At 48.4% G+C, this 134,491-nt stretch overlaps 1 protein-coding gene across 2 annotated transcripts; it reads right to left on the bottom strand.

The window, feature by feature from the left end:
• Nucleotides 1-38,025: 38,025 nt before the first annotated feature.
• Nucleotides 38,026-133,978, bottom strand: CLMN (calmin). Of its 2 annotated transcripts, XM_045561338.1 has the most exons (14): nucleotides 133,790-133,978; nucleotides 72,021-72,082; nucleotides 66,777-66,872; nucleotides 64,353-64,436; nucleotides 59,192-59,284; nucleotides 57,233-57,423; nucleotides 55,058-55,251; nucleotides 53,703-53,785; nucleotides 47,422-49,053; nucleotides 44,673-44,869; nucleotides 40,813-40,873; nucleotides 40,133-40,203; nucleotides 39,599-39,695; nucleotides 38,026-38,227 (listed from the first exon to the last, which is right to left on the bottom strand). In XM_045561338.1, the coding sequence occupies exons 1-14, from the start codon at nucleotides 133,869-133,871 to the stop codon at nucleotides 38,063-38,065; spliced, it is 3,108 nt and encodes a 1,035-aa protein (XP_045417294.1). In that variant the 5' UTR covers nucleotides 133,872-133,978; the 3' UTR covers nucleotides 38,026-38,062. The 2 variants fall into 2 exon arrangements, with proteins under 2 accessions (XP_045417294.1, XP_045417303.1); XM_045561347.1 differs by lacking the exon at nucleotides 39,599-39,695 and having other exon boundaries at nucleotides 38,026-38,231.
• Nucleotides 133,979-134,491: the final 513 nt, after the last annotated feature.

Genomic DNA, 134,491 nt, shown 5'->3' with positions numbered 1-134,491 from the left:
ATCAATGTTTATAGTGACCATACTAAAAACAATCTTTAATAGTGTTCTGAATCTATAGATAGAGTTGTACAAAATATGCTCTAAAATAAAGTTCTGAAATAATTACATATGTATATAAGTGTATGTATATAACATATATTACATATAGCATACACGTGCCACAGGTAGCTTTAAAGAAAACACGGCAAAATAAACTGAATATTCCGGAGCCTAATTAGATATTAATAATATTAAAAATTACTATTTGCTAGGAGACTCATCCAGAATCCATCTTTTAATATATTATTTGAGCTTTTAGTTTGGATGGGTATTTTTATTTGGAAAATTTAACGTTTACCAATACATTTTCAATTTAAACTTTTTTAAAGTACATTTTAAACAATATTTTCGAAGTTACTTAACTCCTAACTTGAGCCCTTTTCCACTGACTGAGCCTGGTGCCCTTGAAAGCAAGCACCACGAAGACAACTGACAATCAGGATTGCAAAGATTCAGAATATTCAAAGACAGAAGCATAGACTTCTAAGTGATACTCTAACCAGATGAATGTTTTTTAAAACCTGAAAGTAGTAAGAACACCTAGGCTTATCGTGCACATCAGTAACATACGCCTTTAACCACAACTCTCTTCACAACAGCACTGACTGAACACTACACAGTCAGGACTCCCCACTCATCTCTAGGTTTTTGCAAATCTTCAGGATACTAAGGATACATTAAGTGGTCTGTGAAATCCGTCCTGCAGGCAAAGCCATCAGGGCAGCTCAGCTTTGCCACACAATCTACATAAATCTGCTATGCTAACTGAAAATCTACACTGATTTCTCCAAAATTAAAAACCCGTTAAGAAAGTTTCCTTCGCAGGGTCCAGGCATTTCAGCACAAAAACATCTGCGAGGAGGGGCAAAAAGATGGCCTCGGCCACCCGCCCCCTGGGGTACAGATCTGGTCACCAGCCAATAAACACACAATCGTTCCTGGGAGGGACTGGAGACTCGCGCTCTCCTGCCAGCACCGAGAGCCCCGGCTTCGTCCCCTCCCGCCCCCGCGCAGTGACTCCAACATCAGAGCAGGGCCCCGGGATGCTTCCGAGTCGCCGGGCTCCCGTTTCCACCTTGGCTAGCTCCGCACCACTTTGGCGTGCGTAGCTGGACCTGTCAAAAGCCCTATTCTCCACGGGGCCGGGGGTGAGCCGTGAGGCCCCGGCTCGACTCGGGGTGGGAAGGCGGCCGAATACCCCGCCCACGCCAACGCGGCCGCAGAAACTCTCTCCAAAGGCTGACTCGGGGGCAGGCGCCAGGATCGGGGCCCAGGGGCACAGCCCGGACCCGCAGACGCCCGATCCGCAGGCCGCGCGGCGCTGCCCAGGGACAACGAGGCCCGGCAAGGCCGCGCCATCTGGCAGCGCCGGCCAGGCCCCAGCGCGCGATCGGGCCCAGGGCCGGCACGCAGGCCTCGGGACAGAGGCGGGAGCGCGGCCGGACAGAGCCGCTCCCCGCCCGGGACACAAAGCCACTCCACGGGAGCCCGCCTCACCTGCAGCACGGGGCGCCGCGGGCCTTCGAGAACCATCAGACCCCGCTCAGGCGCGCGCGTCACAGCCCAGGCCTCCCAGTGCCGCCCGGCGCCGCCGCCGTCGCCGCCATTTCCTGCCGCTCGCCGTCGCCTCGTCCCCGCTGTCAGGTTACTCCATTCACCTGGGCCTGGAGCAGCCTGCGCCGCGCCGCGCCTCCGCCTCGACCCCTCCCGCCGGTGCCTGCGGAGACTGCGCAGCGCCCGGCTGGCCCGCAGCCCGCGCACGGCCCGCGGCAACGGCGCACAGCCGCTTGGAGAATCCCACCGGCGCCCGCGCCGCCCCTCCGTGCCCCTACGCTCTGCTCGCCCCGCGGCGGCATGAGAGCGAGCTTGTGATTGGACAGAGCTCGGCGGTGAAAGGTTAATCCCGGCCCTCTAGCCACTCAGGAGCGCGGAGACAGCGGACACAGGCTGTGGAGGCCGAGGCGGCGTTTGCGGCCCAGCGCTGGGACGGGACCCTGGAGTTCCACGCCTTGCGGCTCGGGGCTTTTGCAGCCCTCGGGAACCCGCATGCCGGGGCCAGCGTGCTGGCTACGCCTGGTAGACTCTCCTGGCTTTCAAATACGCCTGTCCCCATTGTTGCACTTTCTGGCACCCATCGCGCCCTAAACGTGGCCCTTCCCCACGACCTTAATTGTTCCCTGGAGAGTTCAGCTCTCCTTTGACCGCCTCCCTCTCCAGGGGGCCTCCGCATTTGAGGAAATAATAATAAACACCCACCTCCCCTCCACCACCTGGGATAGACAGCGGCCCTATTTGTGTACATTGTTCATTTGCATAGGTCGGAACCTTATAGCTGTGCATTATTAATAAAACATGGATGGAAGTGAAGGAAGTGGCCGGCTTAAAGAAAATCGTCTTGACTTATCCCAAAATGTAGTTATCTCTTCCACTGGACACCTCTGATAGACCGATTTACTCCTGGTGAGGTAGGTAGTAGTTACCACGGTTCTGCCTGCCCCTAGGAGTTAGCACTTGGCACTCTGTGCCGCTGCTACCAGCCCCGCGCGGCTGTCGAACACTTGAAATATGGCTAGTGAGAATTGACATGTATGTGTTCTATACCAAATGCAAAAGTTAAACACCTCACTAATAATTTATTATATTGATTACATGTTGAAGCGATAATATTTTTGATATGTTAAGATAAATACTCGTTTCTTTTTTTTTTTCCTAAAGTACGTACAAAATTTGAAATATCCGTGGCCTGCATTGTAATTGCTATTGGACAGACTGGTCTGGGGCTTATGTGCCTGTGATCCTTACCTGGATGCTGTGAGGTAGGTGTTGTAATTGCTTCCCATTTTACCAGATGCAGAAACTGAATAACTTCAGCAGACCAACAGCTGATAAGCGAACAACTGAGATTTGAACCCAGGTAGTCTGGCTTCGGGGCTGGGTGCGCTCAGTCATTACTGTGCTCAAATTTTGATCACATATTTACTATGAATTGGAAGTTTCACCTAAACATAGCATATTCATGGGCAAAATTAGGAAGTAGAATGGTCCTGGCACCCCTACATGTTAAAAAAATTACTGTTTCTTATATGTCAAGCACTTTGAGAAATAAATCTCCCCAGTAATACATGTAAAGGTTTTCTGGATATAATCTTTTTGTTGTGTGAGTGTATGTGTTTTTAGAGACCTGGTCTCAGCTCTGATACGCAGGCTGGAGTGTAGTGGTGTGATCATAGCTCACTGCAGCCTCGAACTCTTGTGATCCAAGTGATCACTCCAGGTGATCCTCCTGCCTCAGACTCCTGAGTAGCTGGGATTATAGGGTGTGACATCGGGCCAGGCTCTGGAGATAATCTTTCCCTAAAAGAATGGCATCTCAGTGTGGGGGGTGGCACTGGGCTACATGAGCAGTGGAAATTTGTGCGAGGAAAAACCTTTCAGCCCCTCCTGTTGTTCTTACACAACCTGTCAAGACTATCTGGCCTTCTCCATCAGCAGGTTTGTCTGATTTATATTAATTTTTATTTTTAAAATAAGTAATATATACATATGGCTCATCCATCAGCAAGCATATAAAAGATACACAGTGGAAAAAAGCCCTCCGCCACACCTATCCTCGTGTCCCAAACAGGTGACCAGTGTTTCTAGCTCAGTCTTCAAAATGTGTATGCATATACAAGCCAAGACTGACATATATTCTTTGTGTTCCTGGTTTACAAAACTGCCAGCATTTCATACTCATGTACTATATCTTGGTGTGTTTTTTTAACCTAACATATCCAGAAAATGTCTGTAGCAATATATACAGAGCTCATTGCTATTCTTTTCAGTTCCCATAGCATTTTATTGCAGGGATATACATACCATAATTTACAAGTTCTCTATTGATGGACATGGAGACTTTCAGTCTTTTACAATTAAAGGTTGATTCATTTTGAATTGATTCAGTATATGGGGTGAGGTATGGATCCAAATTAATTTTTTTTTCAGATGGCTACACAGTTGGCCATTTATTGAATAGTTCACTTCTGAACTCTGTATTTGTTCCAGTGGTCTGTCTATTCATGCTCTAGTTACTGGTTTGTTTTAAATCTGTAGACATAAAATCTTGTAAGGGATAGTGTTTCACACTTTGTTGGGATCACTAGAAATCTTAGAGCTAATATTTCAGCCTATGTTAAGCAACTGTACAGTACCATGTGGTATGCATTTTCTGTGGGCTAATTTTTATTTTCCCTTAGCCCCGATTATTTCTACAATTTGTTTTATTTTTTGTAAAACAAGCCAGGATACAAATATACTTTTGTTTAAGGCACTCTGTTTGCAAGTAACAGAAACGAACCTGAACTAGCTTAACCAAAAGAAGAGAATTTATCATAGTGATGTAGGAGCTTCTCACAAAAGCCAGGTATATAGTCATATCTTAGCAAAAGACTAGAGCCAGTAGTTGGAAAGCTTCCAGGAACCCAAAAGTTACTCTCTGTGCCCCTCCTCTGTGATTGCTCTCTCTCTACTGTTTCTGTCTGCTTTTCTGTCTCCATAGGAGAATATATGCACTCCCATATTCATCTAGGAAGTCAGCTCAGTGAGGGGTCGGAGCCTAAACAAGGAAGGTGAAGCAGCAGCCCTGCAAGGTCAGGCAGCTGGTTACACACAGGTCTACACAAAGGAAAACTATATTGAGAGTAATGGGAGCCAGATTTCTCATTACTGGAGAGGGGGTTATAGATACAGAAAGGAAAAGCAAGAAGAAATTTGTGTGGTTGGATTGGAATTGGAGGTATTGATAGGATTTCATGGTTTTCAATACATGTAGAAATAAATACAGATGTAAAAATGTGTGTGTATATATGTACATATATATCTATGTACATACATAAATTTCCTTTGTCCACTGAGAGGGTCTTGGAGCAGCAACACCACATAAGCCAAGAGAACACCTCACACTCAGATCTACCTACCATTCTCCACTAGAAATAATCAAGGCTCTTTGGAGAAATGGTTGATTTCAGGATTGGGACAGAGGAAGTATAAGATGAGCCTAGAATATCTTTTTGTGCCAGAAAGTATGGAAATGCCCAAAGAATGGTGGAGACATTTTAAAAGGACAAACCAATCAGCTGGAAGGAGCTTTCATTGGCCAAATCTGGGACAATTTGGACATCAGAAAAAATCAGGACAGGTTATATCCAGTGGAATAAAATAGAATCCGAATCTGATTTTTTTTAAAGAAATGAATAAATGAAAAGAAAATGTTCTTCCTTAGAATGCACTAACAAATTTAGAAGAAATGATGGAATTAGAAAATCGCCATTTTGCAATCATCAGATAAGAAATATCAATGCTTGCTAAATCTAGCGGGTAAAAGTTGGACGAGGAATGAGATATTTACATAGGTTCAAAGCATCTCCCCATGAAATTCTTATTTAACAAATGAAAATTTTACAAAAGAGAAATCTAGCAGATACCACCTCTCTCGAGTAATCAAAGTTAACTGTCATGTGAGGGATCATAGACACACCCCCACTAGTGTCACATGGTACAGCTATAACATGGAGTTTATTGGGGGAAACTTACATGCAGAGAGTGGCAGAGTGCATCCTATTCCCTGAACTTTTATTATTACACAGCACAGGCTGAGCATACATGTGTGTGTACCATGGCCAAGGTTCCGGCAGAACAGGACCTGCCTCAGCCAGCAGCCAGGTATGCAACAGACACAGTCATAGCCCCATACTGTGTTACATACTTTAGCCTAACTGGGCTTAAGGAATTCCTAGTTTCTCTAAGTGATTGAAAATACATTAAGGGAAACCCTACAAACAGTGAAAAGGAGTAGGCATACTGACAGCCAAAGTCTATATGCAGAGGGCCCCGGGAACAGCCTTGCCCACCAGGAATGTTAACATTGGCCTGAGGTCTTGTCTCTCCATAGAGCTACTTGTTCCAGCTCAGCCAGCTCTCAGCTCTGCTACCAAAAGAGGGAAGGAAATGAACCTCCAGAACCATCCAGATTTGTCATTCATCATTAACATCACTAGCAATGAAACACATCAGCATCAGGTTCTACAGCATCACTTCTGTAGTAGTTCTGCCCAAAATGCATCTGAATCTTATCATGAGGAAACATCAGACAGATCCAAAGTAGTCTACAAAACTGTAATTTAAAAAAATTTTAAAGTATTAAAGTCAAATAAGAACTAATAAACAGTTTCAGAATGAAAGACCGAAAATACATAACAAACAACAGAGTTCAATGTGTAATCCTGGTTTGGATCTTTTTGCCCTAAAAGATATTATTGGTATAGGTGGCAAAAACAGAGGGGATTTCTGGGTGAAGGGCATATATATGAAAGTTCTTTATTTTATTTTTTGTGACTTTTATGTTTGGAATTGTTTTCAAATAAAAAGTGAAAATTAAAAGCAATAAAAAGAAGTACAACTGTAGAAAACACTACAGAATCTGCAGAAGAGCTAGTAGAACTAATATATAGAGTTTACCAAGATCATAGCATGCATGGTCAATATACAAAAATCAATTATATTTCTATATACTAGCAATAAATAATTGGAAATTGAAATTTTAAAATATCACAATGGCATCGGAACACATGAAATACTTTGGGATAAATCTAACAAAAAATGTGCAATATTTATGCTGAAAACTAAAAAACGATGAGAGAAAGTGAAGAAGGCCTAAATAAATGAAGAGGCATACCATGTTCATGGAGCAAAGATTCAGTATCATAAAGATGTCAGTTCTACCAAAATTGAGCTTCAGAAGCTATGTAATTCCAACCAAAATCCCAGCAGACATTTTTGGTTTTGTTTTTGTAGAAATGTATAAGTTGACAAGTTAAAAAATGGTATATACAAAAATTAACTCAAAATGGATTATAGACATAAATTTAAAATCTAAAATTGTAAGATTTCTAAATGAAATGATAGAAGAAAACCTTTGTAACCTTGGGTTAGACAATGGTTTCTTTGATAGCAACAAAAAGTGTGAACAAGAAAATTTGAAAATTGACAAATTGTACATCTCAAAATTTAAAACTTTTGCTCTTTGGAAAATATCCTGCTAAGGACATGAAAAAACAAACTACAGACTTGGAGAAGATATTTTCAAAATGCATATCTGATAAGTGATTTTTATCAAGAATATACAAAGAACTCTTAATAATGCAAAAGAAAAATAACCCAATTAAAAAATGTGAGCAAAAGATTAGAATAGATGCCTTACCAATGAAAATATACAAATAACAAATACACATATAAAAAGTTGTTCAACACTGTTAATTGTTAGAAAAATGCAAATTGTAACCACAATGTATACCTACTAGAATAGCTAAAATTAAAAACACTGACCTTATCAAGTGCTGATATAGAGCACTAGAACTCTCCTACATTGTGGACGGGACTGCAAATGGTATAACCACTTTGGAAAATAGCTGGAAAGTTTTTTGAAATATACTTTCCATATAGCCTAGCATATAAGTCAGAGTTCTCCAGAGGGACAGAACCAACAGGATACATATATACGGAAGGGAATTTATTAGGGAGAACTGGCTCATACGATCACAAAGGTAAAGTCCCACGATAAGCCATCTGAAAGATGGACAATGAGAGAAGCCGGTAGCATGGCTCAGTCCAAGTCCAAAAGCCTCAAAACCAGGGAAACTAACAGTGCAGTCCCCAGTCAGGCTGAAGGGCTGAGAGCCCCCAGGAGGCCACTGGTACAAGTCCCAGAGTCCAATGGCTGAAGAACCTGGAGTCTAATGTCCAAGGGCAGGAGAGAATCCTGCTCCAGAAGGGAGAGAGCAGGAAAAATGAAAGCCAAGCAAGCTGAAAGTCCCCCTCTTCCACCTGCTTTGTACTAGACATGCCCCCAGCTGCCTGGATGGTGTCCACCCACATTAAGTGGAAGTCTTCCTCTCAGTCCACTGACTCACATGTCAATCTCCTCTAGAATCACCCTTACAGACACATCCTGAAACAATGCTTCACCAGCCATTTAGGCATCTCTAAATCTAGTCAGGTTGACCCCTAATATTAGCCATCACAGCTCGCAATCCCATTCCTGGATACTTAGCTAAAAGAGATGAAAACAGTCTGGGCACAGTGGCACATACCTGTAATCCCAGCACTCTGGGCGGCCAAGGCAGAAGGATTGCATGAGGCCAGAATTTTGAGGCCAGCCTGGACAACATAGCCAGACCTTGTCGCTACAGAAAATAAATTAGCCAGGTGTGTGGATGTGCACCTGTAGTCCCAGCTACTTGGCAGGAGGCTCACATGAGCCCAGGAATTTGAGGTTACAATAAAATATGATGGAGCCATGCACTTCAGCCTGGGTAACAGACCAAGAACTTATCTCAAAAAAAAAAAAAAAAAAGGAAAAAAGAAAAAGAAAAGAAAGAAAGAAAGCAATGAAAACAAATGACCACACAAAATCCTATATGTGAATGTTTACAGCAACTGTATTCAAAATAGCCCAAAACTGGAAACAACCCCAATATCTATCAATCGGTGAATGGAAAAACAACTTGTGATATATCCATGCATTGGAACACTATGCAGCGATTAAAAAGGAATGAACTACAGATATATGCAACAACACTGTTGAATCTTATAAGCCAAATGAAATAACCCAGGCATAAAAGGCTACATACCATAGGATTCCATTTCTACAACATTCTGAAAAAAGCAAAATGGTAGGGAAAAAAATCAGATCCTTAGTTTTAGGGAACAAAGGTGAGGGGTAGAGAATTGACCATAAAAGGGATCATGGATGGAGGTATCTTTTAGGGGTGGTCTGTATCCTGATAGTGGTGGTGGTTACACACTGTAAATGTTTGTTGAAACTCATTAAACTATACATTAAATTTTACTGAATTTAAATTGTACCTCAATAATTCTGACTTTAAAACAAAATATACGACTCCCCAGTGGAGCTCATTTACATTTCAGGGTCACCCTAGTCTCTGGGCAACTAATGCACCAACTGTCTTTGACTCACATCACATAACTCGGACATGGAACCCAGGCCTCCCTCATTTCCCCAAAAAGCTCATTCTCTCTAAGCATGACAACACTTACCAAAAATGCAAGACGGTGTTAGGAAGAAGGGAGGCAGGCAGGATAGAGAGAAAGAGAAGGGTTTGCCTCATATCAGTGAAAATACTTCAGTTAAACAGAAGTCATTGTTGTCCTCAAAATGTCTTCTGGACCCCTTCACTGTAGAGTTCCTCTGTGTCTTCACCTGACCTCTCTGCCTCCTTCTCTCCTCTTTGATGTTTTTTCTGTTTGATTGGTTTTTGTTTTTCATCTCTTGGGTTCTGAAAATAAAAGTCCTCCCCTTCCACCCTCCCAGAACAACCAATTGTTCTTTCGCTATAACAAGTAACCCTCTGAAACAGTCTGGATGGATTAACTCCAGCCAGTACCCATGCTTCTGAAATCCGGCCAGCGACATCTCCTGCATTCTGAGACAGCTGCTTAGCAAGTCCCAGTCCATCATGCTTCCATAGCTAATGATCGAGCCATCCTTAGACACTCCTGTTTCTGAAAGTCCACCAGTCCCTGAACTCTTAACTTCCTTAATGCCTATTTATGATCAGCACTTTGCTTTGATTAGAAAGATTATGCCTTGAAAGTAAATAAAGCTCTTGGCCAGGCGCAGTGGCTCACACCTGTATCCTAGCACTTTGGGAGGCTGAAGCAGGAGGATTGCTTGAGATCGGGAGTTCATGACCAGCCTGAGCAACATAGTGAGACCCCTGACCTTCAGACTGTGCAGTATTTTACCAGCAAAAGTTATCTAAAACTACTCTCTGCTTAACCCAGTCCTCTGAATAGCTCTCCTATAGAGATTCAGGATCTTTTCACCCCCATAGCAGAAAATAAAACAAAAGATTACAACCATGTGGGAATCCTATCAGTGTCACAGTTTTTGAGCAACTTTTCCCCAATTGGAATATAATAATTTTCTCAGATTTTATGATCAGCTCTTTCTCATTTGAAAAAAGAATAGTGAAATCTTAGTTTATATTCAGTTGTTACCTAGTAAACAACATTGATGCAGCATTAATACTTCCTATAAACCAATTTTTAAAGGTGCTTGTGATTACAAAAATCAAGTTTGCCAGATTTTTAAATGTAGTTAAACAGAACTATAGACTTTTAAATTGACTTTAAGTATTAATAGCTTTATCATTTATTCCTTCACTCTTTACTACCGTTTTCCTAGACATGTGAAGCTTTTTTTGATTTCTGCCTCTAGGTTCTCACACTCCAGTTTCTAGTATTTTCCCCATGTGACATGAGCCAGGCAAATCAGAATGAGGCAACTGCCAGGGTAGCTCCCTCTGCATGTGCAGCGTGTGGGAGTACTTTGATACGCTGTATTAGTTTGTTTGCTCAAGTTGCCATAACAAAACACCACAGATCTGATGGCTTAAACAAAATATATGTATTTTCTCATAGCTCTCAAAGGCTAGAAGTTCAAAATCAAGATGTCAGCGGGTTTGATTTCTTCTGAGGCCTCTCTCCTTGGCTTTCAGATGGCTTTTTCTTTATGCTCACACTTTCCTGGCGTCTCTGTTTGCCCAAATTTCCTCTTCTCATAAGGACACCAGTCATATTGGGTAGGGTCCACCCTAATGGCCTCATTTTACCTTAATTGCCTCTTTAGAGGACCTGTCTCCAAATACAGTCACATGCTGGGGTGCTGGGTGTTAGGGTTTCAACGTATGAACTTTATGAGGACACAGGTGAGCCCCTAGCACAGTACAAAGCATCTGCCACCACTGGATTCTCAGGGGATGTGTAACTGGCCCCAGGAATGGCATCCGAACCTCAACACTGGTGGAAGCACCTCCCTTGCTTATTCACTGTCCAGTTATGACCTTCCCTCCCGCCTAACGATTCAGAGGAAAAAAGAGAAACTATTTGGCATGAGTTCCCTGAAATCTCCTTAACCTCAAGACTCAACTCTTTCCATATCTAGTATCACCTCTTTCCATTTCTTTGACCACATTGCTTCTAGACCAAATTTTCTAACACACAAATATGATTGAATGGTTCCACTGCTTAAAATCTTCAATGGCACCCCATCCAAACTTTCTAGCGCGGCATTCAAGGCCCTCCGTAACCCGACTTCCACTCGGATTTCTGGCCTCACATTCTGCTTTTGCAATCTCTCTGCTTCCCGAGTTCTGCCAACCCTGATCTCCTCATGCTGCTATGAAGGCACACTCCTTTCCAGAGACAGGATGTGTTCTCTATGTTTTGACTTGGGTTAACATAGTTATTCTACTGGTATTTGTTGGGAAGACTTCTCCCCTTGTCTCTGCACAGCTACTTGTCCTTCAAACTTCACCCAAATACCACCTCATCATGTCACCTTCCCATTCTCCTCTCCTCCAAAGACAGCTGATGCTCCCTCCTTGGTTTTCTCACAGTAACTTCAACCCTGATTGTAGCACTGAGCCCATTCTGTTTAATAGTGTTTGCTCTTTCTTTTCTTTTCTTTTTTTTCTTTCTTTCTTTTTTTTTTTTTTTTTTTTGAGACAGGGTCTCACTCTGTTGCCCAGGCTGGAGAGCAGTGGTGTGATCATAGCTCACCACAGTGTTGAACTCCTGGGCTCAAGCGATCCTCCTGCTTCAGCAATTCACCTGTAGCTAGTACTATAAGTACACACCACCACACCTGGCTAATTTTTTTAAAAAAATTTTTGTGGAGATGAGGTCTTGCTGTGTTGCCCAGGATGGTCTTGAACTTCTGGCCTCAAGCTAGCCTCCCACCTCAGCCTCACGAAGTGTTGGGATTACAGGCGTGAGCCACCACGCCTGGCCCCATTGTGTTTACTCATGTCCCTGCCTCCCTGGCCTCACTTGCAATCCTACTTTGCCACTAAGCAGAGTTCCTCAAGGGCACAGATGGTAGAGTTCGTGTCTCCCTCATCTCTGAGTCTCCAAAGTCTAGCACATAGCAAAGAGAAAAGGAAGGAAGGAAAGCAACCTAAGTTTTTGTATGATTCCATATAATTTAAACATATATTCTCTCATCACACCACTAGTAAGAAGATACTATCGTCTGTTTAAAGTTTAGCTAGAAATACCTTCTCTTCATGTAGTTTCCAGGCCAGTCGCACAGCACACCAACTCCCGCAGAAGGCAGCGAGCCGTGTGGTTCCTCAGACAACGTCCTTATATGGAACTGCCAGTCACAGACCCTAACCCTAACCTCAGAGGTGGGCACGTTAAGGTTGAAGCAATCATTGCTCACTGCTCTCCTCGCCACGTGATCCCAGCCTGGCCAACCGGCATCCTTCCCTAGGATGTTTCTGCCCAGAGTTCATGAGGATGCATCCCTTTGCCTTCCTGGTCAGGGTGCTGTAAGTGTGTAGTCCTGGAAGCTGCTGGCAGCCATGTTCCCTAAGTATGAAGAGAGCCCATTGCCGTAGAAGCAAACGAAGCCAAGAAGCAGACAGAGATGAGATACGGAGACTGGGAATAGAGGAGGAAAAGGGGCGGGGAGGGGGGAGAGAGAGACTAATCAACTTTGTCTCATGTGCCTTCAGTCTTGTTTTCTGCAGTAGATGATGAGATAACAGGGGAGGGATAAAGCAATTGTGTTTCTTTTGGTAAGAAGCTTTCTTGGTCAGACAGGGAAATTCAAGAGTCCCTACCTGTGTTTGGTGGGGGAGTGACAAGACTAGGTTAAAGGGAACTTGATTCTGAGGCTTACTTCTGAGGCCTTGCAATTTTCAGAAACACTAAGCACGCCCAAGCGCCATATTTTGGGGACTTATTTTCTGCACTACAACACGTTTAAGTCCTTGATCCAAGGTATCCTTAAATACAGCTTTGCCCATTCCCATCCCTATTATTTTTAAAGCTATTTGTATTGCTTTTCTGTCATTACAAGTAAAATCATTTTCCATAAACTGTAGTCATGAGATAGTATATATGGTGGGAAAGAGTCAGACTCTGCAGTCGGAATCTTATTCCAGCTCTGTCTCTTACTAGATTGCCTTACTGAGCTTCAGCTCCCACCTTCGTAAAGTGGGAATAATAATGCCCATTGTGTGCAGTTGAAAGACTCAGTCGTTGATCTAAAAGGAAGAGGCTGAAGCACAAAATATGATTTAAAGAGTTTACTTGAGCCAAAGTAAGGACAGCTGCCCAGAAGACTCAGACACAGTAACCTTGGATATGAGCTCCGTTTGGCCTTTGTTACAAGCAAGTTTTTAAAGGCAAAAACCAAAAGCGAATAGGGAGTGGCCTGACAGAAAGTTGTTTGTCAGGAATTCTCATTGGTTTACAGAAATAACTTTGATGAGTGGTTGTCTATACATTGTTAAGCTATAGGGTGTGGGATATAGTATCCGGTACGGCATTATTAGGTGGATTTATAGCTACTTATGGCGATAGCAAGCAGTTTTAAGAGATGAATACTTGGCTCAAAGCAGGGAGTAGGACATGATTGCTGTCTCATTTTAATGTATCTCTGGGCCTTATAGTTTAAAAAGACTTGCATCTCTCAGATAAAAGTTTTCTTTTCTAATAGTAAGATAATGAGAAAATAATAAGCATTTAATACACTGTAGTTACCATTAATACTAGAGACATGTAGCATGAATAATTGAAATCAACTAAACAAGAAGAGCAACATTCTCCTTATCAGCTCATGGAATATTTTCCGAGATAGAACCATATGTTAAGCCACAAAACAAGTCTCAATAAATTTTTAAAAATCAAAATCATATCAGGTATCTTCTCAGACCACAGTGGGATAAAACTAGAAATCATTTCCAAGAGGAATTCTCAAAACCATACAAATACATGGAAATTAAACAAATCTACTCCTGAATGATCCCTGGGTCAATGACAAAATCTAGAAGGGAATTAAAAAATGTTTTGAAATGAACAAAACGAGTGACACAACTTATCAACACCTCTGAGACACAGCAAAAGCAAAGCTAAGAAGGGAGTTTATAGTGTTAAACACCTACATCAAAAAGATTGAAAGATCACAAATTAACAACTTAATGTCATACCACAGGGAGCTAGAAAAACGAGAACAAACCAAGCCCAAAGCTACCAGAAGAAATGAAATAATAAAGATCAGAGCAGAACTAAGCAAAATTGAGACTAAAAAGCAAAAAAACAAAACAAAACAAAGGTCAGTGAAACAAAAAGTTGGTTCTTTGAAAAAATAAACAAAATAGATAAAACACTAGCTAGATTAACCAAGAAAAGAAGAGAGAAAATTCAAATAAACTCAATCAGAAATGGAGAAGGAAACATTACAACTTATACCACAGAAATACAAAGATCATCTGAGACCACCATAAACATCTCTATATTCACAAACCAGAAAACCTAGAAGAAATGCATAAATTCCTGGAAACATATAACCTCCCGTGCTTGAATCAGGAAGAAATAAAAAACCTCAACAGACCGATAACAAGTAGTGAGATGGAGTCAGTAATAAAAAATCTCCCCAAAACAATAACAAAAAAAGCCCAGGACCAGAGGGATTCACTGCCAAATTCTATCAGAGTTACAAAGAAGAACTGGTACCCATCCTACTAAAACTTTTCCAAAAGATCAAGAAGGAGGGAATTCTTCTTAATTCATTCTACAAAGCCAGCATCACCCTGATACCAAAGCCAGGAAAGGACACAACAAAATAGAAAACTATAGACCAATAGTATCCCTCACATATATAGATGCCAAAATCCTCGACAGCATACTAGCAAACTGAATATGTTAAAAGGGCAGATTCTTAAGACAAATCCCAGAGATTCTGATTGAGTGGGTCTGGGGTAGGACCTGGGACTCCGTGGGTATATAAAACCCCCAAGTAATGCTGGTTTGGGTAGCCGGCTATGGACCCCAGTAGGGGAAGCCCTTCTCTGTACTGCTCCTAGAGTGCCCCCACACCCCAAGGACTCAGGATGTCAGGATGGACAATACCACTGTGAACCAAATCTGGAGTTCCTCAGCCGTTGCCACACTGGGCCATGTTTCATCCAAGCACATATTCCCTGAATCCCTGCTATTCACAGGCACTGCGTTTGCTAGGAGCTGGGACTACTGTGGGAAGTCCTGCTCACCCTCCTTGCCCTCCTGGATCTTTGTTCACCCTTCCCCATCCCCCACACCCCCCCACACACCCCGCTACTGTTTGCTCCTTGAAGGCCATAACCGTGTCTTTGATAGTGAACTTTGCTTTCTGAGATTCTGGCCACAGTGCCTGGCATATAATAAAAGTTTCACCGTGCTTGAATACAGTTTGTAGTCATTTTTTCACAAGGTAACACTGTGTTTGTTATTTTACCTGCAATTTAACTTTCCTGTCAACCTCTGCCTTACAAATCTCTTTCTAGAGACTTGTTCACAAAAACATGAATCCTACATTTATGCCCTAAAGGACACATTTTATAATTGGTTTGGTTGTTCTTCTATGATCTACATGTACAAACTGGCCTCAAACACTAGCAGCTTTCCTGTTACTTCAATCAACCATTAGGAAACAGTATTCATAGGAAGATCCACTTGACTTTTGTAAATTATCATTTGTTTTTTAAGATTGGCCAAGGCAAGCAGGAAGCTACCAAACTTCCACCTTACCTGGTAAGAGGTTAACCTGGATTTTGCATCCTATCACCCCTTCTGAAAGGTTGCCTATCTTCTCGGTTTGCAAAATATAAAACCCACCCGCAGTCCTTACTGCACATTTTTCAGAATGAATATTTGAACCTACGCTTAACAGTTTAAGTTGAACTTCAATTTTGAGACTTCCCATGGCATCTACTTAGCCAAACTATCCCTCAACCCAAATCTCTTTGATGAGTCTATAGTTGAGAAAGCCGCTCTGGAGAGGGAGAAGGTGAGCGGCTTACCTTGAGCTGCCCCCGGGTATGATGCTGATTCACCCTCGCTCCTTGTGGCTTCCCGGAACTCTAAGTGTTTGTCAAGGGTGTTTTCTGCTCATCCCGTGGCTGGATCATTTAACCACTTTCCAAGTCTGAAACACCTTACATTTGATTCAAAAGAAAGGTTTTTAGAAAAGGATTTAATACTTTTTATTATTCCATCCATCCATCCTCCATTCATTAATTTATTCATTCTTCAACAAACGTCTTTGTAGTACCAACCATGTTCTAAGACTCCCCTAGAGACTGGGGATACGATGGAGAATAAGTCTCAGGGTCTGAGTTTGGGGAGCTCTGAGTCCAGAGGGATGGTAGGATATCACTGCACCTCGTTTACCTCTGTGTCCTGCCCTCCCACTGGAATCCGAGTTTCCCAGTCACTGAGATTTATTCACCATTATATCCACAGTTTCTAGGGGAATCTTAGACATAAGTTACAGAGGTTTTGTTTTAAGGGTTAATGATCATAAATGCAATAAGCAAATTTTTCTAGTATCTCTGGTAGTTTGCTTAATATGAAGAAATCTAATTTTATAACTTTCTTAAAGGTTATCTGTGAAGATGAGTACCTAAAAAAAATCAGCAGAAGATGACTTAGTTTTTTCATTTTTTCAGTTATTTTTTTTTAGACATGGGGTCTTGTTATGTTGCCCAGGTTGGTCTCAAACTCCTGGGCTTAAGCAATTCTCCTGCCTCAGCCTCCTGAGTAGCTGGGATTACAGGCAAGATGACTTAGTTTTTGAGATAAATAATAACAAGAGTAGTAATGCAGCGATAGGACTTTTTTTTTTCTTAGAGATGGGCTCTTGCTATGTTGCCCAGGCTGGAGTGCAGTGGCTATTCACAGTTGTGATCAAGGCATACTACAGCCTTGGACTCCTGGGCTCAAGTGATTCTCCTGCCTCAGCCTCCATAGTAGCTGGGACTACAGGCAGGTGCCACCATGCCCAGTGGATAGAGCACAGAGCACTCTTTTTGTGCAATTTAGTGTATCAACAGGTGGATCATAATCACCTGATCACTTCTTCTCCCAAATGTCCTGTCTTGGTTAAAGGTGCCACCAAAGTCCAGTTAGTGGCCCAGTGCCATACATTCCACAGGTGAATTTGAACTTGCTCTTGTGATTCTGTTTTCTCCTCTTTACACTGTTACTGCCCCGGGTCTGGTCCTCTATTTCTCTATTTCCTGCAGTCTGAACCTGCTGTGATCCACCTTCCACTTTGCTTCCAGGTAATGGTTCTCCTGTCCTGCCCTGGGTCAAACCTCTCAATGGCTCCCCAATGTCTACAAAATTTCCACCTAGAGTTCAAGGTTTTCAGAAGATGGTCCCTGCTTATGTAACTTCTTGCTCTGCCACCTCAATACACTTTGGCCACACTGGGCTGCTCTGTTTCCCAAACACGATGAAATTTCACACCTCTATGCAGTTGTTCATGCTGTTCCTCTTGCCTGAAATGCCCTTCCTCCTTCTGTGCCCTTAGAAATCCTACCTTCTTCAGTATTTATCTCAAGTGTCTCCTCCTTTGGGGCGTCGCACCGTTCTGTGCCCCGATGCTCCACCGCTCCAGACCCTATTCTCTGCAACAGGAAGGGTTTCTTCCTCCTCTCTATTTCCAAGGCACTCTGCATATGCTTTTTTTTAAAGCTCTTGTCACAGGGTATGGTTTTTCTTGAGTGCCCTTTTTATCTGCCAGACAATAGTTCCTTGAAATTCTCCCAGTCTGGAAAATGATGTCTGGCCTGTGTTAGGCATAACTGCCATAAATGAATGACCGGGTCTGTCATGGAGCCGTCACCTCTGACCATGCCGTTTCATTCCCTTCAATTTCCAAAAGTCTTTCCCCTGCTCATCACTTAATTTTATCCCACTCCAATGATAGTGGTTTTAGGTAAAATGGGGTAACTCCTTTTATACCCTAAAACCTTGGCTTTTCTGAGGCAGTATAAACTCAGAAGATGACCAAACGTCAGCCGGATCTAGGGGCTGCCTTCAAACTGTCCAACTAGGAGCTCCCTGAGGGCAGCAACCTTGTGTTGATTCCATTTACATTTCTCAGCATCGAGCGACAGGCTCTGAGCCTGACATCATTCACAGAACTACTAAATTCATTATGAAAGTAAATCCATACAGACAAAACCTGGAGATATCCAATTCAAAGTATTTACAGTAGATGGAGCTATATGTTTCACTGTGATCTACTCTGCATTTCATATATCATGTGAAATTATTAACATTTTGGCAGTTATTAATCAGCTCTCACTTTTTTGCTTAAGCATATTAAAAGCCAATGGGACTCACTTGTCCTGTTTAGCCTTGTAAGCTATAAATTGCTAGAAAATATTATTAAAGAGTTTTCCTAAAAATTGTGCTGTGATTGAAAGTAATTGATATACATAATAGAAGACATTATTAAAAGCCAGAGAGATAATAGATGCAATGTATGAAAGACATTTATATTTCACACAGGGGAAGCCAACTCACAAACAGAGAGGTCAACCCCGCTTGTAATCTTAAAAAGGCAAAGAAAAAAGGTATTATTTTATAAATATATTTTATAAATTAACCAAAAATGTAAGTGGTAATGCCCAAATCTGGTGAAGTTCTGTTGAAACTGTTATATTCATAGTAATGATAATTGGTATCCTTTTGGAAATCAACTTGGTAGGAAACATAAAAAGAATCCCTCTTTTGAACTGGGAATATTCCTGGGTGCTTTTGCTAGGAAATAATCCAGAAGGAAAAAGTTAAATTCATGAAGGTGTTTATTGTAGCATTTTTTATCATAGTAAAACATTCAAAACAACCTAAATAATAAATATTAAGTAAGCAAAATATGATATTAGAATGATTTGATATTCTATAGTCATTAAAATATGCATACAGTCTATAAAGAGATATGGAAAAATGCTTAAGAGGGACCAAATATTTCAAAATTTACTCATATCTATTCTCTGGTTAGGCTTTATAAAGATTGTACATACATAAAACAAAGACTGAATTAAGCAGAAAAATTAAAATAGTTTATGTCTTAAGTTATTATTAATGGAATTTTTTCCTTTGAAATATTTTTGTTGTTATAAGGTCAGGTATGGTGGCTTATTTCTGTAATTCCAACACTTTGGGAGGCCAAGGGGGGAGTTGGAGTCCAACAGTTTGAGACCAGCCTGGGCAACATGGCAAGACCCTATCTCTACAAAAAATTTTTAAAAATTTAAAATGGCATGGTGATGTGTGCCTGTAGTCCCAGCTACTCAGGAGGCTGAGGCAGGAGGATTGCTTGAGCCCAGGAGTTTGAGGGAACGATGAGTTATGATCATGCCACTGCACTCTAGCCTGGGCAACAGAGAGAAACCATGTCTCAAAAAAAAAAAAAAAAAAAACCACACCAAAATTTCTGTTGTTATAAGTTTTTGTGGTTAAAAAATTAGAATATTTACTCCATCCTTTCAGTTTGCTTGCTAGACCAAAGCAGGTAGAAATTTGTTGATTCAGAATTTTGTATATAATCAGAAATAATAGTATTACAGTTGGTCTTAGACAGCTCTGCTATTTTTCCATCAATAGTACACATATTTCTGTCCTCAATCTGGTCTAAATTAGATCACCAGACTACAAGGTCTTTTAAAAAAGGAGAAATAATATCTTATTCATCTGTTTTCTCCAGACCCAACACAGTCAGTTGATGCTGAATACCACTGTTCCACAACCTATATTAAGTGATGAAGTGGTGAAGAAAATTCCTAAGCAAGCTCCCAGCTTATGGCTTTGAAGTTTATGGATTCCCTCCTGGTTTACCAGACCTAAAATAAGTAAATGAGAGTCCTCGTCCATGGGGTGTTCAATGAGTGACTTTTGGATGAATGACTACTTGATATAGTTATAAAAACGATATTAAAATAGGACAAGAGAGATGAAGTATCTCTCAGTCTAATTTTTATGTAGTAAGGAATAAACTTCTGAGATTACAGGGTGACAAAAGGGTTAGAGTTCTGTAGTTCCTTTCTCAGTATTTCTGGACCCTAGCAACATAGTTTTGGGAAAATGGCAAAGACCAGAGGACAGTCCTTTCAACAGCAAGATCCGTGAGCCAGACACATCATTTTCACTTACATCTTATTGGTCAGAACCTAGTCACATGGCCACACCAAGCTGCAAGGAAGGCTGGGAAATGGAGTCTTTACCAGGCGACTAGGGCTGAGCTAAACATCTAGAACAGTTAGTAAGGTACAACTAGTAGTCTGCCATAATAAGATATTTTAAAACTCTTGTTTTTTTTTTTTTTTTTTTGAGACAGAGTCTCGCTCTGTTGTCCGGGCTAGAGTGAGTGCCCTGGCGTCAGCCTAGCTCACAGCAACCTCAAACTCCTGGGCTCAAGCAATCCTCCTGCCTCAGCCTCCCGAGTAGCTGGGACTACAGGCATGCGCCACCATGCCTGGCTAATTTTTTCTATATATATTTTTAGTTGGCCAGATAATTTCTTTCTATTTTTAGTAGAGACGGAGTCTCACTCTTGCTCCGGCTGGTAAAACTCTTTATTATGGAAAGTTTCAAGTATGTAGAAGAATGTATAATGAATTTCAGCGTACCCATCATAAATCTTCAACCGTTACCAACATTTGACAATCCTGTTTCATCTTTTTCCTACCCCCTACATTTTTCCCTTGGGTATTTTTATAGTTATAAAATATATATAACATAAAATTTGCATTATTTTTAGTATGCCAATTTACCCACAAATGCTTCAAAATGCAACTCTGACAATGACTTTTTTTTACATAAGTATCTGCCATTTTTACACATAAACTTAATAATTCATTAATATCATCTAATTTCCAGTTCATTATTAAAATTTACCATATGTCTAATAATCGTCCTTGTGCATGGCATGTTCCACGAGTGACTTTTGAATAAACCACCCCTTGATACAATAATTTTACAATTATTCATTCAAATCAGGGTCCAGAGTCCATCGCATGTGGTTATTATTTCTGATAAGTCTCTTTTGTCCTGTAACTTCTCCTCATTCCCACTTTCTAAAATATCATCAGTCTATTAGAGAGATCAGACCATTTTTCCAGAACAATATTCCACCATAAGTTTTTAACTTTGGTTGAATTAGATCCTCAGGAAGCGTTCTTTAGAATAGATTTCTAGAATTATCTAGCCGAAAGGCACGAACATCTCTTTGGCTTTTGCGTCTCACATCGACAAGCGGAAGTGTTTATGAAGTGTTCTGCCTCCAGTTGGGTATTATCCTACTGCGTTCCTCACAGCTTGGTGAACACCAGGTGGCTGGCGTCTGAAATTGTGTGCTAATTTGACATGTGTAAAATTGTAGACAATTTTCAATTTGTTAATTTAAAATGTGTCAAGTAGTACTTTTACCTTACATTTCCTTAGTTACCATTGTCGCTCTTGTATTTATTTACGATTCACATTTTCTCTTACATGACTCAATTGTTCATATCCTCTCACTAGGCAAAGGCCCACCCCACTAAACCCTTAGGTGATTCTATGGTAACTTCCTGTTATAGTCACAACTCTCTCTTTCTCTCTTTTAAATTCAACTTTTAAATTGAGCACAAAGTACAGAGAGTTCCAATGTACACTCCACCCACACAGTTTCCTCTATTACTAACATCTTGCATTAGTGTGGTACATTTGGTACAATTAATGAACCAGTATTGATACACTATTATTAACTAAAGTCCATAGTTTACATTAGCATTCATTGTTGTGTTGTATAGAGCTAGTGGTTGTGACAAAGGCATAATGACGTGTATCTACCATTGCGGTCTCATACAGAATAGTTTCACTGCCCTAAAAATCCTCTGCTGGTTCACCCTTCCCCAGGGAACCTTGGTAACCACTGATCCTTCTACAGTCTATAGTTTTGCTGCTTCCAGAATGTCATATAGTTGGAATCATATAGTATGTAGCCTTTTCAGACTGGCTTTTTAAACTTAGCAATATGCATTTAAGGTTTCTCTGTGTATTTTCATGGATTAATAGCTCATTTCTTCATATCACTGAATGATATTTCATTGCACGGGTGTTTAGCTATTCCCCTATTAAAAGACGTATTGATTGCTTTCAAATGTGGCAATTATGAATAAAGCTGCTATAACCATTCAGGTATAAATTTCTGTGTGGGCATAAGTTTTCAATTCACTTGGGTAAATGCCAGGAGTGTGATTGTTGGATCGTGTGGTGAGAGCACGTGGTGACACCTTCAGAAGTTTGCAAGGTTGAACCCTTGGTGCTGAAGGGGCATCAGAAGCGTGGCCCTGGAGGCTTTCCCTGGGGCTTCGTGGGGCAGGACCTCTGCAGGGATTTTCTCATTGATTTGGGTATTGCTCTCAAAGCTTTAAAATCTCAAGTCTGGTTCCCCACCTCTCCCTGTAATTCAATGATCCCATATCCTTTTATTTATTTATTTAATTTATTCTGGGGGCAATTTATAGCTTTTATACAAACAGAATAAACAAACAGAAACCCCTAGCATTATAAGTGCCCTACAGATATCTTTTTATTTCTTTTCTGCTTAATTGTGCAGAGTCCATTTTTCTTGCTTGGAACTAAGAATCTTGACTGATGAATTTCCTTCACCGGACCCAGAGAAAGAGAGAAATCCGAGCTTTCCAGCACTTGTGTTTATAGGACTTCTGTTATAAAACTGTTTTCAGAATCCAAAATGAAGCAGAGGCCATCGGAGTCTGGATACTACGTTGCTTATATTGAGGAGCTGAGTCCTGAGACAAAGTATCAGAGGAACAACTAAATTACCAAGGATGCTGGATTTGGAAGAAGACTCTTCAGTATGAAAATCTCTTAGCACCAGCCCTTCTTCTTAGGCAGTAATCAAGATGTACATTGAGTTATCGTGGAAAGGTAGATTTTAGGGACAGACATCGGGGTTAGAATTTAGACCTTGTTACCTATTCCCTGGGTGCAGCCTTGGACAAGCTCAGCCTCCTTTTCTTCACCTATTATATAAAACAGGATGGTAATAATCTACCTTCAGAGTCATCACAAGGATTGAAGGTAAAAATGAACATCAATAGTTATAATAGTTATTTAATAAGTGGTCATTATTATTAAGTGTCCTACTGGGAAAATAATGAGGTAACCCCATTGCCCAAAATGAATAAGAAGAGACTGGAGCAGACACTACCAGCTTCCTCCCCACTATTCACTCTCCCTTTCTTCTTTATTAACAAAGAATATTTTTTTTCCTAGAGGGCAGCAATATTCCCAACTACAGAACTGCACTCCCCGACTTCCCCTGCAGCCCAGGGGTGGCCATGCCCCAAGGCGCTGGGCAGCGGGATGTCTGTGAAAGTCTACCAGACTTTCTATTGTATTTTCTCCTTGTGGTTTCCTTCTATTTTCCTGGCACAGGGATGTTAGGCTGGGGGACAGAGGCCATCTTTTGATCAGAAGAGACCACCGTGGGAAAGCGGAATAGAAGACAGAGGATAAAAGAAATCTGTGACACTGGTGACATGACAGTGCCACTGCCCCTCAGGACCACCTACTTCAATCGCTTGTTGGAGAAAATGAAACCCTATGAGACGAAGCCACTGAAGTCGGTAACTGTTACCCCCCTAACAGATGTAGAGACCACATCTACCTGGCCCTCGGATCCAGGGACGAACTGGCTTTTAATAATGACTTCAAAATACGAATGATAGAGCGTTCAGGGGAGGTGGAGGAAAGCCTAGATTTTTATCCCCTTTATCACACAGAGAGTAAAAGCGAAAATTATGTCTTGATAGATTTAGAAAAGCAAATTATTTCCCCACAGCATCTGTGTAATGGGGTATCCATCTCTCGTTTGAGGTGTCAAACACCTGTCTCATTGGCTCCCATTCCACATGCTGTACACAGGAGGATGTTCAGGGATTCCACCCCTCCCAATTTGTCTACAGAGCTCCTTGAGTGTTTAAAACGTGGGGAGAAGTCTGATTTCATTCAGTCCTGCCTGACGAGGTGCCTCAATGATGCTGGAAGATGCCAGGTTAGTGAAGCCAGGCATTCACCTGCGTCCACTGGGACAACTGGGCAAAACCTCCTGCATCTGGAGAACCCACAGGCCCTAGACAGTGTCTTCCATTGGTGGGATTAATTCTTCTAGTGGCAGGCTGGCCTGTTTGTCAGGGCTTTGCTCAGTGAAGGAGGCTCACAACTGACTGGTTAATGTTGTTTGGGATAACGCTCCTGTGATGCATTCACCAGCCACTTCCTAGGGCATTTGGTAAGCCCAGCAAGGTGGGGGTGGGCCTGTTCTGGTGTCAGCCGCCTCAGTAATGTGCTGCCGTGAGAGCCCCTCCTCTGTACCTCCTCCTGCCCATCAATCCCATCTTCTTCACCATCATCACCATCGTCATCACCATCATCACCATCATTACTATCATCACCATCAATCCCATCAGCACCACCATCATCATCATCATTACCATCATCATTATCATCATCACCACCATCATCATCATCAAATGACCTTTCTTGGTCTGGTTATACCATCAGTAAAATAAGAACTATCACATGCCTCTGTGAACCTTGGAAGTATATCATCAAAACAAAATTGGACCACATATTTGCAAGTGCTTCACATCCTTGGAGAGCAAACTGAAAATAATATTAGAAAATAAACTGATGAGCTAAGACATGGAATTTTAGAGAATTAGTGACTTCTCCACAATATATAATTAATAATTATTCTGGTTGCCTTAAAACAAAAACAAATTATAACTTCCCTTTAGAAGGTAGAAAGTGCAGGTGGTTCAAGGAAATGCCGCTTAAAATGCAGCCTCTGGGCTGCTGTGGGTCCTTGGGCCTCTACAAGGTAAGTTCAAACATTGAGAACAAGCAGGTAGTCCCTTCCGGGGATGTTAACGGCGTCATTTTATGTACACTAAGTCTAATGATAAATATTTGGGATTTGCATTTTTATGTCATTACTAATTTCAATTTTTTAGGTAATTAGTTTTTATTGTGTTTTATAAAAGTATTGGTCCGTGACAGATATTGGAAATACTTGTTTTTTGTAAGCCTTTCATCTCACATAGTTTGGATTTAGCATTTCTCCTTGTGCGCTTGGTTTTATGAAACTCTGTGTCCAGATGGACAAGGCTCCAGTCCCCGGTCCCAGCCAAGCTCCATCTCTGGAGGGAGATCCCCCCACAGGCATTGCCTGAGATCCACCCAGAATCTCTGGGGGCTGACCTAACACGTCTTAGCAAATAATTTTACACAAAAGGGCACCGAAGTGGTTTGAAAGCTAACCTTCCCCACCCCAACACCCCCAGGCCCAAATATACAATTTACCTATACGAATCAGATTAAAAACTACACTCAGCCTCTAGTTTTTCCTTAGTCTTTAGTCCAGAAGGGCTAGATGATGTCACACAAGGGCTCTCACATTGCTGGCACTAGTGGGCCCCTCTCCACGTGTCGTTCCAACCCTTCATGCCACAGCACAGCAGTTAGGCCCGAGAGGATTGCACTGTGGAAAGGCTGCTGTCTGTCTAGAAAATTCACGGTCATCAGAGACATTTCCAGGGTTATGGCTGTGGCACAAAAAGGTCTACAAATGATGAATGTTGGGTGGGAGAGGGGGTTGAGTTCTAAGCTTTAAGACCGTTCAGAAGGAAAGAAAGAATGATGCTAATCTAGGAATATGAGCATTTGTGCTGGGGTCATTTCTTGGGTATTGTTATATACAGTAGCTCGTTTCGGTCCTCACAGTGGGGTATTGTCATGATTTCCATTTCACAGTTGAGGGAACTGAGGCTTGGGAAAGTTGGGACTGGTCTGAGGGCCTGAAAGAGCTGAGCCCTGGGTCAGGGTGCCAAGGAAGCTCTCCCGTCCAGGTTTCTTCCCTGTGGCAGGACGTGGACCTCAGACCAGAACCCTGGCGGCCACTCTCTGCCTGTGGGTCGCTGTGAGCCCTGCCTGGAGCAGCCAGGGACCTCACACCCCAGGTCACATTCTCTTGGGGGCCACCTCTGAGGACACGGAAGGAAGATTCCAGTGGCCCCAGGCTCCTTTTCCAACTCTGCTCCCACCATCTTCATTCATTCTTTCCTTCCAGCCTCACCAGCCGCCCACCACAAAACTCATGACACGCACAGCCTAGCGCCTGGGAAAGCACTCGAGAAATGCTAGCTGCCTTCTGCATGCATCGCTTTCCCCCAGCTCCCGGGTGAGCTCCTTCAGAGGACAGATTTGAGCTCATTCCCGTCTCTGTGGCCACGACTTAGCCCCGTGTACCCAGCAGGCCTTCTCTGCAGGTGTGTTTAAGGAATAAGTGACCCATATCCGGCCCAACCTACACCACCAGGACTTAGGCAAATGTCATGTAGGCTGCTAGCTGCCTGTCCTAACCCACATCCCGCCTCATTTGTAATTCAATTAGCCAAGTGTTGGGACACAGGACATGTTTCCTTGCTCCACAGCACCTGTGGTCAGTGGCTTAGCTCGGACAAGATGAGAGCCGATGTGTGGTTCTTCTGGGAGTCTCCCGAGGCAGGGGCAGCCCATCACCGCCTCTTCCATTCTGCAGCACAGAACGTGGCTGCGTTGTCTGGATGTACAGTCACCACTTGGACTGTGAGGACAACAGTCTAGGGATGTTCTGGCTCCCAGCCAGAAGGGCACTGGGGCCAGCAGAAAGGACAGGAAAGCTGCCGTGCCAAGCCTGGATTGCTTCTCTCTTAAGCAAGGGAAAAATAAAGCTTTCACTGTATCTAACCATTGCTTTTTTTAGGTTTTCTGTCACATGCAGCTGAAATTAATCCTAAACGTTACATCAATTAAATGGAAAGAAAACTGTCACCCCATCTTCCCACCTTGAGCTTTTTATGGCATAACCACCCAGTCCAAAATAGGACTTGTGCCGCCAAGTTGAAGCTCGATTACGCTGAGCTGGTTCCGAGCTTTGGGAATCTAAGTGCAGGGTTTATCTTCCTATCACGTCCCCCCTCTCTTTCATGTGGCCAGAGAGCTGCGTGTGTTTTCTCCCTGTATTTTCTCCTATTCTGCACTTGTGCAGGGTGCAGGCTCTGCACAATGTCCAGGAAGGTTTGAGAAGGGCCTCCCGGCATCTGGATTCAAAAGATCAGAAATGCAGGAACAGCAGGATGAGTGGAAGGAAGACCCACCCTGGGGTGGGGTGCAGAGGTGGGAATGGTGATGGAGAGACCAGTCCTGGAGCTCTGAAGGGTACTGGCAGGAATGGCCTCACGGTGCACTGGGGACTCAAAAGCCCAAAACCTGCCAGAGGGTCCCAAGCCCTACTCTTGGCACAGCATGGCAGCTAAGGGGCTGTGGGGCTGTGCCCTGCCCAGTGTGGACAGTTGAGCAGTGACCTCTGGGCATCCTCAGTACCATGGGCCGGAGCACCTTTGAGCCGGAAGAGGGAAGGGAGATCCCTAAAGGGCAGCTCAGACTTAACCTGCTCAGATTCCACTCCTGATCTTCCTCCCAAGCTGCTTCCTCCCATTCCTCTACCTCAGCCAGTGGCATCGCTGTCCTTCCAGATATTCAGGCACAATCTTAGAGCCTTTCTCCACCCTTTCTCACACACCCCGCACCCCACCCACTTGCAAATCCAGAGGGTCTACTTTCAACACACATGTAGAATTCGAACACTGCTCCCCACCCCTGCTGCTCCCACCCGGGCCCGTCCCATTGCCATCTCTTTCCTGCATCGTGGGAATGGACTTCCGGCCGACCTGTGCCTGCCCTTGCTCCCCGGAGCCTGTTCTCATCATGGCAGCCAGAGTTTGCCTGCTAAAGTGTAAGCTGACATGTGCTCAAGACCTTCCAGTGGATCCAGCTCACTCTGGGTAAAGGCCAAAGTCCATACACGTCCTGCAAGGCCCTACCTGACCTGCCCCCTTTTCGCCTGCAGACCCTCCTCCTCCTCTCTGCCCTCACTCACCACGGGGTTGCCAAACCAGGGTCTTTGATGTCCCTTAACAACACCAGACATGATCTGGCCTCAGTGCCTTTGCACCGGCTGCTCCCTTGGCTTAGAAAACTCTTCCTCCAGACACTCAAAGGGTTTGTCTTTGCAGCTCTTTCAGGTCATTAGTCAAACGACTACCCCTCAGAGGCCTTTCCTGACTACTCTCCTAACATTGCAGCACCTGCTTGTGCACCCCGAATCTGACCTTCCTTCACTGCTCTTTCTTGTAGCACTTACTAGGATGTAGCTGACATATTATATATTTCACCATCTTGTTTATCTGCCTCTCCCCACTAGCATGTGAGTTCTAGGAGGATAAGGACTTTGTTTTGGTTCCTACTATATTCTCGGCAAAAAGAACAGTGCCTGGCACCGAGGAGGTGTGCAATAAGTATTTGTTGCCCACCTTTTATTTGCTCTCCCTCTGTCCCCACCTCACTCATGCTGCCCCGGGTTGCACCCCCGGCACCCCCAAGTGATGCCTCATCACAGAAGCTTTGATTCAGGCCCTGTTTTCTGGGGAGCTCAGGCCACTAGCGTAACTTACCGTGGGTCACATAGCCAGTAAAAGACAGATCGCGGATTCAGACCCGGGCAGTCTAACCCCAGAGCGGTACAGCTACTGCTGTTATCACTATTGCCTCTTGGAGCTTCACCTGCAAAGGCTCAAGGCAGATTAACGCAGCTAAAAAAGGGCACATTCCCTACCATCTCTACACCTGTAAGGCCAATTGGCTTCGCTTTGACCTGCCAAAAGCATTATTTTCTGGGACTATGTGTTGGAATGATAGTGTAATTTCCGGCTGGCAAAAGCATGAACACACATGGAAATAAATATTATCAATGAAATGGTCAGTTCAAGGAATTTATATTCAAAAATTTTCTTAAGAATACATATAATTTTACAAGATCATTCATCATAGCACCAAGCCTAATATTCCTTAATAGAAAACAGTCAAATAACAAATACTCCAGTTAATTTCCCACAGGTATAAATTATGCAAAGCCATTTATATCTTCATTTACAATAATCAATAAATAACAGTGAACATTCATAGAATTTTTTATAAAGATCCCTTTTGTACAAAGCTATAGCTGTGTATATACTAAATAGACAAAATAATCCTTGTACTACAAAATAACATTTCACTCTGTTTCCTCAATAGTTCCCTTAGAGCTCTCAGTAAAAATTTTGAGTCAATTAAGTCCTGCCATGACATTAAGAAAACATTAAATCTGCTAACTATATCACAGACTCCCCCAAAATAAAATATCCAATACAATATGCTCCAAACAAACTCCTGTCTCCAGGTTTAGTAATCTGTCCCGGGGTGGACAGTAGAGAACCACCGTTTTTCCATTGTTGCTGTTTGTCTTTGGCCAACAACATCCGCACCAATGCAAGCGATGCAGGCAGCATCTTCTGGCACAATCTCAAGGGCAAAGTGCAGGTGTCTTCTTCACCACACTCCCCTTCCCTGGGTACCACTCCCACCCCACAGACATTCTACACAAACATGCTAAGCCTTTGGCTTAAGGGATCCTTTTTGGAATGCAAACAGCTCTGATGATGAGTGGAATTTCATTGCCTATTTATTCCTGGTCACTGCTAGGGGAAGGGGAAAAAGATGGGGGGGTGGGAAGGTCCAGTTGTGTACAGCTATTTATTCCTGCAACTGAACTTCTGAGTTTGAAAACATTCCCTTGGGAAACTGCCTCAGATGCTGACTTAATTTACGGAGACCAACGTAGTTCTGGGAGCCCCAGGAGGCAGATCTCCCAGGGTTTACTCCAAACTTTCATCCCAGACCTTCAGCAGTCAGGCTACTTTCTGTCTTACCAAACTCTTCCCAGAGGCACCTTTCTCAGATGCTAAAGCCAGGACGTACTGCTGTAAGCTTTGGAATTTACTTATATACAGAGGTACACTTATTTTAAGGAAATAGGCCACTTATGGAGATACACAAATAAAAAACTAACTTGGTAACCTTTAGATTTTTAAACCTAGAAAGGACTTTTTAAAAGAGGTCTTCCAACTTCCAGCCCACGGAGGTAAATGGATTATTCAGGTATCTGCAGGTGAGCTAGGATGTGGCTTCCTGATACCCAGACCAGCACTGGCCTACCTTGGACAATGTCACCTCTCCAGATTACAGGCACTCCCAGAGTTTCCTTTAAACAAGTGTCTCAAGCCTTGCATGACATGTAGGAATACAGGCATCTTGTCGATGTCCTTTCTCACAGCTTGGTCTTGCAGAGAATATGCCCCTGTTGACGTTTGGTGAGGCTAAAAGAAGGGGTTGCAAACAGAATACACCTATCCAATGTATTTTGTTTTTTGTAAGAATGCAAAAATCACAACTTTTAAACTTAAAGGAAAAATAATAGCCCCTATCTCAGAGACCAAGCAATTATGACTTCACCTACGTAATTCACGGTCTCCACCCTTGCTGTGTTCAGGCCTTCTCTGCTTTTTGAAAGAGAAAGCCCAATTTCCTACTCTGGAAGTATGTGTTGGAAGTGAAGAGACGAACAGCTGGGGGCAGGATGTACAGTTAATTGAAGTCACCAAAGAACTGTCTTTGATGTTAGACACTGAGATTTTACTGCTAAAGGCCCTTTAGTGGCAGTCATAGACTACAACCTGAATTTGGGACTTCCTCAGTCATTTCCATGTGAGTAAGAAGGAGAGATTTAAGCAGTTTTAATATGGGGTTGAGAGTCAAAGTGTGCAGAAACGTGGGGAGATGGGAGAAGGCTGCAAGGTAGAGGATTGCAATGTGACTCATAAACTTTGCCACCTTCCCAACTCTGAGAATTTCTACCCACAACTTACCAACTAGGCCAAAGTCACGAAGAATCAGACCTGTACTAGAGAGTATAACATTAACTTCCAAGCAGTGAAGTTCAGAGTGCAAATCAATCTTTGAAAATGTGTCCTGTGTCCCCAGGTTTGCTATTTATGCAGCTCTGTGCTATGACCTTGTTATTCTTTTCTGTCTTGTGCTTTAGTTTTCTCTCTGAAATAAATACCTCCCACATGAGGTATTTGTAAAGGTCACATGAGTTAATGAGTATACGATGGCTTAGACTTCCTCTTGCAAAAGGCATGTGAGTTAGATTTGAGACAGGGCAGCTGGGAAGAGGGTGGTGGACTGGAAAGAGGTTAGAAGCAGCAACGGCAAACCAGATGTCAGGAAAGGAAGTACAGTCAGCGCTTGGAGAGGAGGGAAACTGAGAACAAGGGGCTACTGGGCGTTCTGCGACTTCACAACAGACGTGCAAGGAAGGAATTGTTCATTCAACCAATCAGTGCTGAGCGTCTACCTGCTCAGAGAAGTTAACACGCCAAGATCACCCAGATTATCTGGTGGCAGAGCTGGGACTCAAAGCTAGATCTGCCTGACTCTTTTCCTGCCCCACAATACCTCCCAGAGAAGGAGGAAAGGAGTGATTAAAAAACAGAAACAGAGAGTTCAGAATGAAAGAGACCCCTGCGAGATGAAGCTAGACTTGACATCTGAGTGTGGGAATTTAAACAAGTCAGCAGTGGGCTCTGCGCTGCAGATTGTTGGGCAGAGGCACGTGCATATTTAAAAACAACCCGGTCAAGCAGCACAAAATACTGGTTGTCTTTTTCCTGTAGACAAGAATGTTCTCTGGCATGTTGCTGCTACAGCTCTGGCTGGGAGGAACTGCCTGCCTGATGTGTTTTCATCAAGGTTTTCTGAATAAGTTCTAAACACAAATAAGGCCGTCTTCCCGGCATTGCGGGGTTCGGCAACTGCAGAACAGTCAACTAGGAACTCTGATCGCTTCTGCACACTGTCGGAGCTCGGGGTCGCCAGGCCTTGTGCCCCATACCTGATCAAGCTCATCTCAAGCCCTGTCTCATGAACGACAGTGGAGAAACGACAAGGCCTGGAGGTCACTGTGGGACTCTGAACATCAGAGTGAGAAGGGCTGACGCTCACGTGGAGGCTGAAGACACAGGATGGAAGTGGAAGGTTCAGCGTGCAACTCACGCATCGGGCTCACTTCCAAGAGCTGCAGACTGCTGTTCTTTACGGAAATGCCTGAAGAGAGAGGCAGAGGCACGGAGATCTGCCGAGCTCAATGTCCGGCAAAGGGCCTCTTGTGTCTCATATCTGGCCCTGCCACATTGGCTCGCTGCTAAGGGAAAATCTCTGCAGTACTTTTCAGCCAAGAAGGATGGTAACGCCGGTGCCAGCTCTCAGCCTTCTACCACCCAACCCCGGTCCTGGACCTTGTCATCAGAGCAGCCCCTCACCAGCTGGATGGGCCAGAACAACCTGCTTTGCGGTGGCAGCTCCAGATGGCCGCTGCGGGCCCAAGACATTAAATCTTCCCCAAACGTGGTGTCAGCGGAGATTATGCAACGTCGGGGAAGGAGCCTTGCAGAGCTTTGTGTGCGCTTGTTTCTTGGCAAGCGCATCACTGAGAAGATCCTGAAATGCCACGTCGGCTGGAAAACCCAACACAGCGCCTTCCTGGGACTCCAGAGAGGGGTGCAGGCAGGTCATTCAGCGGAAATCCCCGATGAAGGAGTCTCTGAGTAGAAAGGAGAGACGCCGTCTCTCAAAACTCCAGTGGGCCTCTGGAGCACGTCTGGGGAGTTAAGAAAAACTGAGCTCATGTGAAAGAGTTTGTGCCTTACGACTGCACTCCAGTGACATGGCCACAGGAAGAGTAAAGGTCCTCACCAAAGCAGCCACGATTAATTGTGGCATTCAGTGAGACGCATCTCTACTTGTTGGCTCTGACTTTTGTGGGAGAGATTAGCTCCACGACAAGATAGTCTGAGTCCTTGGTGGGGATGGGGGAGGGAGGTTAGCTTCAGGGGTGGAGGCCGTAGTTTCATAGAAAACTTAATTGGGAATGAAGATGGCCATCCCGAGGTCACTAACTAGTACTGTAACTAGTCGCTTCCCCTTTCTAATCTTCAGACCCTCATGCGATCCCTAAGGCTATCAGTCCATGACTTATGGAGGCGGGCTACACAGGCAGCCCCCAGAAGAGTGGGCAAGCACTGCATGGGGAAGGGGGCTGGGGGACTGTGCTGAACCCCAGAAACAGAGAAGCACGTGGCCTTGTGGTTTCCCATGAGACAACAAGGGTATACTTCTCGGTTATGAGCCCTGGTGGGAGCACATCTCCCCCCAAAGGTCAGGTCTAACCAGGCGGACCCCAACAACCCTGTAATCACCAACCACGGTAAGACACAAACTCCTATGAGGAAATGTTGGCCAAGTTCCAAACACCAACCAACAGAGAACCCACCCTGTTAGCTCACTGGCAATCACCACTGACGACTACTTGTTTCCTAAATGAAGTGAGGTGGCAAAGAAAACCTAGAAACCACAAAACCACATAGACGGGATCTTGTGGGAGGCAGGAGATCTGAGACCGTTTACTGAGGGGAGGTAGAAAAAGGGAGGATGAGTAACTATTTAATCATGGCACTCAAGCAGAGCTTACGCATGCTCTTCGACCCTCTCCTGCACTTGGCACTTCATACGAAGGCACTAGGCAGACCCCAGCCCAACAGCACAGATGTGGCTATACCCCAGCTGGATGCAGGGCAGGTTCACAAACAAGTGAACAGAGAGCAGGCCATCTAGGCAACCAGTGGGAAAACTCAAGTAGGACTTACGGATCAATATGGTCTATTGAACACATGGGCTCATGTCTTCCCTCATGAAACCCCGTGAAAATCAGAGCAAAGGAATGAAAGTTGTGCAACCATGAAGACAAAGGGATGGAGGGGAGGTAACAGTAGGCAAGAGCTACCAATCTGTCTACGGTAGGAGCAGAACTAATGGAGCAATGAGCAGGGCAGGGGAATCACGAAACCACCCGCCTGCAGAGGGGAGGCTCCTGAGCGGTCAGCAGAGACAGGTGTGGCATCCAGGAAAGGCTTGAGGACGGGGAAAGGTGGGCGACACACCTGGCTGAAGACCAGGACATTTGTTGGCTCTCAGGTCCCCTGTTCCTCCCATGTAGCCAGATGAACATGCTGCTCCTACTCCATGGAGAAATTAAAGAACCTCCAGCTAAGGGACAGCAGGTACAGCAGAGGCAGGAGCAATTTAATGAGTCTAAATACCCCCTGGTGATGAGACTGCCTGCTCAGCGGTCAGAACTCGGGCACTCAGGTGAATACCAGGGTCTCTGGATATGGCAAAGAGGTGCTTGGCTGAGGGGGCATTTGGGAGTTAAAACCCAGCCTTGCTCTGTTCCTCAAGCCTTGCCCTAGCTCAGGGCTGCATCTGCCTAGAGGAGGGGGCAAAAGGTGTCCTCTGCCAGTCAAACCAAGTGCTCAGGGGTGGCTTCTGCCTAGAGGGGTCACCTTTTTGAAAGTGCACAAGGGCAGTGCATAGGCTAGTGGCAGCCCTGTGTATGTCCCTTTCCCAGGTGGGAGAGTAGTGCAAATATCTCTAACGAAACAAAATGAGCCCAAGAGAAGTGACCTGCAAATATTGATATGTAGGGTTCTCCAGTGATGAGTCCAGATGCCCAGCTGGTGACCCCAGAGAAAAGCCCACCAGCTGACACACATCCCTCTTAAACATGAACAGATCCACAGAATCCCCAGATATTTGAGGAAAACTTATAACATGAAAGACGGAGACTGAGATCAACCAAGAGAAAGGGAACTTAGAGAAACCAGAGGCAACACAGGGAGTGGAAAAGAATTTCCCCTTAAAACACTCTCATTAACCTCCACAGAGAGAGAAGATCTTCACCCATGATTCAAGAACAGGACACTGTAAAACAAAAATAATAGAACAAAGACAAAAGGTTTTGTTAATTTGGAAATTAAAAATTCAATAAAATATTCATAGTGGGAAGACAAAACTGAACAATTCTTCTTAAAAGCAGAGCAAACACATAAAGAGATGAGAAATAGAAAAGATAAAAATATTAGAGATCCAACATTGGAACGATGGGTGATCCAGAAAGAAAGAATGTGAATCATTACAAGAAAATTTAACAAATTTCCCATGAGGGCCCAGCACAAGTATAATATCAAGGATACAACACCATCATGACAGTTCAGAACACTAAGAATAAAGAGACGTTAAATGTTTCCAGGGAGGAGGGAAAACCCAATTCACACATACAGGCATGGGAGTCAGAATGGCATCAGAAATCTCAACCACCGTGCTTGGGGCAGGGAGGGGTCGGCAGAGGAGGTTATTATTTTCCACCTGCCATTCTATGCTCAGTCACACCTGGGTAAAGGCAGAATAAAGACATTTTAAGTTATACAAAAATGTCAAAACTTTCTCGGGAAGTTACTAAAAAAGGTGCCCCACACACACACCAAAAAAAAAAAAAAAACAAAAAACCTAAAAAACAGAGAGAGAGAGAGAATAACAAGTCAAGGGGGAAAATTTGGTAAGAAAGAACATGTAACCATAGTACACTACTTGGCTCAGCCATAAACAGTCCTTATATGCCCTAGGTAATGGCAACACTGAATAAAGATGTACCAAATAATGTGATCTAACTATACTAGAAAACAGAGCAGGATACGGATAAGAGCAAAACCCTCATCTGCTATAATAACAAGCCAGTAGATGCTTCTAAATGAATTAAAAAACAGAGTATAAACATGTTATATAGAAATGCAAAGGTTAAGTATCAGAAGAAACAGCTAAGAGTTGAAAGTGGCTACTTATAGGGAGGAAGACTTAGGGGACTGCTAGTTCTTTATAAAAGTCTCATAGAATTTTTTAATTAAAATTTTTAACTTTAATTAAAGAAAATTACTAGCAATGGGGTGGTTTGTTCTGCGGACTTCTATATCCACCTTCTATATCCAGCTTCTTCCATATAAGCCCATACTCGAATGAGATTTTTCTTTAAAAAAAAACCCAGTTTACTGCCAACCTGAACCAAATGACTTTTAGGCATCTTGCCAGTAGATGCTTTAAACAATATTACAAGTTGTAATAGGTGAGAAAAGAAGCCTGCAGAGATTTTTCTGAACAAGGTCTAGACCCGTAAAATGAAATGATTCACATTTGGATCAGCTCTTCCCTGGCCCTTTAAGCATCTAATTTAGCAGAGGACTACATGGTGCCCAGGGTTATAAAATATCACACACATAATCTTTATCATCTGCACCTTTGAGCTTTCAATGATGCCAGGGAGCTCATTAATTAGCTCATTTTCCATGGGGTTCTCAGCCTTCCAGATGGAATCACTCCAAGCTCCCAACAGCTTTCAGCTTGGAAGGCTGAAATTCTCTAGGGAAGGAGAGACAGACTATAATCAGAATGGTTTAGGGGCCAGATCTTGGCTGTCATCGACTCCAATGTGCTATGCAAATACTTTTGGCCACGCTGGAATTCTGTAAACTTGAAACCCACTGCTTGAAATGAGCAAGTCCTTGGCTTGCTACAGAAGAAACGTGATTCCTGGGGTAAGAACGATGCTGGTATGTCAAATGACAGGCTGTTACCGCAGTCAAGGGTATTCCAGAAGGAATGGTGGATGGGCTTGAGGTGAATAAAACTTCTTCATGGGGAAAAATACGAGAACAAAACAAAGGTTGATAGCTGACCTAAAAATTTTGGCTTTGTTTGAACGAGGACATTTTATCTTTATTTTTTTAGGACATTTGCATGCCCAGTGGAAGTTTCCAGCAAGAGGTGAAGGCTCCAGACTGGGCATCAGGTAGCCTGTCTACTCCTGGTTGGCTGTGTGACCTCAGTCAATCCGCTCTGCCTCTCTGGGCTCAGCTAGACAAGATGCTCTTTGAGGCCCCCTCCTGACTAACAGTTTGCAATTTTATAAGGGTTGCCTAACACATGCTTTCTGAGGGGGAGGACAAGGGGAAAGGAAGCAGTACAGAGTGTCCATGGACCTGGGTCTTGGCAGGAAGAAGGGAGGGAAGGGAGGAGCCCAGGGCTGAGGGAGGTGGAAGGGTGGGAGAACTGCTCTCCTCTCACAAACCACCTGCTCTGCTCTATCCCGGGTGCCTTCTGGAAGCCTTTTCTAGAAACTCATTAAAACTGACCACAAGAGACGACTGCCGCAGGTGCGCACAAAAGCTTTCTCAGGCGGGAACCTGCCGCGCCATCCAGCTCCAACATCAACGGGGGCTTATTCCAGCCTGGCCGCTCCTCCTCAAGGCCTTTTGCCCTTGAAGATGTGCATAGATGCCTCAAGAGCAGTCACTGAAGCTAGAGGGCAAAGGGCAAAGTTGGTGGGGGGGGGCGGGGCGGGGTTGTCCTCTGGGCTCTCCCTCAGTCAGCCTGAGCTCTGTCTGCTCTTACTGGGTTGACTAGCCTGGCCCTTTCCAGCCCCTTCCCTGAACAGGAGCGCTCCCTCAGTGGAAAGGGTTTGAAAATCACAGCTCTACCCCAACCCAATCAATGCACAAGTGAATTAAAAATGCACCCTCCAAAAAAACTAGGGTGCAAAAGATTGTGCTGTGGCTGACAGCACAGTCTTCACCTTCTTCAAACCCGGATTCTGCCACTCCCCAGAGGTGCCTGCCCGGAGCTGGCAGCTTCCCGCCGCTTGGACCTCTCCCGATGAATGCTACCAATCGCCAGACTGCAACAGGGTGCGTGGGCCCCAGCATCTCCACTCCCTCCCTCACCCCTGGGCACTTTTCTTCCTAGTAGGGGCTCAGCCTGGGGCACCCATCTCTTTCTCATGAGGCAGGCCTTCATCTGAGAGGTCAGTAACTCGAGTTCATCCAGGATCTTGAAAACCTGCATGTGGGATGCGCTAAGACCCAGGTTGTGGCTAAACATTAGAAATGATGCTTCCTATCTGACCAAGCAAGGCACGCAAGGACGAAACCCCACCTAAGGATCTGGCTGCACACCTGAGTTTTGAGTACACAGCCAAAGAGAAAAGCATGCTCAGGTCGTACAGAAGAAAAAGGTAACATGAGAAAAAAAAAATGAAACCACAACCACAGCGGGGAAAGGGGTCTAAGTTTCCTTGGAGGTCCTCAACTGTCTGCAGGAGTGGGTGCCCCGCCCAGAACCAAAAATAAAATGAAGTAAAAAGAACCCCACCCCTGGTCAGGGTCCTGTCTTTTTTATTATGCAGACACGCGCATCAGAGCCTGTTGACGTCCAGCTGTGGGAAGAGCAGCAGGCAGTACACCAGGAGCCACAGGAAGAGAATAAAATACATCATGTCCGGCTGCTGCACCAACTGTGTCAGCGAGTCGCTCTGTGGGCTGTGGCTCTCCGGCACTGTGGCTTCTCCGGAGTTGCTGGCCTTCCTACAGAAGGAAGATGGAGGAAAGGCAGTTACGAGTGGGTCCCCAGGAGAGTGGCCCCACCCAGTGCTACCCACCCCGCCATACTCCACCCTCACCGCCCGCCTGGAGAACTGCCGGCTTCCCAGTGTGGTGTCCAGGGAGGCCCGGCATCCTGTGTGTTGACCCAGGCAGAGGGTCGGGCCAGCGGGTGGCCCGCTGAGCTTTCACATGCATGGCTCATCTCCATGACACTGGGAGGGACGAGCCGTCAGCCATTACTCTGGGCTGGGGCCAGCATCTGAGCCAGGTCTCCCGGGACACCTCCCTTGACACTACAGTGCCCTCAGTTCACCGTGACACAGAGTTAGACACTGACAGCTCACTGCATTTGCTAGGGCTGGAGGAGTCTCATCTAAAGGTCGGACGGAGCACTCCCTGGTAATAGGTAAGTTCAAAACGGCCATCGGAAATGAATAAACCAAGACCCTCCCCCCAGTTTTGTTTTGGGCTCTAGAATATTACCTTTAAAATAATTACTAGATTTCATTTTTGTCGGATTTGTCTTTCTGCTTTTATTTGACAGGAGGTCATGTTAAAATGACATTTCTCCTTTGCCTGGGGGCTAACAGGAAAGCCCAGAAGGGAGGTGGGGGGCGCAGGGAGGGGCCTCCCTCCAAGCTGCACGTAGACTGGACCGTAAGCCTCTTAGCGCAGTTGCAGGGTGAGGGATGGAGATTACCAGGAGCTGAACCACCCCCGACAGAGGGAGTGAGGGCTGGGGCCGGATTACACCTTTGCCGCCATCGACAAAATGATTCATGTGCAGTAACGGCCAAGGACAGAACCTCTCTCTCTTTTTTAAGACTGTAGAAAAAATTTAAGCTACATTTTTTATTACAAAGTGAATAAACAAACAATGTAGAAAACATGGAAAACACGCCTGCATCTCTCAACTTGCAAGTTCTATTTTCAACATCTCTATCTCATAAGAGCAAAGAGTGTTATTTTCTTATGAGCATGTCCAGCCTGGTTGAAAACTTGAATTAATATTTCTATTTTATGGCAGGGGAGGGAAGCTTGCCTTGCCTCTTTTTTAGGAGCTGGAGGGGTCGAGTTATAAGGACCACACTCCTGGGCAATATTCAGACAGAAGCTTCCAATCCAGTAATCTAAACCTTTCCAAGCTAATTCAAATCCATGGCAAAAAAGTAAAAAAAAAAAAAAAAAAAAAAGACATTAAAAAGTAAAAATTAAAAGAAATGAAGTGATTCTCTCAGAACCATAAGAGTTTGAGAGATTTGTCTGGTTTCCTGTGTCCTAAATGGGCAGTTTTATAGCAGTTCACTACATTAGATTAGGGCAGCTAATTTTCCAATGGTAAGAAATACTTTCATAGACATCCTGGCATGTTTGGATTCCCTCTTCATGTCTGCTCTGATGCCATAAAACTGTAAAATCAGCTCAGTGAGCTTCTGAGTATTGTACCTGCAGTGGCGACACAGAATGAACACAGTTGTCAGGTGCTACAGCACGGTAGGACACACGGCATTGCAAGATCACCACCCCTTTTCCTGCCCGGCTCTATCTCTGATAACCGCCTCATCCCACTGCGACATTTAAATGCAGCTGCAGGCTCTTACACTGGTCCCGGACCCATCTTTAAACTGACTCATTTTCTGAGCTGTGCCCCACCCGTCAATATTAATTAGTACCTACTTTTCCCTCCCACTCATATTGAATTTACATTCATTTTCTCTGGGACAGGTATTTTCTTGTATTATCCCAAGTTATTCTTATGGTTATCAACAAAGCACAGTTGGACAGTAACCACCCCCATAAGGTAGGCTGGATAATTGTGAAAACATTTTTTTTTTTTTTTTTTCAGATCCCACCAGAACTTGAAGTAGAGTCAAGCAACCAACCTGGTTAATATTCGGTTTCTTCTGTCATCCAGATCTGCTGTGTTCCTCAATTGAACATAGCTACAATGATCCTACAGTGAAATTTATAAACAAAACCCCGCAACCCCAATTAGTAAAGATGAAATCTCTGAAACAGAAAATAAAATGATTTTAAACACACAAAGCCGAGCACGCCATGCTTTTCTCAATATTGTCAACATCTAGTTCTAAAATCAAACCACTAAACAATACACATTCCTCTACTCCCTCCCCCCACACTTGTGAATGGGAGAGGCTCCTCCATCTATATATACCCCAAATTGGGGCGTGCTGGGGACCACAGGGGCTTTGGGTCCCAACATGCGTGGGGCTGAGCACTGGGAGTGTAAAACGGACCCTCTACTCATGTTGTGCATCTGTCTCCGGGTGTGATCTTTCTGGGGGTGCATGCAGGAGCCCAGGGGGGCGTCTTGGATGCATTTGGGCTTTAAAATCATTACTTTATTCATATCCCTTATTGCCCAAACCGGACATCCGATTGGACTGTGCTTAATGACAAGGTTTCAATGTGTTTGTCTTCTATTCAAAAGTATAGCTGCTGCACGTCAGTAATTTCAAAGCTCTGGGCTGGGGAGGAGGAAGGATGGAAAGGAATTGATTAGTAGGGGCCATATGGAAAAAGAAGAAATTCACATACTAACCGATTCCAAAGACCTATTAGCATGTCGTCGAATGTAAATGCTGGAGTCACTGTGACTAGTCCTGAAAAACAAATACACGTTTTGAATTGGTACCACCTAGAGCTCCTTGTGGCTCAGTTGTAAGGTCATCCCCATCTCGAGTCTTCACATGTGGATTTAGGCAAGTGATGACTTCAGACTTGGGGACAGAAGTGAGAAATTGTATCCAATATGCCCACTTTGGTTGGAGTGTGCTTATATTAAAATAGTAGGATGGCTATTAGAGACACGCATTGGGCCCTCGTCTATAAGAAAAAACAAAGTCAGGGTTTTAAATAGATAGCAAGCCACATATTCTTATAAATCATACAATTTTAGGTAGGAAAGGACCTCTTTTCCCAAGCATCCCAAGGGCTTGGGACTTGCCGGAAGTTCTCTGCAAGTTAGGCAGACCTGAACCTGGGGCTGGTCTCTGGACTCCCTTTCCAGTGCTCCTTTCTGCGTGCAGTGCCGTGCTCTGTTTCTCTAGCTCTCGGGTGTACCGCCTCTTTTACTTTCGTACACGAGAAGGCTAATTTTCCAACTGGATCCTCAGGCTGCTGTGGAATATGCCTCTGCCCTTTGAGCAGAGCTGGCTTGCCCAGGGCTGAGGCAACAGAGGCTGAGGCTGTCATCCTGGCTCCTGGATGATTAGCTGGCCACGCGGGCCTAGCACTTACATCTCTGATCAGTCTTCCTCATCTGTAAAATGGGTCATCATTCCTCCGCCACCTACTTCACGGAGCAGGTGGGGATCATTGTGGACTGGAGGGGAAAGGGTTTGGCCCCGTTTTGGTGCTCAACAGGAGAACCAGGTGTTGGGTGCTGATGCACCTGGCATGGAAACAGCCATCTCCGTTTCCTCAAGGCAAGAAAAAGGCACCTAACCCACGAGTTTGTCCCCGGGGAATTCATCATTGGCAGCCTTGGTGTTCCTACCCATTATTGTCCTGAAAAACCTCACCAAGCTTTTCCCTTGCACCGGGTACATTTCCAGCTAATAGTTATACTGAGCACCTACTATGTGCCAGGGGCTGTGCCAGGCGTAGGGAACCGTCAGTCCTTGTCCTCAGTCCAAAAACTAGCTGGTGTCACAGCACAGAAATGAAGCAAAATGCACCCACAAAGACAAGAGACCCTGGTGCCTGAAACCCAGAGTGGTGTCCCATAAGAGTTGGCCCAGACACTGCAGTACCTAGAGATGCAGAGGCATTCTTTCCCCCACATGTATCTGTAAAGTTTTCTAGCAAAAAAGCACATCCCCGTTAGAAGGGAAGCCTCATTCTTCCCCTTCCCCTCCTTTTTGCAGCATGCTTCCTTTCAGGTGGCTGTTGTATTAGACTATCATCAACATGACACTTGTAGTGGGTTTGAATCTTGAACCTCAATCTTTCAGCAAACATTTATCCAGAGCCCACTATGCACCAGGAACTGGGCTAGGAGCACATTCATCCATTTATTCGTCTACCCAAAGAATTTTTATTGAATGCTAAACTGCAAGCCCAGGGCTGTGCTAAGTGCTGGGCTGAGACAGGGAACTCTATATACACGGTCCCTGCTTTCAGGGGCTCAGCCCACCGGCCAGGGCTGGTGGAGAAGGCAGTTGGTAAGTGCATCCTTACACAAAGGATTATAGAAGTTATAGTTTTGATAAGTGCTGTCAAGAAAAAGAGTAGAAGCTATGAGAACATATAAAGGAGGATCAGAAATAGTCAGGAGGAATCCAAGAAGGCTGCTTGGAGGAAGTGGCAGTAGAGCTGAGACCCAACGGCTGAGAAGGAGTGAGCCAGGGGACAGGCAGGGGACAGCGTCCAGGCAGAGAGAAAGTCCTCAGGTTTGAAGGAGCTTGGGGTGGGGGTGGCATGTGGGGCATTTAAGGAACCCAACCATGGCCATAAGGCCAGTGCAGGGGTCCTGCAGGCTCTGGGACAACAGGCCTTTCTGTCTGGACCAGTGAGAAGCCACACAGGGCAGCCAAATTGAGGGGCGGCCAGGAAAACACCCTGCTCTTGGGAGGACACGTGCCCAGAGCTCAGTCCCATCCGGTAACCTTGGGCCAGGTGTTGGCCTCTCTGCAGCTCAGTGTTCTTGGGTGTACAAGGTGCTGGTGGCACCTTCTATACTGGAGCGAGCGGTGAAAGGGCCTGGCACACAGGAGGGGCTCAGGGCGCTCATTCCTTTACACATCGAGCACACCTCGCTTTCCCCCAACGCTCCCTCGTTTCTCCCCCCACACCCTTAGGCTCCACAAGTATTTGCTGAGGTGCTTGCTAGGCGCCAGCTGTTTGCTCAGGCTGTTTCTTTCACCTGAATGCCTTCCCACTCCCTCTCCCCAAACTAGACCCCAGCTCAACCTCAGTTCAAATGACATCTCAGCCCCTGGCCACCCTGACTCTCTCTACCTGCCTCTGAGGTCCAAATCGTGAGATCCGCACTTGCCTGGCACCTCTCACGTCCCCCCGTCCTAGCAGAATACATGGTGCCATCTCATCTCCCCGGAGCACGGAGCCCAGCCTGGCTCGCCTCTGTGCCCGACCTCGTTCTTCTACCTCTGAAGCTCCCAGGTCTAGCGGACTCCCTCACACCGTGGCTGCTCACTGCAAATTGATCTGCTTAGGGAGACTCCTCCCCAGGTGGTGGTGGGGTGGAGGGCAGCCCCGGGGCATTTGCCTGTAAGTGTTCACCTGCAGGCAGGCAGGGCTGCATGCTAAGAACACAGATGGACACCCATGTGCAGCAGCAGGAACAGGCACCCTGGGAGCCACAGGCAAAGTTGGCAGCAGCCTTGCGTCATGCCTCGCCCCTCCTCACCCCGCCTCTGTTTTCCCAAGGTCCAGGCGTGGAAGCCTGGGGGACGGAAACCTGGGCATCCGACAGCCTCTCCCTGGCTCTGTCTGGGTGGGCTTCCCCCTGTTGAGATTGTATCTCAATAACCTTCCACTGCAGCCGGCACTGCTCGTACCACTTTGGGTCACGAGGGCGATTAGAAGAATGTGCACCGTGGAGTCACTCCCTCTGCCGGGAGGTCTTGGGGAAGTTACGCGGCCCCAGCCTTCCGCGTCTGCCATAACGAGGCACAATCCCAACTCCCTGTCTATGGGGCAACCCTCAGAATGAACGAGGACATTGGTGTCATGTGCCTGAACATAGCAAGGGCTTGGTAAACGGTGACTACTGCGATGATGATGACAGTGGGGAGAGACCAGGGTCTTCTGACATTCAGCAGTTACCTATTTTTCCTGGGACACATCTAGCTCATCTGGTGGCCTTGGGGTGACACAGCAGATGTGTGCTACAAGCTTCCTGGAGGTCAGCTGAAGCTCACTAACCTCTCTGCTCCCTCCCTTCCCCAAGATAAATCAACTATCCTTACTCTTTTGGAACCAAACTTGTGAGAGAAGCCACAACATCAATGTGAACGTCCAGCGTCCGTGTGCCAGAGACTAAAGGCCTCTGTGCACGTGCTCAAAGTCAGGAAGATGCTTCTAAATGGCGCAGTCTGGTCTCTGCACAGCCCAGCACACAGCTGTGTGGGCGCCAGAGGGCAGCCGGCAGAGGCTCCCAGTCTGCTCCTGTCACTCCCAAACCCGGCTGCTCACTGCTAGTTCCCACCCAAAGGCACGCAGCATGAGGAAGGGCAGCAAGCGTCACGTCACGTCGTCCCAGTTTTGCTCCTTATGAGCAGGTAACAGTGAGGTCGCGGTGGGGGAGCCCAGGTGCAGAGAACGAGGATTTTGTAGGAATCTGTATTTCCCCTGCCATCGAATCCCGCCCCTGCGCCCATCACATCAGAAACTGGAAACCATGAGTTCAGAGAGTAACCCTCTGGGGTGAAAAGATACCTGGAAGGGATTCTGTGGTCGCTAGTGTCTTTTTCTAGGTCATCTGACGGCCGAACGGTCCCAGGTGCTATAAATAATGAACTTTCTACGTGATCCACATGTTTCCTTTTTTCCTTTTTTTTGCTGCTGATTGATTTTTCCTTCACCTTCTCTTCTACAGGGTTTGCTGTGTTTTCCGAGTTTGGGGGCTCATGGGACTGGAAGAGAGAACAACCCAAAACAAGTCAGCACTTCACGCTGCGACACAGAGCAGGTGACACCACCGGGCAGTGCTACGTGCAGGCCCGGCCAGGGTGTCCCTTCCAACTCTGTATCTTTCACGAATCCTCTTCATGGATCCCTCCCAGCACGGCCTCCCACCCCAACTCCGGCTCCCTGTGCAGGATTCAAATGCTACAAACTGATGGAGTAAAAACAATACGGGTCCTGGAGTCAGTAAGATCTGGTTTCAAATCCTGGCTGAGTCAGCTATCTGACCTTGAGTGACTGACATCATCTCTTTGAGCCTCAGCTTCCTTGTCTGTCAAATGGGTACGATAATTATTAACAATCATCCCACTACACCACAGGGTTTCCTATAAAGGACGTCCCTTACAGTGGCAATGGTTGAACCCGAAGGAATCCTGGCATCCAGGTGGGCCAAGGGGTGCAAAGGCAGCTGTGAGCTTGGAGAGGTACATGCACAGGCCAATGTGTGGTGTGCAGGGTGACATCTTCACTGTGCCTTTGGCCAGGGGTGGACCCTAGCACATCGCTAGCATTCATTTGGTAAGGAAGCTTCTCTGACTACTGTCCACACCAGGCACCCTGAGACCCATCAATAGGCTCCCTAGTGAAACCCAGGAGGTGGGAGTCCTTGAAGCCACCTCTCAGCCATTCCTTTAGGGCTGGAAGAACCTGTTCGACAGGTGTCAGAATAAGAGGATTAGAGTGGCCAGGCCCACGTGCCCCAGGAGACAAAGGTCTGTGCCAGAATGAAAACCACTCCCGGCAACTGGAAGCAGCAGCACTCCTTCCCTCCCCAGCGCCAATGCCCCTTACACTCACCACACATCCCCACGCGGTGCTGCAGTAAACCTCTGTCCCCTGCACTGGCGGGCCCTGGCAGGCCTTGTGCTGGTCTCTAGGGTCCAAAGATTAATACACACATGCCCACTCTCTCCCGGGAGAGAACAAAACCCATGGAAACCGGATAAACACTCCAGGAGAGAGCTGTCCAAAACGTGATCAGCTATAGGTGAGGGAGCAACTGCTCTGCTGGGGAAAGGCTAGGAAGGCTCCTGGGAGGAGGTGTGAATACCTGCTTGGCAAGCGGCAGGGCAGGTCGGTATGGGGGTACCAGATGGTGGGACCAGCCCTATCACACCTGGAGGCAGGTGTCTGGGCGTCTGGGAGCCAGGGAGGGGTCTGGCTTGGCAGGAAGCCAGGAAAGGGAGGGTGACAGAGAGGGGTGGCAGCCAGGCTGGAGAGGGAAGTGTCCTGAAAGTTGTGCTGAGAAGTCTGGACTTTATATTGGAGATAGGAGTCTGGAAGTGATCAGATGAGCTCTGTGTTTTAGGGTCACCCCGTGCTGTGGAGGGGGCGGGGCTGGGGAGGGGAGACGGGAGATGAGGGAAGGGACGATGGGAAGGGCCAGGGGTCGCGCCAAGGCCATCTGGAAAAGCCATCACTTTCCCACCACAGCTCCCGCACATAGGGAACGGCCTCCGCCCAGAACTGCCTGGTTCCAGATCCCGCTGCCCAAACACACGCGGCCTTCCTGGATCTGGGGGACAGTCCCCTCTGCTGATCCCGGGTCCCTTGCTGGGCCCATGTCACGTCTGATGCCACATTCGCTCACAGTATACAGTTCCTGGGGGACTCGGTGTCTCCAGTAGTAAACACGGACGGACAGCAGGACTTTCCCTTCTGCTGTGTCCTCCCGGCAGCGCTAGATGCACTGCTTACCCTGGACTGAGTGCGCGGGTGCACTCGCTGCGGGCCGAGCCCAGGCCCCTCTCCTCCTGGGTGCCCTGCCTGCCGGCACCGTGTCCCTCAGGGCACAGCCGAAGTGGTTTTGGATCCACCTCCTGGATTCCCGGTGCTGCAGTGGGGAATTCCTATGAACACGGCCCCTGCAGGGCACCCCCTCCCTATCACCAGCTCCGTCCCCCGTGGCATGAGGCCGGGGCCCCAGGCACCCACTCAGTGGTCACCCCGGTGGCCCCTCATGGCTCCTGGGCCAGATGAAGTGGGAACACAAGTGGCAGACAAGTGCGTGCCTCTCCTCACCCTGTTTACACAATCCATGTCAGACTACAGGAACCAAAGATTAGCGCCCAGCAGGTAAAAGGCTGGTGTCCAACACGAGCGCTCCCTTTGTCCCTCCCCGGCTGCTGCAGGAGACGGGGCTGCAGCTCACCAAGTACATGCTAGACATTAGCTACGGGTATTATTTCAGAAATCATTACTGCTCTGACTGCCGGACTCTCAGACGTGATCTCACTTGATCCTCACAGCAGCCCTGTGAGCAGGGCCAGGACTGGCACCAGTGAGGTGCCCAGGTGCAAAATTTCAGGAGGTGCTCACTCTCGGGTGCCAGCCCTGCACTTGCCCAAGCCTCACTGTGGGTGCCTTTTTGAATTTTGTGCCCTGAGATGCCTATGAGGGAAGCCTCCTCATCTCTATTTTACGGAGCATGAAGCTGAGCTTTAAAGAAGTGCCAAATCCTGCAGGCAAGGCCCAGCATTCCCAAACCACAATTGAGTACCTGATAGCTGTCCACGGGGTCACGCTCTTTGGCCTCCCTTTGCTGGTGGTCCTCGTGGGCGGGTGGGGCAGCGGGTTCCGAGGCCAGTGTGGCACCCTCGCCACCCCTGTTGAGATGCGGCACCTCGTTGCTGGCACCGGGGAGGCCCTCGCCTGGCACTGGGGAGCTACAGCGGCTGTGGGAGCCTTCGGCCTCCTCCTCCCTGGAGTCCAGGTCATGCAAATAGCCCTCTGGGTCTTCCAGATCCATTTCTTCGTTTTTCAAATCCTCTGAGCCTTCTGCATAAGCCTCCAAAACTGCAGCTAGGGGCACCTCGTAATGCGGGTAGTAGAAAAGCTCGTGGGGAATGACAGAGACCTTCGAGAGGGGTGGGGAGGGCTTGAAACCCAGGCTCTCCTCGCTGTGGCTCCTGAGGGTCTCCAGGCTGACACTGCTGCTTGGGGGGCTGGAGGGCAATTCCTTCTCTGTGCTCTGGAGGCCTTCAGCTTCCGCCTCCTCCTCCCCACCGCGACCACGGGTGGACTTTCTCTTGGCCTTTTCACACACCTTTGGCTTTGTATCCACCGGTATCTCTTCCAGGGCCAGCGAATGCCCTTGAATGTTTTGTTCAGGGCCCTGATGAGGTTCTCGTTGCTCAGACTTAACTTGGGGCTCAGGCGAGTCTTTCTTTTTGTCGGCAGATCTAGTTCTCTTTTTCTCTAGTTTTTCAGCATAAGTCTCAAAAACCTCACCCTCGGGGGGTTTGTCCTCACTAGGCGAAGGAACCTCATTGAACGCCTGGCTGGTAGAAGCAAAATCTACTAGGTCGCTGTTAAATTTCGAGGCTTTTAATGGTATGCCTTCAAAATAGTCTTCTCTATCCATGTCTTCTACAGTCAGCAGGTTAACTTTGATCTCCATGGAATCCACCATAACAGTGTTTTCTTCAGCGGGTGCAAGAGAATGACTTTCTTGACCGTGGCCAGCTGCACTCTCTAGGGCGCCATTACAGGAAGAACTCAGGGAAAACTGAGAATTATCGATCGTACCAACTGCCAAGGAGATGTCACTGGGGACCTGGTCAGAGGGGAATTCCGGGGTCTCTGCGGATTCCTGTTTCCGCTCCTTCTCTTCGGGAACTTCAACTGCCGAGGCGGGTCCGCCCTGCTTCAAGACCTCCTGTGCCACCCCTGGGGTCCCTTCAAAGCGGGGGTCTTGACTGTAGAAGGGGTCCTTACTGCAGGAAGCCCCCTTGCTGGTGTCAGCCTCAAAGTGAACGGTTTTCTTGATTGGCAACGAATTGAACCTCCGGCCGTCCTTTCTGGATGATAAAATGGAAGATTCTGGAGGTGGCTCACTGATGCCACTGGTGTCACCTATGCCCTCTTGGAGGACCTGGTCGATGATCTCCTGCATGAACTCGGTGGAGCTGTCTGACAGTGTATCCAGGCAGAATTCCTGCACACTCTCGGGCTTGTCACAGACAAAGACTTTGGAGGGTGGCGGGTGGCTGGTGTCATGGTTAACGGTGTAGGCATGCTCTCCGTTTTCAGTCAGAACAAAGATTTTGCTCTCTTGTTCAGAGGGGGTTTCTTTGATACGGACAAAGGTGGATTCAATAGGAATTTCTTTGTCTAAATCCAGAAAATCTTCCTGCAAGGAAAAAAAAAAAAAAAACCACACGACAACATAAGAGTGTTTAAGTATAACCCATATCTACCTCTCAAAACACACACACAAAGATGGGAAAAGCCCTTCAAAATTAATGCAAAGTGTTCTGATTAAGACGTAAATGGTTACAAAAGACTATCACTCCTGCTGAAATGTGAAAACAATAGATAAAAATATAAAAATATAAAATACTTTGATTTTTAAAAGCTATAGATGCAAAGAAATGTCAACAAATGAAACTCTAGAGAAGGACGAGCCTTCAACATGAGCAGATTTCAGCTGCTTCATCCCTGAGGATCGCTGCCCAGCCTGCGTGTGCACTGGTAGGAGGGCCAATCCCCTGACGTGAGGCAAGACCAGCCAAATCTCTATTGACTGCGTGGGCTGGTGTGAGAGACCAACCGTGGAAGGGCTCCAAACATGAAACCAATTCTCTACATATACTAATCATCTCACGCAGGGACTTTTGCTGTGTAAGAGGCAGCTGGAGGTGGGGCTGAGAAAGAGAATGATCTTGGTGGCACTGCAGTGCTTGGCTCCCAATGCAGTGACAGAGTCAACCTCATCCTCAAAACATCTGAAAGCAGAGAGCTGAAATTAAATAAAACTGCAACACAGCTCCTATCAACTCCTGATATGATCAAAGTGAGCAGCTCCCCATCTTAGGTGCTTGTTTGGGAAAGGGCTATATTCTCCGAGGGGGAAAAGATATCTGCTCTAATCTCTACTGTTCTTTCATACACCAGGTCTGGCATAAAATAAAAAATTTCAAGACACAAAGAAGCAAGAGAATAAAATCCATAATCAAGACAAGCAATAGTCACTAGAAGTAGACCCACCTATGACCCAGGGTTAGCATTAGCAAACACTCTATTTAATCTACACTACAGGAAATACAAAGGTAGTGCTTCAGGCTGAATGGAAATGATCACAGAGGGAAGCCTGGGTCTGAAGGAGGGAATGAAAAGTACCTGAAATGATAATTATATGATCAATATAAAAGACTATTTAAAAGTTTTCATAAAAAGCCTATTGACTGTTTAAAGCAAAAATACTAACAAAGTATTGGGGATTAAAACATACATAGAAATAAAGTAAATGACAATAACAGCAAAAGGAATGGAGAGGAGGTGTGTAGAATTATACTGTTGCATATATAAAAACACGTAAAATATGCATTGTACTTAAAAGTGGTAGTCTTAATTCAAGGTACGTTGACGTATGTTAAAGATGAGTATTATAAGTCCTAGAACAACTACTAAAAAGATAAAACAAGGAGATGTGGCTACAAAGCCAATAAAGGATATAAATAGACATACACAAAAAAAAACTTGAATAATCCAAACAGAGTTTTGATGGAAGGGCAAAGGAACTTAGACTAGATTAGATTAATGAAAAACAATCAAGATGGCAGCTTAAATAGAAATGGATGAAAAATACACTAATTAAATATCAGAGACTGTCAGAATGAATAAGAAACAAGACCCAACTGTATACTGTTTATGAGAGACATACTTTAAACATAAGCACACATACACGGAAAGGAAAAAGATGGGGGAAAATGTATCCTGCAAACACTAATCATAACAAAGCCGCTATGGCTGTATTCCAAGTACACTTCATGACAGAGAGAAATTTCATAAAAATAAAGCAATCAAGCCATCAAGAAGACACAACACTCATAACTGTCTATGCACCTAATAGTATAGCATCAACATACATAAAGAAAAAATTGACAGAACTCAGAGGGGGAGAAATAAACAAATCCATCATCGTACTTGGAGATTTTTTAACATTTCTCTCCCGTGCTAATTGATAGGAAAAGCAGGAAAAAAAATCAGTATGTATATAGAATATTAGAACAGCATATTAACATACTAACAGCATATTAAAGGATGCCAATTCTTTAACCGCATAAGACACCTTCTTTTCAAGTGCACATAGCACATTTACCAAAAGAAGCCATATGTTGGGCTACGAAGCTGGGCACAATGGCTGGCACATGGTCAGGGCGCAGCAAATGTTTACTGAAATGAACTAAATCAGCTGAATTATTAAGAACAGTTCACTGGCTGTCTGGATAAGCTGAGAAGTCTCATCTGTATTCCCTTGGGGTTGTACATGGATTGCTTTGCAGTGATGCACCATGTTCTGCAAACCCGGATGTAGAATTCTTTCTCCAGATATTGTTTCTTGCTCAACCTCTATTTTTCCAGCCCCAGTCTGTGACTCCAGCACTGGGGAGAGATCCAAGTGTCAGATTTGTTGAGTTCTGGCTGTGGCCTTGACTCACACAAATACCATGAGTTTTAGTTGATTTCAAACTTAATATGTTTCAAACTCAAACAGATTAAGAGCTCAGGGCTAATAAAAGCCCTGATGGCTACTATCTGCGAATTTAGAAATGGGCTAGGAAAAATAAATTGCAAAATAATAACAATCACAACTGTTTTTTTTGTTTTTTGTTTTTTTTTGGCTTAAAACAGCACAAATTTATTATCTTACAGTTCTGGAGGCCAGAAGTCTGAAATAGGTCTCAATGGGCTAAAATTGAGGCCTGAGTTCCTTTCTATTTTATTTTATTTTTTAATTTACTAATAAAAATTGTATATATTTACGAGATACAATGTGATGTTTTGATACATGTACACATCATGGAATGATCAAATCAGAGTAATTAGCCTATGCATCACCTCAAATGTTTATCATTTCTTTGTGGTGAGAACATTTAACATCTTCTCTTTTAGCTATTTTGAAATGTACAGTACATTATTATTAAATATAGTCACTTTGCTGTGCAACAGAGCACCAGAATGGACTCCTCCTATCTAGCCGCAACTTTGTATCTATTGACCAAATCGCCACTATTTGCTGAGCATCAGTTGTTGTGCCAGGCGCAGTACTTTACATATCTGTTTATTCTTCATGCAATGCTGAAATGTGGGTAATATTTCCATTTTACAGATGAATCTGATATACATGTGATCCAGAGAGGTCAAAGAGCCAGCCCAAGGTTACACAGCTGCAAGGGACAAAACGGGTGTTCTGGCCCAGGAATTCCTCCTTACAAAGTGCCCTGGGGACTGTTCTGTGGTGCAGGGACAGATGGAAAGCACGCACAGTCAGGGCCAGAATAAAAGCCGCAGCATGGAGGGTCCTGTCTGGCTCTTCTGTACAAAATGAGACCCCAGTTTCAGCTCTATGTTGTAAGGGACCTAATCGCCTGCACTTTGGAACCACAGAGACCTGGGGCTGAACGCCAGCTCTGTCTTTGGTAGCTGTGTCGGCCTGGAGAGGTCTTCAGGCCTCTTTGCGCATCCTTATCCTCACCTGTAAAAAGTGGGTAAAGAAACAGCCGAGCCAGATTGCAGGAATGACAGGCAGCACAGAAACACACAGGCACGGCTGTCCCACTTTGTACAAGCACTCTTCAACTCTTTATGCTGATTTTTTTTTCTGTCTAGTACTCATAACCACCTGCAATTATGGTTTTGCTGACTTGTTCATTGTTTCCCCTATTAGAACAAAGCTACACAAGGTCAGGGACCTCATCCATCTGGTTTACTGCCGAGTCCCCTGAGCCAGCAGTAGGTGTTCAGTAAATTAATAACGGATCCAAGAAAAGGCTGCTGTTGTTGTCACTGATACTGTTGGGTGGGAGTTCAACAGAGCCACGACAACTTCTAAAACATCTGATTCTGCTCCCAAAAAATCTCTCACCAAGTATAATCTGGGATTCTGAAAATAAAAAGATGGTCTTTTGAATGACCATTGTCTTTTGTAATTTTTAACACTGATAACATCTGGTAGACTGTGACAAGTTCCATCTGACATCTAAAAAGCCAGGTGGCCGATCCATATCACAAGCGGGCATCTTTTATAATCTGTATGGGAAGAGGTTTGTGAGAGAGGCAACTTCCTGTCCTGCTTTTAAACTGATGTTACATATACAGTTGTTCCCCATTATCCAAAGTTTCACTTTCCAGGGTTTCAGTTACCCACAGTCAATTGCGGACTGAAATAGTAAATGAAAAATTCCAGAAATAAGCAATTCATAAGTTTTAAATTGCATGCCATTCTGAGTACCGTGGTAAAATCTCTCACCACCCTGCTCCCATTTTGCCTGGGATGTGACTCATCCCTTTGCCCTGCATATCCAAGCTGTCTTCACTACCCACCCGTTAGTCACCTAGTAGCTGTCTTGATTATCTGATTGACTGTCAGGGTATCCCAGTGCTTGTGTTCAAGTCACCCTTACTGTACTCAATAATGGCTCCAAAGTGCCAAAGTTTATACTGTTATAATTGTTCTATTTTATTAATAGTTATTGTTATCTCTTGCTGTGTCTAATTTATAAATCATAGGTATGTGTGTATAGGAAAAAATGGTATATATAGGGTTCAGTAGGAGGTTTCAGGCATCCACTGGGGGTCTTGGGACGTACCTCCCATGGATAAGGGGCAGCTACTGTAATTAAAATGTGGCTAGGCAATGCTCAAGGGATTTGAGATCAACTTTGATTATTATTGCTAGTTACGCAGAACAACACAGCCCAAGTCCCAGCTTTCATATGATGGCCAATGAATGGAAATGTATGGTTTCTGAATTAAAGGTAAGAAAAACAAACATACGGTTTCCAACTCCGGAAAACGTTCTAGAAACTGTGCCACGTAAGTCACGATAGACTGCTCATCCGGTGTGTCAACCATGATGTCTGTTAAGAGAGACGCAGGAATTAGCAGGGAACATGAACATACAATTTTTCAATAGGATTCCGGAATGCTTGATTGTGAAGGACCCCGACAATCATTGAGGGTTTTTCTTTTTATTTTCTACTTGAGGAAATTCAGGCTGAGAGAGGGTGAATCATTTGACTGAAATTTCCATAGCTGCCTGAGGAACAGAGGAGCTGGGATGTAGAATCCAGGGCTCTTTTCCCCCCAGATTCTGTCCATTCTTCCCTGCTATTTTAGTCCCTTCCCCTGTGAGCAACCAGCTCACTGCCAGGTCATGGGCAAGCATGGTGAACCAGGCACCCTATACGTGGTTCAAGGAGTCCTAGGTCAGCCTAACCCATGTGGACAGCAATTTGACAGAGACAGCCAAACACCTTTAAAAGGAGTGTTCTCTCTTACTCTGTCATTCTGCGGCTGGAACCTGGTCCTTAAAGGAATAATCTGAGATGCATGTTGAGCTATATTTAATAAGATGCTCACTGCAATGTGATATATAAAAGTGAATATTTCTGAAACAAGCTCAGTGTCCACCAGTAGTGGAAGAGCTAAGTAAACTTTAGCATGCCCACTACATTGACTATTTTGCAGCCAAGAAAAATGTCTAATTGGCCGGGCGTGGTGGCTCATGTCTGTAATCCTAGCACTCCAGGAGGCCGAGGCGGGTGGATCACTCGAGGTCAGGAGTTCGAGACCAGCCTGAGCAAGAGTGAGACCCCGTCTCTACTAAAAATAGAAAGAAATTATCTGGCCAACTAAAAATATATATAGAAAAAAATTAGCCGGGCATGGTGGCGCATGCCTGTAGTCCCAGCTACTCAGGAGGCTGAGGCAGTAGGATAGCTTAAGCCCAGGAGTTTGAGGTTGCTGTGAGCTAGGCTGACGCCACGGCACTCACTCCAACCCAGGCAACAGAGCGAGACTCTGTCTCAAAAAAAAAAAAAAAAAAAAAAAAGTCTAATGAAGACATTATAGCAATATGCAAAATACTTACATCATATTATAATGTTAAGTAAAAAAGACACAAAATTATATATACACTGAATGATACCAATTATGTAAAAATATTATAATTAGATGCATAAACATATTAGAAAAATACTGTGTGATCTGAATGGTACAAATGTAGGAGACATAAAAATTTCTTCATTCGATTTTTCTGTATTTTCTAAATGTTTTACGTGGAACAGCAAGTGGTACATTTGTAATAAAAATTATTAGAAAGAGAGAAAGAGACCAAGGACCACTGCTACCTTCTGGCTCCAGGAGCCTGGGGATGTGCAGGGCATCGTGTGCAATGCTGAAAGCCTTCTCTAGATTTTCTCGTGTGGAATCTTCCAAGGCCTGTTTCATGTCCACCAGGCTGGGGTCGATGGCCTTGATCACAGCCAGGAAAGCCAGCCCACTCCTCCAGCTGCCCGCAAAGTCCTGCACCGCCACGCCATACCTGCAGTAAGACAGCGGCGGCAGCCACGATGCAGGTTAGCAAACAGACGCAAAGGGACCGGGTCGGCACGTAGCTGGGGCTGCTGACCTTGCCAGGCAAAGACGTCCTGGCCCCAGAGCACCCGCAGAGCCGCCCCAAGCCACTCCCATTTCTATTTCCAGACAAATGGGATAGGAGGGTATACGCTGTACAAAAAGGCAAAATAGGACCTGTTCCAAATTCCCAGATACACAAAGGACCAATCTTCTACAGCGCTCATTTTATCAGTGATACTGAAAACACAGCAAACAAGGGTGTGCTATGCAATGAAAACACAGCCAGAAAGACTCAAGTTTGCACCTCGTGGCCTGCTTGATGCTTCTAGTGCTGTGGCCGTGGGCAAGTCACACACCTTCTCTGAGCCTCAGACTCCCCAGTGGTAAAACAAGGATCATAGCACAGTGAGCTTGCCGGGGTGATGTGGGAAAAGGGAAGGTTGGCCCCGCAAGAACGGCCACGTCCTGTGTCTAACTTAACATGCAATGCTGGTAGCCCACAAAAGCCACTCACTAAGTGACAGCTACTATCATTACTAACATAAGCAAAATTATCATTATAAAAGTGAAGGACAAGAGAGGAGATAATGCTGCCAGGCATTAATTTCCTTTAGAATCCATCCCCTGAGACACCACGGATCTCTCAACTGTGGTCATTGAACTCTTAAAAAAAAACAAACAAAAAACCCAAACACCTTTTTATTTAGAAATTGTTTAAGAATCACAAGCAGTTACAAACAGTACAGAGAGTCGCTGTCTACCCTTCTCCCAGCTTCCTCCAATGATTGCATTTTACATTACTAGAGTATATTATCCAAACCGAGGACACTGACATTTGTCCAAGACAATTATCGATTAAGCTATAGATTGTATTTGAATCTTACTAGTTTTCACATGCCCTCCCGCTCACAGCGGTGGTGTATAGATTCATGGAACCACCACCACAGCTGAGACATAGAACTGTCCCATCACCCTAAGACACCTCCTCTCCTTTATAGTCACACACCCCCAACCCTAACTCCTGGCGATGAACTCTCTTTCAGCTGATTTATTTTTAAACAACATTTAGCATTTGTCAACTCTAATCTACCATGCTCAACCCCTCAAACAAAACTCCAAAACTCTCTTCCACCTTTTATTTCCAGATACCAGGGAGAGGGGAACCCGAACTTGTAAAGTGCTCATGATGGGCTGGCACTGTGCAAGTAGCATTCACAGATTTTATTTCATTTCGTCCTAACTATTCTGGAACGCAGTGAATGATAAGTTTACCATTTTGCAGATGAGGCTTAGAGAAGTAAGTGATTCAGCAGGATCTCAACCAGTCTACATGCTGCAGAGCTGGGGTGGCCCGAGTTGGTGTCATTTCCACCACGCTGGCCTGGCCCCCATGCCCACCGCCCACGGCTGTCGGCCCATTGGAGGTGAAAGTAAAAGGCTTGATACAAAACTGCTGACATCCCCTGCGGCTGGCGTGAGTCAAGCAAGGGCTGGAACTTTGCTCCAGTTCACCTGTCTCGCTTTTGGCAGGTCAAACCTTGAGTATGTTACTGCCTTGGTTATTATTATTATTATTATTAAAGTAGGTACAGACTCTGGAAGATACCCTGAAGCTTAATAATAAATATGTGCATGTCGTTAAAATCCCAGAGACATGCCCATTTGGGGAGTTAACATGAGAAAGCTCCTTTGATTCTTATTCAAATCTTCTCAGCTTTCTGCAAACCATTCTGCAAAGCACATTTTTTGTGTATTGTGCAAAAACTGAAAAATGCAGTGTTCCCTGTTATGACAGTCTATATGAAGTGACAGGCACACACATAATTGGCTTCTTAATAAATATTAATTCCCTTTTTCTTTGCCTCCCCGCCCCCTGGGAAAGGTACACGCTTCCCTCTGCCTGAAAACAGCTTATTGAACAAGGTGGTGGAGGGGCTGCGGCTTACTTCCGTGTCTTCCTCTGCACCCATGCCAGCAGGGTCTTGATGGCCTTCCTCTGGTCTTTCACGGATATCGCCACACTCCTCTCTGTGGTGGGTGTGGGTGGGAATGACGAGTCTGAGTCTGTGCCCCCTGAGCCGGGTGACAGGCTGGAAGATGGAGAGTTTCTGCTGAGGTTGCCCGTGAGCTCTTTAATCTGGAAGGAAAAATGGCATTTCAGACCCCAGCGATGAGTGACCCTCCCAGCACGCGGACCCTTGGCTGGAGGGATCAGCTAATGCAGAATAAGTTCTCCAGCTGGAAAAACCCTGTCTGATGGCTGTGGCTGGCAGTCACGCGGTTACACTCTACGGGAACATCTCCGGGAGTCTCTCCCACCCTGGCCAGCCACAGCACCTAAGGTCTGGCTGATCCGACTCCACCTGTCCCTCTCCTTCCACCGCCTGTCACTTCCAGAATGCATCATGCTCTTTCTGGCCGCATGGCCTCTGCTCAGCCTGGTCCTGCTGCCTGGATGTCCCTTCCCTCCATCTTTGAACTCCGATCATGGGGACATTTCTGGGAAATGCAGAACCCCAGGCCCTACCCCAGACCTACCTATAGAATCAGAATCTGCATTTCAATACCATCCTCAGGCAGTATGTATGCTTAGTTAGTTTGAGAAGAACTGGTGTAGTGGGCTCCTACTCATCCTTCAAAACCCAGCTCTGGTGTCACTTCCTCCAGGAAGTTTTCCTCACTCCCAGCCCCTGCTCATAGCTTGATCGTGGCCTGCACCACAGAGTTCTACAATATGGGATTAAGACATCTGTGATCCTTGAGCGTCATGAGGGCAGGGCCTTGTATGTCCAGCACCTGGCACCTCAGAGACACTCAATAGACATTTATTAATGCTAAATAAATGAATGAAGCTCTAAGGTGGATTTAAGGTCTTGACTTTTAATACATTTTCAGGATGTTTCCAAAATCTTTCAAGGAGTTTAACAACAGACATCAGTAATGGAAGCCACTGACCAGTTGACAAAGGGCTTTCACATGAGGCTTCTCCTGACGTTCACCACGTATTATGATCCTTGCTCCCATTTCACAGATGTGAAAACCGAGGCTCAGAGTGACAGCCTTTGTTTATTTAAGTTCAAGGCTCACCCGGAAGGGGATCTGTTGTCTCCGAACCTTGTTTGTGCTTTGTGCCTCTCCAAGATGCACACCTTTGGACAAAAGCCAGAGCAAATCATCCCCACGTGGACCCTTTTTACTCTTGGGAGGGCAATCAAATAATGAACCAGGGTTTTCTGTTTCGAAAGAGGTTTTAGAAGATGAGATATCAGCTCACCCTCCCAGTCAGGGAAACCGTACTTGGGCACAATTTAAAACGCCACCTTCTCACTCCAAGCCCAGACCCAGTCCTTCCTCTGTAGAAGGTGCATTTCCAGACACAGGCTGAAGTTGCAAAGGAGGGAACATCAGGTCTCACCTGTCACACGCTCCTCTTCCTAGGGTATCTTTTTTAAAATCTACATCTTTTTTTCTATTTATTTTCATTAGATTCCCATTGGTCAAGCCCACCTAGGGCATCTAGTACTGGCTTTTCAATCGTCTCTAACAAGCACTAGAGTAATTTTAGGAAAGTAACTCTAGCAAGTTCAATTTTCAGTCTGAAGTATTTCCCCACTTCTTGTGACACTTTAGAACAAAGGTATTTGTCAAAGTAAATATTTAACTCTTCAAATCCTAAGAGGATGGATATTATTTTCTAGAAAACAAAGCTCACAGCACTTTTAAAAATCACAGGGACTCAAACATTTGAGCAACCAGATTCCTCTGGAGCTTTTTCAGTGACTAGAAAGGACAGAATCTGCCAGAAACTGTCTCACTGCCCGCCTTGATGTGGCCCTGCTCTGTTCTGTCGGTGTTCGGCAGATTCGAGACAGTTACTGTGTGCTACAGAAAGGAAATTATTTTACCTGGAAGAAGAGAATTATGTTCCATATCAGCCCAAGAACCAAAGAGGGGTTGCCGTCCGCTATTTCTGCTGCATCGATGCTAACCAGTTTTACCTGGAAGGAAACAATTTAGGAGCTTAAAGGGGGGTGTCCAGGGAGGTTGACACATGGCATTTTCTGGTGCGCCCACAAGCCTGTTTTTCTTGCTTATCCTGCCACGCTCAGGGGCACTCAGCACGCAAAAGTATATTTAATGAACAGGTACGTAGTACTTACCCTGTGCACACACTATCCCAAACTCCTTCAACTATTTAAGCAGTTCACCCTCACAACCACCCTATAAGGTAGGTACTTCTGTTATCCCTATAGTTCAGGTGAGGAAGTTTCAGAGAGGTTAAATAATGTGCCCAGGGTCACACAGCTAAGAAGGTTTCAGACATTCTTTCCCAAGGAGAGATGGCAAATGCCCAGTCGGTCTGCCTGCTACACTAACACCACCAGACCTGGCTTTAGCACGTCCTCGGGATAAACACAGAGCACGAACATGCAGTCACAGACTGTGGATGGTAAGTCTGCTGCTAATTAGAAGTAGTGTGCTGGGTAAGGTTTATACCCAGGGTTTCTGCACCATTACAGAATATCCTGCTAATTGGTTAAAATGTGCCTCGTGCAGAAACCCTTAGGGAATTACCTATATATTGAACTATGCTCTGACTGCGGAATGACTCTCTTGGAAAATCCCTAAGGCCAAGTCGGCCCCCAGACCAGCAGCATCAGCATCCCGTAGGCACTGGTTGGATGCGCACATTCTGCCTAGACCTACAGAACCAGGACCTCTGGGGGTGGGGCCCAGCAATCTGCATTTTAACAAGCACCCCAGGTCATTCTGATGCACACTGAGGTTTGGGGATCACTGCCCTGGGTCATCATTTCATTCTGCAAACAAAATCTAAGTACTGTCCATAGACCAGGGCTCTGCAAACCCCTCCAGAGATGGCCAGAGAGTAAATATTTAAGCCTTTGCAGGCCACAGCAGAAGAAGATCTCACATTTTCTTCTTCTTTCTTAAGAACTTTCAAAAATGTAAAAATCATTCTGCAGGGGCAAGAAAGGAGGAATAAAGTAAGTCAAGATATACTTGCAAATCCACATGGCAACATTCTGCCTGGGAGACTCGGGAAAGAAAACCGGACAGCAAGCATCTCAGGCAAACGCTTTTCTTTTTCCTGCACTTCTTTCCTCCCTCCCTTCCCCTCATGGCTCTTTAAACTGTTTGACACCAGTCTCTGATCCCATCAATTTGTCATGAGTTTCTGACAACACCGATCAGTCAGGCCTGGGCTCACCTAATCGAGGGAGACGTCTGGGTTTCCTGGCTGAAGTCTGTTTTGCCGGCTGATGCCAAGAATCTAATTCAGACAACGCAGGCTCATCACCGGCAGGTTGGAGGCCAGGAAGGAAGTTGTCAATATTGGGAATAACACAGCCGATCAAGTTCAGGTCCAATATTCCAGCCACATTCATCACGAGCACATGTCCTGCGTGATGAATCACTTGCGAGCCTTGGCCTGCTTATCTCCTAAAGCTCTGCCTCTGACAGCACCCTCCATTTTTGTGGTTTACTGAACACATTCCAGGCCAGGGGAATCAAAGCCGTTAGTCAGCTTGATCATCCCGACTTGCGCTCCCACCTGGAGGAAGCCCACATGGCAGGTGACAGCTGTGGCCCTCTGAGCTGAGGTTCCAAAGTGAGAGAGGGACGGAGCTGCCTTGCAGGGGTGCACAGATATAAAGGGGCACCATCCGAGAGGGGAGAGGGGAGGGCTGGCAGGGAGCAGGTGGCTCTTGGAAAGGCCACTTGGAGAATAAACCACTATCCTGGCCACGAGCTACGGAGAGCCTGGCCGAGGGAAGGTGGCGACTGCAGGTGGTGGTCCAAGGCCCCAAGGAGCAGATATTCCCAAAGACCTCGCCTGGGATGCCCAGACTCTGTTTTGTTTCTGGGGGTGAACAGACAAGTTAACAGACTTCTCAAGAGCTTCAGGGACAATGTCTTCCTCTTCTTCTTCCTAACTCAGCTGGTTTTGCCAGACTGAAAACAAGTGGACCAACTGGTTTGTGGGAATTTCTTCTCCTTCTCTGGGCTGGCACATCTGGGGTGATAACTTGGGGCCTGGTGAGTGATAGTGGCCATGATGATAACGGTTTCCCCCCATGGAGCACTGACTGACTACCTGCCAGGAGGTTTCCACAGTTCATTTCTTTAATGCTCAAAATATACCCATTTCACAGATGAGGAAGCTGAAGTGCAGAGAGGTTGAATGACTTGCAGGCGGTCACAGAGCCGGTTCTGTGGGGGGGCCCACCTCTGACGGAGGAGGAAACACTCTGCTCTATGGCACACAGGGGTGGAGAAGGCGGGGGGGACACAGGACGGCCACAGCAGCTGACTGCATCTGAGATCCCGGCTGCTGGTCGGCTTGATCACCCAGCTCTGGGCACTGCCTGTCCCTTCCTAGAGCTGGGACAGTGGGATGGGAAGGGACCTGCAGGGGCCCACAGAGTATTCTGTGGATCCCAGGGACGGAATGGAGGTTGCATCTGAAATGCTTGTGCCCACCTGTCTCACTCTGCTGTGCTCACCTTCCCACAGGGACATCTACCTGTCCTACCTGCTGAGTGAGTGGGGCACAAAGCTGACAGAATACACCCACAGTTGGAATATTTCTGGATGTTTAAAAAAAATAAAGGGAGGGGGACATGCCTCTAAAGTGCTATTGTACTAATACGATAAAGCAGCTATTGCAGACAGTTTGGGAGACAGTCACAGGTGCATCGCAGAAGGGCAGGCCGCCCAAGCCTCCGCAGTGCACTTCCGTGTCACCACACCTGTGCACAGGCTAGTCCCCTTCCCTGGCTCAGTTGTCCCTTTTTTCCTCTGTAGGATCACCCCTCCTCTTTCCGCCCTGGTGTGACACGCAGCACGTTGTTCGTGTGAGGCCTCTTTCCCTTGACCCTACTAAACACCTTGAAGGTGTTTCTAATGCACCTCTTAGTCCCCAGCACTGAGCACAGCCCGGGCCCACAGAAGACATTGGGTAAATGTGACCCAAATGCCTGCTGGAAGTAAACCTACAACCTAGCTGGGTAATTCTGACTAATGCAGTAGCAGAGTGTTGCCTACATTCTACCAGACTCGCCAGCGTGGGCAGACGAGGGAGGAAGAGAGTATTCAGAGGTCTGCAAGGTGGAAGGAAGAACTAACACATCCGAGGCAGCTGTCTGAAGGTCCCCCATTATCACAGAAGCCACGCCCCTTTGCAATTCGGGGGCAGACACTGCTGAGAGCCACACGTGATGGTCTCTCCTGGGAGCAGGTGGGCGTCAGGCACACTTGCAGCCAATCGGGTGGGTAACGTAGCAAGAGCTTGTGCCACCGCTCTGTGCCAGCACGTGGCCAACCTCAACCGGGACAGGCCAGTCATTCCTCAACATCTCTCCGAGGTAGGTTTTGTTTTTATCCTCTCTATTTTACCAATGTGGAAACTGAGGCCAGAGAATTCACATGGCCTCAGTTCCTGGAAGTAGTGGGGAGAGGCAGGACTGGGAGCAGAGGCAGCTTACTCTGGGACCGGCCGTGTTAGGGCAGGGCTGTCGGTTTAACTGACTACAGATGGGGAGCCTTTCCATGGACGGGGGATGGGCTTTCCTTTTACAGCTGTTTTGAGATATAACTCACACCCCACCCGATCCACCCACTGAAAGTGTACAGTCCGGTGGTTTTCAGTGCATTTACAGACACGTGCAAGAGTCACTTCGATTTTAGAACATCTTCAACCTCTCTAAAAGAAACCTCGTACCCTTTAGCTGTCACCCCTCATTCCTCATCTCCCCCGGCTCTAAACCACCACCAATCTACTGTCTGCCTCTAGAGACCTCCCTGTCCTGGACACTGCGTATGAATGGAATCAGATGATTAGGTGACTGTTCTGTCTGGCTTCTCTCACTTAGCGTGTTGTCAAGCTTCACCCATGTTGTAGCAGGTACCAGTGGTTCATTCTTTCTTAAGGCTGATAGTACTCCATCGCACGGAGAGACCACATTTGATGATCCAGTTGTCCGTGGATGGGTTGTCTCTGCCTTGTAGCTACCGTGAATAGTGCTGCTCTGAACTGTGATGTGATTGTTGGCCGCCACCATCTGAGCCTCCCATGTCTGGGATCCAGGCTCGTCAGCCACACGGTCCTGTCCAGGCCTTTGAGTCTGGACACGTGACCCTGAGATGATGACAAAACAGAGAGAGTTCCTTCCCCAGGCAGTGGTGGGGCTGCAGAGGCAGTGGGGCTGTGCCCACGCCGTCCCTCCAGAGGGTCTCTGCGGTGGTCCTGGGGCTGAGCATCCCTGTGTCCTGTCCCCGGTTTCCCGGTCTTTCAAGTCACCCTGTGAGCTACTCAGTGTCTTTTCAACAAATTGCTTTTCTGCTTAAATCAGCCAAGGTCAACTTCTGTTACCATGAAGAACCCTGGACGATTCCCGCTTTATGATGAAGTTTTACTCTACGTGCCTACCTGTCGGGCAAGCTGGGTTTTTTTTTTTTTTTTTTTAAACTTAGATTAATGGCGAAACCTAACAAAAGGGGAGCTTTGGAACGTCATCCCTCCTGGGCCACCTCTTCCCATTCATGAAGGGCGTGAAGCAGAGTTCCAGACACAGAAAGAGCTCACTTAGGTCTAGAAAGTTACATCAGGAAAGGGGAATTTTGTCATTTTTTCCTCCTGGCTCATTTAGCCTTCTTTCCCCTTAGCTTCTCCCATATTCTAAGCTCCAAGAGAAAGTTTTACACTCTGACATGCTCACCATCCTCTTAGTCAAGGGAATGAACAAAACAATGTCCATTAAATTCTGAAGATCTGAGAGTCAGTCAGCTGCTCGGCCCTTTCCGTAGCTGAACATTCGTCAGCATTTTAATCCTGATAGACCCAAGGTAGGCAGGGAGTCGGGGACCATATTCCCAAATGATGGCTTATTTAAGTGATTTCCGTTAAACTTAAGCTTAGCTTAATTTGACTATTTTAGCAGAGTCCCTTTCACGCTTCTCTTAGCCACCAGCCCTTAACTTCAAATTACGGCCCTTTCGTAACAGAACAAGTTCGTGTTAACAAGACGTGCTTCCAACACTTACATTGCTATCTTCCAAAAACTTAAGTGCTTTCGCTATGTTGTTCAACCGAAAAATACGATGCGACGAGGATTTGTATTCGTGCAGCTGTAAAATAAAACAGAACAGAACAGCAAGTCAAACCAGCCCAGGCCTCCAGAATGCCCAGTGGTGCCGGCGGGCGTGCTGTCCTTTGTCTTTACCTTTTTCATGTTAATTTCAAGAAAAAGTTAGGGGCTCAGGGCTGAAGCCCACCTGGACCACATCCAAACTCCTGCAGGTGCGTCTCAGGACTTACGGTTGGGACATTAGAGGGCCCTCGAAGTCGGCCTTATTGACAGAACTTGGGACTTAACTCGCTGGAGTTGGAGAATGGGGGAACCGAAGTAGGTTAACAAGGGACGAATTCGTCAAATTTTTCTCTCTGACCCAGCTCCTGGCTTGTGAGACTCCTCCCTTCTCCAGAGACTTCAGTAACATGCTCTCCTCACTGATGCTTGGCTAGGGCAGCGGGCCCTGAATGTCAGCATCACCACTCAGATGCTAAATCATCCGGCAAAGTCCCTCCCCAGTGGCAGCAGATGTTTCTGTTTTCTGGCTGAGAGTTTTGAGGACAGTTATCCCAGGTCACGAGAGAGAGAGAGAGAGAGAGAGAGAGAGAGAGAGAGAGAGAGAGACAGACAGACAGACAGACATAGACGGGCAGGTCTGCAGAAGCTAAAACTCTCTGACAATGTGAGCTCCACGTACCAGGAGTGCCACCAGAGCAAACTTATCCCCAGTGGAAGCTCATCATTGCTCCCGGGTGGGAGCAGGGGTTACATTGCAAGGCAAACCAGTGGGTCGGTCCCACCAGGCCAAGCTAGTGGGAACGTGGAGGCCTGTTCTCAGCCTGGCTCCAGAATCAGACACCCAGCAGAGGTCCCCAAGGACATGGCAGCTGGTGACTGGTGTGCTGGCACCAAAATGGGGAGCCTGTGTTGCTGGGAGCACAGGTCAAGAGACCAGAATATACTTTTTCAGGAAGCCTTTTGCTGGCTCATTGCAAGACTTGCTAAGAAACCAAATAGTATTCTTGCTGCAGTGAGTCCGTCCTTCATTAGAATTCATCACGCAACTTTGCACAGCCCCCGAGTACAGCTAACAGGCCTCTTCCCATCTTGCTGTTGGGAAAGCAAAGGCGGGAAGGGTTAAGGGGTCTCATAAGAGTCCAGCTACGTTACATCTGAGAACAGAAGCAGGGGCTTTTGACTTTGGACCTACAGTTAAAAACAGATCCAGAGAGCTCTGTGTGACTGAGTTATGATTGGGTAGAGCTGTGACCCCATCACCGCACCTTTCTGTTAGGCACGACGGTGGGTCACCGAGGCCAAATCAAATGCTTGACTCTAAAAGAGGACTTCTCAACCTTGACACTATGGCGCTGTGCACTGGATCAGTCTGTCCCCGCAGGGAAAATCTGGCAATGTCTGGAACATTTTTGTTTGTCACACCTGGGGGTGCTACTGGCATTTATTGGTTGGATACTAAACATCCTGCAATGCACAGGACAGCTCCCCACAGTGTACAACTATCTGACCCAAAATGTCACCAGTGCCAAGGTTGAGAAACCCTGCTCCATGTCAAGAAGAGAAAAAGGACCAATCTGCACATAGTAGACATGCAACATAGAGAGGTTTGGCTAACGTCCAAAGTAGCATGAATGTCTAGACCAGCTGGTTTAATTCAACTCCAGTCACACTGAACACACTGACTGCCACACTGGAAAAAAAATTTTTTCCATGGGGCCACTGGGTTTTATTACAAAAACAGAATAAAAACTTCAAAAACAAAACAATCCTTTCTAATTTAATGCAAAATTTGTTATTTTTTATTGTTTTCTGTTGTGTCAGTTATATGCAACTTGAAAAATAGTTCAGTAGTTCACGGGCTCCCATGGTGAAGAGACGTTGAGTTACATATGCTCCATGAGTCCCCAGGCTCAAAACTAGCATGAGTTAAGTACAACTCACAGGGCAGTTAATGTGTTAAAAGAATGTTCTAGAAGCCTAGTTTTGAGCCTTAGGGTGTGTAACAGAATTTGGTTGATAAGAGGCCTTTCTCTTTAATTTTTCCAATTCTTGGCCATCATTCTAGTTAATATAACGGCTGGCTGGCTAAATTTTAATTGTCTAGTTCTAAGCTTAAGCCTTAATGACTCACAGAAAACACTTGGCATTTATTTATTTACTAAAATAAATTTGCTTAAAAAAATGATACCACTTAGTCACATAAGATTATATGACTCTTAGTCACTGGTAAAGGAATGTTACCCTTCAAAGTCTCTTGTTATAGCATTTATGTGTGCCCAGGTGTGTGTACATACACATATCTGTATTGAAAAGAAACCTTCAGCAGTCATTTTCCTTTGCATTTTACTTCTTTCTGATCCTTCTGTGACATACGTACCAGATTTCGCCCAGACAGGACTTCTAACAAAGCCATTAGGATTTTGCCATCTTGTATATCAACAAATAAATCTGTAACTTCTAGAGGTGGGTTGCACTACGGAAGAGAAGGGAAGAAAGTAGCTGATTAGTGATCGGTATAATCCACAAAACCATTTCAGAGATGCAGGTTTCAGCACAAGAGAAAACTTCCAAACATCCAGCTCTGTCTACCGGTGCAAAGCGCACTCCAGGAGGTAGCAGGCTCAGCCCCCTGGAAGCGATACCCAGGCAGCAGGGCATGGCCACTTGGCAGGACAGCTGTGCAGAAGATTTAGCAACAGGGGGCTGATGGAATAAGTGACCTGTGGGGACACTTCTAACCTAAGGTCTTAGATCCCAAGATTAGATCACATCCATATTTCTGCTTAAGGGTAGAAAGAGATGGCATGTCTTGACTACAGCCTTCTATAGAACAAAATAATTATATTAGGCCTTGCATGAAATTACCTAGTGCAAGCCCTTCACTTCATATTTGGGGAAACTGAGGCTCAAAGAGGCCAGGTGATGGTCCCAGCATTTGGTTGAATTAGCTGGTGTCCTGTTTCCTGTATCAGGCCACACTGGCTGAAGATGAGCGCACCCCAGATCTGTCCCGTGATGTCATGACTCTGGGTCAGTTGCTCTCTAGGCTTCAGTCAGGATGTCGGCAGGGCTCCCTCACGCCCAGCGCTGCCCATGTGCACCCTCCTTCCCTAACAGTTAGTCCAAGTCTGGAGGAGGAGGGACCCTCAGCAGAGGAAGCCAGCAAGGTGGCTGGTGTGTGCGACTTGGCTGGGAGGTTGGGGGTGGACGGACACACAGCTGGCCTGCTGAATGGCTGGATCGTTGGGTGAAGGGGGATCCTTCTTCACCCCCACATTTGTAGGGTTATTAGGAACTGAAAGGCTGAGAGGTCTATTTATGTGTACATGTATATGTTTACATGAATTTATATGCTTAGGTACAAAAGTAATACAAGCTTATTATAACAAATCAAACTAATTAAAGTTATACCAAAAAAAAGCCACATGCCACCCCCTCTATTCCTCCACAAAATTCAGGCTTCCTGAGATAAACCAAGGTTACCTCAATGTGCACCTTTCACATGATCCAATAAAAAGCAAGCGGGTTAGACACACCTGAGTTCAAATCCAAGCTCCATCCTCAACAGGAACTTGGCCTTGGCCCTGTTCCTTGACCTCCCTGGGCCTGCATGTCCTTGTCGGGAAGGTCAGGTTAGGCAGGAGAGGGCTGGGCTAGAATGAAATGAGATCCCACAGGTAAAGCGCCTGGCAGGGCACCTGCCTTCCTGGGTCAGTCCCGCCAGCTTACTGTTAAGTGGCTGCCTTCCTGCAGAGTCTTGGGACATCCTTTTTAGTAAAGCAATTCATGGGGGTGGTGGCGGGGTACACCTCATGGCTATAAGTGGAAGGGAGGCATCCTCAGCTGACTGCCCCTCTATAGTGAACGACTCTTGAATCATCCTGCTTGCATTGCTTCCTAAGTTCCCTGGGTCAGGGACTTGGGGACAGCCCCAAGTCACCCAGTCCCTCTCTCGGGAGGAAAAGGCAAGTCTCCAAACAGGATCTGGAGTGTGGAGGGGGACCTGGGTTGGAAAGAGCCAGAAGCCACCTGAGCTTCTCTCTCTGCACCTAGACTTGGAGGGGTCTGCTGTCCAGGTGAGCCGACACTTGTGTGGTTCAATGTGGCATCCACTAAGAGCTTGGCTAGACGTGGCCTGGAGTCTGGGGGGTGGCTGAGTGGGTGAGATGCGGTAGTGTAGGGATTTGCAAACTATGTTCCCCGGAACCCTAGGCTTGTGGGGGGACAATGGGATTGAGGAGGAGGCTGATCCCACTGCACCCCCTTTAATCAGAGGCTCAGCTCTTATTTGCCTGTACAGTCATCCCTTGGATATCAAAATCTGTGGATGCTCAGGCACTGATATAAAATGGCATATTTGTATTAATATATAACCTAGGTACAGCCTTCCATATACTTCTAGTCATCTCCAGATTACGTATAACACCTAACTCAATGTAAATAGTTGTCACATTATATTGTTTAGGGAATCAGGACAAGAAAAAAGTCTGCACATGTTCAGTACAGGGACAATTTTTTTCCTGAATATTTTGAATCTGCAGTTGGTCGAATCCACAGATGTGGAGGGATGAGTATATTTAGGGTTCCAGGTAATGCTTTGCGTGAATGTGAACAAAGGTTTCTGCTGACTAAACAGGCTTGATAACTCCTCTGAATGCAGCATGGTTAGGACAAACTTACTGTGCAAGAATCCCGGGGAGCAGGATCAGGAAACCTGCATTCTTAACCAGCTCCCATGCCACCAAGAATTCCCCATCTACCTTTTGGCACTGGGGGCGGTGGCAAGGTTAGAGCGGTTAGTCTGGGCGCTCCCTCTGCTCCTGGGTACGAGGGAAGCCTGGGCATTCTCATAGCAGAGAGGACTAAAGGGGCGAGGCGCCCCTGGGACCAGTGTGGCAGTGGCAGCTGCAACCAGCCAGGAAAACCCTGGAAACACAATGGAACTGTGGCCCAGCCACCCTTTTCCTTCGGGAAAGCCTCTTTCCCGTGGCAGCCTTGGAGGGTCTGTGTTTTAGTTTTTATTAGGGAAGGTGGCATTTCCTTGCCCTTTATACGAGTCCCCTTCTCCCCAGTTAGTCAAAATACAGGGTGATTCCACCCACAGGTGCATAGAAAAGGGCTTCGCTTCAAGGGCAACAGTGACTTTGAAGCAAGAGGCAAATTATTTTCTTTGCAAACTGCCGCAGCTCCTCGGGTACATTCCATGCTGAGCATGACGGCATCGGGTTACTGAGGCTCTTACGGAAATGTTATTCCTGTTAATGCGAGGCAGAAAACGCGAGACCCGAACAAAATACCCCCTGATAAATGGACTAACAAAATTTCCAGTTACCAGCCCCGATCGTGGCCAAGCCTTATTTCTGAGTTAAACCTGAAGAATAATTTCCATTGACAGTTCCTGTAAGGGCCTCGGCTGCAGCGGCAAACAGGGCCTTGGCCAGGGTCCATCCCGCGAGATGGCAGGAGGAGAAATTGAACCCGCGCCAGCAAAAACACTCCTCGGGCCCCGAACACTCCGTGGGCTTCATGAGATTGGTATGGCCGAATAAACAGCACCCCCAGGGCTTTCTTCATGATCTAACTCCGTCGGTAAATTAAGGAATTTTTCCAGAAGCCAGAGACTCAGTAAATATTTCTGACAGCCTTCAAATTGCAGCTAAGCCCAATTCACCAAGGAGTTCCTGGGTTTCCTTTACATGAAAGGTTGTTCTTGAAAGTCTCAAGGTTGGAAACATGGCTGTTAATTTTGCCCTGTTTATTAGGCATCAGTTTCAGGTGCTATCTGATTTATCTTCAGAGCGGCTGCTACCCACCTGCCCCGGGACAGGGGCAGGAGATCGGCCAGGGAGAAAATCCTGGATATGATAAAAGCTAACAGAGGCTCATTTCGGGGGTGAGTACGTACATGGGTATTCGTTACCTGACCCTCCTGTACCCTTCTGTATTTTTTTTTTAATTAAAAAAAAAAAAAAAGAAATACTCCATGGCTATACTCCGTCCCCCAGCAGGAATTTCCAGCTACCCTGACACACATCAGGCATTAATTTAAGAGTTCAGTGATCTCAGGTTTGGGGACCGGTTTTCCTTTTTTTTTTTTTTTTTTGTTCCCAAAAATAACACTTCACTTTATAAGCATTACTAAAAATGTACCAACAGTCAAAACAACTGGCAAGTGATTTATAACACTTCACCCACGACACACAGTCTTCCACCCATAGAATTCAGGGTGCTCCTGGGCTAAGTGGCGGCGCTGTGCTGCCCGTGCTGCAGGCAGGGAGCGGAGGTGTGTGTGGTCGGGGGCGGCTCAGGAGATATTCTAGGCCTAAAGACAAACTATGTGAATTAGCATCATGGTCAGGAGTGCCACTTCCTAAAAGTCATATTTATTTTCTCTGCTTTCTAATCATTTCAATGATTTCCTCCAAAAACCTTTCTTTTTTGTTAACCATAAGGGCAGTCAATAGTAACTTCTGTACCTTTTAAGAGGCGAGGAGAGAAGAAAATAGACATGCCTAACCCACAAAAGTGGGGTGCTACCAGCTTGACAAGGAAATGAGACTACCTACTGGGTATGGTTGGAGAACCAGACCATGGTGCTTAGGGAGAAAGAGGTGAAATGAGTCAAATAAATCAACTTTCTGAAAAAGAGAAAAGTCTTCTCTCCTCTCCTGGACGTGGGCAATTTAGGATGCTCATAGTCCCGGGGTCCAGCCTAGTGTGTAAGGAGGGTGAGATTCTGTTCCCTCCTCTCCCCCAGAGCCGTCTGTCCTCCCACACCACGGCCTCTCCTCTGCAGCTCTTCCTTCTGTGTCTCTCACGGGGCTGCGGGGAGCTGGTTCAGCTGCTGTCGGGATGGTGTGTGCATGAGAGGCTCGCAGACAAAACGCAATCCCAAACAGCCTGGCCAAAGAATGCAAGAAAAAAAGAAACGGGAAGAGAAGAGCCACTGAGTTAAACACACAGGAGAAGACACAGAAAGTTCAGGGAAGCCGGGTAACGTCTCCACGCCTCTGTTTCCTCCTTCTGACAGGAGGGGGGTAACTTCGATTGCCGTGGGGACTGAAGGAGACGTGGTGTGTGCGGGGCACTAGCAGGAAGCCTGATGCAGAGTGAAGTGTGTCAAAGGGGTAGGTAATGTGACTCCTCGGCAGCAACTCTGTATGATTAACAAGGGAATGTGGCTTTGTTAAAAGATGTCCAGAGTTCCTGCGTAAATCAATCCAAAGACCTACACATGGCCCTCAACGGAGCCCCATACTGGAAGTCAACTTACCTACACGTGTTTGAGGCCCAAGGACCACCACCTGCTGCCTGTGGATGTGCTGGGCTATTCAACAGGGAATGTCTTCCAACATTTGCCCATGGATTCCTGCTTAAAGCCGGAACCTCCTTCCTTCCCCCAGCTAGACTGATGATCCCCAGAAGGCAGAACAGTGTCTTCCTCACCTCTTTGTGCCCAACGCCGAGCTTGGTACCTGGCAGCGAGTGGCCCTCATAAATGTTTAAATCAATGAACGACATCAAAGGAACAGAGCCCCCAGCGTCCCTCACCACTCTGCGGAACGGCAAGCTTGGCTATGCATGAATGTATCGCCTAACGAACACCCAAGTACCCACTCACCTTTCCTAGGTGTAGATTTATCCACCGAGTAAAGGTCCTCTTCTGCACATTTTCCCTCTCAACTGAAAGCAAAGGACTGCCGTTAGCCAGGAGGAAAGAAACACGTGGAAAATCTCCCTCCCCTTCCCCAGGGGAGACTCTATGTGGGTGGATTCTAGGTGGACAAGAGCCGGTCCCCTCCCAGAAGTGGGGCTGACAAGGCCTTAGGCAGACCCAGAGCCCATGCTCCCAACCCAACTCCTGAGCATCTGTGTAAACCCACACATTCAGACACACAGAACACAGACGCACGCTGTTCTGCACAACCTATCAGGAACACAGACATTTGGCTCTCCAGGTTAAGCAGCGCTGGTGAGAAAGTGCAAATTAACCCCCAAGGCCGTGATGGTGCTGCACAGCTGCCTAGTGCGGTGAGGGGTCTGAGGAGCGGGGCTAGAGAAGAGACAGGGTGGGGTCAGTGATTAGGAATTGGGAGGGGGCTCCAGAATATGCCAGCGTGTGGTGGAAAGAACTGGACAGCCCTGGGTTGGGCTCTGAGCACTGTCGTCTCCTGGCTTTGGTGCCTGGGCCAGTCACCCACCCTGTCTGATCCGCACACCGAGGACCCTCGGGCTGCCGTAAGGACACCTGGGATGCTGCATCTCAGACTCAACACAGCCCCTGGCACAATGGTTGCTCTTCCCCGCCTCATCCCTTTGTAGCTACTATTTTCACAGCCTGGGAGGACTTTCTGCCCTCCAGGAAAAGAGAGTTCTGCAGGCACCTGCTGCCCAGCCGGGTGAGCTGGAAGGACATAAACCAGGAACGGATCCCTTCTCCCAGGACAGAGCGCCACCCGCCCACACAGGCCTCCTGGAGAAGATCTCTCATTGTCAAGGGTTACTGCCATCCCCCAAGCACTAATGGCATCTGGATACTTTGTTTTCATTCATCTTTAAACCTTACCACATCCCCTGCAAAGCGGAAACTATTATTTGATAGACAGGGGCTCACAGAGTTACCGCGACGTGCTCAGGCCATCGGCCGGGGAAAGGCAGAGTGGGGAACCCCTCAGCCCTCTGCCCCAGGCCTGTCACCCCCCATCAGCCTGCACCCTGGACATGGAGGGCCTGGGTTTGAATTCCAGCTCTTCCAATCACGGCAAAGGCATCTGCAACAGCAATACTGGTGATTTTTTAAAAAACCTAGCGAGCACTAGCTATGTGGCAGGCACAGACCTAGGCCCTTTATGCGCATTAACTAGTTTAATCCTTACAAACCCCCCTGAGCCATGTACTATTCTAACCTTCAGCATTAGAAATGGGGCTCAGGGAGATGCCACAACTTGCCCAGGGTCCCACAATGGGGGAGGTGACTGTTTCTATCTTACAGCTGGAGACACTGAGGGGCAGACAGTTAACAAGCAGCCAAGTTGGGACTCAAGATTCTGTGCTTTTTCCACTCCCTCCTGAGCTCTGTGGCCTTAGCTGTCTTGGGGTCCTCGAGGACCCCCAAGGGTGTTTCCAAGGTGGGTCCTGGCACCATGTCTGGCCCAGGAGCACGGGGGATGCAGCAGCCTCCTAGCCTGTAGGCTGCTCCGCCTCTCAGGAAGCCTCCTCGAAACATCTGAGCCAGACGACTCCTAAATCTCTAAGTTCTGGATTTCAGCATATTGGAAGAACATATCACATATGCCTAAAACCATTTCGTATTTCTTTGGCAATAAGAAAATGAGAGTCAATTCATCTCCTGGGGGAGAAAAAGGCTACGGTTTTCTGTTAATGACCACGGCGCTTTCTTCCTCTCGCTGCATTATTAGGTCGACAGTGGCACCCATAAATCACATTTTAATATTGTGCCTTTCAATCTTTTTAATTGAAGAGGCAGCAGACAGTAATTATGCACATGACCGCTTTTCCCTCATTTTCCTCCTTGTCTGTAAGGGAGGGTCACTGGCAAGCAGGCATAAGAATTAAAGATTTAATTCCAGTAAACTGTGTTCCCTGGGTAGGGAGGGGAGAGACAAGGGAAGAGAGGTTGATAGGAATGAGGCAGGGAGAGGGGCATTTGCCAAGACTGGTGAGCCCCAGCGTCTCAGCAACTCTCAGACGCTTGGAGAGGGTCCTGCTCCGAGCCCCACTTGAGATCTTCCCACCTCGGCACATCCAGATCTGTCTCATTGTCTCTGACGGCAGCAGTGTTTTCCACAGGCTGGGTGTTCCCCAGGTTAGTGACTGTCCTCTCTTGATGGACACTAAGGCTACGGCCGGTTGTTCGTTGTGAGAAGCAATGCAGCAACCAGCACCCTCGTACAAGCATCCCGGTGCCTGGTTCTTTGTACACAAATGTACGAATGTATTTTTTACCCTTGACAGCTAAAAGTGGAACTGCTGGGTCTTAGTGGTGGGCACATTTAAAATTTTAATAGCTACTTCCAAATTGCTCTCCCCCACAAGGCTGCCCCAGTTTATACTTTCACCCCCACCTGTCTTTAAACAAGTTTATGGGGACTGTAAAGTATTTACACACACATTCAAACACTCAGGCTGGTCTCTCCATATGGCTTCAGAGAGAGCAAATATACCCCCTGAAACAGAAGTGCATTTAGCAGGAGCCTGAGGGAACCTGAGTTAGGCTGCTAGTTTAACTGCACTCGAGGGTGCAAACGAGGAGGTGGGTGTTTGCTGGTCTACACATCTATCCACTCGGTCACCCATCCATCCATCCATCCATCCACCTGCCCATCCAGCCACACACCTGTCCATCCGTCCATCTGTCCATCCATCCATCCACCCACCTGTCCATCAGTCCATCCATCCATCTGTCCATCCATCCATCTCCCAGCCAGTATTTATGAAGTGATTACTATATGCTAGGAACTATGACAGTCTCTATGGGCAAAATCAGAGATGAAGAATTAAGTATTCACAGAATCTGCACGCCAAGAATTCACAGCCAAGTAAGAGAGTGAAAACGTGGATGTCACAAGGCACTTATGCAAGAAGAAATGGATTAGAAATGCCGAGGGCTGATGGGAATGGGAGGAGGTGACTTCAGACCCCATGGGTACTCCTCCAGGGCCCTAAGAGGGCCCCACGGCAGAAGTGGGACAGGGAAGGGCACCTGAAGGCAAAGACTGTGTGTTCTAACCCTGCCCTGATTCAGAGCCTGCCTCTTGGTGGCTTTCCTTCCATTGCAGCCATGCCCACTGGTGGAACCTGAGCACATCCAGGGGAGGGGCAAGGTGATGAGTGAGGGACCCCAGAGGACCCTGAGACTAAACCACAAATAGCAGGCAAGTCCCAAACTGAAGTAGGCTACAGACACCATATTTTCTGGACCTAAAACTGGGACACATTGCTCAATACACAGGGGAGACACCGCGAGAACTCGCGGCTGCCCCAGAATATCCGCTTCAGTGCCACACGCCACTAGCTCTGCGACCTTGGGCAGGTTCACAACTGTCAAAATACCTCTGCCTTGGTCTCTTCTCTGCAGAATGAGGCTAGCCACGCCTCCCTTGCAGAATGCTACAGAGAAGAAATGAAATCACCCCAAAAACCATCCCATATAGCCGCCCCCTCAAGGCCAGTTTCCCCGGCACCCATAGTCACGCAACGTCGCCTTGGGTTGGGTATTTTGTCTGGCGTCTCAACACAAAGGTCTTCTACTCGTTCATGGCCTTCTCCGTCTTGAAAGACCCACCCCCGTCCTGCAGACCCTTTCTACTTCTGGCCTGCCAAGACTCCATAAACTTTATATAGTTTCCATAAATCCAACGGCCCCTTTTTTCCTATCACGTTGTAAAGGTGTAGGAAACCATTTCTCTGGAAGGGTCTGGCCTTCTCACAGAGTGTTTGTGGGGCCCGGTGTGGGTTTACTGGGCAACAATAGAGTAATAACAGTGCCGTAAAATCGCCATCCCCCTCTGCCTGGCTGGCCAGGGTGCCAGTGTGGGGGCGGGGTGGACGTGGAGGAGCTGGCCAGGCTGGGCTCCAGGGCCCGAGACAGAGAGGAGGGACGCTCCGCACCGGCTGGCTCCACCAGCCCAAACTCCCAGGTGTGCCTTCAGCTCTGGCTTTGCCAAGAACAGACCATTTGAAAATGGGAGGTGGGACATTCCTCCCTTCTCCAGCCTGCCAGTGGCCAGCTCAGGAGTTGGGAGCCACAGAGAGATGGACGCTGGCACTGGGACTTCAAAGAGACTCATTTACACTTGTGGCCTTTTGTCCCTCTGTCCACATTTCCCTAAACCTACTTCCTAATGTCTTCCCTGCCCAGGAGAAAGGCTTGATGGCTGTCTGCTTATAAAAAATTGTATGCTCATTATAAAAAGTTAAAATACAGAAAAGCATAGAAACAATACGGAAAGTCATAGAGAAAAATATTTAAAATTGTGAGAAATTTCATTATTCCTATAGAACATAAACACACACACACAATTTCAATGCAATCAGTAAATGACTCAATTTCTCAAAGTATGGCCCATGAATCACTAATGTCAAGAGCCTCGGGGGTGACAGTTAGAATGCGAATTCCTGGACTCCATCCAAGACCTACTGACTCATGCTTCCTGGGGTTGGGGCCTGGGAATCTGCATTTAACCAGCTTTGTGGCTGATGATGGTGCACAGTTTGAAAACTCGGATCTTGGCTGAAGGAAACAACTAGCACAATTTCTTGGTCATCAGTAGGCAGAGTAGAGAATGGCAATGGCAAGTCAGCCTGCAACCGGGGAAAGACCAGGCAGGCTGGAGCCAGACACGTGGGCTTCCCCGCAGCCCATAAGATGGGGATACGGCTCCAGGCTTCATTCTCACTTAAAATGATGGAGATATCACTCTGGGAATGGTCTGCAGGCAGCGGGCTAGAAAATAGACACTTTCTGTCCCCCTTTGTCTGAAGGGCTCTTCCCAACAATGGGCTTTGGTCACTGAATTCATGCAGTTGGGAGGAGTCTGATTCTCCTAAGGGGTATCTTGCCTTGGCAGACTGCAGACCTGAATTTCTAGGTGGGAGGTTTATCTTCTGATGCCCACCCAGATGGGTCAGCTGGGACCACTTGTTTCCAGCCTCAGAGATGCTGCCTGGGCAGGCGCAAAGAGACAAAGGGGGTCTCTGTGTGGGCATTCCCCTGACCCACTGCACAGACACACGGGCATGCAGGCAGCGAGGGGCACCTGGCTGGGCAGGGGCAGACTCCAGGGCAGCCCCCTGAACCGGCCACCAGGACAGATGAACAGCAGCACAGCAGGGGGCACAGGAAGCCCACCTTCCCTCTGCCACTCGAGCTACCGCAGGGGAGGAGATGCGAGTGGGTGTGCCTTCCTCGCCAACCAGGGCTGTGAAGGCCCTCAAGGGGGCGGCTGGGGGCCTGCCAGCAGCGACCACCACCTCCTACTCAACCCATTATCTCCCTGTAAGCCTCGCAACATTCCTACAGAGCTGCTCTGTGCTGTTCCACTTCACAGACAGGGAGCCTGAGGCACAGGGAACTTAAGGAACGTGGCCACTCAGTGGATTTGAACCCAGGCCGGCTTGGCTCCAGGTAGACGCCACCCGGCACACCTCCCACAGGTTTGCAGCATCCTCCTGGGGGCGTCCGGTCCTCAGCCAGGCTGGGGGTCTCAGTGTCCCAAACCCACCTCCAGGATGTACCCTGGTTTCCCTTTCCCCACACTGAAAACACCCTGTATAGTGTGGAATTCCTGAAGGCCTCGCTCCCAGCCAGTGGTCCTCAACCAGGGGAGACTGCTCCCAGGGGACATCTGGCAATGTCTGGAGACAGTTTTGATTGTCACGCCTGAGCCCCATCTAGCAGGGGGAGGCCTGGGATTCTGTGCAACACGCTCCGGCGTAGAGAACAGCTCCCACGACACGGCATCAGCCAGCCAGAACATGCTCTCAAGGGAGCCTGCGTGCCAACCCCGCGTTGCTCTTGTCTCAGATTGCTCTCCCATGGAATACAGAGAAGGGTTTCAGCAAAAAAGAGGGCTCTGCATGACCTTGGACAAGGTCGGTTCTGTTCTCAGGGCCTCAGTTTCCCATCTGCACAATGGGGATCATGGTACCTACTTGCTGGGGCTGTCAGGATCAAGTTCACAGAGCTGCCCTTACCACACCATGTGAGGGCTTCGCCATGGTGTGGGGAATGGGTGCTGGGCTGTGTCCTCCAGGGCATTCGGCAGCGGGCGACAGACACAGGCAGTGACAGAGCATGGCCGTGACGAGGCCTCCGTGGGATGACGCATTCCAGGCCTCAGCACAGGGGCGGGCATGTCGTAAGTAGCACAAGCAACTGTTGCTGTTACTGCTCATCTTGGACAAGTTCTTGGGCTTCTTTGAGGTTGAGTTTCTTTTCTGTAAAGTAGAGACAGTGCCTGCCTCCTGGGGCTGTTGAGGAAACAATGAAGGCTGTGCATGCAGGGTGCATAAACATTGTTCAGCGACAGACTCGTCTGTCCTCACAAGTTACAGCGCCTCACGGACATGTCTGAGGGCCCTGCAGATGGCCGGAGTGCCCTTAGCAAACTTCATGGAGCCACACTCCCTGCCACAAGTCGGCCTGGCAGCTGCAGAGGCTGGGACAAGCTGGCCTGCATCAGAGCTCGGGGCAGCAGGGCAGGTGGATCCCACCTGGACCCCCTGTGTGTGTCACACACCCAGGCCTGGGACAGCATGTATACCTGGCAGAGAGGGAGTGGCTACCCTGGATGTGGCTGGTGGGTTCTCCCTGTCCCCAGTGGGAGGATCGTTTGAGGGCGAAGGCTCCACACCCACTGTCCGGGAGGGCAGAGATGTCAGGTGGAGGGAGGCCTTGTGCTTTTCTACCTTTATTCCTGTTTTGTACCGGGGCAAAAGACCCTGGTCCACATCTCCTGCGGCCCACACTTTGTTTCCCAAGAAGCACAGCGTGGTTCAAAGAGCTGTCTCAGCACCAGAGGACAGCCACAGCTCCCACTGGTGACAGTCTCTGGGGGTTCCTCCAAATCTCTTGCCCAACCTTCTGTATAAGCGACCTGCTGAGATGCTCACAGATGCTTTCCCATTCTTGGTCTGAGCTGCCTTCCTCCGCGGTCTGGGAAACCCATTCCTCCGCTTGCTCAAGTGTTCTTTTTCTCCCTGGCTCAGACTCCCTCTGTCTGTTAGGGTCCTTCTCGGCTCACTGCAGCCATGCAACTCACTCCATCAGCTCGAGCTGGGCCTCGTGGATCTTTAATCCTGACAGAGAAACATCTTCCCTCTCAGGCGGCACGGGGAGGTGGCCTGGCCACCTGGACCACCAGCAGACCACAGTGTCACCTACTGCCCCATGAACAGCACATGGAGGAGCAAACCCTCGAGCGGCCCCTGCCTGTCCCTCCAGCCTCAGTGCTGCTGGCTGCCCCGGCCCACTGCCACCCGGAGGACAGGCCGAGTCCCTACTCCCAGCTCGGCCGGGCCCCCACTTGGTGGTTTTGCTCCTTTCCCCATCTTTCAACACCTCCCAGAAACACAACCTCATTACATGGCCCCATGCTGGTTCACTTGAGAAATAAAACTCAGAAACAAATTAAACGGCAATTTCTTTTTAAACAGGAGAGGGGCCAGGCTTCAGGAATACCAGGCCAACGTCCTTTGGTTCCGACTCCTGGGGGCCACTTCCCCCATCGGCTCTGGCGGTATTAAAGTCAAGGCCTCCATGTGGTTTTTCACCAGCAGTGATTTTGCATTTAATTTCCTTTGTTTTTCCTCCCCGCATGTTTGCTCTGACCCAAGTCCTTTTTATCGAGACTTTGGTAATAAAATGCAAAACCCTCCTTGGGACCGTGGGCCGCACAGCATAAACTACTACAGACAAGTGGCAGCCGGCTCTGGCATAGGCCCCCCCACCCCTCAGGCTCCGCGGCCCCTCGCAGGCCGAGGATGTGCAAGAGGCGTCCGGGCGCAGGGGGAGCAAACGCCTCAAGCTGGCGCTAACCGGTGGTCTCCCCAGTACACGCCCGCAGAGACTCACATAAAACTGCCAAGCTCATTCTAACTGGGGACTTAAATCCAATTCTCTCACGGGTCCCAGAGGCCACCAATTAACATACCACGTCCTGCCCCCCGCCGTGCCCCGCTTCTCAGCTGCTCCAAAACACATAACCCAGGGCTCCAAAGAGCTAGTCCCAATTACACACCAAATTAAGTTTAAGCTATATATATATGTGTGTATATATAGGGCTGGTGCCTGTAACTAAAATAAAGAACTAAACCTGCTCCAGTTTTTCTTCGAGCGATTCTGTCTAACCTCAGTGCTAAACCTCAGCCCACCTTGATTTATGACAGATGACGCCAGCCAGCCATAAAAACCTAAGCTTAGGAGAGGGAGTTTAACAGTCACCCAGATGGGCAGGCCAGGGTGACAGCACCAAGCCAGGCAGACTGCCCTGACGCGTGCAGCTGAAATCGCGACGGGATCTAAGTGGCACTGAACAAATCATTCACACGCCCGTCCAGCCAGCCCTGATGACAACACTCAAGCATGAATGATAAGACACGGATCTTATTTGCATGGGCTCCCACTGCTAGCTGTGAGAAGAAAGAACGGATGCAAGGAAGGAGGGAGATGGGTGAAAAAATAAGGAAGAAAGGAAGGAAGGAAGGAAAGGAGAGAAGGAGGGAAGGAAACTTAGGAGATAAAGTATTTCCTTTCACATTCCACGAGGACTCTGATTCTGGGCCCCTGACATCATGATTCCTGGGGGCCTAACCTCTCTGTTGAGAACCACAGATTTTGGTGATTTTTAAAAATAGTAACATTTTGTGAAAGTATTCTGGCTTCTGAATACTAACTTGAGTAACTTCTAAAGCAGTGTTTGCCAAACCATATTGTGCAGAGTCCTAGTTCTAAAATGCCTCTCAAAAGGAGAGCCCCCTAACTTTGGAATACATTGCGTACTCTGTCCCCTCTCATGGATATTTATCATCAGTAAGGACTCTGGTAAGTCCTGCAATAAAAAAACGTTGATTTGACTTTGTTTAAGCTCATTTGAGGCCAGACCCCTTTTCTGTGTAAAACAAGTCACAACTCCCTTGTATAATGGAACCTTGCTTCAGAAATACAGTCACACACCATGTAGCAGCATTTTGGTCAATGACTAACTACATAGCTGATGGTGGTCCCATAAGATTATGATGCTGTATTTTTACTGTACCTTTTCTATGTTTAGATACACAAATACTTACCATTGTGTTACAATTGCCTATGGTATTCGGTACAGTAACATTCTGGACAGGTTTGTAGCCTAGGAGCAATAGCCTAGGTGTACAGTATGCTATACCATCCAGGTTTGTGTAAGTGCACTGTGATCTTGGCCAATGACAAAATCAACTAACAACGTATTTCTCAGAATGTGTCCCCACTGTTAAGTAACACAGGACACTACAGAGAGACATTCATTAATGCGAGGGAGATGACCCCACTGGGTCCTCACAGCCAGCGAGTTAGGCGGCCGCACCTCCCGTGGCAGAGACTACCGAGCCTACCTCCTTCTGCTCTTGGATGCACAGCCATCCTGTGCAGGGGAGTGGGGGGTCCTGTGACAGTTCTGGCTGACAGAATGGGGGTGAGCTCCAGGTACACCGCTTCCAGACATGGCCCCAACAACCCTCCCCACCTTGTACCCAGTGCGAGGAGGGACTCCACGGAGCCCAAGGAGGACAGGACCTCAAGCAGGAAGGAGTCTCGAGTCCCAGTAAAGGAGGAACACCACTGTTGAACTGTTGAATGACAAATGCATTTTCACTGAGTTAAGGCACAGTCACACTGGGTTGCCATGGCAGCTGCCCACCCTGGCTAAAACCCATCTTGAGTGAGAACCAGGCCCCAGTGTTAGGGGGGAAGAGGGAAGAACGGAAGTCAACATTTATAAAGCCTCTTACTTCTCCCCAACAACCTCAACAGGTAAGTGATAGCATTTCCTACGTGAATGAGGAGACTGAGCCTCGGAGAAGGGAAGCGACTTGCCCCAGCAGTTGGCGGTACAGGCGGGAGAAGGGTCCAGCCTAGTCACTGTGAGCTGAGCCCCTCCACGGCACCAAGCTGGGCTGGTTGAAGCCCTTCAAAGCACCCATCTTAGTGAAGGCCCTTTAGGAAGAATCCGTTGCAGGCCCAGGTTGGCTCAGCTGCAGAATAAAGGCTGACGTGGTGGGTCGTCTTTCACCAACAGAGCTCGACAGGCCTAATAAGGAGAATTAGCGTAACCTTTTGTGTTCAGCTATTTTTAAAAAGGAGATCAAAAACACAACCTCATACGAATGACCTTGATTTGGATTTTTAAGCACATCTGTCTTTAATAAAACCCCCACGCTCACCCTGTAAACATCAGCATTGTTATGTGAAAGCAAAGACCAATCCGCTGTGAGATTCTCTAGCATCAGAGTGACCAACTGTCCTGCTTTGCCTGGGACTGGGGGGGTTCCTGGGGCTCGGGATACTGGTCACTCTAGCTAGTAGTCAGGTCAGGTACTGTGCCCAGGAGAGCAGGCCCTGAGGGGACGGCCGCTAGGACAGGCAGAATGGACGCACATGGGAGACAAAGACAGAGAAAGGCAAAGTGGTTAATATTTGCTTTAAGTACAAGAGGCAAAACAAACGCTGAAATTCCCATTTGCAACTTCTACCTGCCAAGAAAAAGTGACACCAGCATGAATTTAAATTCCTACCCTGAGCAGGAGAGGTAAAGACTGGAAACTATGATGGGGAAAGGCAAGAGGTGTCAGATTCTCCTGGAGTTGGAAGTGTCACCAACATTTCACGTTAATTAGCATGACAGACAGAGGCTGCCTAAGCTGGGGGACTGAGCTGTGCCAACGTGACAAATACCAATGCTTCACACACCACGGGGTCCTTTGGGAAATGCCTTCATTTGAAAACAAACAAAAGTTATCTACATATGCAAACCATCTAAATGTACACACTCATGCATGCCCACGCATGTGCACGTGCGTGTGTACGTATGTACATATATCTCATCGTAATATGAACCACCTTCAACCTTCTCTGGGAAGTCTGGTCACCAGGGTAACTGAAGGGATTTTACCATCACAAGGTCTCCCTTAAAATAGTTTAAACCTCAAGAACTGCACTCTGACATTGAGGTCAAGGTCGGATCATTGTCACTGGGTAGAAAGCCTGTAGATTATAAATTCCAGTGCTGCAATCTTAAAACAAAACAAAACAAAACAAAACAAAAAAACACCACCACTTAGACTAGACCTGTGGTTCTCAACTCTAGCTGCACATGACGGTCCCCAGGGAGACTAAAAAACAGAGATGCCTCCAGACGAACTGAAGCTGAATCACAGGGGTGGGGACCCAGGCATCTGTATTTTTAAAGCTCCCAGGTGATTCTGACACTGAGCTAGGGCTGAGAACTACTCCAGGCCAGGGTTAGCCAATTTTCTCTGTCAAGGGCCAGAGAGTAAATGTTTCAGACTTTGCAGGCCATATGGTCTCTGTCAAGACTAGTCAACTCACCACCGTAGTGCAAAGCAGCCAAGACAATACATAAATGGGCATGGCTGTGTTCTAATAAAACTTTATTTATAAGATCAGGTGGTGGGCCACAGTTTGCCAAGGCCTGCTGTGGACTCTAGGAGACCCACTGCCTGATTTAAGTGGCCATTATAGACCTCACTGGTGGCCATACCGCTCCTGTCCCAACTTTTAAGATTCAATTTTGGGCTTTTAGAAGGAGGGATTTGTTTGTGTTCTATTTATAGTTAAATCAAATAGCAGTGGGATGGATGAGGTGGCAGCTGTGCATGTTGGGTAAGTTCATCGGAACTAAAAGAAGCAGAAAAACTGAGTGTTTGTTACCTGTAAGTCCGAGAAACACACTTGGATTTTCTCCTCCCATCACCAAAAGAGTACTAAAAATCACATTTGGGCACCCAGACTTTTATAGAATACTTGCCTTTGCTATTCTTCTTTAACAACTTCTTTTCAAATCAAGCTAAGTCCTATTGCCCATCCCTGTCCCTCCTAATCCCCTACTAAAATTTCCCCTTTGTTTGAAGAATCCAAGGGAGCATGGAAATGAAAAAGGACCCTAAATACTTGTCTGTGATCTTTTTTCTTATTCTTTTGTACAGTTTAAATGGAAACAGGTAAGAAAAAAATCCAACAAGGCTACTTGTAGATAAAGTTTCTCAGTAGATTGTATTCTGTTCAAGGGTAGTGATCTCCATTTTCTTAGCATCACGAGGAAATAGGAATTATTCTACTCATCAGAGCACTCAGAAATCCAGTTTTCTGACTGGAGAGGCCCTTAAATAAGGTTACTAAGGATAGCTACTCATCCAACACTGTCATCAAGGCAGTCATCAAGAGTCTACTTGAATGCCTCCCAGGACAAGGTGCTCACTACCTCTCCAGGTAGTCTGTTCCACCCATGGGCAGCTCTGGTGACCTGGCTTCCAGATATGGCACTGAGTTTCTCATCCTCAAGCTCCTAATTGTTGGTCCCAATTGCCGTTTCTCCTTGTCTACAAGACAAGCTTTGAGATATCAGAAGCCTGATTTTGGGTGACCTGCGAGTCTTTTCTGGTCAAAACTCTCCAGTTTCTTCAAATTTTAACATTTCAGAGAAAAACTAAAAACACACAGAAATACTCTCCCTCATAGGATTCTGATAGAGAAGCCTTGAAAAATGTTTTTCAGGCTGTAGAAAAATTTGGTAAGATGAAAGAATGTTCTGTTACTGTTCTTGAAAACCTATTAATATAATTCTTCCCTCTGCATATGCAATGAAAAACTATGCTTTGTAGCAGGTTTGTTAGGGGTGTGTTTTTATCTAAAAATGAATCTGTACATTTCTGTAGGAGACGAAAACATGCTAGTACACTAAAAGAAGAGACATATATCACTAACAAATTCTTGCATAGATTCTTACACAAGGGGGCAAAGACTGCTGCAAATACTCAGGTTTTCCCCTCTGGGGCAAGAGGAATCTCATAATAAGTTGCATTTCCTTTTTCACTTTGCTGTCAGGAAATTCCTCACTGAGTCTGAAGTTCAACTTTAGCAAATGGGTGAGACTGTGGCTGACATATTTAGATATAAACGTTCCCTGAACTTCGGTTTTCATGAAAATATTCTTGGATATAGATTCTTTTGTTTATATATTTTCTTGCTTTATTTTATGGGTCAGGTAAGGCACCTCAAATGTTTATGTCCAGGAATGTAGGGTATAATGATGGACAAATGAACACATTATGAGTGGATTGTAAATAAACAGGGTGTCATACATCTTTGTCTCTCGCCCCTTCCCAGCGCCTGCTGTGTAAGCAGATACCTGTCGAATGAAGGAATAGATGGATGGATGGAAAACCCATCCACTAGTCTATTCTCTGCATCTGGCCCCCAAAACCACCATGCCTGTGATGATAGGCCCTTGTATTAATCATGATTTTTTATTTTCTGTATTTTTCTAATGTTCTGACATCTGGGGTTTTGCTAATCCTGAAGAGACCACCCCTTCCAGGGCTAGCTAATTCCTAGAGAGCAAACCACTCCTCTGGGAACATGCCTTTCACATGCAAACCAAGCAATTGGAGCCAGCACCCTCTTCTTTCTTACACTGGGGGACAATGCTCCCCCGTGCTAATCACCCCAGGGCCAGCTACCAGGCAACTAGGGAGAGCCCCTATGTCCCAGAGCCTGCTGAAATCATTCAAACTAGCCTGTCCTAAACTTGTTTATCCTGCTTTGCCCATTCCTTCCTGTGAAAACCACAATAAAGTTTCCTGCAGTGTTTTCCCTGCTCTCCTCCTGCCTCCTAACCAGCCCTGATGCTTCCCTGTGTGGCCCTGTAGGGCAGAGCATGCCCCTCCTCTCAGTCACTGTGAGGAACGAACCATCTTTGCGATGCCCTTGTCTCCTGATCTGTTGGTCTCACTATACCTGCATAATAATAAAACCTACATTTAAAAATATCCGTTCCTCCAAATTCTGGTAGATCTTGGATCACTCACTTTCCAGCTGCAACCTCAAATATTAATTTGTCACTCTAACCTCACCAACTCTAGGAACAAAATCTAGGCTTTCTCCTTCTCTGTACCTGCCCACTGGACTTACAGAGCTGCTGCTCACAGTACTGCCCAGGCTATTGGTGTGAGTGACAACCCAGGTGGGACTTACAGGACTGAGCCATGAGGCCTAGGTGGAAATACTTGGGAATCAGTATGGCACCCACTGCAGGGTACTGGGCCGGCCATCCCCGATTGGACGGTCACCATGGATGTATCAGTGGGAATCTGAGCTGGAATCAAAGTCCCTCCATGGTGCTGTTTGGGGCACTGAACCGCTGTGAAGGGACTTCTCCCAGGCCAGCATTCTCAGTGCCCAGGTGCAGGTACGAAGAGGACACGCCTGACTGCATAACGAGCACCTGATGCACACATGGCTGCCCAAGGCTCTGCCATCTTGGGACTTGCCTTAAATGAACAGTCCATTAAGGTGCTGTGTCTGCCCCTCAGGGAGAAAAGTGGCGCCATGCCACGTGGCACCATTGTGCGTGAAGTAACCTCCAGACTCCAAAGACTTTCTGGCCATCCGTGTTCTGCTGCGCAGCTGCCATTACTTTGGGCTGGCTCTGTGCCCCGCACTGTGCAAGCCTCATCCTCCTTGCTGGCCCGGCCACCCTCTGAGACAGGCACCAACACCATGGTGTGTGTGTGTGGGGGGGTGGCCATGTGCTGCCACGTGGGCTGGAAAGCAAAAGACCAATGAGGAAGTAGAGAGACTGACTGAGAATGTACCTGTTCTGGCCAGTTCCTGAGGCCATGCTATATACCCTTGCCCTTGGGTTCACCGAGACTCTGGAGCTCTTAAGGTAAACCCAAACTTTTAGTTCATTGTGCTCTCGTGGGTTCCTGTTGGTTACAATTAAAAGCATCCTAACTAATTTCTTCAACAAGCAAACTGTAAGTGAAAAAAAGGGGGGGCACTTACAGACAAAGAGAGGCTTCAGAGACACACCAACCCATTGGCAATATACGGCCCTCAATTCAAACAAACTTTAAAAACAATTATTGTATTTTAAAAGTTTGAAAATGTGACTAAAATAAATTCTTCGAAAAATATAAAATGCCAAAATTAGGGCAAGAATCATTAGGGAGTTCAAATAAACCAATGAATGTTTAAAAAAAAACCAAAGAGTCCTTGAACATTTCTGATCCCCATTTCATAGCTGTGCTCACCGAGCCAGGGAGAAGTTAGGTGACCCATCCAGTAAGTGACAGAGCCTGCCCCGAAGATCACAGCCCTAACCATGGCACAGTATAGCCCACCAACCTCGTCCTGACCGGGACACCAGATGCCACTCACAGCTCGACCCACAGACTTCCCAGTAAACTAAGACAGAAATCATTGGCAGAACAATTCTACGTCCTTCCAAAGGAGGTCACCATGCCCTGCAAAGCTGCCTGCCACCTTGGAGGGTCCCTCTGCAGATGGATGCCTGCTTTTGGTGGTGAAGTTATCTGCAGTTTCCAATATTTTAGCCAGTCCTTCCCTTCTAGACCACAACTTCTGCAAGGGAAAAATCCTGTCTTCAAAGTCTAGACACCATAAAAGGGCTTCCCCGGCCTGAAGGTGGGGAGAACGGAAGCAGGGAACAACTGCTTTGTATTATACGCTTGCCGGTATATTTTATTTTTCAGTCATGTGCATATACTTCATAGAAATTTTAAGTTTTATTTACAAAAAGTTGCTACGTATCTTGTACATAGTGCAACACTTTTGATCTTTTGTCTCCAATATTATCAAGGGAAATATTTACAAATGTAATATCCGACAAAGGAATTTTCTTTTTATAAATTAATAGATATCTACAGTGGAAAAAATTGAAAATTACAACAGATTTTTTTAAAACCACATGGATTAGATTATTCTAAGACAACGTATTTCCTTTCATTCTTCCATGTGTGTGTATTTTTGTTTGCTTGTTTTAACATCATTTGGACCACACTGTGTGTGCAGCATGGTATTCTGCGTGGTGGGCGCTGCCTGTTGCCTGTCTAATACCTTTTCACACCTTTCCTGGATGGTAGTTGTTGCCGCTGTTCCCATTAACCTTGCTCCTTCCTCATCACTTACTGGCTGCGCTGGGTGGGCAGATAGCCTGTCTTACAGTCTACGAGCACAGGGAACAGGCACATTCAAACCTGGTGGGGAAACGGGAACAGTCCCTCACGATCCTGGACTTTGTGCCCTGGCCGCAGTAACGGAGGGAAACTTGGTAGCCCTCTCCCTTGGGAAGAAGCTGAATGAGGCCTGTGTGGGGAACAGGGGGACGTAGTAATGCTGGGTAGAGTTAATGGGGTGGACTGTGCCAGACACTGCTGGTTGCCTCCCCAATACCCATTTCTCCCTTCTTTCTAACTAACAGAACCCCAATGTCGAGTTGGCAATCTTCCTAGTTTGACAACAAGCATTCCCGCCCTTCCTTGCAGTTAGGTGTAGCCACTTGACAAAGTTTGGCCAAAGAATTAGAAGTATGGCTTAGGGAGGGGGATTTACGGGAATGCTCTTTAAAGCAGGGGCAGATAACACTGGTGTGCGTCCCTTTTCCTTTAACCCTCTGCCTTCCCGCAGTGGAGCTGTGACGCTGGAAAACACAACAGCCATTGCTAGGAATGGGTGGTAGACTGAAGTATCTGGCTCCTCCGCAGCCCTGCTGGGCCCCAGAACTGGCCCAGGCTGCCTCCCTCTCAGCCTTCTATTGTAAATAATCAATAAATCCTGTTTGATGAAGATACCGTAAGTCAGGCTTTTGTTAATTGCAGCTGGACGCAGTCCTAACTGATAAAATAAACATCCTCTTATCATTATAAACCCACCATGTGTGGTGGTGAACAGAATGCTTACTCAACCACAGCTCTATTTTTGGATCTGTAGGCTAGCTCCAATTTTTTCCTGCTGCTATGCACACTTCAGTAATAAGCATTTTTATGCATAAACACCTGTTTGCATTTCCGCAGCACTTTACAATCCGCAAAACCCTTTCCCCTCCGTTCTTTCACGAGGCCAGAGGAAAGTCAGTCGAGACGGGGTGGTTCAGCAGCCCAATGACAGGCAATCGGCTCTCAGTGAGGTCTTCTCCCTCCTAGGTTCCCCCACAACATCTGAGTTCTGCTCAAAAAGACATGCAACCTCAGTTAAGATGGGCTCCTGAGCACAAGCGAGGAATGTGACACAATGACACATCCCGAACCGCTAGGGAGCACATCACCCAGGTTCTAAAACCCTAACTCTAGTGAAAGTGACCCGGTGGAGTCAGGAAGCCTGGCCCTAACTTCAGGCACAATGAATGAACGAATGCATGTGATTAAGGCATAAGCAAAGGCTCGTAAATACTGAGTACTGCCCGGGACCTCTGAAAAACATGTGGGGATTGGACAAAAGCCTCAAGATGATGAGCCATATGTCCGTGGTGGGGGTAGGGGAAGGATGGAAGGGATGAGCACTAGAAAAGGTGGCAAAGACTATGCGATCTTGAAAAGGTATTAGGAGAAAACTGGTTCTTAACGACATTCCAGGAAATCTGCTCCAGGGACCACCTGGAACCAAACATCACCTCCTCTAACCTCTAGATTTCCTGAGTGCACTTTTTATTTCCCACGTGGTATGGTATAAGCATTTGGCGTCTGCACTCAATGATCTCATGTGCGTGTGTGCTGGGGGGGGGTGTTGAAGGGCCAAGGGCAACGTCCATCCTCTTAGACCTTAGATGATGATGATAAAACCACCTCCCGCCATCTCACACTCTGAGCCAGCTTCGTGCGTGTCTGCATGTGATACTCGTCGTGTGGACGGGGTCCAATCACCCTGGCTGTGAAGCGAATCCCAGGTTCTCACTGGCCAAGCCCATAAAATCAGAGATGCAGTAAAAGGGACTCGTCTCCTAGTCAAGTGGGCTTTGCACTCTTTAAAACACATTTGTTCCCTACTTGTCCGACTCTGAATGTCTCCAGTTTTATAAATAGAACTGTTTCATTACAGAACAAGGAGGACCCGACATCCAAATCACAAAGGTCATCAAATATCCTGGAGTGTGAAAACTATTAAGTTCTGTGCATGGTGCTGGGAGCTCTTGAGACAGGTATTATCATCACTGTTTTATAGCCAAGGAAACTGAGGCTCTGAGGGGTAAGGGAATTTAGTGCTCAGGATCAGAGAGGGAAAAAGCCGTTCTAGATGCCTTAGACCGACTGGCTGTCATTCTCGGAGTGAGCAGCGTCACGGAGAGAATTGCTGGCCCTTGCTGGGGAGCAGCCTCTCCTCCCACTGTTCAATCGCCTCTGCCCTAAGGAGCACTGCAGCTCTTCTTCGGGCCTGGTGGTTTTCTGAGACACGTTCCTTTACTTTTGCTTATTCTCATAGCTGCAGGCCCAGGTTCTAAACCTGGGTCCAAGGACCGGAGCCAGGCCTGGGCTCTCTTTACCCGGAGAAGAGTTTTCTGCCCTTGGCCCCTGCAGAGGAGAAGGATTAGCGAGGCAAAGCCGAACTTGATTGAAAAATAACTTCCCTGCAGGCTGCTTTATGGCTTTGCGTCTCTTCCTTCCAGCTCGCTGAGTCTGGGCCCAAGACCGGGGGACTCAGGGTGGTCCTTCCTTTTCCGAGGGACCGGAAATTACCAAAGGAGCACCAGGGGGTGCTGAGCAGGCCAGCTGAAGTAGGGCAGCAACTAATTAATGGTTTTTAAAAAATTTAAAAACCAAAGCAGCCAAACGTCAGGGGTGAAGAGCGGGTGCTCAGGAGCCAGGCTGCCTGGCCCTGCCACTTACTAGCTCTGCAAGGGTGGGCAAGTTGCTTCCCTGCACCGTCCTCATCTGGAAAGTGGGGACAGCAACGCTCCACAGCACTCTGGGGTTGCCACGAGGATGAAATGAGAGCTGCTATTTACAGAGAGTCTAGAACCTGACAGATGGCAGCGAACGGAGGTCACACAGACCCAGCCCTGCACCTCAATGATCACCTTGACGTTCATCAGATCAGTCAAGGCAGGTTCCTGCCACCACTTCTGAGCAGTACACAATTTGGCCTGCCCCAAAGAGAGGAATGGCTGACGCTCTTGGCTTCTGGGAAATTATCTGTGTCTCATCCGGTAAGAGTTCTGAGCACACGGGATCTTAGTGTGTGGCTGGGCAGAACCCGACAGCCTTAGAATGGGGGCCTGGTCACGCCAGAAAGACCAACCAGGTGATTGAGGGTGGAGGTCTGGGGTCACACAGTATCAGGTGACCTGGAGACTGAGCTCAACCACATGGGCAGTCAGTCAGTCATACCTCTGTAATGAAGCCCCAATTAAAACTCACGTGAGTTTCCCTAATTGGCAATAGTCTACGAGTATTGTCACACACAGATGCCAGCAGGGTAACACATTCTGAGTGCACACCTGGGGACAAGCAAGCTTCCTGTCTGGAACCCTCCCGGTCTCTGCCCTATCTCTTGCTCTAGCTGCTATTAATCTGTGGCCTTTCCCTGTAATAAAGCGTAACTGCAAATATAACAGCTTTCAGTGAGTTCTCTGAGACCTTCTAATGGAATTATTGAACCTGGGGGTGGTTTTAGGAACCTCCCTGAACTTGCAGTTGGTGCCAGAAATGAGGGTGGTCTCATGTGGAAACTGTTCCGTCAACCTTGGCAGTTTGGCCAACTCCAGCGATTTCCTTTACACAAGCCCTGCTGAGCTCTACACCCACTGTGACCCCCACCCACCCAAATCGGAAAGGACAGGGGGCAGAGGAAGGGAGCTTCTGCCTGCACCAAGTGGGGTGCTTTCCAGATACAATCTCATGGATGCCTCGGTTTACACATCTGTAAAATGGGATGCACAGTGCTTACCTCTGCAGGTTGTAACCCACTCAAGGTACCACAGTCAGGGAGCAGGAGCACAGGATTCAACTCCACAGCCTAAACACTGTGCACGGTCCGCATTACCTCCTGGGGGGCTGAGGTCATCGTGGGGGTGAGACAGTCCCCCTTTCGGAAGGAGGTTTCACTAACACAGGAAATGCCATCTTAAATATATATATTTAATCATCACAATGACAAATATGGATCAAGTGTCACCTACACGCAGGGAGCCAGTGTGACCCGGGATGCTCCCCAGCACAGCTGCCCAGGCCCAGGCCTTGACTGGAGGGTTCCCGATGCCAATGGGGGAGCCTGGGAATCTGCATGTTGAGCAGCCCACCGCCGCTGGCTCTCAGCCGGGGGTGGACTGGAGAACTGCTGCCGAAACGGAAAGGACGTGGGGGCCCCGGCAGGCAGCACCACTATTGGGCGGGTCCCAGGTCTGGGCCTTCCTCCCCCATCTATGCGAAGTGGGCAATGATTCCAGCTGTCCTTTCTCACTCAGCACAGTAGTGAGGATGACCTGCCTGGGACAGGCCCAGCCCCAGGACTCAGGGACCCCGGTACCCCCGGAGACAAGCAGCACACAGCACTCACTCGGCAGCAGGTGCAGCCAGCTCTGCCACGGTGCTTGCCAGAAAACGCAGACCGGTTCCAATGCAGTTGATAGATCAGGGAAAAATTTAAGTATGATGTAAATTTGGCATTTGTTGATACACGATTTCACCCCTGAGAAACACTGGATGGGCACAGAAAGCCGCACCCGGCTCATGAGCTGAATGGAGCTGTGCAGACACGCACATGCACACACATGTGCACAAACGCACACGCACCACAGATTTGTGCACACACACCTCAAACATCCACCAGCTGCTGTGGTTCACTGTGTGCATAGGAGCCACATCCATCCACACCTAATGTTACAACCTGTTGTGCCCCCCCCACCCCCACCATCTAGATGTTGAAGTCCTACCCCGAGGTACCACAGAATGTCACTGTATTTGGGGACAGGGCCTTTAAAGACGTGATTAAGTAAAAAACGAGGCCCATAGGGTGTGCTGTAATCCAATCTGACTGGTGTTCTTATAAGGAGAGGACATTTGGACACACAGACAGACGCCAGGGGTGTGTGCACTCAGAGGGACAGCCACGGGCAGCAGGAGAGAGGCCTCCCGAGAAGCCAACCAGGCTGGCACCTTGATCCTTGGGCTTCCAGCCTGCAGCACTGGAAGAAAATACATTCTTGTGGTTTAAGTGTCCCCCCCCAGTCTGGCGCAGCAGCCCCCTTATCTGCAGTCATGCTTTCTGTGGTTTCAGTTCCTAGCAGTCAACCGTGGTCCAAAAATAGGTGAGTATGCACAAGAAGATTTTGAGAGGGAAAAAGAGAGAGAGAGAGATACTACATTTACATAACTTTTATTACAGTGTACTGTTAAAACTGTTCTATTTTATTATCAGTTATTGTTGTTAATCTCTCCCTGTGCCTAATTTATAAATTAAACTTTATCAGAGGTATGCACGTGTAGGAAAAAACATAGCGTATATAGGGTTCAGTACTATCTGAGGTCTCAGGCATCCACTGGGGGTCTTGGAACGCATCCCCCGTGGACTGGGGCTATCATATGTCATTACAGGAGCCTTAGCAAATGAAGATGAAACTTTCCATCTGTTTTCAGGTCACCTCCTGCCACTTCACAACTCTCAAGCCTCCCCTTCCCGTGCCCCTCCTTCCCCAAGCACGATGCAGGCGTCCACTGCAGCATGCACGTATTTCTTAACAACTTATCAGCTGTAAAACTGTGCTATTGTCTTTGTTAGGTTCCCACCTTCCTTGTTAAATGTGTCCCTGACGAAGCCCTGTTCTCCCTTATCTCCATGTTTTGTACCAGTGTGGCGATGTCTAAGAGCACGTACGTCATGTTACAGCAGAACTGATAGTCTAAGCATTTCACCTAAGTTAATTCCTTTAATCCCAATTCTTTTAACCCTATGAGCTAGACACTATTCCTATTCCCATTTTACAAATGAGAAAACAGAGGCACAGAGAGGTTAAGTAAGGTGGCTACAGTCACACAGCTAGAAGTGGGCAGAACTGGAACTTGAGCCCAGGTTCTTACCCACTGGGATCCATGGTGGTTACATGGGTTGGTATGCGGGGAACAACGTCACCACAGGCTCCCCAGTTAGGAAGGACTTCACAGCGTTCCTCACACCATTTTAAACACCATTCTGTTCACGGAAGAGCACACACTGATCAGGCTTCATGAATGTTTAATGGGATGGAATTCTCCTTGTTTTGTCAGTGACAATGAATCTTGGCTGAGGAAATTGCAACCGTGGCTTTGTGACTCAACAGATAATTGCAGTGCTTGACACCGAGAAACACTCTAACACCTTCTTTATGAACACGTTTTGACACTTCCTGCTCCCTGGGAAAGAGCCAGCCTCCTGGAGAACATCCCACCTGCCGCTGGGCCCCAGGCAGGCACTTGCCTCGTGCGTGCTGAGTACCGGCTCTGCACGGCCCCTCGCCAACATCCACTCGACGTGGAACCAGGCCAGACGCTTTAACAAATGACCAGAAAGAAGACCAGGCGGCTCCTGGCTAGAGGTCCTGTAATTTATTCATTTAAAAACAAAACTGAACAACGTGCCCCGGATATATAGCGTGTGTCTGTGCCAGTGTGGGGGAGAAACTGCCAAATACGGGGTCCTGGTCCACATCTCACTGGGAAACAGACGTGGGGAACCCAGGATGGCAGGAGAAGGGCTCTGTTGGTGGACTGGGTCTCGCACTTCCTGGGTGGGGGGTGGAATGGGGGCAGGAGCTGGAAGGCCCCATGGGAGGTTAGCAGATAGGGAAGGGCAAAGAGAGGGCATTCCACGCAGAGGGCATGGCGACGGCACAGGGTGGGAAGGTGTCTAATAATGAGCAGCATGTTCAGAGCCCAAGCTCCTTGGCAGGGAAAAGTGGAACACAGACAGGTTGGGGGGCACTTCAGTGTGAGAGAATGCCACCCCAGGGGTTCCTTTGGACCAAATATGCAATGAGGCCATTATTCATATAGATGCAATAAATTGGAATGTGTGATCTTTCATCCTGGGTTGATGCTTACACTAGTTAAGAATTTGATGGAAACAACCCAAGTGTCCATCAATACCTGAGTGAATTAACAAAATGTGGTGTGTGTGTGTGTATATATAGAATACTACTCAGCCATAAAAAATGATGAACTAATAATACCCCTCGTACTATCCTGGATAGAGCTAGAGCCCATTCTTCGAAGTGAAGTATCACAAGAACAGAGAAACAAGCATCACGTGTACTCACCATTAAATTGGTACTATTGATCAATACTTACGAGCACATATGGAAATAACACTCATTGGAAATCAAGCAGGTGGGAGGGGGAGGAGGGGATGGGTAAATTCACACCTAATGGGTGCGTGATGTCTGGGGTATGGGCACACTTGTAGGTCCAACTTGGGCAGTGCAAAGGGAACATATGTAACCAAAGTGTCTGTATCCCCATAATATTCAGAAATTAAAAAAAAAAACAAGAATTTGAAAAGTTAACCAAAGGCAAAGGTGAGAACAAAATTCATGATTTATACTTTGTTCATCCAAGTAAACTGTAGAGCGCCTGCTATCTGCCAGTGGCATCTCTGTTACTGTTTTTATTCATTTTCCCTCTTTATCCTCTGCAAATAATAGATTTTAAGTCATTGTCTTGGAAGTGAAGGATACCAACTGTAAATGAAAGTGTCTATTCGTTGGCATAAACCCAGCAGGAGCCATTTGAACTGTTTTGTTCACAGAATAATTATCTGCTTAAGTGTTAAAAATATTTTAACTGCACCTCCTTAATTCAAATTAATCTTCTCTTTCAATTAACTCGCTAAGGGGTGGGAGGGAGGGAGACTGGAGGTGGCATTTCTGGAGCCAGGCAGTTGGCCAAGTGCTCATGAACATCATGTTATTTAATTCCTACAGCAATGGCGTGTCCAAACTCCCTGGTTTGCAGACTGTCTCCTTGCTCCCATGCTCCAGCCAGGTGGATACCAGGGGTGCTGAGCTTCCATGTCCCAGTAAGACCCCCAAGTTCCAGGCCATGCACTGCCACATGTTGGCACCCTGCCCTCCCAGTCCGACTGGTATAGAGGACACAGGACCCAGGCTGAGCCATTGAGCTTCTTCCCTGGAAGATTTGGACTCAGGAGTCTCTTCCAGGACTGAAGCCATGAGATTTGAACTTGGGGGCTAATGGTGGCCACATTTCCCACCTGGTGGAGAAAGTTGCTCTAGAGAATAAGAGAATTGGACAAAATGCAGAAAGGAGCAGAGACAAGAGGACAGTGCACAAGGCCCTGTTGTCCCTCTCTGCTGGGGCTCAGCCGTGTCCCTGCCTGGCCAGCTGCTTGCTCGGTATCCGTCCCTTGAAGTTCACAAGATTTATTCCCCTCTGCACTTAAGCTGGTCCCAGCTAGCTCTAATTAGATTTCTGTCACTTGCCACCAAGAATCCTAACAGACAGGCATTACTGTCCCCCATCTCACCACCAATGAAAAAGAGGTCTGGGGCATGTGCCCATGGCCACGCTGCTACAAAGTTTCAGAACTAGAGTTTGACCCTCAAATCTTTTTCTATTTTCAACAGCTACCTTTGGATGTATACAACAGAAAGAACAGTCTCCCTGACACCACTGGTCCTTCTGATGGAACGCAGGTGTTCCTGGAGCTCGGGATACCGAGGTGCCCGCAGGGACGGAGGCCCAGCTCTGCTCCGCCATTTCCCATCAAGCCCCTCCCGCCCCGACCACCCCCAGAGGAGCGAAGGGCCAAGGAGATGCCCTTTCCAAGAAGGCTGCTGTCGGGTGGTGGCTCTGGCCCTGCGCGCCCCTTTGGAGTCCCAGAGAAGTCAGTTCCTCTCTTAGCTCCACCATCCAGCTGTGTAGTCAAGAGCAAACTGCTTGACCTCTCTGTTAGGGGCTGAACTGGCCACCCCCGACCCCTCCAAATTCATATGTTGAAGCCCTAACCCCCAGTACCCCGGAATGTGATTGTATTTGGAGACAGGGTCTTGACAGACGTGATTAAGTTAAAATGAGGTCATTAGGGTGGTCCTACCCAATAGCACTCGTGTCCTCATAGGAAGAGGAGACAGGACACAGCCACGCACAGAGGGAGGACAAAGCGAAGACTCGGGGAGAAGGTGGCCCATCACACACCAAAGAGAGCGGCCTGGGATGGGTCCTTCCTTCACAGCTCTCAGAAGGAAACCCCGCTGACACCTTGATTTTAAACTCCCAGCCTCCAGAACAGTGAGGAAACAAACTTCTGCTGTTTCGGCCACCCAGTCTAGGGCACTTTGATGCAGCAGTGCTAACAGAGCAACAGACCCCCTGAGATTCACTCTTCTCAGCTGCACACACAGCGGGGCCCGCGGCCCGAGGTGCAGGGTGCTGTGGTGGGAAACGGGCGCGGTGCCTTCAACGACGGCCACTCTGTGTGTTTTAATAACCCTGCTGCCCGAGACCTGCAGGAGCTTCTCCGCTCTTTGCCAGTCCTTCCTGGAAGCCCGCGGTCTCCTTGTCAGCACTGTTTTAAGAGAGCTGACGTGTGTCCCTCTTTCCTTAAGACACTGTTCGTCCCCCAGTGAGGGCCCGGCTGTCAGAGGGCCGATGGGAGAAGCCACACGTGGCGGACTAAGAGGCTCCGAGTTGCTCACTCCAAGAGGAGAGGGGATGGACGAGTGCACGGTTGACGCGCCCAAGGGCCCAAGGTGGCGGGAAGGGACCTCACGCACTGTGCACCGTGTGGCTGACAATGAGTGCCGGCCAGGGCCTCCCCGGCCTGGCCCCGCGCCTCAGGCCCAAATCCTTAGGCCAAGGGGCCTGTAATGAAGAGGACAAGAGCTGGGAAAACCTAAGCAAACAGCTCAGGAAACAGGGGGCGTGAGGCCCCGGGAGCAGAGTGCACCTCCTGTGCGTGTGCAGCGTACGTGCTACGTGTACGTGTTTGTGTGCGTGGTGCGTGTGCTTGTGTGGTACATGTGTAAATGCGGGGGCTGTGGGTGTGAGTATGCAGTGTATGTGGTATGTGGTGCGCAGTGTGTAGTGTGTGTGGGGGGTATGATGTGTGTGTGGTGTACATGCAGTATTGTGGTGTGTGCATAGTATACATATGTGTGTTTGTGTGCATGGTACATGTGCTTGTGCGGTACATGTGTATATGCGGGGGCTGTGGGTGTGAGTATGCAGTGTATGTGGTATGTGGTGCGCAGTGTGTACTGTGGGGGGGGTATGATGTGTGTGTGGTGCACATGAGTATTGTGGTGTGTGCATAGTATACATACGTGTGTTTGTGTGTGATGTGTATGTACGTGTGTAGTATATGTGTGATGTGTATATGTGTGGTATGTGTGATGTGTGGTATGTGTGTAGTTGTATGTGGTATACAAATATGTGTGTTTGTGAGTAATACGTATTTATGTGTGTGGTAGGTATATACATGTGATGTATATGTGGTATGCATGTGATGTGTGGTATAGATAAGTATGTGTGGTTTATACATATGTGGGTATGGTATGTATATATGTGTGATACATACGTATGTGTGGTGTGTATGTGTGGTATGTGGTATGTAAGTGTGTGTGTAGTGTGGTGCATAAATATGTGTGTTTGCATGTCATATGTATGTTTGTGTGTTGTGTGTGTGATGTGTGTGTAGTGTATGTGGTGCGTGGTATGAATATATTGGTTATGCATATGTATGCGTGGTATGTGTGTGTTATGTGTGGTGTATGTATGCTGTGTGTTGTGTGTATGCTTGTGTGTGTGTTGTGTGTGTGTTTGTGCGTGGTGTGTACTCAGGGGGTCACTGCTGCACTCGGAGGCTGGAGCACTGAGCCAAGCCAGACAACAGGGCTGGGGAGGGAGCAGGGGTGGCTCCCAGTGTCAACGGCATAATGACTCCTCTTCAGGTGGTGGGAAGGGAGTGAGGCGAACACACGTGTTTGGTTGTGACACAGGACAAAGCTGGAGAGCTCTCACACAGGCATCCTGGACCCCAGCCGACCCCTGGCTGCCCCCTGGACACCAGGCTTAACCTCAGGCGCTAGAGCGGAAGAAGAAACTCGGTGGACAGACCTCCCGGGTGCCAGGACATGCACTTCACAAGGACACAGAGGACGCCCCCACCCTCTGCCTGGGCCCCTCCTGGGGTTTCAAGAAACACTCGGAGGAAAGAGGCTGAGTTCCCACAGAGTGCTGGGAGCAGGCCAGAGCAATGCAATTTTGATCTGTTTGGGAATCCTGTTTCTAGCCTGGCAGGGGCTGGGAAAGGAGGGGATTATACACAGACCCCACCCCACCCGGGCTGCGATTCCTGGAGGACCGGGCAGGACTGGGCGGTGCCTTATTCCTCTGAGACTTACCACTGGCCAGCGCAGGGCAAATACATGTTCCAAACCATATGCATCTGCTGTTAATTAAATGCAAACATACAACATCCAAACTCAAAACCACTGAGCGCTTAAGCCCTGCAAAGGGACTGCAAACACGTGGCCCCTGTGGCATGGCCCCACCCACGTGGCCAGCAGCAACTGCTTTTCCTCCCCACGCCCACCCTGGACCGCTAGCCCCTTTTCTGCTGCACACTGGGCAGCTTGCCCAGGCCCTCAGGCCTTTGCACACTCTGTTCGTGCTGCCTGGCACGCCCTCCCCGCACTTCTCCACCTACTCATCAAATTCCCCTGGCAGCGCGCCCCGCCCTCCCTAAGACAGGAGAGGCACCTCCTATACTCCCCACTATTGCAGCATCCACGACTCTGCATCCTCCCGTGGGCATCAGTAAGCACATCATTCATTCGTTCAGTCTGTCCTGCGTTTATCTGTTCATTAAAAGAACGGATCCAACAAACAAATAGAAATCAATGAATGAAACGTTTGTTGAAAGAATTGAGCACTTAGGATATCGCTTACTATGAGTGGAGACATGGCCTTCCATTCCCAGTCTTTAAGGAGCTCATGCTATTGTCACACAATGAGAGAAACATAAGGGAAAAAATGACTAATAAAGGTCCTGCACTCTTAAGTCATGTGTCAAATCTATAAACAAAATACATATTGTTGGGCGAGAGGCGGTGGGTGGGGAAAAGATCCTTGGAGGCTGGTGTCATTGTGGGAGGCTTCCTGGAGGAAGTGGCTTTGAGTCAGGTCTTGAGTGACTACACAACCCAGTTTGCCTTCATTGTCCAAATGAAATACAGTTGATTCTCATCATTCACATAGTCACGTTCTATGAGTCCTTGTGAGTGCTGAATCAGTGAATACTGAACCATCGCTCGTGGGAAATATAGTGTTAGGTTCCTGCAAACCTCTGGTCACATTTTTGTCAAGTGACCAAGACATAACCTTGCTTTATGTGTGTTTCTATTTAAAGACACTTTATTTAATATATATTGTTGATCCATTAACATTGAACTCATGGCCAACAGCACGACAACTCATCCCTGAACAGAGCCTACCTGACACACGTATTTTCCCTGCAAGGTACTTCACAGCCTTCTCGTACTTCAGCACCATGCTTGGGGGCCATTTTAAACAGCAAAATCACCAAGAAAAAGCATAAAAATGCAAAAAAACGTGCCATTAACTAGGCCACGGAAAGGACACTTATTTATAGTGTGAGAGCGGAGACAAGAAGGCAGAGCACCATTGCCTAGTTTGACCTCCGCTGGGAACATGCGGGTCAGGCGGCCCAAATTTTTGCTGTTTTGTGTATGTCCACGAGCGTGCAAAGACCACGGGTATTGATTTTAGACTTACGAATAAATTTTAGAGAGTAGGCGGCGAATTCACAAATGTGGAATCCAGGAATAATGAGATCGACTGTAATTAACAGCCACTCTCAAAAGTTTGAGAGTCAACAGTCTTGGGTCGGGACCTGTGCCTTTGCAGAGGGACCCGGAGGGTACACAATCCCTGTTGGGCAGGGCCACCCTAAGCCACCTGCAGGTACACTGGCTCCTCCTGTCTGCCCACTGGGCATTCGAGCCCCAGATGACAGGGGGATCCCCACGGCCCACTCCCACCTCCAGCAAGAACCTGGAAGTCATCGGGGCTTCTCACATGGCTGGCTTCCATGAGCATCCATCAACTGCACTCTGAGAGGGAATGAGTCCTGACTACCTGCGAGCAGCTCTCTCTCCCAGATGCCTCTCCTGGGAGCTGCTCCTCCGTGCGGCCGCTTCGTTCCGGGCTCAGGAGGGCGGGCATCAAAGGCCTGGCCGTGCCTGGCTGACAGGCACTGGGGCCGGCCGGCGTCCGTGCCTGTGTTCCCAAATGCTCCCAAACATCCCAGCACATCAATCTGGGCTCTCCACATGTCTCCCCACATTGTGCGGACAGCCTGCAACCAAATGTCATCGCCTGTTCAAAAGCATTAAAGCCGTTTTCAGAGCTGGGCTCCAGGGGACTCTCTTTAAGTCAGCGTTTTCTCAAAGCCCTGTATCTGCCCTGTGGTTAACCCAGTTTTTGGCCTGGCTACTGAAAACTTAACTTTCCACCAGCTGTTCTGTTCAACATGAGACCAATCCCATGGCCCTCCACAAAAAACCAACAAAATAAATACATTTCCAGCGTCCAGGGGACAGCTCAGCAAGCGATGACCTGAACAATAATCTAGAACAAGCAGGAGTCAGCGAAGAGATATCCACCTGGCATTTGTGAAATGCATAATAAAAGTAGAGACCATTTCTTGAGCACTTGTTATGTGCCGGGAAGCCACTATGCTAAGGGCTTTAGAGGCAGGATCTCATCCAATCTTGATAAGTCCAAGGTAGGGACAACTCTTTCCCCCACTTTCTGCATGACGACATCAGGCTTAGGGAGTTAGGTAATATGTCCAAGGTCACACAGTTTGTTCTTCTGGGAGGTGGCTGCAAGACCAGGGGCTTGGTCTCAGAGTACGCTCTCAGCCCCGTGCAGGTGCTATTCCAAAGCTCGGCCCGTGGCATTGAACCAGCTGCCCCGTGAACATGTGGCTCACCATGGCCCGGCACCTGGCAGGCCTGAATGATCCAGATACTAAAGAGAGAATGGGAGCAGCCACATCCACCCAGAAAAAGGGTTCATGTGTAGCCCAGGCAAAGGAGAAGTTATCTTCTATTTCAGCTCGATATAGAATTTCAATGACAAAGCCTTGAAATGTGAATACACATTTAGAATAGCTACATATTCAAGTTGGAAGGGAGTGAGACAGCTTTGCAGGGCCTAGAGTGGCCACAGAGATGAGGTGGGGTGGCCGGGAGAAGAAGGGAGACCTCGGGCACGTCATAGACACTGTGTCTAAAATTCCAGGAAAATGGAGACAAAAGCAGCGCCCACCTGGTGGGGTCGTTGTGAGGATTAAATAAGTTAATGCCTGAGAAGAACTTGGGCGATGGACTGGCACGGCAAATGCCTGATACGAGTGGGCTGTCAGCATGTCATTACCACCGTCATCACGACCTTGGACCTTCTGAGTCCACATTAAACATCACCATTCCCAACTGGTATTCAATGCACCTGCACCTCATCTTAATGAAGCCTCACCCAGCCTTGTGACCTTGGGGGCCAGAATTAAACTCCAGGCCTCTCCTGTCCATTCAGCAGTTGTACAACCCTGGGGCAGTCCCTTAAAATGTCCTATTGTTAAGCTTAGGGAGAATCACAAATCCACCATGCTTGGTCCATAGAGGAGGCTCCGTGAATGGCGTTTACAAAGCCACAGAGGCCAGAGGGGTGAAGTTACACCCCTAGAAAATATGGGAGCAGAGGCTCACACCCAGGCTTCCCAGTGCCCATGCCCTTGGCAGGGCAGCCCCTACCCTCTGTGAGCAAGTTTAGAATAAACACAGTGTGATGGTTAATTTTAGGTGCCAATGTGACCAGGCCACGACACCCAGAGATTTAGTCAAACATTATTCTAGATGTTTCTGTGAAGGCATTTTTTAGACGAGATTAACATTTGTATCAGTAGACTCTGAGTAAAGCAGATTGCCCTCCATAATGCGAGGGGGCCCCATCTAATCAGTTAAGTCCTTAATAGAACAAAGACGGACCTTCTCTGAGCAAGAAGGAATTCTGCTAGCAGGTGGCCTTCAGACTTGAACTGCAGCTCCTCCTGGGTCTTCAGCCTGCTGACCTACAGTACAGATTTTGAACTCAGAAAACCTCTGCAATTGCATAAGCCAATCCCTTAAAATAAGTCTCTCTTTGTATGTGCACACAAGCTATTGGTTGTTTCTCTGGAGACGCCCGACTAATACACACAGGTATGTCTGTGGCACGTGCGAGTGCAGCAAAGGGAAGGAGGAAGCTCTACCTGTCAAGGAGACCCTCAGTCTGCAAGCACTTGCAATTGCCCTGACCGCATCAATTTCTCATTTTCACTTCCTGGTGAATCATATTCTGAGCAGCTGGCTGGGATCAGAAGGAACAAGGCATTCTTTTCATCCTCAGACAGAGCCCTGTTGAACATTTACCTTCCTGAAGCAGGCAGAGAGAGGAAGGGCCTCCCTGTGACATTCTCCAGCCTTGACGAAAAAGAAAATTCTGATTTAATGAGCTTGAGTTTGAATGTAATCAGATTTTCTCTATAGCAACAGCTCACAACACAATCCTCTTGGCAGCTGCAAGGAATGACCAGACATCTGGTGAAACTGGACAACTCGCATGCAGGCCACTGGAGAAGCCACTATCCGTGCAGGAGACACCAGAGCCTTGTATGGGACAACCACAACTGGTCAGCTTTAGAACAAATCCAAGCAGGAGTGAGCAGGACATGCTATAGTCCTTTGATTTGGGAGTTTGTAGCTGTTCATGTAAAAAAAAAAATGCTACCCCCAAATGGAAAGCCTTTCCTCTAAGATCTGGAACAAGCCAAGGATGCCCAATGTTACTTCTATTCTACATAGTACTGGAAGTCCTAGCCAGAGCAATTAGGCATGAGAAAGAAATAAGGGGCATCCAAATTGGAAAAGAAGAAGTCAAATTGTCCTTGTTCACAGATGACATGATCTTATCCTTAGAAAAACCTAAATACTCCACCAAAAAATTATTAGAACTGATAAACCAATCCCTCCAAACTCCTCACCAATTTCCAAACCTCCCCTTTAAAGCACCTCTAATTCAAAGAGACTTGAGAGACGCATGAGGCAGCCAAAAGCGATGTGCAGCCCTCGTCTGGATCCTGACATGAACAAACATCAGCAAAAAGCAAAAACAAAGAACCATTCAAGGGACAATTGGCGAAATTTGAACACTGGTGGTCTTTGATGATATTAAAGGATTTGTGTTCGGTTGTTCAGGCATGATAATGTTGTTGTGGTTATGTTTAAAAAGTGTTTCTCTTTCAGAATTCCATGCTAAAATGCTTGTGGATTAAATGATAGATTGCCTGGAATGTGTTTCAAAATAATTGGGGTTGGTGGGATTGAAGACATAAAAGCAGTCATAGTTCCATTCCTGCTGAAGCTGAGAAGGGTACATGGTGTGGGGGGGGTCACTGTCCTATTATCTCCACCTTGGTGAATGCTTGAAATATTCCATAATAATATTCTTTTTTAATTAATAGGGATTTAAAAATATGGTAGCTCTAAGAAAATATTATGGGGGATCAATTTAGTCACCCTCTCCTGGCAGGTGGCAGTAGGTGAGGGGATCTATCCTGGGATCCTGAAGGTACCTTCTGGTGCCATGAACATGGCAATACAAAGAGGGAGGGGCCTGTCACATCTCCAAGGCCCCCACCTCGCAAGGCCCTAACCAGAGGCTGGGCTTCTGGACAGGCCACGTCAAGGTGCTTTCAGAATGCAATGGAGCCAAGTGCCCAGAAGCCATACCCCAGTCCCTCCCATGCCACCAAGGGTGCCTTACAGATGGCCCCAGGCCAGGCCAAAGTAGGACTAAGGTGAGATGTTAGGTTTATGATTAGCTTATGTTCCAGTGATTCGAACATCCTTGGGAGCCAGACTGAGGCACAAGTCACAAGTTTCCCTCCCACCTGTGGCCCCTTTGAATCATTTCAAGGAACAGCAGGACATGGCCGGGTCACCAGGACCTAGCCATCCCAGTCACACAGGTTCCAGATAACCACACCTTATCTCTCAGTGATCTAAACTCTTTTTGGTGGAAATCTTTGCAAACTCACTTATTTCCTTCTGGTCTTCCAAACAGAAAGTTGCGGACACTCTGCAATAGCAGCAGTTCAGGTGGGTGCTTAGAGGAGATAAGGTTAATCAAGAGAAGAGAAACAGGAACTGCAAAAACGCAATGGAGATGAGGCCAAAGCACGGAGAATCAGGTCAGGGACAGAGTCAGGTGGTTCCCCTGCAATGCCAGAATTATCAGTCAATCAATGACTACCTGTTTATTCAACAAACCCCTGAGCGTTCACTCTTTGCCCAGCACTGTGTCAGGCACAGGGAAGAGTAAGATGAAAATGCATCCCCTCCACCCTCTGGGAGCTCATGGTCTCCAGGCAGGCACCCCCGAGCTACAGTCTGCAGTGGAGGGAAGCTCCCCACCCAGTTCTGGGGGGATCAAGGAAGGTTCCCAAGGAGGTGAGGAGGCCTGAGCTAACTTCCTACACCTAACTATGTAGGTGCTTCCCTAGGGAGTGCCCAGGGTGCTCTGGGTCAGGGTGAAACTGCGGCATCAGTAGGAAACTTTCTGATGCAGGAATCTCTCGGCCTTGCAAAAGAAGCCAAGATGCAAAAGAATCCAAACTGCAGAATTCCATTCACACCACCAGAACAGGCTACGCTCAGCACAGTGACAGGAATCAGAACAGGGGTTACTGCTGGAGGAGGGTATTCACCGGGAAGGGTAGGGGAGAGCTGCCAAGGTTCCAGAGGTGCCTCCGTCGGCACCTGGGTGGGGGTCCCATGGGTGTGCGCATATGTCAAAATCCCTAAGGCCATGGCACTTTGCACATCTCAGTGAATGTAAATTACATGCAATAAAATCCCTATGAAGCTATGTCCTTGTGATTAGTACACTTACTGTATGTATATTACACCTCAATTTTTAAAAATTCTAAAATAGGAAAAGTCAGGGCTTGTGATGAGGACAGAGGGAGCCATTGAAGGCTCCAAACCAGGGCAAAGCAGCAGTCAGGCAAGACTGGAAGAATCCCCTGCTCCTCCTGCATCAAGCCCCCACCCCATCCCAGTGTTGCCCATTTCCTCCTCCAGCCTAGGCCTCTGTGCCACTGTTCCCTCTGTCCCTTTTAAGCCCAATTCCAGCCTCTGGGCCAGCGAGCCCTGTTAAGACCCCATCAGGCCAAAAGCCCCACTGGCCCCCTTGGCCCCATCTTCCACAGTTCCCTTGCTCAGGGGCCAGGTTGTCAAGCCGCCATGCCAGGGGTTACCATCCTGGCAGGCACACCCACTTAAGAAAGATTTGCAGGCCTGGGAGAAGGAAACGCAACAGCTGAAGCATGTACAATTTCAAGGCAAAGTTTCCATGTTTGGGAGGATGTCTTACAGAGATTATACCTTCAAAATAATGTAACTTCAAAAAAAGAAAAGCTCCTTAATCCTCACATTAAAGGCAAATCGCCTCCAATCCAAGCTGTTTCTCCTTAACATCTGTAGAGTCCTTTACAGTTGGCAAAGCCTCCCGGGCATAAGGGATTAGAGTCTTAGCGCTCGCGATAAAGCCATGTGTCAGCCCAGCGCACTGTTATCTCTCAGCTAACGGTGCCATATGACCCTGCCGCACTTCACAGCTCCCCGAAAGATGTCCAGGTCCTAATCCCTGGAATCTGTGAATGCTACCTTTGTGTGGCAAAAGGGGTTTTGCAGATGTGATTAAGGATCTGGAGATGAAGAGATTTTCCTGCATTCTCGGGGTGAGCCTTAAATGTCGTCACAAGGGTCTTTATAAGAACAGGGCAGAGGGAGACCTGACCCAGGAGACAGAAGAGGCTGCTGATGGAAACACAGTCAGAGACAGAGGATGAGACGCCACTGGCTTTGAAGGTGGAGGCAGGGGCCACAAGCCAAGGAACACAACTCTAGAAACTAAAAAAGGCAAGGAAACAGAATCTCTCCTGGAGCCTCCGGAAGGAATGCAGCCCTGCCGCCACCTTGATTTTAGCCCAGTGAGATCGGCACCTTGATTTTAGCCCAGTGAGATTGCATCGGATTTCGGACCACCAGAAGCCTAAGATAATATATTTGTGTTGTCGGAAAGCAGTAACTTTGTGGCATTAATTTGTTACAGCAGCCATAGGAAACCCACACCCCTTCCCCATGCTGCTGTGAACTATGGAATGTCAGAGCAGCCTCGTCCCACCCCTAACCCAGTGCTCTGGCATGCAGTAAGTGCTCAGTTGCTGCTGGTGCTACGAAGGGCAGCAGCACAGGTACACCAATGCAGAGAAACCGGGGAGACTGAGGGCGTGGAACTCCTGTGCTTGTAGTGGAGATCACACGCTTGGAAGGAGCGCAGCACTCTGAAATATGAGCTGTTGATACTGTTGTTATCATTATAATATCCTCCTGGGCACCTGCAAGGCTCAGACTTGACTAAACTCTTCCGTTGAATTCTTACTTTCTTCCTCCCCCAAAGAACAAGAACAATTAAAAATGAAACCACCTTGGAAAAAGCTTTAGCTGGCCAGAGCAGAACTGGGGCTGTGACAACGTCCCTGGTTACTGATGACAACATTCACCCCCTAGCAGAGCACAGGCGTGATCCTTCCTGTCTGTCTGGGGCTTGGCGCCACCACCCAGGAAACCACCTGCTGCAGCTTGTGTTAAATGGGAGCTAAGCAGCCTGGCCGCCCAGGCGCCTGCTCTTCTCAGAGCTGGCTGCTGACTGGGACTGCGAGCTGCCTGTGCCAAAAAAACGCAGACAGCCACGTCCTCCCTGGAAATGTCATTGGCTACGAGGGCTGCCTCTCATCCCAGAGGCTCCCGGTTGCAGGCTTGGCTGGGGATTATCACTTCTGCAAATAAACATCGACCCAAGGAGCATGCTGGGGAGCTGGGGCGGGGCGGGGCCGGGCTGGCCCAGCAAGTCTTGGGAACGTGCCCTCCTGGAAAGCAAGCCGGCCACACGTTACCCAGGGCCCCAGAAATAAACTCGCACAGCCTGTGACCCCACAGTTCTACATCTGGGTATCTGTCCTAAAAGATCATAGGGACGAGAAGGAATGTGCAAAGAAGGTCATAATGCACCAAAAGAGGTGAAAAACTGGAGAAGATCTGAACGGCCAACGGCAGTTAAATCAACCACAGAGAAAAAGGCTCACGCGGCCCTAAAAATGATGTGTACTCAACATTTAAAATGCGGGAAAATTCTGAGGTCATAATACAGAGAGAAAAAAAAAAGTAGGATCTAAAATATATGATCAACTGAAAACGCTAATGGCAATGGCAAGCATTCATTGAGCACTTACTGTGTTCCCGGCACTGTGCTGGGCCTTGACATGTATTTACATGAACTTGTTTAGCTTCACTGCAAGCCTGAGCTGAAGGTCAAACTTTAGGCCCATTTCACAGATGAGGGGACTGAGGCATGGAGAGAATTAAGCATCTCGCTCAAGGTCACCTGGCTGGGCAGTTCCACATAACTACACACCCTTACCACCCTCTGCACCAATTATGTTAAAGCTCTAGACACGTGAACCGGGAAAAAGCCTAAAAAGAAAATGCATCAAAACGTTAATGGTAATCATTTCTGGGTGGTGCCATGTGGGACGATTTTTATTTTCTTCTTTAAGTTTTTGGTATTTTTCCATATTTTATGCAGTGGACATGTACTACTTTTAAAACCAGAAACTACGCTATTTTTAAAAGTCTCCAGAGATTTCATAACCTGCCCTAGAATGGTTTAAAATAACAACAATACAAACAAACACCAGGAATGAGAGATCTGCCCTCCAAGGACCCACCCCCCCCCCACCGCCTGTTCCTTGGGTCACAGGCTCCTTGTCCCTCCAGGAGGTGTACATAAAAGCCTTACTCTCTTACATATTGATTTTTTTCCTTCCTCTAAGACAATGCCCTTGCCTTTAAATAGCCTCAGGTTGAGAGCGTGAGAACAGCACTCGCCTTGCACACTCCCGGGGGCAGAGGGTGCCCTCTGACTCCCCCTGCTCTCAGGGTTCCCAGGCTGGTGACAGGGAAGGGTGGGGATCACTGTGCTTGTGCCCCCACTAACAACACCGGCTTTCCCAGGAGCCAGGATTTGCTGGGCGCTGGAGCGAAATCAGCGAGGATTAACGCAGACCGGCTCAGGGAGGGCGAGACAAAGCTCCAAAGGCAGGCCTGGGAGAGCACCGGGTGCCCGGTGTGGGCCGGCAGGAGGCCACGGGTCTGCCCTCCAAGGACACAGCTAACTCAGCCTCAGCACATCCAGCAGCCACCAGCATGATCATCTGGAGCAACCAAGAAGCAGGAAAAAGAAGTGGCCGAGTGTCACAGAGCAGAATGCAATCGTGCACAGAGCCTTTCGTGGCCAGGAGAACAAATGTGAATGTATATGGGAGATGGCTGGAAACAAAAACATAAAAACAACACTAATTATGTCAGGGTAAATGAGATTGAAGATTTCCTTCCTCCTTCCCTATTTGTTCCCCATTTTTCAAGTGTTCTCTGATTTATTCTTAAATCAAATAAGCATATATATTTTGAAGTCCCCCTGGGCAGTCTTCAGGGCTCCAGTCTTCACTGTCACTCTCTCTGGAGCCAAGGCCAGAGAACGGGCTGTGAGCACCTGAGCCATAGGTGGGAGGAAGCCGCACCAACCTCTGCTCTGGTTCAGGACAGAGCCACAGGGGGCCCTGCCCACCACGTGGCCCTCTCTGGTTTGTGAAATGATAAAATAAATCCAAGGCAACAACTGACCCCCGGATCCCGTAGCTGAGCTGCCCCCGCAGGGCCGTGAACGGAGTCCAGGCTCTTTCCCCTCACTGGGTCTCAGGACCACCCGGCAAACCTGCAGCCTCAGAAACCAGCCCTGGAACCGTTCCCCGTGGTAAGGAAGGCGGCAGAGAAGGAAAGAGGAGGAAAAGCTCCCTCCCACTCGCTCCTCAGTCTGTCACTTAGCACTCCAGGGAAAACTTGCCAAAGCCGGCAGGGAGGGTGCCAGCCCCGCTGCCTGGCTGGGGGTGGTGCCCAGGAGGTGGTGGCCAGGGAGGAGGCCAGGCTGCAGCGCTGCCCTGCCCCCACCCCTAACAGCCAGGAGAGACGTTAGGCTGCAAAGAATGGGCGGGAGTGGCTAGAATCTTCCATGTTTCTAGCAGTATTTGCTAAGCAGCTACTGAGCGCCAGGTGCTGGAACTAGGCTACAGTGACGAGCCACATGCGTGGCCCTGCTCATGTGGGGAGACAGGCTTTAACCAAGAGATCACAGTGGTGGAATTACACACTAAGACGGCTGCAGCGGAGGAGAAGAAACCGAGGCTCCAGGAGACAAAACCCCAGGGTGCCACTGGGAGGAGAAGGGCTGGCAGCTGGGCCTGTGCTTGTCCCACAGGCTCCTGGCAGGCCTGGCACTCGGTAGGTGCTCAGGGTTGACCCAAGCCCTGCGGCAACAGGGGGAGGCTCCTGCCGAGCAGAAAGGCCCTGGAGATAGACCCGCATCCACACTCCAGCTCTCTGTCCCTCACCTGTCCCTCACCTGTCCCTCACCTGTCCCTGCCTAGCACAGGATCTTGGGCAGGTTACTTCCTGGTCTCTAACTTGTAGAAAAAGACACTTACTTCCAAGTGCAGTGTTGAGGACAAGGGTAAGTCTCCTTTGCACGCCCTTCCTCCTACCTCATCCCCCACCTTTCTCCACCTGCCCTGCGTCTAGGAGGCTGATCCTCTACAGGCTGCGTCCCTGGGCCCCCTTGTCCTCTGGCCAAAGGGAGGTGTCGGCAGGACGATGTGGGGTGGAAAGGGTCAGATCATTTACTCTGCCCGTTGCCTCCTACCCTCACCTCCTGCTCCCCAGCTATGGTATGAGCTGGGGCTGCATGCCGCCACCTGGGCTCACAGGTCCTGCTGGGGGACCCCTCACCAGGCTATGGGTTTGTGGGGTTCCTCTAACTCACTCCCTCTTCTTGCCCATCAGCCTGGAGGTGGTAACAGCTCCCCGCTGCTGGCAGTCCCTGGGTGCTGCACCACTCCTTGCGTGTGTCCTTCTGCAGCCCAACAGCCCCTTCCTCAACCCCCCTGGACTCACCCCTCTGAGTCTCCTGCTGGGCTCCCGACTGATAAAGCCCCATGATAAGCTCAGTGCATTTTTGGTCATGATTACAGGGGGCAGGACAGCACTCCTGGGGAAAAGGTGTTCAGGCTGCAGTGCTCACAAGCTGGTTAGTTCAGTCGCATCTGAAAGGTTGGTAGCTGGGACAGGTCAACAGGAGACTTCAGAACAATTGGTTATGAGGTCAGAGCTTTCATTCACTCAACAAATGTGTCACCTCCTGCATGCCAGGCATTGTGCTAAGTGGTAAAGACAGAGGAGTGACTAAGACACAGCCTCTGCCCTGAGGACAGCCCAGCAGACAGAGGTGTAGATGTACGATGCGAACAAGTAGCTGTTGCACATGAGGTAAGTATAATACGAGTTGAGAATAGCACGGGGAAACCTGTTAGTCTGCATAGGGGTGGTGTCAGGAGAGGACTCTCAGAAGAAGTGACACTGGACTAGGCCTCTGTGGATGCGCAGGAGTTTTCTGGGCTGAAGGAGTACCCAGGGCAAAAGGAAAAACATCAGCAAAGACAAGGAGGCAGGAGAGGCCTGCTGAGGCAAAGGCAGGTGTCCTCGTGTTGACTAAAGGACCAGGTCACTTAAAGTGACAGCTGGCCAATGACAGAAGAATGACCCACAAACAAGCCAAGTTCAGTCCTACTTCAGGACCTTTGCACTTGCTATTTCCTCTGTCCAAAGTACTTTTCACCCAAATCTTTGCACGACTTCTACTTTTCATTGTTCATCTCCTCAGAGAGGCTTCCCCTAATCACAAATAGCTTCTCACATCAGTTTCCACTTGTCGCTGTAACAAACTGCCACAAACACGATGGTGCCAAACAACACAAATTTATCTCATAGCTCTGGAAGCCAGAAGTTGGAAGGAGTTTCACTGGGCTAAGGCTCCACTCCTTCAGGAGATTCCAGGGGAAAATCTGTTGTCTTAGTCTGTTTTATGGTGCTATAAAAGAATATCACAGACTGGTATTCAGCGCTCCCCAACCTTTTTGGCACCAGAGAACATTTTCATGGAAGACAATTTTTCCATGGACTGAAGAGTAGGGGGATGATTTCAGGATAATCCAAGTGCATTACAATTATTGTGCACGTTATTTCTATTATTATTACATTGTAATATATAATGAAACAATTATACAACTCAGCATAGGTTGGGACCCCCGAATAATGAATAGAAATGTATTTGGCTCATGGTTCTAGAGGCTGGGAAGTCCAAGAGCTGGCACAGCATCTGGCAAGGACCTTTGTGCCGTGTCATCCCATGGTGGAAGGGAGAGAGTGCAGGCACATGGGGCCCACATGACAGTCAAGCCCTGGCAGGCCTGCCACCCTGTCCCCCACCACCATGAGACAGCAGTTTTGAAAAGCCTGAAGCAGGGCCTTTGTCCAGCTCTTGCACAAGTGGGTCACAGTCACTGAATCCAACCTCCCCATGGAGCTGCCAAAGTTCAAGTCCTAGAATGGTCACCCTCATGACATATAGGTTCATGGTCACTGATCACGGGGCAGAGGGCCAGTGGATAAGCATCGGGGTGAACAAGGACAGCTGGGCCAGGGGCATGCAAGGGACCCAATAGTGCGGGGAGGATGGGGCAGAGGGGTGTGGTGTCACAGAGTCTGAGGCCAGGAGGCTGGTGGCTCAGGCACCTGAGGGCACAAAAGGGCCCGGCCCTCAGCAAGCAGGAAGCACGGCACTCAGGAACTCCTATCTGAGGGGTGGGGGCAATGAGCTTCCAGGAAGGAGACTGACTTCCATATTGTCAGCCAGGGCTTCACATTTTCACTGTGCACCAGACTCTGTGAATGATGCAGCAGGCCCTGGGCACGGTTCACAGAGCTGTGGACTGTCAAGGAGACTTTCCAGACACTCTAGTCCTTGGATGGAAAATACGTCACTCATGTGAAACTCTCCCAATCCAGCCCCGCAGCAGGCGCTGCCGAGGAACCCAGCACACCTTCCCTCCGAGCCCCCACGTGGCCTCGGGTCCTCACCTGGGCAGCTGCAACGATCCATCAGGACAGGCAGCAAAGTCCACCCCATTCGTTTTAGGGATTGCAAGACAGGCCCAGGGAAGGCAGGTGACCTGCTGACAACGGCACAGTGTGTGCAGCTAGAACCTCTGGCCAGCTACCGTTCCGCCTTCCCAGGCAGCCTCTGTTAACAAGGGACTCTGACAGCAGATTAATGTAAAGCCAATGCTCCTTTGTAATGTAAATTATTCATGAGTTTTATGAAATCCCATTGCCATCTCAGAGATTCAAATGGGAACTAGAAACTCTGGTTGGATGAATGTGTCCGGGGGGAATGCAGGACCAGGCTGAAGGCTGGAAGTCCATTTTTTAAAAACCTTTGTTGTTTTCTTATTAGCAAAAAATCAGCATATTGTTTATAGAAAAATTAGGAAATACACATACGTGAAAAGAGGCAAATATCAGAGGCCCACCAGTCGGCCAGGCGCAGTGAGAGCTGCCGTCAGCAGCCTGGGGGCCGTGCCGGGCCTTCTGAGTGTGGCAAACTGTTCCCCTCCCCCCCACGCACTGGGAATGGCAGAGAGAAGGCATTGACAGCAGTCAGATGTGACAATGAGGAGCCTGGGGACCTGGCCGAAGGCCTCTCACACCATCACCTAGGCACGGAGGCCTGGTCAGCGGGCCTGGACCCAGGGGACAGGGCACTGTGGGTGCACAGCAGACCCCCAGCCCGTGTGCCCAGGAGGCCACAGAGCCCAGAGAGGGTGGCTGCCCAACGGCTCCCGGCACCTTAGGAGCAGGTGTGTCCAGTCCTTGCAACCAGGCCTGGCATCAGGCCCACGATCCGGGACTAAAACAAAATGTCAGCTTGGAGAGGCCACACAGCTGGCAAGTGGCAGAGCTGGGACCCATATCACCCTGTAAACGCGTTGCTAATGACACTTCCCCAAACGCAGTAATTACTCTGAAGACCACCAGTTCTGACGGAAGACGGAATGAATCACCGTGGCCTCGCCTGGACCATTCCCAGGAGTGCACCCGTCTGCCTGCCTTCCCCGCTGTCCTGCCCGGACGCACACACAGCTCTGTCCCTGCACAAAGCCGAGGCCATCTGGGGCTCGCTGAGGTGGGGCACAGGCCTGACCCCCACCGCCTGGGCATCCTCCTCTCACGGGCCCTGTGACCTTGGGCAAGTCCTTTGTCCTCTTAGTGCTTCAGGCAGCACCTTGTGCCAAACAGGGATAACGACACCGTCATTAGAGAGCACAGGAAGGCGCTACAGGGCACAGCTTGTGGCCACGGCGGCACAGTGGCAGCTCTGCCACACGGGCCTAGGGCAGAGTTAGCAGCTGAGTCAATAGGGCTGGAGGCTGTATCTTGGGTACCCTGGGTGTGCCCTCTCTTCATGATGTTCTCTGTGGTGCCCACTCAGCCAGGCATTAATAGCCAGAGACCGTTATAGAAAACGCAGCGGAAGCAATGAAAACAGTCACCCTGCATTCGGTGTCCCCAGGATTATATATACATTACCTCATTTAATTTCCACATCAAGCCAGAGAAGGAGTTCTTGTGCTCACTGTATAAATGGAAAACTAAGAGATCAGAGACTAGTCTAAGGTCCCACTGTAAAAACAAGGCAAAACTGGAAGTAGTAGAGATTGCCGGTTGCTTCCGCCACCCCAGATAGCCAGTCTCTCTTTTCTCCAGGGAAACAGAACCTCTTATTCTCAGGTAGGCAGCGTAGACTCTATTTCTCAGTCTCCCTTTAGATAGTCACAACCAAGCGACTAAGTGCTGGCTAGTAAGACATAAACAGAAATGCTATGAGGCAGTTTCTTGAAACATCCATTAACAGAGAGCTAGCATTCACCCTTGACCCTTCTTTATTGTCCCTTCATCTATCGTGCTACTTGAAACACTAATGTAATGGCTGGTGCTCTAGCAGCCATTTTGGACTAGGAGGTCAAGAGCTACACCAGGGGATGGCAGTGTAACACGCTTGGGTCCCTGCAGATGCTGTGGGGCACAGCTGCCACCCCAGCTTTGGATTGCTTCCACGGAAATGCATTTCTGTTCATGACACTGTTATTTTGAGTTTTCTGTAACTCACAGCCAAACCTAATTGAAACTGATCGAGAGTCACCCCCAGGTCTGACTCAGGGCCCATGCTCTCGGGTCTCATTTTCCCATCATCAGCGATGAGAGACAACATTCTCCTGGAGGCGGAGACAGAGAGAAATACCATCTAGCGTTTTCCCAGGGAGGACTCCGGGCTCGGTGCCTGCCCGGGCTGGAGTGAAAGGGTGGCCCTCAGACTCCTACCTGCGGCTCTCACGGCAGGTGTCACTTTACCAGGCTTGAAAGAAGTCTGTAAAGTCTCGCTTACACAGTAAGTCTACGCCCAGGGCATGGTGGAGTTCCTGTGGTTTTTATGAGGAAGGGATTTCAAATATCAGTTTAGAAAGTGCTACTTACACATCATTGGTCCCAGAACCAAAAACGGCCACTTTTGTGCAGTCCTGTTTAAATGGACATAGCAGCACCATGAAAAAAACTGTGACAGGGAGATTCCCAGCTTGTTTATGGTCTCTCTTTCTCTCTTTAAAATCAGACTTACTGAGGTATAATTTACATACAGCACCTTTCACCCTTTCTTGTGTACAGCTCGGTGAGTTTTGACAAAAGCACGTAACCACTACCCCGTTGTAGAAAATCCCCCTCCCTCACTCCCAGCCCCTGACAACCACGGATCCATTTTTTGTCCTGATAATTTTGCCTTTTTTAGAATGTCATATGAATGAAACCATACAGTCTGCAGAGCCTTTAGAATCTGGCTTCATTCACGTAGCACGTTTCTCAGATTCACCGTGTTGTGTGAACCAGCGGTTCTTCCCTCTCGCCGCCGAGCAGCGTTCCCTTGCACGGATGCACCACGTCTGTTTAGCCATTCCCCAGCTGAGGGACATTGGGACCGTGTCCAGTTTTTGGCTATTGTGAATAAAGCTTACACACACACACACACACACACACACACAGACCCCCATAGAGTTTTGTGTGTGAACATGTTTCCATTTCCCTCGGTAAATACTTCAGAGAGGAATTTCTGGGCTTTATGCAGTACGTTTAGCTTTACAAGAAAGCTCCAGCCAAACTTTTCGGAAGCAGCTCGACCATTTGCACGCCCAGCAGCAGCACGGGAGCCGTCCAGTGGCTCCCGGCCTTGCCAGCACCAGCAGTCACGGAATTCTCAACTGTCCTAGCTCCCATGACGCCATCACCCCACACCCGCCCCCCCACCAGCCACCGCCAGGGCCCCCAGTGCCAGCCAGGCTCCTGCCTGCAGGTCTCTCTCTTCTCTCCCACTTCCCCCCGACAGATTTTATACCACACTTCGTCGCAAAACACAAAGAAGAGCCTGTTTTCTCGCGTGTCGTTTTTCAGATAGAAAGATGTGCTGGAGGGTGGGTGGCTGGACTCCGTGGGCCTCTCCCGGGGTAACCCGCACTGCGTCAGGAGTGTTTAGCCTGTTTAGCCACAGTGAGCTTCCCTCTCGTTTCACCTGCACCCCGGAGACCAAACTGGCGCAAGGAACCGGAGACATTGTTCAAGGTGCCACACAGCTGCTGGCCCAGGGACCCCAAAGAGGACGGGGTCGGTGTGCAAAGAGATGGTAACCTCAGTGACAGGAATGTGACCCCCCCTTGCCAGCACCTGCCCCCCAAACACACAATCCTTATAAGGAAGAAAGAATCTGTCCACCCAGGTTAAGTCAATCTTGGTTTAACACCAGCCCAGGTGTAAACCAGGAGGATCCACCACAGGTGAGCAGTCGCTGTTTTGCAAAGGTGGCGGCAGAGCAGGCAGCAGACCTCGCCCTGCGGGCCCTGCCTCAGCAAGCTGACCCGCGGGGCTGCACCTACTTGGGCCACCCTGGGGACTCCTTTGCATCTGCACCTGGCTCTCCTCGGGCAGCCGTAAAGCCACCTCCCTGTGACCTGTGCCAGCTGGGGGGAGGGGGCTGCGAGAGGCCCAAGCTTGGGTCACTGTTCTCTTTCACTTTCAGTCTTGCCTTCCACCCTCTCCTATGAGAAATGGCTCAATATTTTTATTTTCTGCATTAGTGTCAACTGAAGGGAGTTAGGGAGACCCAGAAACCCACTCCCCAAAAGAAAGGGAATGGCAGCCACAGGTTTAAGTTCACCAAGAGAGCTATAAAATGTTTGGCCTAGTCATTGTTTTTCTGGGAACCTATCCTGAGAAAATTTCACCCTGATGTTGGGACAGCTACACAGAGCGAGATGCTCTATCGGGCAGCTCTGCCTGGAAAGCGGCCTCACATCTCCCAGAGCTCCAGCCTGCAGGCTCAGTGGCTGTAGTGGCCACTCCATGGGCACTGCTGGGCCAGCTCTGGGCCAGGCCTGCAGAGCCGGCTGAGACCAGATCCTGCCTGCAAAGGGCTCACACCTGGTGAGGGAGCTGGGCAAGTCACGGCCGTGTGACACTGAAATGATAAGAGCTGAGATGCAATGCCAAGGGTGCAGAGAGCCTCACCCTGCCCAGGGCCTGGAGGGTCCCCCAGCAACACGGACGAAGGCACCGGATGAGGCATAACCCGGCAAAGTAAATGGCAGGACTCAAATGGGAAAGGAATGCAAGTGTGAAAAACATGGGCTCAAATGAACAAAGGCCAGAAGAGACACTCCAAGAGGACAGCGGCGGTTGTGTTGGGGTGGTGGCCCAAAAACGCAGTTGACTTTTATAACCATATAAAAACAAAAGCAGTATTGCCACAGATGATTAACCAGGCGGAGAGCCTTCCAGATTACACCGCAGTAATCACGTGCGTGAGGAACAAGGCATCGTTTTCTGGCAAGTACAGACGAGGAAACAGGCCCGGGAGGCCACGGGACTCACCCTCAGATCCGTGGCTGGCTTCTCCATGCAATCTGGCACACACGAGGGCTCCGTTTTAAGACAGAATACTCTTTGGGGCAGAGACCTCCCTGCTCTCCCTCCGACCTTTGCCCTCTGCTCTACCACTGCTTCTACCAGCACGTCAATCACCATTTTAACTCTTTCACCTGAAGTTTCCAGATCTGAGCCCACTTGAGGCCACTTGAGGCCAGGGGGTGGGTGTCCACGGCCAGCAGAGAGTAGATTCTAGGCAAATGCTTGACCCATTAGCTCAGAGGCATCTGATTTCCCTGCACCAGGTGTACAAAGAAAGTCAAATCTAAGTCTCCAACCCACATCCTCCTCCAATCCATCTCCCTGCCTCCCGGGCGCAGCGCAGAACGGCACCCCGATCTGATGTGGCTGGAGCCAGCTGGATCAATAGGGGTGGCTGATTTGACTCTGTGGCATCACCAATGGACTTTGCTAAAGAAATGAGTGCCACCAAAAACAATTGCCATCTGTCACGAGGGTGACAAATGTCAGCTATGGAATGCTGAAAAGAGGAGTGAACGTGTGTAGAGTTCTACTGGGTGTGGGGGCTTTATGTATATCCTGTTAGCTTAAGACTCCCGCGAGGAGGGTAATATTCCCTCCCCCACTTTATAGATGGCACATGTGAGACTCAGGAAGGTGAGCTACTCCGTCCCAGACGGCAGGCGATGCTAGAACAGGTGCGTTTCTTTCCTCCGATGGAGTCGGGGACCATGAAGGAGTGAATGGCGGAGTCCCACCAGACAGCCTCGGGGACGGAACAGGGCAAGTAATCCAGAAGGGGGTTCTGGGCCCCAAAACACCGTGTGGTTACGGAAGAAGAGAAACCAGAGCGCTGCAGTCTGAGAATTTCAGCACTAAATGATCCTTAGAAAATTATAGGCTACCCTAGTCCTGCTGAATCAAAATCTAATGTGAGCCACACATGTAATGTCACATTTTCTAGTGGCCACATTATAGAAAGTCAAAGAGACGGGTGAAATTAACTTTAATAATATATTTTATTTAAACTACTCTATCCAAAGAAATATCATTCCATCATTCAAGTAATATTTTAAAATGATTAATGAGATGCTTAATATTCTCTTTTCATATGAAGTCTCCAAATTTTGTGTTTTATACTCATAGCACATCTCAGTCTGGACTGGGCATGGGTGCCCCATAGTCACGTGACTGGTGACTACCATAACGGACAGACAGCAGGGGTCTAACCCCACAGTTTACACAGGAGAAACTGAAGTTGAAAGTGGGGACTGAATAAGAAGCCACCTGCTTGTCATTCACAGAGCCAAGCTGCACTTGCATGGGGGATTGGTATGGCCTAGAGGAAACAGCACAGGTTTCAGGGTGAGAAAAAGAAATGGGGGAGATGGGCCTGGGGCGAGGAGAGGACACAACCACAGGGTGCTAGTACCACAGTGCCCTGCCATACCCCAAAGCACACAGATGAGCAAAACGGAAGTCACCCCAACTCCACGGGCTGGCATCAGAGCCAACCAGGGTACTATTGGTGACTGGGAGCATCTCTTTGGAGCTGGGCCTATATTAAAGGAAGTGAATCACAGACATTTTGGACCCTCTGATAATAGCCCAAGCCCCAGGCTATCGCTTTGCTGAACAGAAGACATCCAGACCCCTGCCTCCAACTCCCAGGACGTAACCATCTTCACCGAGGCAGGGTGCAAGGGCTGTGCGTATTAGGGACTCCAGGTCTAACATAACCTCTAAAGCAACCTTCATCAGCTCAAGGCGATGGAGCCGTGTCCTGTACACTGAACGTTCCTCCCCCTTCCATCTAGCTAACTCCTGTTTATTCCTCTCATTTCAATTTAAAACACCACCGTCCCTGAATGGCGCCTAATGCAGGGTCCCATGGTTAGATACTCTCCCAGCAGCCTGCCGTCATAGCCATCATTATATCCCAGTGGGACCGCGGGGACTGACTCCCTGCCGTAGAGCAGTGTCTAGGTCTCTTTTGCTCGAGTCTATATCTCTGGTGCCTGGGAAGGAGCCCGGAACCAAGCAGACACTCGGTAAGTATTTGTAGGAAGTTGCTGTTACATGAAGTTAACTCAAGAACCAGAAGGGCTCTGGTTGGTCAGACTTGAAAACAGGCAATATTTTGGAAAATAAAAATAAAAGTTGCAGCATCAGCACCTGATGCATGAAGTAATTTTCCATGGAGTAATCCAAAAGGGTCATGCATTACCACGTCACTGTTGGATTCTTCCCACAGCTGGAGAGTGTTCGGTTATAATGGACACAATTCATGGGACAGCTGTTACATCAACTATTGATTTTCCAAGAGCCTCAAAGCTGGAGCTTCATATCAAAGAGCCTTTTGAGTGAGGGGCACACGTAGTTCCCACAACTCTTTGTTGTGTCCGAGAGTGGATTTAGCTCTTCGGAGACGCATAGCTTCCCCCTTCAATTATCCTACTAGATCTCAAACGGGCAGTACCACTCCCAGGTGGAAATGTTGGAGGAAATTTTCAAGGATGTCAAAACCTCCTGCCACATGTGGAACATTCCACTCACAGAAGAACATCCTACTCCAAAAAACAAGAGTCCCTCCACCCCAACTCACACACTGAGGAATGCTGGCCTTAAGCCAGCCAAGGCCACGTCCCCAGGGTGAAATGGCTGCAGGGGAAAAATGAGTCCCAGAGGTCACCTCATTATTAATAAGAACCCCTTACTCCACATCCCCAGGCCCTCTGCCCACCCCAACTGGACCAGCCACCTTCCTGAACACCCCAGCGCATTGCTGCCTCTGCATCCTGCTCACACCAACCTCCTCGCTCACCTGGAGGCCATCCCTGCCAATCCCCGCCTACTCAAGTCCCCACCCAACACAAGGACCTGCTACACCAACCTTCCTGGATCACTCAACTCCAATAATCTCTCCTATCTCCAAAGCATTCCAGGCCTCCGACCAGATGACTCATACAGGGCTTGTCAACTATTGATGTGTTTGTTCTCTCCACAACATGGTCCCCCAGTGTAGACACCAAATCTGACGTGACACAGCACAATCCCAAAATATTGACTAAGTGACTGATTCACTCACCTCTTCAGTTGGGCTGCTACCAAGATGTCTACCACCAAACCAAAGAAATTCCTCTTTTACTTTAAATTTATACAATGCCATCGCTAGGATTGGGCATTTTTAACATTCCCGACTGAATCCTCCAAAAAACCCTGGAAGGGCATTACTATTATTCAAGTCACATTATATGAACAGATAGAAGAGACCACACACCACAAGGACCCATAATGTGGCTAAAGTCCCGCAGCTACAAAGCGAAGCAGCTAAAACTCAGATCCGGGCCTGGCTCCAAACACCTTCCCTGTCCACCGCAGGCCAGGCAGACTGTCCTCTCTCTGGGTTTGTGCGTATTGATCAGCTGTGTTTACGCGGTAAGAACTGCAGGATAAAAAGGCATCATTCTGGCAGTGCTGGAGGGTCAGGCTGTGATTCCTTCTTTGCTGAAATCCCCAAAGGGTGTTTCCACAGTGCTCCTAGCTCTGGGTAATCCGATCCACTCAAAAATCTAGACGATCAAGTCAAGTCAGTATCTGATGGAGGATCCCACAGGATAACCTTTAATCTGGCCATGAAGAATAGCCTAACTTTAAAAGCTTGGTCCCAGCCAGTTCTCCCCCAGGTAGCCTGTGGCTTTGGGCCTGGGAAGGTTTTATAAAAGCAGGCAGGGCTCCAACCCCAAACAAAGCAGAAACCAAACAACCCGTTCCTTCAGCAGTTTGGCTTTTCTCCCGCAAGGGGCCTCCCCACTGCCCGCGTGCAGCACAGGCTGCAGCTTCAGAACAGCAGCAGTAACAAAAGTGAGTGGTGGTTAGCGCCGGGTATCGGATTCAACTCCCCTGCCCGGCAAGCTGAGAGGCGTTTCAGTCCTGATGGGCAGCTTGAGGCCTGGGGAGGACCCCGGTGGTGAGTTCACTGGAGGGGGTCCCTCGGCCTCCGCAGCTGCACCCCATCTGGGCCCCAGGCCTCAGTCACAGAGGAACCAAAGTGTGTGGCGGAGAAAACAGCCTTTAGGCGTGACCGACACCCCCTCTGCAATCCCCCTGACTGCTCCTGGTAACCAGCCTTCAGCAGCAGCCTGGAGAATGGTCAGAATGGAAAAGAACACAGCCGCGGGCTTCGCACAGCGCCAGTCCTCAAAGCTAGGCTGACCGCGACGCCCACTTGCAAGCTTCCTACCAGGCTGCTCGAGACACTTGGAAAGGAAGGGAGAGACTTCTCAGGGGAGAGGACAGACTCAACACGGGCTTCCAATTTCAGGCCATCTCCCAACTCTCCTGCAACCTAGGAAAGGGATTTTGTCTGTTGTATGGATTATGTATGTGGAAAATAAACCCCGGATGGTGGGAAGAGCAGAAGAAGGGAAGACAACAACAAAATTCTTGAAGGTGGCAAGAAGGAGCAGTGGTAGCTGATTTAGCAAACTCAAGAAATGGCAGCAGGGAAAGTGGCAGCAAGGAAAGACACAAACCAAGCCAGGGTACAACCTGAAAGTCCCAAAGGCTCCAGAATTAGTGGTGGCAGATGCCTCTGGAAACGGGGTTGGGGGACAGGGATGCAGCAAGAGGATCAGAGGAAAGAACCAGCAGGATCCGCATCCCCTCCCCCACGTCTCCCACTTGGTGACTGTCCCTCCCCCATCAGGCACAGGAATGGAAGTTTATCCTCTAAAGAGGGTGAAAAAAAAAAAAAAAACATTGAGAAGATCTCGATGCAAATTATATTGAAAGCAGGCAGATCAAGTGATTTTATGCAGACTGGATGCTTCGTAATCTGCCAGCGCTGGGACACAACCCAACCCGGGTGAGAAGGGAGGATGGTTCCCATGGCTGTCTCCGGTCACCTCTGCTATGCATCAAGGCTGTGAGAATTCCATCTCTTCCACCTCTTCAAGTGAGATCCTTATCCCCACTCCACTTGGGTCTGCCCCTGGGAAGTCACCAGTCAGGAATTTAGCCTTTATTGTGTTACAGTTAGAGGAACCTGGTGTGTAAGTGACCATGAACGAAACCGGCTGAGTCACTGAACCTACTCTGATAAGGCTCACCGCCAAGGCTGACTTCTCAACCCACAAAACTGGACCAGCCGGGATCCCGTCTTCCTTCTGGGTTCCAAGTCAATGGCCTCTCCAGGGCCAGCTAGTCCTTGATCTAGTGCTGGCCAAGCATCTCCCTCTCCCCCCAAATTCAAGTCCCAACAGCCTCCCTCTTACTACCTTGCCCTTAACTGGCTGCGCCTTCCCAGACTTAGTTCTGATTCTTGGTTCTACGCTCATGAGCTCAATGGTCTGCCACTCAAGACAATCTCACTCAGCCTTAGTTTTTGGAGGTAGACAATAGTGCCCACCATAGGGGTTATTTGGAAGACATGGCACAGTGTCCTGCACTGTGGTTACCCCCCGGCCCACACACGCTCCCCAGAATCACAATATCAATGCCCTATAGCCAATAAAGACAATCCCTGACTTCATTGGCTTTTACACCTGTACTGTGTCTTACACATATCATGGTGAGGATACCCCAAATCACCTTCTGCAACTCAGGTGGGAACTTCTAAGCCAGCCTGGCAAGGAAGAAGCTGTGCTCACACACAGCGGAGCTCTGTCAGCTACGCGGCCCCCTTCATTGTATATTTGGAATATTACTGGAACATCCGATTGCACGTCATCCTTGTTTTATAACAATAAGTAGAAATAGAAAAAAAGCGACAGTGTGGTTATCAGTGGTAACTAGGGGTTTCAGAAACCTGCCATGGAGATAAGAATGGAACCGGAGCAATGAAGACTGCGGCACTGACCGTGTGCCGACCAAGCAGGGAGAAGGGGGTTGGGGGGCTCACATACAGCATGACGCCATTCAACAACGCTGAAACGGTGAGGCAGGATTAGGATTTTTTTCCCATGCTCTGGGAATTAAAATCCCTTGTAACTTGTATGTCTAGCCTTGGACTTTCAACATTTGATGTAATGCAAACAAAAGTTAGCAACTGTCTATAAACCAATATCTTAATGACGTTCTTCTGTTTTCTAAACAAACTTTGATAATCCACATAAAGTAGAAGATTATTTATCCAAAACAACTGGGACTTGACTTGCTCTGGGTTAATAGCGTTTTTTGGGTTCGTATATCTCAACTCCAAAGGAACACAAGGATTAGAAAAGAGATGTTACCGCTGCCAGAGCATGTTAGATCCTTGAGTCTGCTCAACAGGACACATACCTAGAGGATGCTATGACATCACCCTCTTTGTGTCAGGGCCACAAAGCATAGATGGGACCACAGTGACATGATTCCACCGCCTTGTCTGGCCTCCTGAGTAAATGGTCAGTTGGCTTCTCTCCATCCCCTCAAGTCTTACTCTCCTGTCCCTTGTCACACACCCTTCCCAGGTTCCACAGCCAGGCGGTGGCCACACTGTGACCAGAGCCCAGGTCTCTGCACTCGCAGCTCCGGCTTGCTGCCACCACCCTGATCTCCACCAAACTCACACAGAAACCTAGAGGGTCTCCCAGGTGTGCCTCTTCTAGGGAAGCGGAGGCGGCTTGATGGCCAATTGTTATTCACTCGTGTATGAGTTTCCCACAGCTGCTATAACAAATTGCCACATACTTAGTGGCTTAAAACAACACAAATGCATTATCTTACAGTTCTGGAGGTCAGAGGTCTGAAATGGGTTTTATAGGTTACAATTAGAGCTATGGGCAAGGCTGTGCTCCTTCTGGAGACTCCGGAGGAGAATCCCTCTCTTTCCCTTTTCTGGCTTGTGGCGATTGCCTGCGTTCCTCGGCTCCTGGCCCCTTCTCGCAGTGGCATCACTCTGAACACTGCTTCCATGATCACATCTCTTCTCTCTCCGACCCTCCTGCTTCCGTCTTAGAAGGAAGCTTGTACTAGTCGGGCCAGTTGGATAATCCAGGATAATCTCCTCAACTCAAGATCCTTCACTTAATCGCATCTGCCAAGTCCCTTGTACCAAGTAAGGAAACATGTTCCCCAGTTTTGGGGATTAGGATGTGGACATCTTGGCGGGGGGCATTGTTCAGCCTACAACAACTGGGCCAGCCGTTCTGAAGACCTACTCTGTGTTAGGGGCTAGAAGGACAAAGAGGCGTGTCCTCCGCTCAGGGGTCTAATCGGGGGTGGGCTCAGAGGGCATCTGTGAAGCCCCAGGGAGTCCAGAGGCAGGGGCTGTGAATTCTGCCCAGGAGGCCACAGACCGGGTTCAAGGAGGCTGTTCTGGGCACGGTCATGGTCACTCTCTGCAGCAGGGACTACATGGACAAAGGTAAGTGACGGGAAAGAGTGTGGCCTGTGGGGGAACAGGAAGGCACCTGGGTGCAGCTGGGGTCCGTTCATTCAAGGAAGGGCAGGAGAGGTGGGGGCCGGAGCACACGCAGGCTTCATTCTGAGGGCAAAGAGGCGTAGAGGACGGGCGTGGCGAGAGCAAGACCTCAGGCGGCAGGGCTGACACAGAACTGGGGACACTGGAGGCAAGAAAACAGTGGATACACGCAGAGAGGTGAGCACCGGAGGGCCCACCCAGACGAGAGACACGCTCAGGGCCAGGACTGAAGGACACAGAGGGAAAGGAAGGGCCAGAGGATGATGTTCTTTCACCACCAAATCTGGCAGGTCATCTCCAAGCACCCTTCCCACCTGCCGCCCCAGTTCCCAGCCAGAAGGGCTCAGAACGCTGCCTTTTAAGTATGTCATACCATAGAGGATTAAAAATAGTTTTAAAAAAGAGAGGGATATAAATATCGCAAAGGCTCCTGGCTGCATGGAGAACCCCCCAGGAGAGGGAAGCAGGGGTGGAGTGTGACTCTGTCACCGGAGCCCTGAGGCTCCTCCAGTTAGACCAAGTTCTGCAGTCCTGCAGGAGCCCAAGGTCCCGCTGGTCAACATCAAAAGACCACAGGCCTTCTGCAAATTCCCCAAGTCCTCCTTGGCTTCTCCTTGCCTTGGGGGCTCTGGATTATAATCGCCAAGAAAGAGCGGATCACATTGCTCAGGAAGAGCAAAAATGAAAGGTGAATGTCAACTGCATGGGCTCCCTCTGGGACCCACCTCCCTGCCCTCCCCAGCCCACACTGGCTCCCACCCTACTGAGGAGCTTGCTGGGTCTCCCCAGCCCCACCCCGGCCCCAGGTTCACATCTCCTGCTTTTGCCCTGCCCCCTCCCCACTCCTGCAGCACCCACCCTGAGCACCCTCAGTCCCAACACTCTGATCTCAAGCTCATGACACCCTCGTCCCCTCCATACAGAGAACTCTTGGAGTGTCCCATTCGCCCCTCCCTCCACCCCCAGCTCCCAGCATTTTGGGAGGACTCAATAACTGTTATCTGCCCAACGGGCCAGGTTTCAAGCGGGTCAGCCCATTTCTAAAGCAGGTGCAAAGTGAACCCCGCATACAGTCACCCTTTTGAAAAGGCTGGGCCGTTACACATACAAGTGTCCCCTGCTGTCATCACCATGAGCCTCTTCTACCTGTCATGTGCCCTGGGTCTGGGTTTAGAAAATACAGTCCCTGCCTTCCTACAGGAAGTCTTCCAGATTCCGCATTCTGAATGGGAGACCACCAATACTTGCTGACACGGAAACACAAGCGTACAAACACCCCCCCTACTCCGCGGGGAGGCCGGCCCCACCAGACTGAATCCAGCCTCCCCAGACCCCCTGGGACACATCCTGCTAGTGGTAAGAAGGGTGATCCCTTGTCCCACAGGTGTTGGGCTGACACCAGGGCCTCGCCCAGGCTTTCTTCTGGATAGAACCAGACATGGAACAGCACTGGGAAGGCACAGGTGGGAAGCACGTGGCAGCTGGTCAAAGCCAACACTGTGGCTCTGGGATCTGGAGGCATCTCCAGAGCCTCCATCCTGGGCCTCTGTTCCAAGTCAGAGCCACTGCCTTGGTAAAAACGCTACTGAACAAATGGCCAGCACTGGCACCCAAATTACACACATACACACACACACACACACACACACACACACAGCCCCTTTTTCCTTTTGCTGGGAGCATTTTACTTAGTTTATTCAGTTCTCTGTCTTCCTTCTTTCTGTACTGGGCCAAAAGGTAAATATTTTGGGGTTTTGGGGTCCTTCTCTGCCTCAACCCTGCAACTGTGCCCTTGTAGTGTGAAGGCAGCCATAGGTGACATGCAAAGGAGTGGATATCACTGTTCTAAGAAAACTTTATTCGCAAACAGAGGCAGTGGGCCAGATGTGGCCTGCAGACCATAGTTTGCAAATCCCTACTCTGATAGAAAAAAACTAAGAAAAGAAAAGGAGACAGACCAGTAAAGAAGAAAAATGGTCGAAGATTTTTTTAATGCTACACTTATGATTTTTGATGCTCCCTCTAATTCCTTCTGTGACAGACACAATCTACCACTGTTTAAAAAAAAAAAGAGGCACAGGGAAGGGGAAATTAAAAAAAAAAGGTTTCTATGGGAACAGGGAGTTCACTTTTAATGGTTCAACCACTAAAAGACAATTACTTTATTTTTCTCTCTTCCCTCAGATGCAGGGCAGGCGTGACCTATGGCTCGTTGGGCAGGAGCAGTCTCAGCTGTTCCAGTAAAAAATTAAATGCTGGCGAGCGCCACAGGTCAGGGAGGGCAGCTCACGAAATGTGGGCCTCTTGGGCAAAGGGCCGCTTCCCCAGAGCAGCCGATCTGGTCAGGTGCTCCATCCCCTCCCCCGGGACTGCTGGGCCGTCCTGACAGAGTCAAGGCCAAGCCGTGGCCACTGACACGTGACTCTGTGGTGAAACCTCTTCCTAGGTCTGCTGCCAATGGGACGTGGGCTTCTCTCGCCACTGACAAACCGTTTGCGGATGGGCTTCCATTTGACCTGCCCCTGAACATTCTCCTGCCTGGGTGGAGTCAAGGCCCCCTGCTTGCCCTGTCCGTGGGCCGGTCACTAAACCTCCCTGGACACCGTCAACTCTCCCCGGGACAAACCAAGAGTGCACACGATTTGCCGCTGTGTACTTTCACAGCAGCCTTTCCTGCACAGGACCTTGGTGGAAGTGAGTCTCCAGTAGTTGACAGCGAGCAGAATCCAGGACCCAGCCAGCTGTGCCCGGTGGAGCCCAGAGTCACACACCACCGTGCTCCCACATGCCCCGGGGACTGGAATACAGATGGCCGTAGGTGGGCACACTCTGCCCAGGCTTCGCCACTCCTGGCACCACCTTCCCAGGGATGAACTTGAGCCCCTGATAATCCAACACTCTCATTTTGCAAATGAGGAAACTGAGGAATATTGAGGGAGAGGGAGTTCCCAGGATCCCACAGCAAGTTAGCAACAAAGCCAGGACGCGGGCCCAGGCCTTCAGCCTCCTGGTCTTGGCTGTGGCTTCCCCAGCTTCACAAAGTTCCACCTGGAAAAGACCTCCGAGAAAAATCCACACTTCGAGTTGGGGATGGAGCCGGCACTAGAACATGGCCTTTTGCCTGCAATCAGGGCTTAACTGAAAGCCCGTGACCTGACCCCACTTGGAGTCAGAAGGAAACTCTACAGGATGATTCATGCCTTAGAAGCAAGCACAGAGCCCCAGGGGCAGTGCCCTAACAGGCAGCTACTGGAGGACATGAAATCTCTGCATTTGGTTTCCTTTTGGGTTTTGTACAGAAACCTTAGTGCACTTGCTGTGTCCTCTAAGAGCAGGGGAGATGGGAGCAGGAAGGGTCCCTCTGGGCTCCCTCCCTTCTCTGGCTGCCAGATAACAGTGGCCACAGCAGCAGCCCTGTCCCATTGCTGTGTACTCCACTGCTTTATGCACGGAAGGTCTGGAGATGGGGAGATAAAGACAGGGAGATAGGAGGGCAGGGCTGTGGGAAAGAAGGCTGTCATGGCTGACTTCATCCCATGAGCCAGGGCAACCCTGCCTTTTTCTCACCATGGCATTCGTGGACCATGATACTATTGGTCCTGGCAGGGGACCAAGGAGCTGCCCAGGCCCCAGCTCTGCTGCCCTCAACCCACAGGTCAGGAAGCTCTGCCGCAGGCCACCAAACCCGCTGGAGGCTTTAGCAGCAACGTGTTTGAGTGGCTGGATGGTGGGTGCACTAGCAAAGGGGAGGCCAGGCCCCAGCCGTAAAGGAGTCATTGCCGAGTCCAAGATGCATGAGGAACACCTGGGCCTGAGCCAGAGGCTCGAAAGGAGAAAGTGGGCCACATGGGCAAGGGCTGGTCCTTCTGGAACACACAGGCACCGTCCTGCCTCCAGGCTAGTCCAGTGACTTCCCTCCCGGTCTGCACTGTGCAATGCACAACATGTGCAGTCACGTTTCTGCTCGGCCTTCAAAGCCCAGACCCAAAGCCACCCCCTCTGAGAGGGCTTTGCAGCGCCCAGCCATGAGGCTAATAGCCCCTTTACCTGTATGCCCACTGCACATGACTCAGAGCAAGCACAAGATGCCTGGGGTTAGTCTGACCTGGGTTCAAATCCCTGCCCCACTTACAAGTCACATGACCTCGGACAGATTCTGACTGAGGGTGGGAATGCCACTTAGGGAGCAGGATCCAGCCAGGAAAGATGGACACTCCCCATGCAGCTCCCCCAGAGTAGCAACAGCATTGTGCCCCACCTAACTCCCCCACCTCCAATTCTGGGTACCAGGGCTCAGCCGAGCCTCTCTGGAACCACGGGATGAAGAATCACAGCATCAAACCCCAAAAGCACCAGAACAACAGATGACAGCCCAAAACTGACCTCTGCGCTGCTAGAATCAGAAAATTCAAGCTCCAGCCTGGCTGGGTGCCTGTGACAGTTTCACACTCCTTAAAGGCAGAACCAGCTTTTCATTCCCCAGTGTCTGCCAGATGCTACGTGCTCAGCACATGTTTGCTAAGCTGCACAGAGAAGGAATATAGATTCTTTGGGTAGTGGCAGCTTCCCACACAAACAGGAGTCTCTTCTAAATCCTGGCCCGATGTCCCTTTTTGCCCAACAGTAATGTGCCCCCAGAACTAGTGGAGCCCTCAGCTAGAACCTAAGGCCAAGGCAAAGAAGGAGAGGGGACAGCCAAAGCAGCCATGTCATTGGAAGGACACTGGAGCCCTGGAGCCCACTGCCAGGCAGAGAACTAAGGCACAGACCCTTAACAAATGGCCTTCAACCTCAATTCTAGAAAATATAGTCCCTGCTTTCCCGTGTGGCTCCAAGGAAGTGGGGGCCACCAGACAGAGGCTGCCAGCATCCTGCAATTCCATCTTCTCCTCTCCGAAAAGGTCAACAGCTTGGACCACCCCCGCTTCCTTCCAAGCGACCCTGCGAGGGTGGCACAGGCAGTCTTTGCCCAGAGGGACATCGTGCTCTGCCAGGGAGCCTGGAGTTTACAAACATCTCTATGAGCCATCCATAGCGACCATATCCAGAGAACTTCATCTGCCTGTCAGATACAGGAAGTTGGGCAGCAGGCCTCCTGGGAGAGGCCATCTCTCTGTCCAGCTCACCCTGACCTCCGAAGACAGGTCAGGAAGTCTTCACGCCAACAGTGCTTGGGGGGTGATCTTCCACATCACAATCACACTGCATGGATTCCAGAATCCCGCAGGCAGGGAGACAGATGAGGGCCTTGGATGAGCAAGTGAGAGGCCAATGTCCCTCCAAGTCAACTTAAACATTAGATATATGGACAGATACAAAGATATAGATCTATTACTAAACCATTCTTCCCTGCAAGGTAATATCCCAGAGGCTGTAACCTTGGGGCTAACCCTTATTACTGACCCTGGAACCATCCCACCCCAGGACCCCAAGAGAGTCAAAACTTTCTGAAAAGAACTTGGATACCTAACCCTGACAGCAGCTGCTGCCTGCAGATGGAGGCTGGAATCCCCCTCAATCCCCATGATTACAGATTCATGACATCCCAGCGTAGCCAGCCTCCCATCACCACGGCAGCTACAACTACCTGTGCTGTAAGTACGCACAAAGCTGCAAAAGCAACCCTCCAGCCTGAACTCCTGCCTCCCGTGACTGCCACCCATGCCAAGTTCAGATGAACAAGTCCTCCATGGATGATGGTCCGGGCACATCTGGGGCCAGTCGACATCCAACAGCCAGTTTTGGCAGATGCTGTAAGCTTGGCGTGGGGGAGTGGGGGCGGTGCCTTCCAAACTTGGCCCTTTGGTTGGGACTTTCTGAGTGCCACGGAAGCAAGGAGAGAAAACGTCTCTCAAGCATACAGTCAAGAGACAGAGAAACCAAGTGGAAAATCAAGAGAAGGCAGATTTCTGCCCCCAGCCCCACTCTCAGCCTCTTTTCAGCAATGCTGAGCGAAGGCAGCAAAGCCCAACTCAGCAACTCTGGGGTGCTGACAACCCCCAAAAGACACAGACGGCTTCATCCATAAATAGCTCCAAACTGCAAACAACCCAAAGGTCCCTGGACAGATGGATAGATACCCAAACAGCGGTACATCCATACCATGGACTAGTGCTCGGAAATACAAAGGAACCACTGATGCAGTCAAGAACAAGGATGAATCACAGAAACATAATGTTGAGCAAAAAAGGCCAGATCAAAAGAGTACAAACTGTATGATTCAGTTTTACATCAAGTTCTACAGGCAAAACTAATCTTCAGTAATAAAGATCAGAACAGTTAGCTTGGTTGGGGGGAGGTGTTACTGACTGGGAAGAAAGAAGCAGCAACCATCTAGGGCATTGGGACTCTTCTCCACCTCGATCTGGGTGGTGGTTACATGGGTATATCCACACATGAAATTTTGTTGAGCTTCCATTTAAGATTAGTGTACATTATATATATAATACATACTACATATATACATACACACATTAATTTAAAAGTTTATTTTTTTAATGGCAAAGCCCATTGATGCTCAAATTGTAACTGACATTTGCCTCAAAGTGAGCACAGTTCACTGGGAGCTCAGGGAGAGCACCTTACCCAGTGAACTCTTACGCAACCTTCAGGACCCATCTCAAATCGTCCCCATTCCGTGAAGCCTTACCCTACTGTTCTGATTGTAACTTAATGCTGATATTGCTGAGCATCTCTTCATAACAGTCAATTTCCTCTAAACTGAGAGCTGATCCCAGAGGAAGGCAGGAACTTGTTGCACCAAACATTGGTTATGAAGTGCCTATAAAACACCCAGTGATTGCCTATGACATACAGATACACACACACACACATCCTGACAGCCCAAACAAGATGCATCTCAGCAAAAGATACTAATGCCCACCCCCAAATAGGATGTCAGCTCTTCTCAGGCAACAGGATCCAGGCACGTGGCTCATCACAGAAAGGGATCATTTTCTACATCACCAGCCCAATCCTCCTCCTTTGACACAAATCACAGCCGGAAGAGATCAGAAAACGCCCACCCCAGTAGGCTCCCTTCTCCATTTCAGGTCACCTCTGCCTACAGTGTCCTTGCCCAACCCATGGGCGGGGCTGGTCCACCTGGGCTCCCAGGAAGCATTCACTCGGGTGTAATGTTTAAACTCTACTGCTCAGCCATCCCCCAGCCTGCACCCAGCCTGCTGGGGCTCCCTGCCTTCTCACAGTAAAGTCACTGCACCTGCTGGTGGGGAGGGGTGGCCACGCCACCACAGCCCCATCACGTCTGCCCAGGCCTTCCAAATGGCTCCCAACCACCCCCAACCTTGAAATCTCTAGAAATCCAAACCTCCAGGAGAAGCGTCCACAGCAACTTCACCTGCACAGGTTAATGTGGGTGAAGAGAGGCCGGAAGTGGAACTCTGTCCAGTCTGCAAACCCACATATAAACAGAAAGAGGCTGGAAATACACTTCGGCGAAGTGCAGGTCTGTTCTGAGTGGGTGGGTTTAGGCAGGCAATTATAGGTGATTTTTTTTCCTGCAAATATTTTTGTTCTTTCTAAGTTTCCACACTGAATAAATTCTTTTGAAAGATAAACACATTACATGTGTGGCACAGCCACTCCTAGCCCTTGTCAGAAACGGCTGGTTACAGGAGTTTCTCTTTCACCTTGTCCCAGCGTCCTGTGCCCCTCAGCTGGAGTCCCAGCCTGCCGGGGAGGGCAGCTCCCTGAGCAAAGTGGCGGGTCTGGGCTGGGTGCCCGCCTGACCCCACCGATCCACACCCCTGGCTCCCCCCTGCAGCGGCGCCACCCCTCATTCAATCCCCCTGGCCTCGAAGGTACTTAGGAAGTGCACGAACTCATGCGCGCGCGCTCTCTCTCTCTCTCTCTCTGTCTTACACACACACACACACACACACACACACACACACACACACACACACACACACACACACACACACACGTAGTCGCACTTTCTCCTCCCCTCCCTGACCTGGACCACCGCCCCCAACAGCCCACATACAAACTTCTCCAAACTCGCAACGGTGGCCGGAGAGGGATGGTGACGTCTCCCTACTGAAAACGGACCCCCCCCAACACACACACACACACACACACACACACACACACACACACACACACGTGCCGCCCCACCCCCTGGGCAACTGTAAATCTGGCCGGGGCGGCCACGCTGGGGGTTAGGGGCGGGCGTCTCAAGCCCCGCGCCCAGCCCCAAGTCGAGTGACAGCGGCGGGGTCCCGGGGCCGCGCGGCGCGGCCCGAGTGGCCAAGTGCAGCGGCGCCCCGGGCTCTGCGAGCGCCGGGCGGGCGTCCCTCGGGCGAGGCTGGGCTGCGTTACCTTGCAGGTTCTGGACTCGGATGTCGCTGATCTGCCCGATGAGCTCCTCGCGTTGGAACCAGTCCCACTCGTGCGCAGCCATGAAGCGCGGGCCGGCGGGCCGGGGCGCCGGGCGGGCGCGGGCGGCGGGCGCGGGGAGCGGGCGGGCGGGCGCGCGAGCGGCACGCACCCGGCGAGGTCGCCGCGGAGCTGGAGCGGCGGCGGGCGCGGGCGGGGCGCGGGCGGGGCGGGCGGCGCGGTCGGGGCCGCCCCCGCCGCGGGCGGGCAGCGGGCGGGCGCGGGGCGGCGGGTGCGGGGCGCCCGGCTCGCGCTCACTCCCCCATCCGGGGGCGGGGGCCCCGGGGGGCGAGGGGCGGGGCGGGGCGGGGAGGCTGGCTCAGGCCGGTTTCTCTTTTTCCCTGGGGTGTCGGTTGGATTGTTTGGTTGCAACGCGCGCGGTGATGCGGGCGGGGTCCCCGCCCCCAGATTGTGATGTCTCAGGGGGCGGTGGGCCGGGTGACGCAGCCAGGGGTGAGGGTTTGGTGGGCCGGGTGACGCAGCCAGGGGTGAGGCTGGCGGTCTGCGTACCTGGGCAGGAGGCTGCCCCCACTGCCTCCCTCCTATGGGTCTGGGATAAGTCTCCTACTCCCCTAGATTCCTCCCACCACTGCCCACTCTGGGAGATGGACCCCCTCGGAGGGACCGGGCCTAAGCCCTGCCCAT

The sequence above is a fragment of the Lemur catta genome, chromosome 1 (assembly GCF_020740605.2).
Source record: "Lemur catta isolate mLemCat1 chromosome 1, mLemCat1.pri, whole genome shotgun sequence".
NCBI lineage: Eukaryota > Metazoa > Chordata > Mammalia > Primates > Lemuridae > Lemur > Lemur catta.
Note: the sequence above shows the minus strand (reverse complement) of the source record. Positions and strands in the feature narration are given on the sequence as shown.

Coding starts and splice junctions, on each gene's coding strand:
- CLMN (XM_045561338.1), bottom strand. CDS start 133,871: ATGGCTGCGCACGAGTGGGACTGGTTCCAACGCGAGGAGCTCATCGGG. Junction 40,874..44,672: donor GACCACAGAATCCCTTCCAG/GTATCTTTTCAC, acceptor TTTGTTTTTCAG/GACTAGTCACAGTGACTCCA. Junction 40,204..40,812: donor CTAATAGGTCTTTGGAATCG/GTTAGTATGTGA, acceptor ATTTCACTGTAG/GATCATTGTAGCTATGTTCA.